This window comes from Echiichthys vipera (genome assembly GCF_963691815.1).
Source record: "Echiichthys vipera genome assembly, chromosome: 9".
NCBI lineage: Eukaryota > Metazoa > Chordata > Actinopteri > Perciformes > Trachinidae > Echiichthys > Echiichthys vipera.
In genome coordinates, this window is record NC_139834.1 from 15,796,190 (window position 1) to 15,933,874 (window position 137,685).

At 41.1% G+C, this 137,685-nt stretch overlaps 9 protein-coding genes and 1 pseudogene across 12 annotated transcripts; 1 reads left to right on the top strand and 9 right to left on the bottom strand.

Annotated features, from left to right (window-relative positions):
* Positions 1-1,342: 1,342 nt before the first annotated feature.
* LOC310952032 (extracellular matrix protein 2) lies at positions 1,343-12,331 on the bottom strand (the record flags this gene model as incomplete). The annotated part of the gene is made up of 9 exons (XM_083920519.1): positions 1,343-1,520; positions 1,953-2,279; positions 8,214-8,353; positions 8,531-8,688; positions 8,765-8,897; positions 10,755-10,870; positions 11,405-11,738; positions 11,844-12,056; positions 12,245-12,331. The coding sequence occupies 9 exons, from the start codon at positions 12,329-12,331 to the stop codon at positions 1,343-1,345; spliced, it is 1,686 nt and encodes a 561-aa protein (XP_083776645.1).
* Positions 12,332-15,293: 2,962 nt separating this feature from the next.
* Positions 15,294-26,089, bottom strand: tktb (transketolase b). The gene is made up of 14 exons (XM_083919559.1): positions 25,862-26,089; positions 23,760-23,877; positions 23,545-23,658; positions 21,952-22,049; positions 18,909-19,100; positions 18,463-18,590; positions 18,168-18,364; positions 17,899-18,063; positions 17,434-17,590; positions 17,223-17,353; positions 17,028-17,111; positions 16,759-16,855; positions 16,458-16,577; positions 15,294-16,222 (listed from the first exon to the last, which is right to left on the bottom strand). The coding sequence occupies exons 1-14, from the start codon at positions 25,966-25,968 to the stop codon at positions 16,050-16,052; spliced, it is 1,881 nt and encodes a 626-aa protein (XP_083775685.1). The 5' UTR covers positions 25,969-26,089; the 3' UTR covers positions 15,294-16,049.
* A 772-nt stretch (positions 26,090-26,861) lies between these two features.
* lrrc23 (leucine rich repeat containing 23) lies at positions 26,862-30,550 on the bottom strand (the record flags this gene model as incomplete). Its single annotated transcript, XM_083920520.1, has 8 exons — positions 26,862-27,023; positions 27,377-27,581; positions 27,697-27,833; positions 27,995-28,125; positions 28,391-28,532; positions 28,639-28,759; positions 28,838-28,947; positions 30,470-30,550. 8 exons carry the CDS (start codon positions 30,548-30,550, stop codon positions 26,862-26,864), a joined length of 1,089 nt encoding a protein of 362 aa, XP_083776646.1.
* Positions 30,551-31,585: 1,035 nt separating this feature from the next.
* rbm10 (RNA binding motif protein 10) lies at positions 31,586-43,199 on the bottom strand. Of its 2 annotated transcripts, none has more exons than XM_083919438.1 (23): positions 43,086-43,199; positions 42,519-42,570; positions 41,893-42,430; positions 41,632-41,802; positions 41,464-41,533; positions 39,211-39,284; positions 38,189-38,275; positions 37,995-38,055; positions 37,725-37,883; positions 37,228-37,388; positions 36,902-36,999; positions 36,550-36,637; positions 36,224-36,428; positions 36,034-36,128; positions 35,873-35,954; positions 35,384-35,475; positions 35,071-35,265; positions 33,692-33,886; positions 33,410-33,466; positions 33,067-33,261; positions 32,754-32,801; positions 32,566-32,621; positions 31,586-32,290 (listed from the first exon to the last, which is right to left on the bottom strand). In XM_083919438.1, the coding sequence occupies exons 2-23, from the start codon at positions 42,533-42,535 to the stop codon at positions 32,200-32,202; spliced, it is 2,835 nt and encodes a 944-aa protein (XP_083775564.1). In that variant the 5' UTR covers positions 42,536-42,570; positions 43,086-43,199; the 3' UTR covers positions 31,586-32,199. The 2 variants fall into 2 exon arrangements, with proteins under 2 accessions (XP_083775564.1, XP_083775563.1); XM_083919437.1 differs by having other exon boundaries at positions 42,519-42,595.
* A 222-nt stretch (positions 43,200-43,421) lies between these two features.
* On the bottom strand, positions 43,422-46,969 carry LOC310952117 (rho-related GTP-binding protein RhoA-C-like; annotated as a pseudogene). The gene is made up of 5 exons (XR_014593871.1): positions 46,896-46,969; positions 45,823-45,978; positions 45,576-45,696; positions 45,339-45,469; positions 43,422-45,248 (listed from the first exon to the last, which is right to left on the bottom strand). The product of XR_014593871.1 is annotated as a rho-related GTP-binding protein RhoA-C-like (transcript).
* A 1,783-nt stretch (positions 46,970-48,752) lies between these two features.
* Positions 48,753-52,573, bottom strand: usp21 (ubiquitin specific peptidase 21; the record flags this gene model as incomplete). Its single annotated transcript, XM_083920522.1, has 11 exons — positions 48,753-48,846; positions 49,002-49,116; positions 49,396-49,503; positions 49,597-49,675; positions 50,295-50,482; positions 50,577-50,641; positions 50,738-50,857; positions 51,460-51,574; positions 51,667-51,784; positions 51,890-51,946; positions 52,418-52,573. 11 exons carry the CDS (start codon positions 52,571-52,573, stop codon positions 48,753-48,755), a joined length of 1,215 nt encoding a protein of 404 aa, XP_083776648.1.
* A 1,005-nt stretch (positions 52,574-53,578) lies between these two features.
* arhgef3l (Rho guanine nucleotide exchange factor (GEF) 3, like) lies at positions 53,579-59,627 on the bottom strand. Its single transcript, XM_083920606.1, has 13 exons — positions 59,450-59,627; positions 59,054-59,102; positions 58,891-58,941; positions 58,198-58,254; positions 57,966-58,073; positions 57,665-57,823; positions 57,254-57,316; positions 57,004-57,100; positions 56,300-56,376; positions 55,848-56,105; positions 54,951-55,121; positions 54,533-54,725; positions 53,579-53,988 (listed from the first exon to the last, which is right to left on the bottom strand). The coding sequence occupies exons 1-13, from the start codon at positions 59,485-59,487 to the stop codon at positions 53,741-53,743; spliced, it is 1,569 nt and encodes a 522-aa protein (XP_083776732.1). The 5' UTR covers positions 59,488-59,627; the 3' UTR covers positions 53,579-53,740.
* Positions 59,628-61,173: 1,546 nt separating this feature from the next.
* On the bottom strand, positions 61,174-77,043 carry uba1 (ubiquitin-like modifier activating enzyme 1). Of its 2 annotated transcripts, none has more exons than XM_083919252.1 (26): positions 76,863-77,043; positions 73,560-73,676; positions 73,419-73,477; positions 73,124-73,292; positions 72,006-72,140; positions 71,809-71,915; positions 71,625-71,715; positions 70,385-70,517; positions 70,205-70,302; positions 69,933-70,079; positions 69,200-69,376; positions 68,829-68,936; positions 68,653-68,733; positions 66,332-66,484; positions 65,526-65,691; positions 65,208-65,404; positions 65,002-65,066; positions 64,385-64,580; positions 63,845-63,919; positions 63,558-63,747; positions 63,260-63,345; positions 62,481-62,573; positions 62,145-62,336; positions 61,629-61,730; positions 61,433-61,533; positions 61,174-61,337 (listed from the first exon to the last, which is right to left on the bottom strand). In XM_083919252.1, exons 2-26 carry the CDS (start codon positions 73,674-73,676, stop codon positions 61,202-61,204), a joined length of 3,174 nt encoding a protein of 1,057 aa, XP_083775378.1. In that variant the 5' UTR covers positions 76,863-77,043; the 3' UTR covers positions 61,174-61,201. The 2 variants fall into 2 exon arrangements, with proteins under 2 accessions (XP_083775378.1, XP_083775379.1); XM_083919253.1 differs by lacking the exon at positions 76,863-77,043 and adding an exon at positions 75,148-75,337.
* Positions 77,044-78,553: 1,510 nt separating this feature from the next.
* camkvl (CaM kinase-like vesicle-associated, like) lies at positions 78,554-88,449 on the bottom strand (the record flags this gene model as incomplete). Its single annotated transcript, XM_083920904.1, has 10 exons — positions 88,347-88,449; positions 85,938-86,069; positions 85,557-85,631; positions 84,631-84,769; positions 83,105-83,225; positions 82,366-82,441; positions 82,080-82,216; positions 81,781-81,859; positions 81,596-81,683; positions 78,554-80,038 (listed from the first exon to the last, which is right to left on the bottom strand). The coding sequence occupies exons 1-10, from the start codon at positions 88,439-88,441 to the stop codon at positions 78,554-78,556; spliced, it is 2,427 nt and encodes an 808-aa protein (XP_083777030.1). The 5' UTR covers positions 88,442-88,449.
* A 42,153-nt stretch (positions 88,450-130,602) lies between these two features.
* LOC310951675 (mitochondrial glutamate carrier 1-like) lies at positions 130,603-135,911 on the top strand. Its single transcript, XM_083920013.1, has 10 exons — positions 130,603-130,650; positions 131,674-131,784; positions 132,320-132,445; positions 132,671-132,726; positions 133,256-133,346; positions 133,435-133,553; positions 133,653-133,848; positions 133,948-134,105; positions 134,186-134,261; positions 134,372-135,911. Exons 2-10 carry the CDS (start codon positions 131,762-131,764, stop codon positions 134,529-134,531), a joined length of 1,005 nt encoding a protein of 334 aa, XP_083776139.1. The 5' UTR covers positions 130,603-130,650; positions 131,674-131,761; the 3' UTR covers positions 134,532-135,911.
* The last annotated feature ends 1,774 nt before the right edge of the window (positions 135,912-137,685 follow it).

Genomic DNA, 137,685 nt, shown 5'->3' on the forward strand with positions numbered 1-137,685 from the left:
ATTAGCTCCCTAACTGTAAAAAAAAAAAAAAAAAGGGCTCTGAAAATGCCCCAGCTCTCTGTCTCCTTTCATTTGGTCTTCTAGCCACGTCTTATTGGATTCAACTACACATGAACTGCTGCTCTTCTCATCTTTCACTGATCAGCTCGGAGACTTTCTAAGAACAAAAGCTGTATTGTGTCTTAAAGGTCAGCTTGTTGTTTGTCTGTGCGAACACGTTCCTCACCTTTCTTCCCTGCTGCTAACTCAAATAATGGGCAGCCGCGCTCCTCTCACGCACACATACTTGCACTCCAATCTTTGTATACAATCCTATAGTGACTTACGTCATCTTTACATGTTTGGAAGCCCCGACTGAGGCCCCCCTCACAGTCAGAGTGACTCTGTATTTTTGCTGAGCGGCTGGTGGTGGATGTTTATGTTGGAAGTCATCTGGTGATAGGGAACCTGCATGATGTTTATATTTTCCTTCCTAATGGGGCCCTTAAGTTCACACTGTGTCACCAGACATGTTGCTTTCACTTAGGGACCCTTATGCGATATCCCTGTCACATCCAAACACCCCTACTACCACTTACCCCGACTAAAGGCTCCTCCTGCAAGCCCAGACTTAAACTAGAGACATAGAGACTAGAGACTAGAGACACATATAATAGGTTAATCCATTTTCTCAAAAGTATCACTTAAATACTTTATACTTGAATGAAACGTGTTTTGAGCAGAGACTTTCAGTATTTATTTAGCTAAGAGTTTATTGGTTATCCTTTACTATATTTTTTTTATACCTCCCTTGGGTTTTTGTAAGCTGCTGGAATCTCAATTTCCTTGCAGGAGTCATCCCAAAGGATCAGTAAAGAGAAGTCTAAGTCTAAGTCTCTATAGGTTAATCCATTTTCTCAAAAGTATCACTTAAATACTTTATACTTGAATGAAATGAGTTTTGAGCAGGTCTTGATACCGTCGCCATGTATTATCCTTTAACAACCCAAATAGCATTTTACATAATGATTATTTCCATTACTGGTTAAATTACACATTTACTTTAATACATTAAAAAAAACATTACATTCATTTTCCTAATCAAAGGTGAGATGTGAAAGAAAAATATACGTTTGGGGATGATAAAATGATAGCATTGCCTGACTAAGTAAACTACATGATACAGCTATTTCTTGTGAACCATCCCTGATGGGTTTGATGCCCGAATGAGACAAGTAATGAGGCAAATGAAGGATACAGAAAACAGCAAGACAGTATTGAGTAGCTGTATGTCACAACAATGCTCATGCGTATACTATGGGTATGTAGCTGTCTATGTTTGTCCATTACACTGTTGTGCAATCTATTCGTTTAATGAGTGCCCCTTTTGCGGATAGAGGACAAGTCCCTGAGCATCCGTGAGACAGGAAAAGGCATTTGGGGGAATCCTCTCCACTTCCAGCAGATTATTTTCCAAGTGGATTGAAGCCAAGGTGGAGCCAGAATTACGAGGGTGGCACACTCCCCACTGCCTCACCAGCCTGAAACCACAACATACGTTGACTTAATTTTAGATTCTGCACTTTCTTTCCACAAGTGATGATTTGTTAGTTTCCCCACATGCTCAAATAAGTGCACTGAGCTGTACAAGTGCTTTGGCCACCAGTGTTACTGTGTTAGATCAAGGGGGACACAAAGTCTTGTTTAGCTCACAGACGGTAATAAGACAACATATGACAATGATCTTCATGCTGATGAGGACTGTTGTTCAAATGTTGGTTTGAATAATGTATTTGTACCGAATGTGCAGCAATATCCTTCTTTGCTTCTTTGCCAAGCTCCTTATAGTCATCTCCAAAGGGAGGTGCCCCAATAGAGCTAATGGTTTTAGGACAGGATTAGGCAACAAGTTTATCCCTGAATTATGAAAATCCATTCTGACTTTTAAAAATTAATGGATAGTGTAATTCTACCTGATCTTGTTGTTGTCCAGTCTCAGCAACTGCAGGTTCTTAAACTGTCGAACACAGCGAGGGATCTCCCTCAGATGATTGTTGTCCAACAGGAGCTCAGCCAGTGAGCGGTACGTTCCAACAAAAGAGACTCGTTCTATACCTTCATTGATCAAGGCATTGTGGGATAGGCGGAGGGACTCTAGGCTGGACCGCATGTGACGGAACGTGAAGGCGGCAATGTGACTGATGTTGTTGTGTTGGAGGGTCAGTCTATGGAGACGGCTGGGCAAATTCATTGGTACAGAGGTGAATCGGTTGTAGGACAGGTCCAAGGCCTCCAGGGACCTGAAAAGAAACACACACAGATGAATCATGAATCTTGGTGAGATATCTACGAAAAGACATTCAAATGAGAATTTCACTTTTTGGATATTTCTAGCCATGGTAGCTGCACGGCTGTATGGATGGTGTTGTTGGTCTGTTGGACTGTCGTTCTACCATTTTGGTCCACACTGAAATATCTCAACTATGAGATGGGTGACCATGAAATCTTATACAGACATTTGTGGTCCCCACAGGATCTATCTTACTGACTTTCACTGAGTCAGTAAGATCATCCTGACTTCTGGATAGATAGAGACATTCATGGTTCCCAGATGATGTATCCTGAAGATTTTGGAGATCCCCCAACTTTAATTCTAGCACCACCATGAGCTTGATATTTGTGGTTTTGAGTGAAATGTTTCAACAACTATTGAATGGATTGCAATAACATTTGGTACTCACATTCACGTGTCAAAATTCCAGTTAACAATAACACCAGGATCCCAGGGAGGTAAGAAAAACCCACTGGAATTCACTATATTTAAACTACACACACACACACACACACACACACACACACACACACACACACACACACACACACACACACATACAGTAACAATAATAATAAATAATAATAATAACAATAATGGATGCCCTCTTCCACTCTTATTCCAAGGCTTTTAACTGCAGACGTTATGTTTTATAGTTACTGGACTCTCCTACGAACGCTTTTGGGGAATCAGAAAGGCAGAGTGGGAGCCTAGGCGGCGGGGGAATCATGGGGAGCAGAAGGGGGGGAATAATGGATCCCGGCTGAGTGGTGGATAGGGGGTATGAAAATGTTTGGTTTGCGGGAAAGAGAATGAACGATTATATGGAGAGGACCAGGACTCATGGGTCTGAGGTGAAGATGCAATACAGGGGTTCAGTGTCTTTTGTTGGAAGATCCAACACAGCTGTTGTGAGTTTATAGCACAGCTCACCACAGGAGAGGAACCTCATTTCCTGTTCTTCCGCCATTCATGGACCAAACTAAGCAGCCTCAGAACACTCTAAGGTGGTAGCCAATGACCACACAGTGAAGTGAAATGGGGACCAATGAGGAGTAAGTGAGTGAAGGGTTATGGATGTAGGAGACGCTTGGACTGACGTCTTTCTGAAATTTGGTGCCTCAGCATTTCTGCTCCTCGTAAAGGTGACTTAAGAGTAAGACCTCTGCATTAGCTCGCCTCCCTTAAACTTTACTACTCCCAGGTTATGTTAATCACTAGTGATTTTGTGGGTTTATATTTCCATGAGATGTGTGTCAAGGAGACACAAAAAATCCCTAAATCAATCAAAACGTTGGTACATTAAGCAACTTCCGATCATTTATCAGTATTGAAAAGGTCATGGTTTGCACGAGGCCTTCCTCCCCCCATTTGGTCAAACAAGGTCCACTAAGGACTTTAGGGAACCTGAGGTTGGTTATGTGCCTCTCTGCTTAACAGAGGTGTAATGAAACATCACATAAATACAACCATAAATGTTTCACTGAAAACAAATTTAAGATAGGGGAGTGAGCACAATGACAGAACTAAGAAACACAGAAACGCAAAAGCCAATGCTATTTGTTTAACCAATACGAATTGTGGCAGTTGTTACAGATTGCTGTGAAAATGTAGCTTCTGCTTTAAATTAAAACCCTGAAACATATTGCTCTATCAGCTTCTCAGCACCAGTTCAGACCAGTGTACTGCCTATTGGTATTCTAAATCTTTGCCAGGAAGCTCAGCAGCAGTCCACCATTGCTTGGAGCTCCACATGGTATTAATGAGCAGAGGGACACACAGTCCACTCTTCTCAAAGTCCTCCACCCTCAACACTCCCACTCACTGGCACTTACACACACACCAACACACATACACACCCGCCTGTGTGCAACATGTTGCAAAGAAGAAAATAAAGCATATAAACATTCTCACAAACACATATGCACCAAGTGCATAAAAACACAAATAAATGGATTTGAAAATGATAATTCCCAAAAAGTGTCCACATATTTAAAGGAGCACACATGCACTCTCCTTCCAAGATTAATTAATAACTTAATTTCTAAAACATATATAGAGGCACACATTTACAATTACACAAAACCCAATGTTTTTTTTTGTGCACAAATGTGTGTGTATGTCCATATTTCTGTGCAAAGCAATAGCCAGGAGTAATCAAGCTGATGGGGTTCTCATCCTCAGGCTGTTGGGTTGTTATGGTAACCAGCAAACATAGGGGTTTGGCTGTATATACAAAAACACTACTGCGTTACTTATATATAAACACAGATCAATATGTGCCAGCACTACACAAGCTGTTGTACTTCGGCAACCTAACCAGGATAGGTAATGTATCCAGGTAGGGTGGCTGGTTAGATAGAAGTAGATTCAAATGATGGATGGATGATAGTGGACCATCTTCAGCTACATCAAATCATTATGGTACGGGCTTCTGTGAGCACTGAATTTATAGATGTACAGGTAAGCTGATATCCGGCAGTATCTGGGGCCATTTGACACATCTGTTCAAAACTGACTAAAGCACAGTTGGATTTGATTAAACGCAGAATATGACTTTATATAATTTACTGCAGTGGTATTTATACCGTCCATCCATTGTGAGTATTTGTATGTAGCATACATACTTTTTCTGATTGAAGGTGTTCAACCTCTAAATGTAAATCAGGGATCATTTAATTAAACTCAGATGTTTTCATTTGACATCGGTGTTTGGTTTGGTTTGGTTGGTGTTTGCATGTGTGCTGCTTGTTTTCCCATTTATGTTTAGCTCATTACGAAAGCGATTTGTGATGGTCCAAAGATAAAAGAGCTTTTGTTAGAGTCCTATCAGGCTCATAACATAACTTAACACATATCTAGTGTGCCTGTGAATGTTCTCATTTGTCCAGGCCATCGTTATCCTCAAAGCAATTTCAGTCAATAGCAACTGGACTTGGTTATTTGTCTAGGAACACGTTTCACCTCTCATCCAAGAGGCTTCATCAGTTCATGTACGCAACTGACCAGGCTGGGACTGGTCCAACTAACTGGTGTGGATATCCAGGTATTTAACCTCTCACAAGGCTGATGATGTGGAACCCTTTGTGCGCCATATATCTGGTGTGATGATTGCTGATCCTATGCCTGCATTTGATATGAGCCTGCAGCAATGAATAATCTATACAGAGGTCCTCAAAAACTAATCAAAACCAAATGGAAAAAAAATATAATTCGGTTTCAACACAACATAAGGTTGAATAACAAATAAGACAACACTTCTCTGTCACTTATTTATACTGCCAGTGAAGTTTTACTGGATCATTATTAAGCTGATGACACATTTACAAGGCTGCTATGTAAAGCTGCAGAAAACCATGTATTATTGGGTAACTTAAGCAGAATGCTCACAATACAGCATTCAACAACAACAGTTTTCCCAATAAATATATTTGAAGGCAGAAATTAAAAACTGCAACTGAAAACATATTACTCATGGATAATAATTTTTGGAACGAGTGATATTCACATAGCTTTAATCAGTAATATATATATGTGTGTGTGTGTGTGTGTGTGTGTGTGTGTGTGTGTGTGTGTGTGTGTGTGTGTGTGTGTGTGTGTGTGTGTGTGTGTGTGTTGAATGTAAACTCTTAGTAACTAGTCTAAGCGTAATAAAAGTACAAAGTATAAAGTACCATATATTAACTCAAGGAATCTAAATACTGTACTGAACGTGAGTATAAATAATTCCACCACTGGTTGTTAAGCGTGTGCATATGCTTACACAACGGTCACACACTGGAAATTGTAAACACACCCAGAGGAACAGAAACTTAAGACAGATCTGGGATAAGTTTCCTGAGTACAGAAAAAGGGATCTGGTAAACTAAACACCTGTATAATATTAGGTTATAATACATGCATCTAACACAGTACTGACCATAGATGACATATATTATCAAGTAGAAAATGAGGTGAGAGGCTGGCAGTCGGCCCAGTCTCCTTAAAACATATTCCAGGTACAAAATGCACTCCCCAGCTCCCTGTAACCTCCTGTTTTACCTCCAATCCCTGAACCACAGCAGGAGGTAGCAATAACACTGACTCCATGATATGGAACAGAGGTGCTCCACTAACCAGAACCAGCACACTGCAGTTTATTTTTTATCATTAAGCGATTTACTTTTCAGTCTTTCCCAGTGTATTTCTCCACACACCTCTGCAGAACTACATGATGAATAGATTCTCTACAGGTAGTTAAATGTAGATTTAATTATAACAGGTTGGCAGAATAGCATACGTATAATCCAACCAAAGGGAGGAGTCTTGTTTCACGGCCACTCGGGTCACAAATGACCTCTGGCCTTTAAGGTTTCAACTTCTACTGTGTTGGCAGAGTTCGGGTCCACTTGAATTTGTCACCACTCTGGTCTATGCAGTGCTGAAGGAAGCTTTTGAAATGAAGGACCAGCTAATAATCCTTCAGTGCCAATGGGAAGATCGCTGCTCTCACCACTAATGCGGTCAAGTGTCAAATGTCAAACACATCCAAGTCAGAAGTCAAGGGAAGAGTACTGCCTCCTTGAATTTTCTCTATTTCACTTTATCTCCCTCTTTGGACAAGTCTTGTGTTTAACTGTTTCATTTCTTCAGTCAAAAATGTATCCAGGGGAAAAGCCTGTATATATTTTCTCAATTTCATATTTCTATTTTTTCTTTCACATAATCATTTAGTCTAACCATTTTCTCCAATTGCACTGTCTTTATAATTTTTTTCTCCCTCACTTTTCCCTGAAGCTCCCACTGTGGTTCACCAGGATCCCAGGGAGCTGAGAAAAACCCACTGGAATTTACTAAATTTAAAGTACACACACACACACACACACACACACACACACACACACACCGTCATAGACACATTGAGACATAAGAACAAACACAAGCAGACACATACAGGCACACAGTTGCCCTCAAGCTCTCCCTCACACGCCTGCTGATCTAAGTACACAAGGTCAGCTGTCATAACTTGTGTGTGTGTGTGTGTGTGTGTGTAGGTGTGTGTGTGTGTGTGTGTGTGTGTGTGTGTGTGTGTGTGTGTGTGTGTGTGTGTGTGTGTGTGTGTGTGTGTGTGTGTGTGTGTGTGTGTGGGTGCGGGTGCGGGTGTGAGAGAGAAAGAATGGCACAGAGAAGAAGAGAATATACCGTATATATATATTTAAAAGTGTCTGTCTTTGTGTCAACCGGTCAGATCGTCAACCAAAGACAGTGGTATCAAAAGTACTGATCTGGATTGTTTCTGAGTGTGTTAATATTATTTTTCATTCTTGTGTGTGAAAAAGAGCGTCAGCCTCGTCTGCTGATATTGATGATTGGAATAGTAAACTGATCTGTCAGAGGATCTATCATCATTTGATGAAGATGTGTTATTTCAAATCTTTTCAAAGCCACAATTATCAACTGATAACTTTTTAAAGATTAAAAAATGGTAACATTGTCCAGAATACCAAACAACATCACTCTACCCTCTTGTGGCTGATAGAAGAACTCAATATTATTATTTTATGGGCAGACACTAAAGGTGAATGGGGTATAAAAAAAAAACACAACTCATAGATATCACCATGAAGCTTCCCCAGTTGATTACTTACATTAAGACAGTTGTTCTTTTGGATTAAAAGTTTTTTGTTTAAATATGCAAATGAGGCATTATCTAATGATAACTTTTGGTAAATTTAGGAGAAATCTGCAGACACAAGTTGATAAAGTGTAGTAAAATAGACATCAAGTGTATTTTGAATGTTTTATTTCCACTAGTATAAAAGAATATGTGTTATGGAAGCAAAATTGCTCAAAATCCCCCCAAAATAGATTTTTGCCTGTAGTGTCTCGCCTTTAAATCATTAATTCTGGATGGATGGCATACCTGACATGGGTCCAGGCTTGGGTAGCAATGCCTTGCTCATGCAGCAGGTTGTGACTCAAGTCCAGCACTCGCAAATGGACGCAGCTCCTCAGTGACTCCACTGTCACCTCCTCAAGCAGATTTTCATTTACCTCCAGCTCCTATATGAAAAAAAAAAAGACATAGACAGACAGGGATGTCTCATTTTGGACATCTCAGTTCTTGTCCCTGTTCAGTGTTTGGCTCTCTGAGACCCTGAGTACAATTCTGAATCCCAGTTGCCTCCTTTAGCGGCTTCTAACATTTTAAGGAGATTCAGTAAACTGATACCAGTGCACCTGAAGAGAGGGAGGAAGTCCCAGAGGGAGGGAACGGAAGCGGTTGTTGTCCAGCTGGAGTTCCAGAAGTCTCTCTAGCGGTTTGAAGGCTAGCGGTGACACAGTGCCCTCATTGAGAGTATTCTCCTCCAACTCCAGATTCAACAGGTTCATCAAACCTAAAGGGGAATACTTCATTATATTCTTTTCACACCAGACATTTCTCTTCTCCATGTATCTAGAAACAAATCCTACCTTTGAAACAGTGAGGGGTGACTGTGCTGAGCTTGTTGCTATTAATCTTGAGCTCCTCCAGAGATGGTGGCAGCGCTGGGATCATGGTAAGCTGGTTTCCATCTAGGTTCAGCTTCTTCAGAAAGGTCAAGTTCTTCATGACATGCAGCCAAAAAAAAGGGTGAAAGGACCAGAGAGATAAAACAGACAAAATGGATACTTGACTCGAGATCCATAATTTTCCATCCCGACTTGCAGGGAAGGTCACAATCACAGAGTTTACAGAAATACACCAAATCTGTGCATCTCTTCCATGTCATCTATCATGTTGTATTTTTAGTAAAAGCCACTTTGTGTGGCTCTTCACTGAAAGCCGCTGTGGTTTATGTGTGTCAACTAAAACCAGTGGACTGAATCTTTTGCAGGATCCCCTGAGCCAGTCCATCAGCCCTCTGTCATTACGGGATGTGAGCAGAAAATGAAGAAAGAAAATAAAAATAATTTTCTTTTATTCTTCCCATCATTGGCTGCAGCTGTTTTCCAACAGGTCTGTCCAGCCAATACTGTGAGAGTATGCTGAGGTGTGGTGGGCTGCCTCAGCGTGGTCAGGATCTGTGTTCACCCTGTGGTCATTTAGAGGTTAGACCAGAGGTTATTCTTAGAAAGGATTAGTTAATGCAATTTTCCGTGCTCTTTTATTACTGTAATGATACAGGATATAGCCTACATTTTATTTTAATTAGATGCAAAGTGACTTATAAAACTGGCTTGTAACTCACTACTTTACTCATTCACATTTAACAGGCTTCAGATTCTCCACAAGAGGGAGCTTTTAAGTGTTGATATCGGACCAATTTTACACCTGCTTACTTACTCCACCTATAACAATAGTAGCCGCAGCTTGAAGGTGTCGACAGGTCAGTGTTGCTTCCTGTTGTCGGAGGTAGTAAATTTGCACCACCTGCAGGCAGTAAGCTTTATAGCAGCGGCTGTTTTTTAAAGGTCCCATTACTTCTCATATACAGTATACTCCCTGTATTCACCCTCTGTCTTAAATGCTTTGTTTTAGCGCCTGTCTCTGTAAGCCCCCCTCCTGAAAAAGTCCAAGTGGCTCGTTTTAAGCCACAGTTTCTGAATAGGGGCTGCATACAATTTTCTGTTGATTGAGCATTTTGATACTTTCCCTGTAGTTATAGCACCTCGATCTGCTTCATAATGAAAGACTCATTTTTTTATAATATGGGACCTTCCCGGGAACTCTGTGTTTTGCTTTATATCAGCGTTGAGCTAAAATAATTGAACATATATTCTAACCTTCAGTGAATATTTGACGCTAAATTGAGCACTCAAAATAGAGACACAGTTCCTCTTATAGCTCCCAAACATCAATGAATTTATTTTTTTTTATATCCCTTATCTTGGCATAACAGTCTTTTTCTGGTACTTGACAATCAGACAAGTACATGTTAATGGGTATTTGATTGTTCACAAGTTAAAATATGTAGCACCAACACACAGAACTTAGTAAACTACATTTGCAGACTGTTAGTTGTTCAAACAGGAAGCCAATCCAGGCACTGCAAAATATCGATTGTTGGTTTTCCTTTGGGCTCTATTTGTTTTTCCTCTTTGGACAAATAAAGATACATGATGAAACTAGGTATTGATTTTAAAAAAAACTACAGTTGTAACACTCCCTCGCCTGCAGGTAGAGCAGGACTGGTACTTCAGGTCTGGATTAACTGCAGGTTAGAGACTGGTAGCACTGCAGAATGTTTTGGTTTTGGATGCATCACATCACTATGACATTATGTGCGTTTTTGCATTTATATCACGCAGAACATACACTATGTAACATTGTTGTAAAGCAAGAACAGGTAGCCCTATAGTGAACTGTCCATTCAAGTACGATTAAACATACAGAATACCACTTAATGAGTGTGATATACTTGCAGATAAGTATTAGAGTGAACTGTTGAGACTCAGACTGAAAAAGAGAGGTGTTACTCACAGACAGAGGGTTTTGGCTGAATGACTCATCATCAAGTTTGTTTTTGCTCAGGTCCAGCGTGTCCAGGTTTGGCACACCAGAGAAAACATGTGGAGCGATGATTCTGATGTTGTTCTCTTTAAAAATAAAACACATGGTAAGGTATATGATGTAGTGGTCGGGTCGAGATGTTCGCCCAAGATTTGCGAAAGTCTTGGGAGATGGTTAAGGTTAGGCATTGAATTTGAATGGTTAAGTTTGGGTTAGGGATAGGTTAGGGGTTAGGGTGCACAAGGTGGTACAGGTGTACAGGTGGTCAGGAAGCAAGTCTTGTGAGAGTTTTTGCAAAAATCTAGGGTTACCATCTGTAGATGGCTGTAGCAAACATGTAGTGAACGCATATGATAAAGCTTGTGAAGCTATTTGACATGAGTATGATAAGCGACTTTACTTGACTCATAGGTCCTGATGATGTCATGATGACATAGCTGTGCTGAAACTTTTGTTTTGATGTAAATAATATGATCTGTCGCCAAAACCTAACCCTAATTCAGACCTGAACCTTAGAACCAAGTTTTAAACCCCAAACAGGCCTTTGAAAAATGTCCTCACTGGGAAATTTCCAAACACTGGTCTTCAAGATAACTATATAAGCACTCACACACACACACCTGCCATGTCCAGATTTGTAGCCAGCAGGTTGTGAATGATTGGCAGGTTAGTCATGCCAATGCCCCTGCAGCTGATTTCTCTGTCTGCAGTTTGACACTCGCTGAGAGAAGACTCTGTAGAGCTGGATTGTGTTTCTGTCTGATTGTTGGGAGCCTCAGTTGTTTCTTCTTCTTCTTCTTCTTCTTCTTCTTCTTCTTCTTCTTCTTCTTCTTCTTCTTCTTCTTCTTCTTCTTCTTCTTCTTCTTCTTCTTCTTCTTCTTCTTCTTCTTCTTCTTCTTCTTCTTCTTCTTCTTCTTCTTCTTCTTCTTCTTCTTCTTCTTCTTCTTCTTCTTCCTGACAGAGAAATTTTTAAAAAGTTACATGAGAGAAAATTGCTTCACGAATGATTCAGTAAACTATAGCAAAACATCGTCCTCATTTGTAAAAGAAATATCAAACCTCTTCCTCCTCCTCTTCTTCATCATCATCATCATCATCATCATCATCATCATCATCATCATCATCATCATCTTCTTCCTCCTCTTGTGCTTTCCCTTGATCCATCAACCGCCGCTTTTCAGCATGAAGGTCCTTAAGTGCAGCCACCAGAGCGCTGCTCTCCTCTCCTTTTCCACGCTTCCTCCAGCCTATCAAGGGTCGCCCCAACCCTGCCTGCAATAAGCCACAGGAAGTCAATGACATGATTCAGTGCTCACATTGAAGCTAAAATGTGCAACCTTGCTTGTCTTTTTTAGAAAAAAATGCATTTCTGTGTTCACATGGTAGAACAAGTGCCATACATACTATTCTATATGCAGTGGACATCACTGAAGCTGCGTGTATCCTCTTCCCCCAGGCACCTCTCCTTCTTCTACCAGCCTCCATCTTCCGGAAATCAACTCCTTGATGCTCTCTCTCCTTCTCTGCTTCCAATTGGAGATGCTCATCCTCACTTACTTCTTCACATATCAGATAGCATAACAGAAAGAAAACAAAATATAAATGTTCATTTTTCACTCTGCTCTGTATGCTAAATAATGTACAACTATTCTAGTTATCAAAGCATGTATTAGCCAAGTTCATTCAGACAGAAACAGGCAGCATTTGAAAGACAAAAAGATAATCTTACCAGAAGGGAAGGTTACACTTGAAGCATGTGTATCGAACAAGCTCACTCCTATATCAACTCCTGGTGGATGAAAGGCTGCTGCTTCTGATTCAGTTGACTCAGAGGTTTCCAAGTATGCGTCCATATCATGCAAATAGTTTAGGCTTTGTCCACGTAAAACTGCGCCACACAGACAAATGAGTGTGATCCATGTCCATGGCATCTGCATTGTTAAATGTTTACTCAGTTTAACAGTTTTCAGTTGAAGAGAGAAGTCAAAAACTTTTAGAACTTCAGGGCTAAAGTGAGGAAGATGCAAATCCACAGGAAGTGCAGATGGTAATGCCAAAGGGAAGTAACTCTGTGAGCAGCAGTCAACTTGTAGTAAAAGCTATGGTGCTTTCGCTGTTGTGAGTCTGCCAGAAGCAGTACTAAACCATATTGCACATCCCCCCTACTCTGAGTAAATGCTGAAATGAAGCAAGAGCAGGAGGATGGAAAGGAATATCTAGGAGGCGGAGAGATAAAAAAAAAAAGCAGTCACATTGTTAATAAAAACCTTCGTTCATCGGCCCATGAAATAGACAGACCCGCCCTGCTCCTCCTCGTCTCTCCTCACCCTTCAGTAACTGTCTGCTAACATGGAGGAGTTGAGACACAGACGGAGGGTAAAGTATAGAAACTTGAACACAATAAGTTTCATGCAACTGTGATATATTCGAGTGGGACATTATCATGTGAATAATAAATTTGTGATCCACTGTCAGTTTTGTGTTTTTCTCCTGACTGAAACAGACTGACATTGGGGCCTTTTCCAAACAAGAGACAGACTTGGTAGACAGTTCAGGTCAGAGCCAACCTTGGCCAAGCTCCACTAGCATGTATGTATGAAAACAAACACGACCTCTGAGAAATCAACAATGAGCCTGTCTCTACGTTCTGTACGCACAATACTGTCTGTACGCACACACACACACACACACACACACACACACACACAGTGATGGTACTACACATGTTGTCTGGGGTGTGCACATATTCACACTCACCACTAAGCCATGCAGGTGCCACTGGCTGACTGTTGAGCCAAACTGGGATTTTCACTGTGGGGTGAAACCTGCGGACAGCCCCTCTTTATTTGCTCGATAACCACACATACTCGCACTAAATCTGTCAAAATGTCTGTGTGTGTGTTGGCATGTTCCAGACGACAGCTTCTGTGATTAACGGGATCTGAAATACGATCATTTCGGATCATATTAGGTTATTTTTATGTTTTAATCTGTGGCCATTTTTGTTTTTCTGGAGCCGAAGCTCAGTTCATGGGACAGATATAACAGAAGAATCCAGACTCATTCCAAATGGCACATTGGACAACTTGACAGTAAACAGTAAAACACATAAGTTGAGCTCTTCCAAGGTAAATGGTGATGCGTCCTAAAGCTATTCATTTAAATCTTGACAGGAACGTGCAGCAATCCACTGACCACATTCAACCCCTTCCTTAACCTCAGTATGACAACACCCTGGGTTAACAGTTTCCACTGCAGAGGCCTACGACTCATCCGACTTCATGACTTTAACATTGTCCAGTGACTTGGTTAAGAGACAAAATAACTTTTGCCATCTCTGATGTGACCTACTGTATTATCCTTGTCATCGCAGCCAAACTTTACTACCTTGTTTTCTCGCTTTTTTTCTTCACTAAAAAGGTGCCAGCTCTAGAACATGTACAAGCATCTGTAAAAACCACATGTAGCAAACATTTTGCAGTTATGTTCACCATCTTAGTTTGGTGTTAATACGCAAACACTTGATAGTTAGCAGTAAAACATTAAGTGATCTCATGATGCGAACATTTCTCTTAAAAACACAAATGTGGGGGGCCCTTGGCTCAGCGAGACAGGGTGCCCAATTTCCAGAGGCTTAAAGTCCTCCCCTCAGCAACTCTGACTTGGCGAGGCTGAATAAAAAAAAAAAATCAAATGTGAGCCTCACGGTGGCACCAAAGTTTGATAAACACAGCACCAAAATCCACTGACAATGAATATCTGAAAATGTCAAATCCATCTAGAAATAGATATCACTAAAATCTAAATCACTAAACTAAATCTTCCTGTAATGCATTTGAATTCATGACATGTTGTGCTGTGAAGCACTATGAGTCTGCCTTGTGTATGAAAAGTGCTATACAAATAAAGCTGCCTTGCCTTGCCTAAAATGTCAATAGAATACATTGTCAGTCAACCATGAACTGCCAAATTTGGTGGCAATCGTTCTAGTAGATCTTGACCGTCCACTGGAGAAACTTAAAGATACAACCTTCTGGGAGTGCTGGATCAAAAGTCAGGGAATCACCAAAATAATTAGGCTTCATCCTTTGGGAACAATATCTGTGCAAAATTAGACCCACTGACAGAGCCACCCATCGATCTTCAACTGCTTGTCCCCATCGGGGTCGCGGGGGTGCTGGAGCCGAGCCCAGCTGACATCAGGCATGAGGCAGTTACACCCTGGACAGGACGCCAGTCTATCACAGGGCACATAGAGACAACCACTCACATTCACACCTACGGACAATGTTAGAGTCATCAATTAACCTAACATGTGCATGTCTTTGGACAGTGGGAGGAGGCCGGAGAAAACCCATTCAGATACTGAGAACACTTAAACTCCACACAGAAGGGCCCCAGCTGGGATTCGAACCACAAACCCTGAGGCGACAGTGCTAGCCACCACACCACAGTGCTGCGCCACCCAAAGAAAGATGGTGAAAAACAAAAAAACTCAAGACAATGGCACAGGGTTTAATCTTTTTAATTCAGCACAACACAGGTATAACAGGATGACACCAGTGACCTTGAACGTCAGTAACATTGTGTGATGCCCATGTGGCCAGGAATCTTTAGAGGAATGCTCAAACAGTTTAAAACTAAACTTGGTTAACCTTTCATACAGTGTCTGAAGAAACAGTTCACCACAGCTAAGCGTCAAAAGTTGTGACTGAACACAATTACAGAACTGATCTTGGACATTACATTTATGACAAACAGTAACAGTGCTTCTTGGACAAAGAGGCATGTGCCAAGTGAGAAGACATGAGGCATGGTTGTAAGGAATGTGAAAAAAAATGATGGTTGGAATGTAGAGCAGAAGTTGTGGTCTGACTGTCCACAATGGACCAGACCCAGGACAGCTGATGGAATGACAATTTGTCCACAGTATTCAGTGATGCTTGTGTCTGAGCTACTTACTTGACTTTATTGAAAACAAGGATACAAGAAAGGAATGTTGCTGCAGAAACCCATCGGGAGAAGAGGGTAGTATACGGTGCATACGGGGGAGTAATATTAACACTACAGGCTTTGACAACACTCCTATTCCCATCCTTCTCTGTGGTAGTAATAACAATAAAGGGTTAGCACTCTGCACGTGAGTCAAATCCACAAGGTGGCACTTGAGCACAGAAGTTGACAGGTCTTCATGTGATCATGCCTGGTAGCTGCAAGTTGGCTGTGATGAAATAGAGCGGCAAGCAGAGCATAAGGTGCAATTTCTTAGTTTGCAAAGGTCTGGCGCACAGCGTTGGCAATGTGCTTGGCACTGATGCCAAAGATGTCGAGCAACTCTTGGGGCTTTCCACTGCGGGGAACGCCGGTCACTGCCAGCCGGGTCACAATGATGCCGGGCTCCTTGCCCACTGCTGACAGCACTGCTTCACCAAGACCACCTAGACAGAGGAGAAAGACCATCAGCTCAAATCACCAAGGGATGACATGATGCCTTGTAAACAGACCCTGGTAGAGCAAGAAACTTCTCCGCACAAAACAGCACCACTAAGAATCACTTCCTTAATTCTCACTACTTATGGTGCATTCTTTGACAAAAATCGACATCTGAAATCATCTTTTGAACATCACTGGGGAACCCTGCAATAGGACACCTGAGCACAAAACAGAACCCACCCTCCTTGTAGTGGTCCTCCACAGTGATGATCTGTCCCCCTGTGGCTCTGGCATTGGACAGAATGGTAGAGGCATCCAGGGGCTTGATGGTGAATGGGTCAATCACACGGATGTTCTTTCCTATAGGAATTCATTAGGATATCATCACCTTGAAAATGTTTAGCCTGTAATAGCTAACTGAGGAGATCATGACGACCATCCCATGATTTACACAAGAGTTTTGGATGTTGGTAATCTGTAGGCAGCAGCAATGTAGGCAGCAGTACCTACATATATCCACTAGAGGGCAATGTGCGCTTACCTTCACTGGCCAGCATATCAGCAGCAGCAAGGGCCTCATGCAGAGTAACACCGGCTCCAACCACAGTGACACAATCGGTGTCAGACTGGCGCACCACCTGGTTTTGTAGGCATTTATTCACATACATTAATTTTTCTGTCTATAACATCAATTTTTTTGTTGCTATTAGCTACTTGGTGCACTTTATTCAATTTCCTTACAGGAGTCATCCCAAAGGGATCAATAAAGAGAAGTCTAAGTGTGTGTAAAATCAGTGTATTGATCATTACCTTGGCTATGCCCACTTCAAACTTCTCCTCTGGAGAGTAGAGGACTGCAGTGTCTGGTCTACTGGTACGGATGAAACAGATACCCTGAGAATGTAGAGTGATTGGTTACAAAACAAGAATGTTACTCCCTTATCATTGTGAAGACCACTTCATAGACAAACCACAAGGCAATCTACCACAAGGCAATCTACCAACCTTTGTGTTGGCTGACAGCTCAACAGCTCTCTCTGTGGACACTGCATCACTGGGGTAAAAAACAGTGCATGTTGGGATAGCACGGAACATGGCCAAGTCCTCTAGGGCCATCTGGGAAGGACCATCCTCACCTGAAGGCAGAAGAAGGTCAGTCAAGGGACACTCACTCTGCCCTATATGAAAACTAGTGTGGCTTCAGCAGAAAGCTTACCGATGGAGACACCGCAGTGGGACCCTACCAGGTTGACATTTGACTGGGAGATGGCTCCCATACGGATTTGGTCATAGGCTCTAGAGAAGAAGGCGGCGAACGTGCTGGCAAATGCAACTGTGCGGTCACGGGTGGCACAGCCAATGGCGACTCCTACCTGCAGTCGCAATTAAAGACATCAGTAATAAGGGTTAGTCTTAATGACAGCAGATGCGATTAGGCATTGAGGCACAAAGGTCACAAGTGACAAGCAGTAGTAAGAGGCTGGGATTATCACACTAGAGAATGAATAGTAACAGATTAAACCAAAGCAGAGAAGATTATGGTAGTGAACAGTAAAATGTGAGCCAAGTTTATCTCCCTTTCATAAGTTGGACTTAGTCATGTCTGACTTGTGTAATTTGGCACCTGCAAATGAGGCAATGGCATTTAAAAATCACCAGTGAAGACTAAAATATTGTGTACCATGTTCTGTTCAGCGATGAAGCACTCAATGTAGCGGTCAGGGAAGGCTTTCCTGAAGGTATCTGAGAAGGTGGAGTTTTTGGTGTCTCCATCGAGCGCCACCACTCTCTGGCTTGCCTTGCCCAGTTTGGCCAGTGCCAGGCCGTACGCACGCCTTGTCGCCATCTGAGAGGGCAGTAAGAAAATTGGTGTTAGCAAGGAGATTAACAATACAATACAACAAAACAATATTCTTCATGAAGGTTTAAAAAAAAAAAAGAAAGAAGTACCTTGTCTCCCTTTTTGTATTCTGGGGGGGAAGGCATGGAGATTTGGCTCAGGTCTGCAGGTGCTGTATCCTCTTTGGGCAGCTCAGGGCACAAGGTCTTGTTGGGGACCTGGATCTGAGCCTGCAGGTCTTTCAGGAGGCCATCCACCTTGTCCTTAGGGATGGGCTTTCCGTGCCAGTTATCAAGATCCTCAATATCTATAGCCAAGGGAGGACCGAGTCTCAAATCAAATTCAGAGAATAGAATAAAATGGTTTCATTAGTAAAATATTCAACATACGAAAAGGCACTCTTACCTTTGAGTCCTTTGCCCTTCAATGTCTTGGCTACAATGCAAGTGGGTTTGCCCTTGACCTGCTGAGCCTGCCAGAAAGCTTTGCACAGCTCTTCCACATCATGTCCATCCACAACGTACGTGTTCCACCTACACAAACATGGCTCGGCATTAACAGCATGCCACATTACAATAAATATTAACTTATTAACTGGAAAAAGTGGATTAGAGATAGAAAAGAAAGGTTAAAGGAGAGCAGAGAACATCCAGCAAGCAGGTAAAAACCTAATGGGTGAGAGGTGAAAGTTGCAGTGATATAAAGACATTAAGACCCATAGTGTATGCTTTTGAACTGACGAAAAAGACCTTACTATATTTAGACCATCCATATAGGACAATAGAGGCCAATGTCAAAGGTTCTCCCAGGAAACTAGAAGCAGAGGAATGGAAAGTCAGTTTGGTACTGACCCAAAGGCTTCACAGCGCTTGCGGTAGGTCTCCATGTCGTGCTTCAGGGGTGCAGCCTCACTCTGACCGAGCCGATTGACATCCATGATGGCCACCAAGTTGTCCAGCTGGTAGTATGAGGCAAAGGCCATGGCCTCCCACACTGAGCCCTCTGAGCACTCTCCATCACCCATCATGCAGTACACACGGTAACTACAACACAATGTAGCAATAGGAGAAAAAAAAAAAAAAAAAAGAATATTAGTGTTCTCTAAACAATGAACCACACAAGGGTTACCAGGGCTTCAAATTGACAACTGTCAAATGCATGATCATTTTAACCTGTTCTTCCCTGAGTCCCTTTTGAGGTTCCTGCTCGAAAATGACATGCTCAGAATAAATAGGGTATATCTCTGTAATTACAAGCTTAATGTGCATTATCTTGGTATTAAAATAAAGGTTACACTTGTGAGATTCATCAGAAGTGTAAGCAGCACTATTAATGCAGCTGTGTCAGAGTAAATGCAGATGGAACACAGCATAAATGGAAGAATTTCTTCCCTCGCCTAAAAAGAAACGTCATTTTATATAAATATCCCTTTGAAAATAATGCCACAGTAGCGAAAAAAACTCAATAAAGCCATGGAGCAACATCTGGACATCGCCTGTGAGAAGTTTGATGCTGCTAATATATCGCAGAGAAAAAATTAAAGAGGTTTTAGTTAAGAAAGTGTTACTGTGCGTCATAATCTTTTAGCGCGACAGAGCCCCTTTGTCCTTACGCGCGACAATATCTTCCGTCCCATTGGTCAATCTTGAAGCATGACACCTCGTTGGAATTGTAAGACAGCATTTCTGGTGTGGTTTTTCAAATGTGTTTGTTTGTTTTCTGTCATATTTGGCTGCTGGATCAGTGAAACTTGGTCGTAGAGGGATAAAAAATAGTATTTTTGGAACGTGTGGAGACTCTGCTATCGAGTAGATGCAGTGAAATCTTGCTGACATCAGAGCAGTCACTGCGCCAGCTTTATTTGTCTGTGTTGCTCGTATTTCTGTGTTTTCGCCTTGCATTGTTTGATTTCTTGCTTGCTTGCTTGCTTGCTTGCTCGGTGTTGTAACTGTGTTTGTTGGTCATACGAATGGTTTATATGAGCGTGTAGAAGAGATTCTTAGCTTTCTGTAGTTATGCAGCATGTGTGTCTGTATGCAAGCTACATGTTGCTGCAGAGGGGGATGTTGTTATACTGCCTGATAGCCCCCGCCGGCAGGGGCTTCAGGGAAGAACAGGTTAATGTACCTGCCATCAACGCAAAAAAGATAAAAAATAAAAGAAACATGGATACTTGAACGTGTTCAGCGACCTTCAAGTTGGTTTATTTTCCCAGGAAAAAAATTGGCTAGTGGATAATCTGATAGCCTGGTAACTTTAAAAAGCTAGTAGCCATGTTGGCTGATGATCAAAAGAGTCCATTTAAAGCCCTGATGGTTACTACATGATTTATAAAAGTCAGTCAAGAGGTGGACTATTCGGGGGAAAGTGAAAAGGTCAGCCCACACCGCTGCATAAGTTCTGCCCAATAAGTTTATCTGAGAAAAATAAATAAATTAGATTTTAAGTGAAGAACATTAGATTGGATACCAATCATGAGACACAAGTCCCATCACTGGTTCTTGCACTGAACTGGCTCTTAGGGCGCACTCGCACTGTCCATCCGTACTGTGCCTAAGCATGCTTCACGGCTAAAGTCTAGGCACGGCACGCTTGCCGGCCGCGACCAGGTTGAGAGAGGTATGCTTTTGTAAAGCACAGGAGCATCTTGGCCAAGTGTGACTTTGCTCTTATAACCAACAGAAACTCTTTAGGAAGCACCAATTCACAATATCTTTCCAATTATATTGCAGTTCAAAATTAACAATTGCACCCTGTTGCCCAGACATTATATTGTTTGCACCCATGAAATAATCAGGACTCATTAAGTGAACTTAACCCCTTATATTGTTGAGAAATCTGATAATCACTCATTCATCTTCAACTGCTTATCCGGGGTTGGGTCACAGGGGCAGCAGCTCTAGCAGGGGACCCCAAACTTCCCTTTCCCGGGCCACATTAACCAGCTCTCAGTGGGGGATCCCGAGGCGTTCCCAGGCCAGTGTGGAGATATAATCTCTCCACCTGGACCTGGGTCTTCCCTGAGGCCTCCTTCCAGCTGGACGTGCCTGGAACACCTCCCTAGGGAGGCGCCCAGGGGGCATCCTTACTAGATGCCCGAACCACCTCAACTGGCTCCTTTCAACGCTAAGGAGCAGCGGCTCTACTCCGAGTTCCTCACGGATGGCGAAACTTCTCACCCCATCTCTAAGGGAGACTCCAGCCACCCTCCTGAGAAAACCCATTACGGCCGCTGGTACCGGCGACCTTGTTCTTTCGGTCTGAAATCTGATAATCTTTTAAATAAATTGTGAAAAAAAGAAAGAAAGGCTTGACAGGTAAAAACTACCTTAGAACTGTGCAATCATTGTCTTTAAAATCACAAATGGTATAATTGTCTATGAATATTGTTGCTGATATTGTTGATGTCATTTTGCATCCTGTTCTGGGTGAAGCACGCCTGATGACAAGTTTAGGGATACTGTATGAAGATGTTGCTAGCCTCAAAAAGTGACAAAATCCTTGAGTATTATTTTTGATACTTTAAGTAATACTCAGTTGTAGCAGAGCAAACACCTTTATGCCTTAGGGACTGATTTAACACAATTGCACTACTACAGGTTTAGCCATTAAACAGATGACGGTGAGTCATTCACCACTTTAAAGGATAGCAGTTACCTGTCCGTTAAGCAAGGCTCTTTGTCAAACAACTCTTGTTGACTCAACATTGTTTAAACAATTGGGTTGGTTTTTTTTTTAAAACAAGAGCATTGTTTGACATTTCACCTCTACAGAACAGTCTAGCGGAAGATGATCCTCAGACTAATGCTGTAGTCTGTGCAAAGATATTTCAGATCAACAAGATTAATTCAAGTCTTTCACACGCTTAATGAACCCATATTTTTGTATACATACTCGGATTTGTCAAAGTGTTTGCCAGTGTAGGCCATCCCACAGGCAGCCCCGAGACCTTGTCCGAGAGAGCCTGTAGCCACATCAACAAAAGCCAGTTTCTGGTGAAAGAGAGGAAAAAGAGAAGTTGGACTAGATGTAGAAAGTGACTTGTGTTATATTCTGTTTTCTGAGGAAACATGACCAGAAAATAACTCCAGATTCTCAACTTCAGGGCTGTACGTTGACTTTTTCAGCACATAGCACTGGTGCTACAGAGGCTGACAGTTTTTTAGCAGAGGACCAGAGAGTTGTATGCACACTCTAAAAATGCCTGTCACTTCTACAGAGGACAATTAATGCAGCTTATCACTTAAAACAGTAACATCAGCAATATATTACTTGTATATTAATACTATATTTTTTTATAATTAAAATATAGAATAATAATTTGAAATGTTTTCAGATATAGAAAAAACTGCTGCTCCCTTTACCTGGAACTAATTACAGACAGACCTGAAACTTCAGGTCCTGCTCTCAGTGGACTCTTAAAATACATGTGAAATGTATGCGTGTATGTATTTGATATACATTTGCCGTTTTCCTTATTGGATATATTTCTATTGTATTATAGTCATGTATTTTGTATTGGCTGCTCATTATGTTTGTCAGAAACGTTAGTCGTGCCTGTCTGTGCCATTGTACTATGAAAAAAAAAGGAGAATTTTTTAACGTCAACAAGCTCTTCCTGTTAAATAAAAAATCATCTAGCCTCTCAAACTCAGTGTAATTGGTAAAGCAAATAACGCAGTTACATTAATGTTACTTGGTCAACAATAAACCTATAATGTAAACGTGCCTTTAGCTGACATCAATTAACGTGCATTTCTCCTGGTTTAACAGCATTAGCCAGCAGATGGAGGCAGCACCGGCAAGAAAAAATACCAAAAATATGTAATTTAACAGAGAGTATAGCTGCTTATAATATGTTTAAATTACTTCTTCAAGGGCCGCTTTGTCTGCCCGGGCGACACTGGTGGCGATGGATTGGCCAATGGTACCAGGCCCCTCAGGGTTTTGCTGAGCGAGATAGGCATCTTGAGCCAGGATGTGACAGTGAGATATGTTGTGTTTTTGCACGTTGTCTCTTTAATGTGTGGTTGCCAGACCATAGGGATTAACCTTTCTTATTTTAAGCGGTGCTGTCTGACAATAGGAGCAATACATTACTTGATTTGTGGTATCGACCGTGAGCCAAGCGAACTCCTGCTGCTCCCTCTCGGTCTTGTAGCTGTACGTTTTTGCTTTCACTTGTATTGTTGGCGCGTTTTTGGTCGGTCCTTATTACGGTCAGGTTGGAAAAATGTATTCATGTTGACTCGTGGGAGTAACGTTAGCCACTGTGTGCCAACCGGTGCTAACCCAGCCGCATGGGACCGAGTGCAAGTTAAAAACTGCGACTGAGAAATTGTGGGAAATTGCGTTCAATATACAAGACATATTGTAACATTAATCAATGACTACAACTACCAGGAAGGCTAGTCCTATTCCTAACAAGAATTCTTTGTGGCTAAATATGCCCATATATGTCGCACTGTACAGTCCTGCTCAACTTACTGGAGTGGGATGCCCCTCTAGCTCACAGTCAATCTTGCGCAGGTTGAGCAGATCAGATTCCTTCACATAACCCGCCTCTGCCCAGGCAGCATACAGGACAGGTGCAGCATGACCCTAGAGATGGGGTGGGGGGTGCACAATGGTGATACCAAATCTCAAGAGCACCAATCTACTAACAACATCAAGCTCTCATATACAAAGAAATGTATGCCAACCTTAGAGAGCACAAAGCGGTCGTTACACTGGTTACGGGGGTCATCTGCTTTATAGCGCATGGTGTTGAAGAAGAGCACAGACATGAGCTCTGCTGCACTACAGCATGATGTGGGGTGCCTGGGGAAAGAAAAAATGGCAAGTCTTAACAGTTTACAGGAAAAACACCATTATTCAAACAAGACAGAGTCCACACACCATGCACATGCATGCATGTGCTACATTCAGGAATCCTCACAAGCACTAATGTCAGAGAGAGTCTCCTATTTTGGGGATTAGGAATATCACTGTAAATAGATTGTTAATCTGTAACATGATCACATCAGTTATGTTTCCACATTCCACAGCACAAAAAACAAAAAAAAAAAAAGAAGATACGTCGACTTGTGAAACTGTTAGTTGCGGTGGTCCAAGTATTGTAATATACATGTTTAGAAATCCCATGTTACTCAACAGCAACTCTGCTTCCCTATGTGGGTTAAATCACAAATGGCATCATTTCAACCATGCTGAAACAGACTTATCTTAAGCATACATCATGGTCACTTAATGAAAAACGCAGTGCTCTGTTTACCCCATGTCCTTTTGTTGAACGATAATCTGCTGAGAAAAACTAAAGTAAATTCATAAAAGCCATAACAAGCAATAGGATACTCAAAGGTAATGTTCCGTATCAGTAAGATAATGAGGAACAACAGATGCCGAGTGTTGGGTGCCAAAACACAAAAGCATCCTTTGTTAAGGGAGACAACAGTTATCAGAGCATCAGATGCCTCACAGTAAAGACATTCAGGATATAATTCATCCATCTCCTTGCCCGTTGACACAAGGAAGTGACAAAAACAGGTTAACCAACAAACACTTTCTTTTCGAAGGCTGCAGTTGCGCAAGTACACATATATATGTATGTATGTATGTAGGTGTGCGTGTGTGCGTGTGTGCATGTGTGCGCGTGTGAGTGTGTGTGTGTGACACAATGTTGCATTTCTTAGGGGATGCAATGCAAATAAAATTAAACAGTGTACTGGAATCTGAGGACAAAAATGTTAGCAAATATGAACCATCTTTATTTTCTGTGACGAGTCAAATGACTGGAAACAATAATTCCAAACTCAACCAAATATTTTTAAACTGTACTTTAAAATATCTCACAGTATCTTACATATCTTACAAAATACAGTCTATCATACATTCCTATCAAATATATTATAATTATTGCATATGTATTTAATTTAAAAAATTAAACTTGATAGATATTTTAGTATCCAAAACATGCCTTCTGAAGTTGACTGTAGTTTTAAATTGTGGGTGTATAGAGAGAACACTAGGAGGACAAAGGGCAGGTAGAATAATAATCTACATGACAGAAGCTATAAAGTTACACCCATGGCAACAGGGAAACTATTGCTGCTTGGAAGTGACAGTGTGTGTAGAAGAGGAAGACTTCGGGTTAACAAAAGGCTTCCAGGAATTCCGGCGTTTAGTATGAAGCAATACTACAGGTGTCCTTTTGACAAGTCACCTCTGTGGTTACCGTATTTGGCCCACATTTCATGAAAGCAGTTGTTGCTGGTATGGATTTGTATTTTATCTGACACTTTAGCACGCAGCTGCAACTTTAAATTACAGCTGACCACGAGATTCACCCTTTCACATGGTCATGTGGTTTCTTGTTAGCAAGTAGAAGCATGTCGGCGCTAATGGCAAAGTTTAACGGGGTTATCATAGAGCATGCTTTCTCTGCTAACGTTAGAGTTCTACGTTAACTGTCTGTACAAAATGTGCCAACCTAGCTAACGACACCGACTGTGCCATTTTCATTCATTGCACTAGTTATCTTATGCTAATCTCAGCGTAGCTGGACTTAACTCATTTAGCTCACAAAGTAGCTTAAAACGTTTCTGAAACACTCTGCATAATTACTTGCTAGCTGTCTGTGGTTATTCCTTCCACCGCGTGAAGATAATCTGCAGCACGTGCAACCAGGCCCCGCAGGTAAAATGTGCGCCAGTTAACAGTAACAGTAATATTGCAACATATTGCGTAATATTTATTCATTGTGAGTTTTTATCAATTGAAGCCAACATAACTTTGAGTGACTTACCCAGAGTTAGAGGCGCATGTCGCCTTGATGGAGTTGATCCTGAGCTTGTTAGCGACGTCTTTCAGCCCCTGCAGAGTCTTTTCATCGGGTTTGTGGTAGCTAGTCATGATTTCTGGATTATGTCTTGTGTCTGCTTGAAAAGTAATGGGTTATTTCTGTCACAGCTGCTTCCCTAGGGTCGTAGGTTCAAAGCTGCGCCACGCCGCTGCTAGCTGTCCTGATGCAAAGTACAACCGAGGAGGAGGAAGACGGGAGGAGGGCGCTTATGTCTCCTCCAACAGCCACGCCCACCTCATCCAATCATTGGAGGAACAGTTGTGGCGCTATAGCTGCTGCTGGACATGCTGCTTTCATACATGGAACGAATTCTTTATACAGTCTCTGCTTTCACACAAAAAAGTTTAGCTCTTTAAAAGCCCCGACACACTTTCATTTTCTTCTTTATTTCGAACAAACTTTTATCAAATATTTACATTGCCAATGGAAATCCCTCATATACAGTATCTCTTGCTTATACACTACCCATCTCCCTATAATCATCTATCTCAATACAATTAGTATAACATATCTCACTCAAAATCACCTACCCTTATCACAATATCCTTTTAAAAAAGTGTTTTTGTACCTCTTCTTAAACTGGATTATGTTTGTGCTAAGCTTTACTTCCTGTTCCAAACCATCAACAATGTGGGGAACGGTAACGTTAGGCAGTTAACATGATATGGCTTTGTTATGAAATTATCAGGGAATAACGAACGACAGAAATTGCACCAACCACTCTGAAAACTTGGAATAAAAAAGTGCATTCTTTCCATTGAGGTGACTTCCTGGTTGTGACAACAGAATGATAATGAGGTTCGGAAATATTATTGATAACTTAAGAGTACTACTATTAATCAGAAACAACTGTATTGTCTGATAGACTGTACAAACAGTATGTACAGGGGGAGGTGCACATTTGGTGATTTTCCATGCATATCCATTGCAAGGCACTGTCCCTTTAAAACTGCAGCTGGATGGCTGCCAACAGGGGAGTGGTGGCGGATTTTGCCCTCTCATCCTTACTCAGGGGAACACAGGATAGTTTGGCCAGCACCACAAAGTTCAAATACTCCCTCATTTCTTGTTTATAGGTCATTGAGACTTTGCTATGTGGCTCCAGCTAATTATAAGCAATTGTACATATAAATGGATGCATTAGAAATAGACATCAACATTTTATTGTTTAAAAACTAGATTGTAATACTGTAAGAACATGACACAAGCAATCGTAATGTACAAATGTATAGATAAAACATGCATCAAGACACCCAAGATAGAACATACACACCATATCTGTGTTTTCAAGGAAGTAAAACACGTCCTCATTTAGGCCATTATTACAAATCTTATGGCTGAGATATTTCCTCTTCTTTAAGTTCCTGAAATGACATTAATGTCATTAGAACAACCAGTGAAGAAGCAGAAAATGTCTGACCATGCCACAAAGAGGAATGTGATGTTCCTTAGCTTTACCTTGATCCTCTCCAAGACCTCTGTCCTCTCCTCGGGGGAGACAGGATCTTTGTCAAGTCGCTCCAGCTGTGGCAGAATAATCAGTACACTCAGCCGGTAGTCCACCGTTTCCACCAGAGGATTCTCAGAAAGAACCAAAGCTCGCAGAGTTTTTGACACCAGCCCAAGGCATTGCAGGCCGTTCTCATCTAATATTGCATTGCCTCTAAGGGGGAGAGACAGGTATATGAGGAAAACAATGTGGGACATATAATTTTATTTGGTGTTTTACTGAATCGGTGACAGGCTCTGATCTGTCCTGTTGTGATACAACTGTGTACCTGACATTGAGGTACTGGAGACACTTCATGTTGGGGCTGAGGCCATCTAGTGTTTCTAGAAGGTTTTCCCGAAGGTGAAGGGTGGTGAGGCGCTCTAACCTCTCTAAACCCTCCAGATGCTTGATAACATTTTGGGCCTGAACAGAGGGCAAGAATAGTTATAGTTATAGTCTGTTGTCTGGCTCATTACATGGGTATTAAAGGCCCTACATTATGCTCATTTTCTCAATTCATACTTGTATTCTGGGTTTCTACTAGAAAATGTTTAGATGCTTTTGTGTGTTTAATGTTGTATTACCAGATATAACTGTCGCAGGCTGGGAAGGTTGATGCCACCAGTTGTCTCCAAGTTGTTTCCCCTCAGCTCTAGAGTTACCAAGTTGGCAAAACAGCCACTCTGAAGACCATTCACTCTCTGAATACCATTACCTGCCAGAGAGGTTAAAAAATGTCATGTCAAGGAGTTTCCAAACATATATATTAAGCACCAGATGCGTGATGGATAAGAGTTTTTTTTTATTTTATCTAGACTGAATGAGATCAAATAAATTATTCCTGTCTTGTCATCACTTCCGTTAACCATTCCTCATTTGACTAACCTCACTAGGAAACTATTGCTTAGCTAAATACATCATCAGTTATTCACGTTATGACAGAAACACCACTTATCCTGAAATAAAACCAACAGATCAACCTGTAAGATTGAGGCTCTCCAAGGCGGGCCCGACCAGGCCGTCCAGGTCTGTCAGCCGGTTCACTGCCATACTCAGCCACTGCAAGTAGGTCAACTGAGCGAAAGGTTGCCCTTTGAAGCATGCCACAGCATTATTGTCAACCTACAGAAGAAGAGTTGTATTCAAGATTCACCATCAGTTAGAGTGAATGATACTGACAGCACCAGAGGTGTCCTTTCCTAAATGAATGAATTAGAGAGGTCCATGCCTTCAGCCAGAGCAGCTGGGTCAGAGATGCCAGAGGAGAAAGATCAACAAGGTGGTTGTTGGATACATCCACGAAACGGAGGTGAGTATAACTGCTGATTGCAGCAATGTCATTCAGTCCTCTGAGGAATATGGTGATAGCAAAGGGAAAGTTAGTATAAAATCAAAGAGATGGTAACAGTTAAAGGATTTTTGCTTACTTGTCCTTTAGATCCACTTTTACAAACGCATGTCCAAGTCCATTTCCTGTTCGGCATAGCAATGAGAGCCCCTCACTTATGGTTTCTTGGGTCAATTGGCAAACTTGTACCTATGAGAGGGAACACATCACAGGATTATGCTAGTCCAAATTATTGGTGCTGCTTACTCAGAGAATTAAATACTTCAGGACCAGGCAAAAGCCCTCCACGATAGACCTTCAAAACCATTGGTGGAACTTTTTAGCCATAAATTGGGCCTCCCATGTAGAAATTCCTATGAATTACCTACAAATAATACAGCAACGCTTGATAATACCGGTATAAATAATATACTTGATTAATTCTTAACTAATACATCATTCATCATTCATCTTCAACCCCTTGTCTCTGTCGGGGTCGCGGGGGGCTGGAGCCAATCCCAGCTGACATCGGGCGTGAGGCGGGGTACACCCTGGACAGGACGCCAGTCCATCGCAGGGCACATAGAAACAAACAGAGAAAGACCACCATTCACACCTACGGTCAATTTAGAGTCATCAATTAACCTAACACATGCATGTCTTTGGACTGTGGGAGGAAACCGGAGAACCCGGAGAAAACCCACGCAGACACGGGGAGAACATGCAAACTCCACACAGAAGGGCCCCAGCTGGGATTCAAACCAGGAACCCTCTTGTTGTGTGCTGACCACCACATACCATGTCGCCCTAACTAATACATACAATTACAATACAATACTAATACATGCCTAATGATAATTGAATGCAATGTAGGCTGAATCCTTTTTTTGTCAAACTGGATGTCAGATGCCACGTTTACATTCTAGGGGTTGGATCATGAGGTCTCAGGTGCAGGAACTAATTGCCAATTTAAGAGGAGGACGGACTGGAATAGAATTGAGGAAAAAAAGGCTCCATATTTTTAAGAGAATGGGTGGTTTTATGCTTTCAGAGAGGCTGAGCAAATGCATGGGACTGAAATGAACTTTTATGTAACTGGAATGCAGCTAATGGGTCACATATCAATTAATATATGAAGTAACTGTGAATTAGTTGAGGGGAATTTATGTTACATCATGTATGAATATATGCATGCAATCATGAGGCATGCATTAGTTAAGTATTACTTAGCCTACATGATATGTACCCTTATAATAAAGCGTTACCAATAACGCTAACGGTAAACTTAAACATCCATAACCTTAAGTTTATTAGTTGATTTGGTGTTTTGGGAGCAATGGTTAGAGAGTCATCATCATATCATTTGATGTTGTGGGTTAAAAGGTCCCTTTCATGACATCTGACACGTGGGGCCTTCTGGTTGCCAGGTAATAGGAGTGTATTATAGTTCTTACACATCCATGGATGATACCTGATGTTTTTAAGGGAGTATTGAGGGACGTTGTTTACCCTTCCTGTTTAAACCAACAACGCTTAAAACTACAGTTACTGTGAAAATAAATGTGCACGAAAATACAACTTGCAAGAACAACTGTCTGTACAAATGAGACAATTAATGGCGTGGGTCACCCTCAGAAGTTACTGCCGGTATCTCTATGGTAACACTAGCCTCGAATGGACAAGATACTCAAGCAGCGACTCTCAGCTAAGTTAAGTAGCAGGCTAACGTTACCTTTTCGTCCTCCCCGGCTCCTTCTAGTTCTTCCTCTCCATCTACATCCGACAAGACTGCATCTTCATCTATCTCAGACATCCCGGTCAATGTGTGTAGGTTAATCTCGTTGGTGTTTACTCTATGTCTGAGCGAGCAGACCAAGAACCGCGTTTGTTGTTGCCATGGAAACTCAACAGCCACAATATGAGCACAGGTATGGCAACATTTAATAGCTAGACCGGATATATATTAGACATCTGTAATTCAGTTAGACTAATTAAAAATAACATTTCAGATGTACACAAGGGCATTCTTACTACTACTAATGACGTCACCTTGGCCATTCATGTGTATTGGGCCTTCAATTCTAGATATCCACAAATACATGTTAGATATCTAGCATGACCATTCTGGATATCTGTAATGTAATTCTTACTAGTAAAAAACGATTACAGATAGCTACAATCCAATTGTTAATTATGATTTTAGCTTCAGATATCCCAAATGAAAAACCATTCCATATATCCATAATGTAATTTTGACAAAAGACATTGACTAGTAAAATGTCATGATTTATGTACAACTTCAGTTTTCTTAGTAAGAATTACATTACAAATATCCAAAATTCTAGATATCTAAAATGTAATAGTGGATATCTAGAATTAAAAGCCCAATACACATGGACAGCAAAAGTGACATCCTTTGTACTAGTAATAATGATGTTGTGGATATGACAATTTTAGATAGGGAGAATGTCATGTGGATATCTTGAATTATCATTCTGACTAGTAAGAAATACATTTTGACTAGTAGAAATGCTATTATGGATATAAAAAATGTAATTACAGATAGAAGTGTGATTCGATTTGATTCGAAATGTTAAAACGGCTTGCCATAGCACAGGCGTGTTGAAGTCATTTGAGGGAGAAGGCACATTTAAGGGACCAACAAATGTGCTGTGCAACAATTATACAATTGCTGCAGGTTAAGAGGTTGCATTATATTCCTCTTTTCTAACCACAACTTCGCAAAAACACAGTTTTGGAAATTTCAAGTTAAAATGTTGAAATATAAGCCTTTACTGGCTTGAGCATACAAGACATCAATCGTCGATAATGATGCAAATGTGTTATTCTGAATCAATTTACATGAGCTTGATGAAACACTTACATTATTGAACAATACAGAAATAAAAAAACAACTTTCTCCAGAGATGATGTATTACATTGTGAATTAATATCTGCATCAGGACAAAGCCAGACACATTTCACCTACACACTAGTTTTAGTGTAACCCTGTACAGTTCATGAGGCCTGTTCATGCTCAGAAAAGTCATTCACTGAATGACAATGGCATTAAATTAAAACAAAATCTATGGTGCATAGACAGTAATATTAGAAAAAATAATTTGCTGCCATTAAGATTTTTACTGATCTTTCATTTTCAAACAGCAAATGTTTCCCAACTAAATAAAGCTTGTTTATCACACGCAAGCTTTGAAGCAAGTGAGAACTCAAAACTGCATCATTCAGGAAAAAAGCAAAAAAGTGCATTCTGTGCAATATCCTGACATCCACTGCTACAGGATCAGTTCATGAGTGTATTACCACTGTTGAGGTAATTGTAATGTCGAACCAAAATTAAGAGGCGTATCTTTATATATATATATATATACACGATGTTAATGGTGAAGTGTTGCAAGCTAGGCTTTGTCATTGTCCAGTCTGTTGAGATTTCAGGGGAAAGGCTCACTCCACTTGCATATTGCGCAATAGAAACCCCTTTTTCACTCCTCCCTGCAGCATCCTGGCGCCAAGACTAGTGCCTGTGATCCCGTCACTAAAGAGAGAACAATAATAAAATAACATTTAGCACACAAAAACCTGTAATGAGTAAGTACACACTGCATGGAGTAAGCAACAGGCCTTACAATAATAGTCAATACAGACAATAACAAACAATTATATCTTAATTCAGAGAAATGCCTGTCTTAAATTGTTGTCTTAAAAGTGGAACAATGCATTGGTATTTTGTAAACGACCACTTTTACACAACTAATACCAACTATAACCATAAACAAGGAGAGTCTGATGTGTTAGTTTACTGTTGCTTACATTGGGCTAAACTTCCTCCTCTTAGGATCAGGAGGTTCAGGTCCATCCACAAGTCTCTGCAAGAAAAAAAAAGACGAAGAGGACAATGAAGTCAATGCTTATTGCACTCAATCAGTAACATAAATACACACAATGACTGAATGCAATGCTGTCCAACTCCTACAGTCAGACCCTGAGGCTTGACCAACCTCTTTGCCTGCAGATTCCTGCTGGACTCTTCTTTGCTCCAAGTTTTGCTGAGGGCAGACAGATGGACAGGTAAGCATGTTAGAGCACTTACAAGAGCAATGTCTTAAGGCTGCAGATTTGTAATTTTTGGACATCGTTAAATAACAAATAGTAATGCCATGTAAATAAATAATAAAAGTATGAAACAAAAATTTAACAAAATAAACAAAAAGCAGGTTGGCTTTCCAGCCAGGAGTGACCAGATAATCCAAATTCATCATTTATGCAATGTTCGCAATGGTGTGGAATTAGATTCAAACTTTGTGTAACTACCTTATGTAGCTCCGAGAGCTGCTGGTGCCTGATGAGGGCCTCCTTGCTGGGGAACTGTCTCCTACACAGCAGACAGGCCAGTTTGACCCAATCTGTCATTCTCCCTTCCTTCTCATCTTTGTCCCCTCCTTCTTCTTCGCTGTCAGTTTCACCACTGTAGGCTGGGACCAGACCCTGCGGTGGAGGAGGGGAACGCTACAGAAATAGGACACAAGATCAAAGAAGACTGAGGACCAGATAGACATACGATAATGAAAGTATGCTTGAAATGTTTTATAGCACCTCAAAAGACAAAAGACAGAGCAACACAGATACATAACAAATACAATCACTGTGTCCTTACTTCTGTACTTTGTCGGATCTGGTCCAGAAACACCTGAGGCCGTTCAGACAGTGCACCCTGCAGGACAGAAAAGCAAAATCCGAGGTATTACCGGGTCAGTTCCTTACAGCAAATTTTATGCAGGCATTGTCTTCTTTCTTGCACTGGGACAGGAGTGGTTGAACAGTAGAAGCCTAAGCCAGAGTCCTCTGGTTGATGGACATTCTCCCCAGTCACTATGATACCCTGCTGTCCCAAAGATACACAGGTGTTTACCCTTAAGCATGTGTAAGTGTCATGTACCTTTTTCTCCAGAACAGCATAGCCTGCGTCAGCACTAGCAGATTCTCTGCGGTCATCTAGGCGACTGTGGCCAGTTGCCCGAGTGTAACCAGGTGGTAGCACAGTGGAGCCTACGGCAGGAGAGGACGCGACAGAACGCATGTTCTCTTTGTGTCTGTTTAGACTTTTAGCCCAGCGCTCCATATCTTTGGCAATCTGTTAATATAAAGACCAAGAGAAACAAGTTAGCCAGTTAAACGGACTGAACAGAGCAAGATTTACAATTTGTAAATCATCCTCATCCTAGGAATGGCCAGTCATAACATTACAACATAATAAAATCCAACTTCAGTGGACGGCTGGCTAGTTAGCTAGTTTGTTAACTCTGCCGTTCCCCCAAACCACACCAGACACAGAAATCGAGCCATACAAAGCTGTCACTTATCTGGTGATAGCAATGTGTATTCCTACGCAGTGACAGAGTGTATGGTTGAAGCATAAGTTGTTAAATGTGACTCATTTAGCAGCTGACTCTCCCTATGTCACAACTCAACAGCTCGTTTGTCCGTTACGACAAAACCTCCCCTCCACGACTTGCCACAAGATGGTTTGACTGGAAATGTCCTTTCTAGGGGTGTCCCGAAATTTCATAGTTGAATCTGATTCAACATCTTGCCTATAGTCGACTAATCATCGAATCAGTTTTTTTTTTTGCTCATGAAAAACCCTCTGATCCAAGGTGGCGAGTCATAGACAAGAAGCAGACAGCAGCGGGTGCATGCGAGTCCAGCACTGCGCGGTCACGCGTGTCAGGCAGAGGGTTACTGAGAGATGAGATTTCTGATTTCTGATAGGAGCATCTTATTAAAAATATTTGTTATAACATAAATGTATATTGTTCGTATCTTTCTTTGACAGTATATTTAGAACTGTAGTTTCCCTTTCACAGCGCTGTGTCAGACTGTGTTGGATTGAGCGTCTATAAGCGTCAACGCAACAACGGGCAAATATTCAAATGAATTGATGCTGATGATTAAACAGTTGCAGACTGTTGTATTTCTGACGCCCAGATAGATTTAAATCCCAACCAAGATGCGCTCTGATGGTGCCGGATCCTGGATAGTACAACTTAGTTGCATTAGTCGCATTTTGCGATGATTCGACTACGAGGCTGGCAGTCGAATCAGGCTCCTCGGAGCAAATCACCGAATAGTTGACTATTCGGGGTCACCCCTAGTCCTTTCTATCCAATTTAAGTTCTATGGTCCACCTTTTTACCACGTTGTACAAATATCAAATCAAAACACAAAGAGCAAAGCAAAAAACAAAATAATATGGAAGTTCACTTTGAAATCCAAAGGTAAATTTGATAATAACTTGAACTTGTATCCAGTATGTACCTGTTGAGCAGTTTTACTCTTGGGTTTGTCTTTCTTCTCCTTGCTGCCAGGGCTAGAAAATGGTGAGTCTAAAGGGACAGCGCCAATGCTTGTGGGAGCACCCTCAGAGTTTGACTGGCCAGCAGCAGCAGGAATGTAGGTGTGCTTCTCTCCATCCCAGTACATGTACTGCTGAGTGTGAGGGTTGTAGTAGTACTGCAAAGAGGAGGGGAACACAAAACCAGAAAGAAATGCAGAGGAAGAAGATACATTCAGAAAGGTCTTTCACAAGAGTGCTGGTTTGACTTGCTGCAGTTTATTCACCACTCTTTACCTGGGAGTTAGGGTCATAGTAGAGGCCTGTGAGTGGGTCATAATAGTAGCCAGAGCTTTCGTCATACTGGTATGTGGACACATCTGGCACAGCTACATTCAAAGACACAGGAAATTCATTTCAGGGTCAGATATCAAATTTAAAAACATTAAATTGATCATAAAAGGTCAGCTTGACTGTTAATCATCAGCATCAACATGATTCAAATACATTTAGATAAACACCACATTAACACCTAGCAGTTACCCACCAAAGAACAATTTAGTACACATTATTTCTTCATTTTAAAAAAGTTTGTGCAAAATAGTTTGAAAGAGTAGCTCGAGTGAAATGTTTGACACAAAGGTATATGTATTGGAAGGTGTTTGTGGCATGTTAATTGTGTGCTTTTTTAAGCTAAACCTAAAGCTGTTTGCATATCCCCTTTGGGTTTGAACACCACAAATACATTCTCAACCTGTACGCAACACTAGACACACAAAGCCTTACGGTATTGCTGAAGCTCGTGTTCAGTGCCTGGGGTAGCAGGCTGGCTGGGAGCAGCTGGTTGTGGTTTTCCCACTATCTCAACCTGTGGAGAAATAGAGCTCTTAAAAACAAGAATGTTGTAGCATGCAAGAGGCAAGAAGAAATACAAACTAATATTTTACCTGTGTAACTGATGTGGTGGTAGCTGTGCTGATGAGAGCAGTCTGTGTATGAATAAGAGGCTGTACAACTGCTGATCCAGATGTCACTGCGTCAGCTGCACATGGGCAAGCACACACAAACAGGTCTCTTAAAGTAACTCGAGTTCAATTAAAGTGCATGCTCTATATATATTTACCATATGATACCAACCTAGGGCTGGTCCTCCTGTGTATGCCCCCATCAGGGCTGTTCCTGCACTGGGTAAAGCAGCAACCCTGGCATCTGCCTGGGCCTTGAAAGTTGTGCCATCTAGTCCAGAGTATTCATTTCCGTCCTGACTGTAGGTCACTGCTGCCCCCTGTTGATACACTGCTGTATCTATACTCTGGCCTCCACTTGATCCATTCTGAGCAGTCTGAGAATGAAAAAGATAAAAAAACAAACATAAGCGTACAATCATACATTTACCATTTGAAACTTAGGATGTGTAACACCCTCATGTTTCCTTTGCTGAAATTATAAGTCATTGAGTTTACCTGCGTGACAGCCCACTGTGCAGCAGCTATAGCTGTGCTGGCCACTGTAGCAGCACTCACTCTGCTGCCATCCGTCAGAAACACATCACTGGCATAGAAGAATAGGCACAGAGATGGTTTCTGGTGACCAACATTTAAAAGCTTTTCTTTGTGAAGACAGTCACATTTTAGGCAACCAATTGGTTTTAGGTAATCTACAAAGCTATTTAATCCACTATATACACATGAGGAATTTGAGTTTTAAGGTAACGTGGTAATCACTAATTTGAACACATAATAGTCTTTGTGCAAAAGCAATTATAAAGGCTCTTGTGGTTTCTTTTCAGCAAAGTCTGGGGGTGTGCGTGCTTACCGTTTGGAGCCTTTGGCAAACTCCACTACAATTGCTTTCCCGTCAATAGAGAGAGCTGGCTGGAGAGCCTGCAAGATCTGGAGTAGCTGAGATGCCTCCTGTTGGTAAAACATACAGAGACCTGTGAGTTAGTGTGGGTGCATTTGTGTGTAACTACCTATGTATGTTTAGGATGATGCACATTTCAAAATCACCAGTACACTAAATGTCTAAATGTTTTGTTTCTGGATTAATCTCACCTGAACACAATTTAAGTTAAATATGATTGAACGACAAAACTCAGATTCACTTGTGCATGTGTGTGTCTGCCCCATCATGTTTCTCACCACTATGGTAGAAAGCTGTAGAAAGGCAAAGCCCCTGTTGAGATGAGTGTGCTTGTCCTTGATTAGGCGAACGTTGGAAGGGGAGAGAGTGGCAAACGGAGCCAAAGAAGATAAGATGGTTTCCACTGAAGTATGTGGGCCAAGGTTCCTTAGTATCAGAGCTGGTGTAAGGAGAGGATGAGAGATTATATTCTCTAACAAGATTTAACAATTCAGGTACCAGATGTAAGCAGTCTTGTAAAAGCAAGTATCCCATGTTGGCCCTTCTGGTTTGCAAGCTATTGCTTTGTAGATTTCAATTCAATTCAAAAAACCTTATTTAACCCCGGGGGGCAATTCAGGGAGATTTGCACAGGAGATTTGTATCCATAATCCATAATATCCATTAATAAAATAAGCAACGTTTAAAAAATAGGGAGGTTACAAACAAGGTAGATCTTTCTGAATAGACGAAGACATTGTAATAGTGGCGAATAAAAATCAAGAGATGGGCTTACTGTCATTGGCAACATCTGCCTGCGGAGTTGCCTGTCCTGGGTTGACAGTAGGACCAGATGAGTGGTAGGGTGCTGGCAAGGGCAATAAGCCTTGGTTTCCCTCCTTTTGAAGACCAATGGGCAAATCCCTCTGCAACTGGGGCAACTTCAGCTCAGCCTCTGGGGAAGGACAACATGCCATTTATGCATTATTATATGGCATGAGAGAGCTTGTGTTATTGTAAAAGGGAGATTAGTTGAGATATTCACAGTAGCTCAGTTAAACTTTACCTGATTTCGGCACACTGCATTTGAAGCATTTCTCTCTCCTTTTGAAGTTTTGCACACCACACTGTTGAAATTATAAATTATTAATTATATTAAACGTTGTTAAAATACTATAGCAACTGCAGGGATTGATATAAATGCATAGATTTGATAAATTTTCATTTCCAGATATACGTGCCACACAACTCAAACACAACCTTGTTGCAGAGCCAGTCCTCATTGGCACGCGGTTTTGGGTCACTGAAGTGCATCGACACTCTTTGTCCCAGAATCATAAGCACTCCCTGAAAGAAAAAGAAAGAGAGGGAGGGGGAACAAAGAATGATTATCAGCGATAATTAGGCCACACATGCCAGAGAAAGGCCTCATCTCACAAGAGATGAGAGAGAATGAAAGGGGCGAGAGGGAGAGGGGGACAGAGAGAGAAAGAAAGTAGAACTGAGGCCGAAGGAAAGAGGACACCAGAGAATTGCAACCTTCAGCTTTAGGAAATTGGGACGGACTGTGATGGTGTATGTGTAGTGTGCAAGTGTCCATTTTTAAAGGACACGATGCATTTTGTTCCATTGTGTCATCCCTCCCCCCTTAAGGGGAAACCTTTTCACAGTTTTCCAAACATCCCATCCCACTGTCACCACCTTCATCCCCCAAATAGACCATAGCTCCATCCGAAAGATGTAATAATGGTAAGGACCCAGATATGAAAAGTTCAATAACAAGAAATGAAGTGCTATATTGGATCTGACTTAACATACAATAGACCATGTGAGAAATTATACTCATACTGTCACACTATCCCAGAGGTTGTACTGCAGACTTAGGAGAGAGAGTGAGAACATGTCACTGAAGAAAAAGGAAACCTCTATAATAGAGGAGCTTGTAGTTGTATGATGAGCAAATGTAATTGGGAGGGTCGAGTTATGAAGACTATGTAGTTAGGCCCCAGACAGACAGACGTCAGTATGATGCAACATGAATTTGCCTGTTTGTGGAATTCTACATAAGTAGAAAGAAACTGAATTTTCCCTCAAAGTAAAAAGACCTACCTACCTCAGGGACAAAAAATTAGTTCTCCACTCTGTGTGTCAATACCATTCTGGAATGCATCATGTGTCATGACAGGGTAGGATGTGACTGTACATTGGTCTTGATATTAACCCATATGTCCCATTGTATGAATGTATATATGTGTATGTGTGTCTGTGTAAGGGAGAGTGACCTGGTTGGTCTCCATCCAGCGGGTGGCCTCCTGTATGACATTAAACTCGACGAAGGCGAATCCTCGGCTCTGACCTGGACACCGCCCAGCGCCATGGTAACCGAACAACAACAACAACAACATAACAACAACGCAGTGAGGGGTTAGTGCTTCATGTCCAGAGGAGAGAGAGACCCTGTATCAGCACTAATACAATCATTGCTTCCTCTCTCCCTTGGAAATAACGCACCTGACAGCCAGTTGGAGAGGTGCTGTCAAATTATCTGCAAGGGTGGGAGGACGCAATGTCAAGTATCTCAACAGGGTCAAGGAAAGAGGGAGAGAGAAGGCGAATCCTACCCACTCATCAGTTGAGTCTGAGCTCTTTGGCCTTGAATGATGAAGCCCCCAGGCACCAGCAACACACACACAGACACACACACACGCACGCTCCATGTTTTGTCCATGCACACACTGATTGAGAAAACATTATATAGCATATTAAGATTTATATAATTTTAAAACAACACTGTATATGGCACATAATGGAGTGCAATCACAAAATATCATCATCTAAACATTTAAAACTGAGATTGGCTTGTCCTAAAAACAGAGAAACAGTGATGTGGGGGTGAGAAAGACAGAGCAGTGCGGGAGGACTGTAAGTGTGCCTGAGCCAGATAGGCACATCTTACAGACAACCAGTGCATTAGCAAAGGGGGAGGCCAGTGAGACAATGACCGTAATGGAAAAACTTTAGAAAAAGACAAGCTTTTCTGAGTGGTATGGATGACGCTCACATAGCTGAGAGGTAGCTGCAACACTTATATCCCCACACTCACACACTCAAAAATAGCTACAATGACACACACCATCAATCTGCTTCCACTGCTAATTTCTCAGTTGGCACTGTTAGTTTGTGAGCATTGTTCATCTACTCAGAAACCTCTCGCTTCAAGACAGATGAGGTGGAAAGGGTAAAGACGTTAAGAGAGCCAAGGCACGAAGGAAAATTAATGCCATGGAGTAAAGATCTATAACCTAGGGCTGTATACATGCATTCTTGTCTTATTGGCAACAATGGAGCTCTCATTTGATTGAAGCGTGCATGGAGGTTTTTTTGCCCTGTCAGCACTAGCCAGAATTCAGACACCAGCAGATTAGGGGTGGGCGGTATACCGGTTCCATGAGTATCACCGGTGTCATGTTCTGCCACAGCGTGGATTTTGCATTACTGTCTATATGACACACACACACACACACACACACACACACACACACACACACACACACACACACACACACACACACACACACACACACACACACACACACACACACACACACACACACACACACACACACACACACACACACACACACACACACACACACACACACACACACACACACACACACACACACACACACACACACACACACACACACACACACACACACACACACACACACACACACCTTAAGTGATTTTCACAGTGACTTGCCCAGATAAAAAGAAAATAAGACTTCTCCATCACGTTTTGCTGTCATTTATGGCTGCAATGCTAGCTTCTCTGCCCTCTCTTCAGTTTGTTTGACAGAGGACAGGGCTTAGCTCCTACATATACAGTAGTAACGTTTTAACCAAATGCGTTAGGACTTTTGCTGCTTCTTTTCATGGTCCATGTGTGTTTTGTACAGTACTGGTTGAACAGCGTCTACACTGCGTAAAGTGTTATTTTCCTTCTTTATGTGGGATAAGATGGAAAATGTTTTGTCAGCTTTAGATTTCTTCAAAGTAAATTCTTTGAAGTATAATATAATTCACTGCTAGTTTGGCCTATTTGTGGTATGTTCGTTTGCAAATGATGCAGTACCTTAATTTCAGAGGTAAGATCCCTTTTAATCTTGTAATGCCGTGACATAATACCATCGCCACAAATAAATAAATGACATGATTTTAGGTCATATCGCCCACCCCTACAGCAGACCAAAAAAAAATCCAGGCAGGAATAGCAGCAAAAGACTGTATTTAAATATATAAATATGCATTCTTTGCATCAGCTATCTGTCAAGTATGAAGAAAGACAGAGATGGTAAAAGATTAGGAAAAGGAGTATGCTTATTAATAAGAGAGAGAAGACTGAGCAGATAAGGGAAAGTCACCTTAGAGCGCAATGAAGTGATAGAGTTGGTAATGGATGAGTGTGTCACAAAGGCAGAATTTTAAAAAAAAGAAAGAAAGAAGATTCAAGGCAATGGACAAGCTCTCACCTGAGGATTTGTTCCTCATTAGGCGAACCTCTCTTGGCTGGATCCCCTGCTCCTGAAGTTGAGTCCGGATCTATGAACACAGAGGCATTAATTCATATTACGCCAACTGACCCATGCATCATCAGACCACTGTTTAGAAAAACTCATGCCCAGGTGACATACACTTACCTCATTGGCGGTGGCATTGGGTGGCAGCATGCGAAGCATTATGATGTTGCTTGGCCTCTGGTTGTGGTCTAGATCTGCACGGTAGTCCTGGTCCCTCTGATCCAACTCTTCAAGGGACAGGTCTGGACCAGCACTCCCACAACTTTGCTCCTCTGCCCTCACTGGAAAAGCCTGCATAGAAAAGTCCTAAATTAGCAACAGATGTCAACAAAATAAAACTATAACAGCTCTATAAAAGATGATGGACTTGTTATGGCTTACCCTCCTCTTCACTGCTGCACGAGAGAACCTGTCCTCCTCTCTCTGTCTTGCTGTACTGTATTCCATCTCTTCTGAATGCACACCACCCCGAATCCAGTTGCCATCCCTACCCCCTGAATGAGGGGCACTGTTGTCAGGAAAGCCTCTTCCCCCTTTCCCCCGAGCTCTTTCCTGTGGGCCAGTCAATAACTGCTCAAACTCCCGCCTGGATCCCTCCTCCTCTCTCTGGAGCAGGGGAAGGGCTAGATCAGGCTGCAACTGAGAACATGGGGGCCACAGGAGCCCTTTCCCCTCACATCCAATGCCCCCTCGCCCATCTCCTCTCTGGTGAAACCCCGGGCGTCCTGGTGAGAAGTCACGGACACCCAATAATGATTGCTCTTCATGGCTGTATGGTCTGTCCCCATCTGCTATAACATTATATCCTGTTCCTGCATCCTCATCCTCTTGGCCATAGCCTCTGTAGTCCATGTCACGAAAGTTGTGATCGTTGTGGGTGTTACCATAGCGACCCGTTCGGTCACCTCGCCCACCCATGCTGACAATAAAAGACAATAAGAGGGACTTGTCACACGTGTACTCCTTAGGGTAGAAAGGTAGAAATAGATTTTAAAAAATAAACTCACCTCCGCTCATAGTCCATGCTGATCCACTGACTCTGCTCCTGGTCTCCCTTTTCTGTTTGGTTACAGCATTGGATACCCTGTTAGCATGAGCAATTTACTCTTATGAATGACAAGGAATGATTTGGGGAATCCCAGTAAACGTTTAAAACGTCAAAACTGAGAAGCAACTACTTGCCAGGAAATATCTCCTAGAAGCATCCTAGGGTGCACAGGAGGCAAGTAACATTATTTTCAGTTGGTTTCAAGTTAGCTGCATTTTTTAACAATGCAGACTTCTCCAACTTTGACTGATATCTCTGCTTTACGAACTACTCACCAAACCCAATAAATAAAGAAAGCAGAGGCATATCTCTGCAATAATGTGCGTGCGCAATGCACATCCCCAACCGTACAACCTAAAAAGGAGTTTTCAACAATGACGTGTGGCGGTCATCTCGGTTAGCAAGCTAACTATTTTAGCCTGAGGTTGGGTTAGCTTGTCCACGCAGAGACGCAGCCTCCAAACACGGTGTCAGCCGGTGTAAACACAACAACAGCAGTTGTATTTAAAATAGGGCAAACACTTACCAGTGCCTCATGTAACCAACAATAGTTCTTTAAATATCACGTCGAAGGCCAGTTGAGAAGGGTTTTTTATTTTTGCACAGAAGCAAGTGTAAAATGGCCACAGCAAGACATTTCAGAGGGGGAGGATACCGATACCTGACTCTGATGTGTGATTGGTGCTTGGAGAGCGAACATCAATGACGACGTTGATTGGACAAGACAGCCAGGCCAACTGTGAACCAGTAACACACTGGACTTGCTATAGGCATGCATGGCATTATTTATTCATTTGTGTAGATTCGTATCAGATATGAAATCATAGAATCAGATATTTTGAAGGGTTATGAGGTTTTTTTTATTGGGGAAAAAGGTCAATTAATGCCAGAAATATAGGGAATATTGTTGTAAATATTAATTAATGAAAGGAAAAAAAAACACAAATACCTTACAAGAGAAAACCCTAATATCAGCTTTATTTGAGGAAAAAAACACCCCGGAAACAAAAACCTTAATATGTTACAGTACAAAAAAACAAAATCAAAAGGAAAAAAAAAGCCCACCCCCAAAACCATTTCAGCCTTATACCCCAAGCTTTACCTTCAATTAACTAAATGAAACAATACTATGGTTAAAATGTATCATTTAACTGACATTAGCTGATCATAATAGCAGAATTAAGTAGAGTGATTAAAATATACTAAGGAAATTGGAGACATCAACAATAAAAAGTTATAGTACAATAATGACAATATCATTTTTAAGGAGGGATAGGGAGAGTTGAGTAAAAGGCAAACTTGAAATACACATCATAAACATGTCCTTACAAAGCCTTGTAAGACATACCGCACATAAAGGACATAATAGTAATAAGATAAGTCTATCATCTATCTGAAAGAATATTCAACTTAACTACGCCACTCATGATTTGACCCACTGATTAACACAATCAAATGAATCTCTGGAATACACAGAAAAGGTCCTAAAAACTTGGAATATGTTTAACCTGATTATGCCTCTAGGTATAGTACAATGTCTTCCAGTAAAGTGAAAGTTTCTATGTCACTCTGAGTAGCTGTTAATTCCATTACCCAACTGAGCCATAAAATGTGGCCATCAGGGGTAACTTTGGCATGGAAACAAGGGGTTAGGTCAGTGACGCAGAAGGCCTTTCCATGCATACAGTACATAGACACATATGTTAATACACACCCACACAAATATACACACATTCACTGCATGCAGACCTGCACTGGAGAAAAGAAACCACCATACAGTTGCGCACACACATACCCACACGCATACACACACGCACACACTCTAAAGTACAGGTAAGTAATTCAGTATGGGAAAATATCTCATACAATCTAGTTTAGGCATACCCCTGCATAGCGCCTGAGTCAGAATATGGGCCTGAAGGAGCAAAGCCAATGACAGGGAGAAAGCATTCACAAATGTGATGTGTGGTCACTATTAATGACAAAATAATACCCCATCTAAGTTATGAATCCCTACCCCACAACTTACTCTTCTTGACCATTGCTCTCAAGGCACTACATGTAGGCGATACTGTGTAAAATCCACTTAGACATGGTCTTAAATTCAAACCTATTTTATATTTTTGTATATATGTTTTTATGTCTTGTCCCAATTATCTTTGGCCTGGTAAGGACCTTTTCTCTCTTCACTCCCATCATGGCACATTTCAAACCTGTTCACATCTACTCAACTTCAAATCACCCCCCACCACCTAACCCTAACCCTACAGACTTCCAGATCTGAAAGTTTTTGATAGGCGAGAGCAAAATGGCACTTTAACGAAAATATAGACCAAGGGCCAAGGTGTAGGAGCCTATCAAATCATTTAAGACCTGCTTTAATTTGCCAAGGTGATAAGAAATTGAGCATCCGCAAAACTTTTGCGCCCACCCCAATTTTCTCCCCCATGTCTAATCTCATTGGAAGCTGCCCTTTCCATCTGTGCTTGACGGCAGTTCCCTCTTCTCCCAGAGCCTATAACAGAAGGCAGGTGGACTTCTTGCCACGTTTCTTGGCCTGCAGTGCTGCCCTAGTTGCCATCTCAAAGACCTCCCTCACACCATCTTTGGTTTTGGCAGAACACTCTTGGTAGCCGTAGGCACTGATGCGATTTGCCATCTCTTTGCCGTCTTCGTATTTAACTGGCTCCTGGAGACACATCAGAGAAAAGGTTTTAAAAGTTTACATTTATACAAAGATATATGCACATACCAGCATATTTTGAACAAAACAACTGACCTGTTTCATTTTGGCAAGCTCTCGTCTGGTGTGGTCATCATTGCGCAGATCTTTTTTATTGCCAACTAGGATGATGGGAACATTTGGACAGAAGTGTTTCACTTCAGGTGTCCACTTCTCTGGAATATTCTCTATGGTGAGTAGAAGGGAGGGAAATACATTAATTATCAACATATATCAACTTTACAATCACAAGGTGTTTAATACACAGTGACTTGACTGTTGAAAAGACCATACCTAAACTGTCAGGACTGTCTACAGAGAAGCACATGAGAATAACATCAGTGTCGGGGTAGGAGAGAGGTCTCAGTCTGTCATAGTCTTCCTGACCTGCTGTATCCCAAAGTGCTAGCTCTACCTGAGAAAAGAGAGAGAGAGATACATATAAGGACAGATGCATGGGCAATGAATATGTAAAGTGGGCCATTTTAACATTTAAGATACAGTACAGTACAGTTTCTTTAAGTTTACAACCATGTCTTACCTGTTTGCCATCCACTTCAATGTCTGCCACATAGTTCTCAAACACAGTGGGGACGTAGACCTCTGGGAACTGGTCCTTACTGAAGACGATGAGCAGACAGGTCTTCCCACATGCACCATCCCCGACTATCACCAACTTCTTCCTGATAGCAGCCATCTATGAAAAAGAGTCCAAAACAAGGTTATGCTTTTATAAAGAGATTATCACAAGTTACTACCCTCCACTTATAAAATACCCAAACACGAGTTTTCCAAAAGTGTACAGATTCTCACACAGGATGACTTTTAAATGTTAGAAGTGATTGACTGATTGATTGATTGAAATGTTTATTTCGAATATGTAAATAAAATTAAAACAAAAAGCAAAATTATTCTACCATTGCAGGCCGACCAAAAATTAAAACACATAGGAAAATAATTTAGAATAAAATAAAATAATAAAATAAATTCAATTCACATGATCTAAAAAGAGTGGGAAGAACTATAATGTATTTAATCCCACTCCTTTTCCATAATTAGTAGTATTTTAATTATGTATAGTATATATAATAATCACCACTTAGCTTGACTTTGTTAAATATATCAATTCATTTCAGCATATTTATTTATAATTCATAATATAAAACAATGCAATTACAAAGCTTTCTAGGCTTCATCAGCAGTTCCTCCCGGTTGGCACATAACGTTAAAAGTAACAGCTCTGACAACGCTAGTAACGCTTAAACACCGGTCTCCTTCTATCTTAAGTGTTTCATTAAAACTCTCTTGATATAAAGCTAAGCCAAAAACGAGCAAACAGGGAGGCTGCCTCGGAGATAGAGGGTGTAAACATAACATTTCCGTGCTATGTTCCCATTCCTGCTGAAAGGCTGTGCAGTGTTAGTCCGGGCCTGTCAAACCAGCTAACATTAGCTAGCAACAAAGCTAACGGTGTTTCCCGTGCTTTGGATTACTGTCATTCACGGTATTCTCTCTGAAATTACAAGTACAGTATTCATCGCACTATTGTGATAAGCATGTGATTGAAACAAGAATCGGCGTAAAGTTTAAAAGCCACCGCTTAAGTAAGATTACCGCTTGATGTTTCTGTGTCCGCCTTTCTCCTCTTCCTGACCGATTGGAAAACTCCGCCCACCGCTATTGCGCATGTGCACAAGTAGTTACGTAATTCGTCAGAATGCTGCGGCACCTTTTTCCATGTCCTACATGCATCTAAAATATGATACATTGATTTATTTGTATAAATTAAATTATTCCAGAGAGATGTCACCAGCATCCTCAATGTTGTTCCCTATTGGTCTAATTTTATTGATAACCTGAACTGGGGAAATATCTGGAACCTTCCTTACAAATACCTCTCTAAGTCTCTTTCAAAATCATACATAGGTATTATCCTGCTAAGCAATATCTCCTGAGGTTTAAGCTTGACATATGTGTGAACTGTTCAGTCTGTGGAATATTTCCAGGGACAATGGTGCATCTGTTCTGGCAAATTCTCTATACCACCACTTTTTGGAAAGATCTGTCCCGATACATTGCTGATAAACTTGTTTTTTCTTTGTTTTTTTTAAAGATGTACTGTTTGGTTTCCATGACAACAAAAGTTAAAAAAAAAACAGTTGATCATTTTAGGAAAATATCATATTCACAAAGCCAAGTTTAGCAACTCTAAACCCTCTTTTATTGCTTTTGGCAATGAAACTGAAGAGTACACCAAAACCATCTTTGACTCAAAAAACAAGAAATCTGCCCAAACCATTCAGATATGCTCTATGTTTAATGCATTTGTATGTATGTATGTATTTGAAACTCTCCCTGGCTCTGCTCTTGAATAGTATATGTAAATGTATTAATGACTTAATGACTGTTTGTTTGTTATTGTTTTGTATGAAAAGAATTTGATTTGATCATTGACTGTAATATTGACTGATAGAATACTTTATCATGTATGTGCTATGTACTTTACTTTATATTTATTATTTTATGTATATAACTCAATGTATTGTCAGAAGAGTCTTGCCACTTTGTTTAATTTTCCTACGAGAAGTTGTACTGATTGTTCTAATTTTGGAGAAAAAAAAATAATAATAAAAAAATAAAAAGTATCTTAAATATGTTCACACTTTCATTATTTCATTCATAATAAAAAATAACAAATATATTAACACAATAAAAAAAATGAAAATAATAAGTCTCTTCATCAGACTTTTTCAGTCAGTCTTTTATTCACAGTTTCAATAATTCAGCACATCCAACTGTGTAATTTGTAGACATAAATGTAAAAAAACAACATACATATAATAATATTGTATAGGTAGAAATTATAATTCAGTTAGAGGGAAAATATAGCATATGTTAATGTATTCAAGTTTCAGGCTTAACTGTCCATGTGGAGGGTGATTAAGAGAAAACGACAGCATAGATATAGCTACATATATTTACATATTTAATTAAAGTAGCAGTTTCACAAAAGATTTAAATTAAAGTCCTGTTGCAATTGAGTCAGCAACTCTTACCTAATTTATATTCCACCCGAGATGTATCTTTGTTAATTTGGGTTTTTGTTGTCCAATAAGCATGAATCCTAATGATCTTACATTAAGAGCTCACGGCTCATTCTCAGGGCTGAGAAGAAGTGCGCAGAGAAAGCTGCAGTTTGTCTGAGCTAGCTCAGCTTTCTCACTGAGACTCCTCAAAACTCTTCCATGATTCAGGAGGGGCAAACGCCCTCCTTAAAGTGAGCATGGCTTCTCTCTCTCTCTCTCTCTCTCTCTCTCTCCTACTCCTCCTCTGAGTTTATTTGAGGGCATGCTCATTGAGATTGAGCTGTTCATAGATGCCAGAGTTACAGCACTGCTGCTTCTATTTGTTTCTATGGACACTGGAGGTAAAGTTGCTCCTATTGGCTGCTTGGCTCAGCCAGTCTGCGGTCTATTTCCTGGCGGTGGCGGTGCTGTTGCTGCGCTGGTAGAACAGCACATAGGCTTGATTGGTCTGAAGCTGGTTCTCTGAGACTGGAGTCACACTGTAGGTGGGCAGATGGAGAGTAATCATGAGAAACAGCTCCAGGTTTTTGTGTCTCAATACAGACGACCCACAGACACAGTGGGCTTTTGTAAATAGACAATGCCGTTTGCAGAGCATCGGAATAAATCGATTTGGCTGCAGGGCGAGTCTCACCTGGAGTCATTGTAGAAGCACCAACCATTTTTATCTGAACAGCAGGCTGTGTAGTGGCCCATGTTCACTGTCCCAGCATGGTTACATATTGCATATAAATCATACAGAACTGGGCCTGTGGGGACATATGTAGATATTATGACTTACTAATTCCATTCAACACGTATCAGCCAGTTTTATCTGTACAATATAGAATATTACACTTATTGTAAGGAACCGTCTTCATCTATCACATTCAAAAAATGATTAAAAATTTCAAATTTTAAAAAAGAGCTGTAGATGAGCTGTTGATTATATGCCATTATGTTGTCATTACATTGTATTTAAATTGATTGATTGATGGATTGATTGATTGATTGATTGATGAGCAGAAAAAGGTGTTTGGTTTTGTTACCACAGTCGACAGGCCCGTAGCGTCCAAGGTCCAGGTTAGTGAGTGGGAAGGACACGTACACTGTGCTTTTACTGATAGACCACCGTGAAGTCGTAAAGCGGTTCAGATCTGATCGAGACTGTTAAGCATCATCATAACTTCCTGCCCAAAAACATCACTTGCCAATGAGGTTAATGAACTAAGAGTTGTTGCCAAGGATACGGATTACAATAACCTGGGGAAACCTCTGGATGGAAAGTCGCTTGGTGCACTCTGTATGTCTGTTACACCTCTCACACATCTGAAACACAGAAACAAACACACACCTCAAGAGTTTTTCAAACATTAGCAAACGTAAGATCCGTTTAAGGTAACTAATACAAAAGAGTTAATGGAAACGGCTGGGATTCTGAGGAAAATGTCATCCACCGCTCATATTTGACTTTGTATTACATATATTGTATAGTGTTTGGGGTGCTTACTCATCCTGCTCGCATCTATTCCAATTATACTTTAAATTCAGAGGAAGTGCTTAAGAACGGCAGTCAGTTTGCTTAGGAAATCTTTCTCGCACATATCTTTTCAAACCTTTATTATATAGGACAGACAGGAAATGGGGTGAGAGAGAGAGGTCAGAGTCAAACCCACGGCCGCTGCCTCGAGGACCTTCAGAGTCTTTTCATGGGGCGAATGCTCTAACCACTCAGCCACCACCCGCCCCATACCATAATGTTTAAGTTATGCGAGGAAATAAAAAATAATGAGTCAAATAAATAAAATTAGATTACAGATGGATAAAAAAAGAAAATCGGTTTTGGACCAATCCTTTTCGAGGTCACAGTGTCCGTGTCATTGACCCCAAAGTTAGAGACACATTGATATATTTTAATCCATTGGTTTTGCACTCTGTGTTAACTTACTGGTGAATTCTCTTTGTCCAGTTTCTCCTCCTGTGAGAAGAGCTCCAGGCATTCCCTCAGCGTGACCTCCCCAGCGGAGCTCCTCTTGGGGATGGGCAGTGACAGATCGCAGAACACATCGAATGTGTTGGAGTAGTGGGAGCACACTGAGCAGTGCAGCGAGCTCCTCAGCTGGCCCGAGAACAGGTCTGCGAGAAGGGTGAAAGGAATAATCAGTGGGTGGCCTTCATCTAAGTTATCACGCAGACGAGTCTGATGGATCACCATGACCGCTCTCCTCACCTACTATTCTGCTGTCATCTCTCTCCAAATGCTTCTTCCACATGGCAGCTGCCTCTTCTGAAATCCTACGCCAGGCCATGAGATGAGGGACAGAGAGAGATGTGGTCACATGAAGGCCATCAAAGTGTGAAGGAGAATCCTTTCCACTTAGACATACACACCTAAATCTGGCAATTTTTTGTTCAGGTTCCTTCCCTGTTCGGCGAACGTAGGGTCTGCGGTTGATTTCTGTGTGCAGCTTGTCTAATAGGAACCTGAGGAACTCCTGTGCATCCTGTTGACTAGGTTAAACACAGAGACAAAGACTTTTTCATGTCATGATTATTCTCTGTTAGATTGATGCATTATACAACATATGTTATATCTTACACTAAGTTATACTATGTTATATTGCTGCACTTTACTATACTTCTACTTATACTGTTAGATTGATGCATTATACTATATATTATGTTATCTGGTCTATATTACTACACTACTGTACCATCGTATGTTAGTCTGGTGCACATAATTTATATAGACCTGACCTGCCACTCACTTTACCATGTCGTTTGTCTCAAAATACTGTGTATAGTTTATATGTTTTTCTATTCTTAGTTTAGTTTATATACCTCTTATTATTCTTCCTATACTAATTTTCTGTTTTTATTCCAGTTGTACAGAATTTCCCCTCTGATGATCAATGAAGGTCCTTATTATATTGTCTCACTGTTACAGGCTGCTACTTCAAAACCAATCTATACCCGTGGGCAAAGTAGAAAATCAATTGAAAAAGTTTACTATTTCTCTCTTGTCCTTGTAACAGTTGTGCAGGTACAATGTGGATAGTGTATTGCATTGCAGTTCACCTTGAGGAAAAGAGAAACACAATCTATATCCTCACCTGTAACCACTGAAGTAAGGCACAGCGCCTTTAAAAATATTGTAAAACTGTCGTGGGTTTACAGCCTTGTCCCCTTCATTTACATCCCAAAGGCCTGACAGCACCTGAGAGAATGCTGGGACAGGAAGGCATGGAGCAGGGATGAGAAAAGACGAAAACATAATAGGAAGGAGGAGGGAACAGCAGGAGAGAGGTACACATACACACCTTCCATGAGCTTAGCCTCCTCTTTGGAGAACTTCTCATCTCTGTAGGACATGAGGAGGCTGTAGTCCCGTAGGCCACGTGTGTGAGACAAACACTGGACTACTGCGTTCAGGAAACACTAAGTCGGAGACAAAGTAATGGGGAAAAGTAAGCATGTTTATTGAAAAAATTTTGAAGCGTTTCATAAAAGCACTTTGCTTAAAGCACATCATTAAACACTTACTGTGTTTCCTATGTTTCTAAGGCCAACCCTTCCACTTCCTATAGTGAGCTGCTCCTTCTGGAAATTAAAGACAACACATAAAGCTGTTGATCCAAACTACATCTGCAAGAATACAGCATATTTGAATTTTTCTACACGTGGTTCGTTGCATGCATGCCCTACTATTTGACCCCTGGCTATGTCTGTACGGCATGTTACTTTCTCTCTGCCTAAACCCGCCATGTCAGTGTGTGTACAGTAGGACAGATTTAGCCTTCTTATCCCATTAGCATGGGATAGCAAGAAAGGCTAAAAGGGGGCCAGCCTGAAGCATTCATCCTATTAGAGAACAAGGAGTGCTGACAGGTGCTTAAACACATGTGTTGGTGTGTACTCTCCATTAATGCCTTTACATAATCTCTCTGTGTGAGTTTATGTTTGTCTCATGAGAGTCCCTTAACTTCATGTTTAAGAACAATCTTTCAAGACCACCAGACTTGAAGGTTTGACCATAAATTAAAGGTTTATACAATGTCATGTTTTGCACACCTCATTGTCGGCGACCAGAAGCAGGCCCATCAGTGAGGTGTAGAGAACAGACTGGGAGATGTCGGCCGTCTCTCTCTGGAGGCCGTTCTGGGAGACAAGGGTTCGACACAGGGCCTCACAAGAGCCCTCAACGTTGACGCTACTTGCTCCAGGCATCCTATTTTAGAAGTGTCTTCCACTTCTCCTGAGACAGACAGAAGGGCTTACCAAAAATGAAGCCAGACAGTTTGCGCCTCAAACTGGTCTCAGTTTTTTCACATGCAGCGTCAAAGCTGAGCAGAACGTGATGATCATAAGAGAGAGAGAGTCCTTCTTTTCCCCAGGCAAATGTCGAGGGGATGCCATTCACAGCTGAGGGAAAAGAACAGGACTGACTTGTGAATGAGCATCCGTTAATAAATAAATCCTTATCTTAAATAGATACACCTCTGCATGTTTTTATAGCATGAAGGACAGCTCGGAAAGTCAAGGTCTGTCAGAGACTTCGATGAAACCAGATATTAACATATCGGGTTTACAAAAAGAGAGATTTCCGGAGACCTCACCTCAAGAACTATTTGACTAAAGAATCAAGTATATAGCATTTTAAACAGAATCTCACAACCACGGTTTGCTCTGAGACGTTATGCCTAATCTACACTCTCTATTGCTTTTCTGTGCAGGTGAAGGGTAAAATCTCAGAAATAAAGTTAGTTTGCAAATAATTCCTCACAAATATTGTAGCATTAGCAAATAAACAGAGCAGTTTGGACTCACCTGATCAATTGGTCGCTCTATCTGTGGACAAACTGTCCCAACCAAACTGTTCCCATCACCTGCTGAGCTGTTAAAAATGCATAAGGGGACGTCTACTGTTTCACTGTGTGGCTGTTGGCTACAACTGATAGTCTACCTCTCTCCCCTGCCCTGTCACTGGTGTCAGAAGGGGGGGGGGGGGGGGGGGGGGCAGAGAGAGAGAAAGGGTGAGAGAGGGAGGGAGGATAATCATCACTAATCTTTTCTTTTTAGATCTTGCTATACTTAAGACTTTTCTTTGTTTACTTTACCACGAGTACCTTCAACAAACTTTTAAGTGTCAGTTTATTTAAAAAAAAACAAAAAACATTTTACACATTCACATTCAGTAATACTGTCCTCAAGCTCAACAGTAAACTTCACCACAGTCACAGAATCCATCAGCAAATGCAGGAAAAAACAAAAGTTCATGTTGGGAGATTCTAAATGTGTGTAACCACTATCATCTTTCACAAACAGTTCATATTTTATTGCCTCCAATGTCAATGTACAGATCTATGGACACACATCGGGCCTCCTGATCATCAGTCAGCGACTGGTATGGTCTGCCACTTCTGTGTCCGAGCTGAGGCTGAGCTCGGCTATGTGACAGAGGGCGGGATCAGTGAGAGGAGAGAGCTTCGACTGGCTTGTATGAGCCGTCCGATCTCGAGATTGGACAATCGCTTGGCGCAGACAGGTGATCCACTGTTGCTTGCTGAAGGAGTCGTTGGCTTGCAGGATGTAAGGGTGAAATTTGGAGCGTCCTCTGCTGCTCACTCGGAAACAGTTCTTCACTGGGAGAAGGAGAGACACATGCCTGAATTTAAAGTACACTTTAATAAAGTATACTAATTGTGTTTTATAACCACTGTAGGTATTTAGGTATTTTACCAACAAATTATAGTATATATACAAATACAATAAAGTACATTTTCAGTACAATGAAATACCACTTTGCAAATATTTATATGAGTATATCTATTTTCAGTACAATTGGAGTTGAACTTAATTATAAGTACACTTTTTAGGAGTATATGTTAAATATACTTTAAGTTAAAGCCAAAAAGTATACTTGTAGTAGCTTTTGAATACTTAAATTGTATTTTGAACACAATTAAGTATACTACTTTTTGACCTGGGAAGATCTAAAAAAATCATATCATACATATACTGTAGTGCTTAAACACATTTTCTTTTCTCAACAGCACATTAATCAAACAATTTTGATATTACTTTATTCATCAAGGATACCAACTATTTGCTGAAAATGTTGCCGCTTTTAATAGATTGATCTAAATGAAAATAGATATTAAAAATTGTTGTATGTATATATGTTACCTTTATCATTTCCTCCAGTGAAGGCTCCCCTGAACGTGCCCCCTCCAGCTGCCTCCCCGTCTGGGATCTCCTCCAGATTTATCAAGGCGTTGGGCAGCGGCTGTCTGTACACATGGAACATCTGACCTCCATCTCTGTCCTCCCCTGGCCTGGTCAGCACCAAAGCCAGCTCAAACAGGAATACATGCAGGCGCTGACAGAGGAGATATTACGGTAACATATTTGGTAGTGTTAAATACAAGAATATGAGCAAAGATCTGTAAGCACTGGTGGAACAAGTGCATGTTACTTTATGGATCCACTGTGTCTTGGAGGATCTTTTCAGCTAAGATACAAACAGATCAACAACCTTCAGGAGAACCAAAGGTCGATGGAAGGAACCTCAGAGTAGTTGTACATAACCACAGAGTGCCGCTACCTGGCCCTTGTTGTTCTTGAGCTCTCCGTGGCAGTAGAGGAAGCGGGACAGTGGGATATCTGGTAGTCTCTGACTGTCTTCGAGGTATATGAGGCCCCGTCTGTAGAACTGACACTGCGCCTCTCCCGTCTTCTTGTTCACCTCCGCCACGATGCTCTGGATCAGGTCCAACTGAGCAGAACAATATTAATGTATTTTATGTATCATTTTGGTGATGAAGAACGTGTGCCATCCCCTCCAACATCTTTGTTGGGTCCTGAATAAGATACAACTCACAATGTAGAATTAAGCAAAGGGTAAATGTACGTTTCCTGTTTCATATGCAAGCATTTAATGTCGACAGTTAAAGACGACAGGCGTCTCAAATGCAAAACTGCCTCTTGAACATATTTTCATATTTCTCATTCCTCGATTCGTCTTTGATATAAAGTCATTACAGACCAGCAAAAGTGGCGAACATGACCGTGTTATTTTCAGGTTACTGATGTCACATCACAGGCTACTGAAGTTCATGTTTCATAAAACAGTTATCTCTTGTTGCCATTTGGAGGCGCCTATGAGCAGAGTATTTCAGATTTGAAAAGGAAATATTAGCTAGAGCCAAATGTCTGGACTTCCCACTCATGAATTCTGATGGATTTCATAAGATAAAAACGCCTAAATATATAATCGACAGAGCCCGCCAGATAAACGTTGATTTAAAAGCCTCCCCACCTAAAAAAATAGGAAATAATTAAATGATGTTTTACTGAGTAATACATAAACATTATATTAGCAAATTTAAAGGAGACTCGGGTCTATCTAAGGCTGCACACTTCTAACATAAACAACCTATGTGGAGATCATTCAGAACCTTTTAGAAACACATAAACGTGAATGTATAGGTCCCCAACTCACCGCATCTGACAACGTGTCCTCATCTGGGTGCTCTGGAGGCGTGCACTTCTGTATCTCTTTCAACAGCAGCGGGTATTTGACCAAGCGGCTTCGAGGGAGATCCAGAAAGTTCCACAAATCCAGTTTCCTGCTGAACGAGGACTCCTGACAGAGGCGCAGGAAGTGTTCAACTCTTTTCTCTTGCTTTTTCTGGTCCAGCAAGGCTTTAGCCCCCACCTGGTTACAGCAGTACGTAACATAGGCCTCCAGGCAAGGGAACTGTAGAGAGGCAGGAGGAGCAAAGGAGACATTTGTAGTCAGTTAAAAGCAGAGACACATACTGACTGAACTCTATGACTCTAGTTTAGAGAGGAACAAAACAGAGAAAATACAGGAACTGGAGAAAGTGAAGGTGGTGTTGTGCCCGTTTCCCTTCTTCTCTCGTAGTTCTTGGTTTCAATGGTAGTACTCACCCAGTTCAACAGAGTAGGGCCCACCTGTCCAACAGTCTTCCCTAAACCTCTCAGCTTCTCAAGACGATTCAGAAGATCTTTTATGAAATAAAGACAGACCACAAACTGTTGAATTCTTTATGATGTTTGACCAACTGGATGCCAGTGTTACTTTAACTCAGAGACATATAAACATGACAAAAAAAACATCATCAGCAAACTTTATAAGTTATAACATAAAACCAGAAGGGAATGAATGAGCACTCTCCTTTAGTGACTTTAAACACTTGCTTTTAAGGCTAGACAACACAGTTAAAATCAATATTACCATATGCCAAGTGTAGTATAATAATTGATGTTCAAAGCAGTGGTGGTCCACTGTGATGCATTTAAAAAAAAAATCAAAGATAAAATATTGTATATGTATTGAAAATCTTATATATGACAGTGAAAGGTCCCATATTGCACAAAGTGAGATTTCTATGTCTTTGTTTTTAATTATAAAGCAGGTTGAAGTGTGATTTAAATATTGTGAAGGTATCAAAACACTCAATTCATAGAGAAATGCACAAGGCCCATATTCAGATATTGTGTCTTTAAACGAGCCATCAGGAATTCTGTATGGTTGTGATGTCACAACTATACCATACAGTATATAGGTAGAAAGTGCAGAACAGTGTTCAACGGTAGAGGTAGATAATGGGATAAGCAGAGAGAGGGTTTACCTTGATGGATAGGAATGAGTGAGTCCAGTGTACCAAAGATCTGTCCCAGCTCACTCTCTGTCATGATGTCCAACTTGAGCATGGGTTCATAGTACACCTGGCAGCAAACAAGAGACCAGGAGGCACAGGCAAAGAAAGAATAAGTGCAGTATCGAAAGAAGTGTATCAAAGTTTGAGGAACTTCAATATGCAAAATGTGTTCTGATATAAAGTAACAGAGGTCAAATGCTATTGTGTAGAAGTCAAGTACCTTCTTGACCAGACTGAGGTCCTCAATGAGTTGTCTCTCTCCCTGAGTCAGCTCGTAGATCACCTGCAGAAGACACATGAACGCCCGACATGTGGATGCAAGAAGAGGCGAGTCTCACATGCAAACACACAGACACTGTGCGCTCTCACAGCTGATTGTTCAATAAAGGAAGTTTAGCCTAGAGTGCCAGCTCACACCCTCTTTCATAATCCCTGTGTAGTGTAGAGCTGCTTCACAGACATAAAGAGTTAGCACTAGTCACCCCCGCCCCCACACTGCAAACCACAGCCCCACAGCTTGACCCAAATACCCTAAAAAAAACCTAAAAAAACATTGCACTATATTTAATACACCTGCAGAAAGTTTAGTTTCTGCAGCTTAACTAAACTTAGACAGGCTGCCCCCTCGCACCTCTTGTCGTTTGATCTCCTTCGCAGTGAGGTCATGACTCTCCACGGTGTCACTCCAGCACTGGCTGTTGCGCCGGCGTGGATACGATGAGGGCTTTGTACGAGAGCGCAGGGGACAAGGGGGCAAAGGTCGAGCCTCTGTGCGAAAACTAATAGATCGCTGTGAAAAGGGCAGAGTAGTTGAACCTCATTAGGTATTATATACTGTAACAACTGCTGTGTGTGTGTGTGTGTGTGTGTGTGTGTGTGTGTGTGTGTGTGTGTGTGTGTGTGTGTGTGTGTGTGTGTGTTTGAATTATTACCGAAATGGACTGTCCAATGCGTTTCAGAGCAGGGGTCTTCATCGGGGTTATGACACCAGTTAGGCTATTGGACTTAACCACAGGTTTGACCCTTTTATTGCTTGGCTCCTAAAATTAAATCATCATGATCATCATGGGTGGGTCATTCATCAGACTATCACTGGCTGAACATTAGGAGACTTTAAAAACAACTGAATGCACGTCTGGCCCCTGCAAAACAGGAACACCTCACCTCTGAATCCCTCATGTGGCCAGACATCATCTCACCCTCATCATCTTCCTCTTCATCCTGATAAATCATAACAAGTCACACGACAGAATTAAGTTGGAAGTGAAGTTGAGAAAGCGTAAGAGTTCAGGAAAGAGAGATGTGTCGAGAGGGGTGAGATGTTGCAGGGTGCAGATCTCTCATTTCCTGTGTGACTCTTTCAAAGAGGAAGAAGGTTGAAACTGTGCCTCTGTAGTAAAACACAAGATGTTGGTCTGTTTTTGCCACACTTACCACATCAGCTGTATATTCAGTGAAGTATTAGAGGGAGACTTTACTGAGTGAGATGTATTCAAATACATGCAGTAAGTATATATCTGTTTGTGCGTTTATGATACATGTGGTAAAGATGACAGACAAACAGGTAAACTGAAAAAGTGGCTGAAACGTGACAAGATGTCACATAAGCAATGTTGAGAAGTTTGTGTATTCATGGAGCCTCTGTAGCCGCACAGCTAAACATAATGTTCCCCATCTTTGCTCTCAGCTTTGTGGCCGCAAAGGTAAGGTTGACTAACTTCCGTTAACCTAGTTACAGAGAAACAGAGAGAGAGAGAGAGAGAGAGAGAGAGAGAAAGAGAGAGAGAGAGATAGAGAGATAGAGAGAGAGATGAACAAGAGGCCGAGAGTTTAAATGGTGCGTCAGATATCACTCACTTCTATGATTCTTATCACAGATTCAGGTGTCGAGTCTTGTTTTCTCTTCTTCTGAAAAAAAAAAGAAAAGTAGAATTTTATGTTAAAGTGAGTTTCTTGGTTTCAAGAAGTCCCAAGATGAGACAAAGGACGTGAAAGAAACAAGGTAGATGGGGTGACTTACCCCAGCATGGTCACAGGGGATGGAGTGTGTCTCTCCTAGTGCTGCAGACCTAAAAAGGGCAAAACCCAAACAGCCGTACACACAGTAATGTTATTTTACTGGAGATAAGTTTTTTTTTTTTTAAAAACATCCTGAATGGAACCTAGTAGCATGTGCATAGATGACCAAATTGGGAGATCAGTCCCTCAAATTATTAAAAGTACATTCTTAATAGAAAGGTAAAGATTATGAGTACTTAACAGTAATATTAAAGAGTTTTGTTACCATGACACCTTTCATGCCCACAACATAAGTATACTGCTGTTAGATGCTGATATCTGGATCTGATCTCAGCATTTATATACAGTTTGTGGCACCCAAAGACTGAAACATGATTTAAGTAATATAGTTTCATACCAGGAAGTCCTTGTTTCCCCAGACTCCTCCACTTCCATCTTCTTTGTCTTCAACGCATCTTCACAGAAACATTACACTCTCAAAATGAGACAGGTTGATATATAATCCAAGTTTTTCTTACACCGGTCCTTCCTCTGATTCTGTAACGTACAGCCAGTTGTGTGCAGAGAGCTAGTCAGTTCAGTGCACTCCTTCCTCATCACTTTCTTCCTCATCTCACACCAGACCACATCCTTTAGAGTTGCACATTTTCATGTATCCGCTCTTCTCACAGGGGAGGGTTTTAAACCTCCAGCTCCTTCAAACCCATCAACTAACAGATGGGACTTTAACACTTCTTTCTTTAAAGGACCTGACTGAATTAATGAAAAAATGCAGTGACACAAGGGAGTGACAGCAAAATATTCAGGAAGCGCTCTTTTAAATAAATGTATCAACTTTAGATACATTTGAAAACTCATCTGCTACAGGTCATTTCTTGCATACTCAAAAAAAAAAAAAAAAAAAAAAAAAATCTAACTAGGGTTTTTCTTTGTAAGTTCACAGGTAGGCGTTTAGCTGATTCAGACTTCCTGGATATGTTCTACACTGGAACAGAAGCAGGTCAGACAGGAAAAACACACGTATGACACTTCCAAATACTTATTTAAGTCTTGCACAAGTTACATTTCTACATCGGATACATCACATTTTTTTTACCAAAACTAACTCACAAAGTCAAATAACCACAGAAATGCAGGTGTGTTTTTACATGTTTATTCACTATCACACTAAGTGCTCACATTTCAAGATCCATCTCATTGCCTTGCTCTTATACTGTAATGTCATTTGGAGTTAAAGTAGAAAGAAGACAGTTTATGATCTACAAGGTGTGTTCCAGCTTCCCTCCTCAAAAAAACAAAAGGAAAGAAAAAAAGATCACATGAAATATAAAGAGTAAAGAGAAAACTGATGTCATGTGCAAGAGCCCCTCCAGAGCCACAGAGTGCTGGATGAAGTGGTTGTAGAGGCGCTTTGGACCGGCAAGGGTTCGTATTCTGCCGATGTGAGATACTCAGATTATTTTCCGGTCAGGAGAGGCTGATGACTCAGGGTTTAGCTGTGTCTTTGGGTGCTTCTACAGTTTCAAATTTGGGGTAGTTGTATGGCCACGGGGCAAAATGGATTCTCAATACATGTGTTGTTTGGGATTCTCTGCTTATTGTTTTTAATGAGGTGCATCTTAAAGAAAAAAAAAGAAAAGAAAAAACAGTAATGTGGGACTGGGTCTACAAGACAGGGGTTGGAGGAGGGAAGAGAGCAAGTAGAGTGGAGGGGAGAAACAGTTGACTGGATTAAAAGATCCCTCCTTTAGTGCTGAAGGCTAGTTAAGACTGAGGACATTTCAGGAGGGACAGTAGCTGGGCTATGGAGTACCAAGAGAACACTACTGTGAGGTTCTGCTACTGAAACATCAAGAAGGTCCAGTATACATGCTCCCTTCCTCCAGTGACACCCCTGTTCCCACAGCCGAGCCACAACTGGATCCCTAACACACACATACAAGTATCCTTAAATCAGCTTACTGGGGCTATGTACACTCAGGCACAGGTTTACACAAACCACAGGCCTAAAAAACAAAACTGACTGATCCAATACAGCTGACCTGGATCAACCCACCCACCCCCAAACCCCACCCCAACTCCTAACTTAGAACACCCCCCCCACCCCCTTGCAATCCCCGCCCTCCTGTAGGTGGGTTCAGTGTAGAGCTCAGCGGATGGTGTATCTGACATAGGGCACTTCCACGTCTTCGTCTGACAGGTCGTTACAGCACAGCTCAAACACCAGGGCTTTCACATGCTTGCCCAGCTTCTTTTTGGACACCTTGGTGACAATCTCAGTCATCCTACAGGGCAGAAGAAAATAATTATGACAATGTATAAAGCACTCAAATGTTGTGTCTCGTGCTAAAAAGAAAGTGCATCTAATTAATATACTCACGGCAGGTCCAGCCTCTCTTTGAGTTTGGCAGCAGGCATGAAGAAGGAATAGAGCATGGACACTCCCTGAGAAAGCATGGTGATCTCCAACTTATGCTCATTCTGACAAAGAAGAGGAAAAACAAAAATAGTGTTTCACAATTGTTTTGCCAGAAACCATGTGGTAGCAACATGAATAGGAGTTGATGAGAACGTACTTTAAAGTAGTCCAGGAACTGTCGGAGCGTCATCTCCTCCCCGTTGGGCTGCAACCCTGTGACCTCGAAGCGATCCCACAACGTCCAATCAATTTCATAGTACTGAAAAAAACCACAATCAAGAGTGAGGACTGATGCCAATGACGTCAGTCACAGAGATACATCACAAACACACCCAGTTATTGCTGCTCTTCGCTAAAATGCGGTAAGAGCAGGGTAGAGGTCACATTAAAATTTCTCCTCAGCACACACCGATACTCTCAGTGTGAGAAGGTGAGTTACACTCACTTACACCCAGGCAGACACACTGCATCTGCCTGGTGTATCAGTATTAGCATGGCTGGATCATCATCGGAGCTCAAAATATCTAATGACTACATTTGGGTAGGATTTCAGAGATGACACTTAATATATTGTGTATTAATGGAAGCATTGTATCCTACAGTGGCGACACGGACATCACCATATAGACATCTAAGAAACCTGCATCAAGCAGTGATATACACAGCTGCATACCTTGTGTGAGGGAGCAGCGATGGGCTCAGAGAAGGCAAAGAACGGCAGAGCCAAATTCATGAAGCCATTCTTGAAAGTTTCCAGCTTCTTGTGTCCTTGGACAATCTTGATGAGCTCCAAGCACACCAGGCCCACCACTGCGGCCGTGGTCGTGGCAATGGCAGGAATGATCTTGCCAGCTATCAGTTTGCTCTGTATTGGTTGGTGATGAGTACCAGTAATGAAGAAAGAGAATCATGTTTATTTTTGACTCAAGGTGTTGCAACTTGCATCAAAACATCAAAAATACAAGTTATTTCACCCAAAGCCGATGCTATAAAAATTGTGTGCCCCCACCTTGTGTCTATCTGTGGGGGGAATGTCATAGTTCTCTGCTCTCAGGTTGGATGATGCTACAATGAAGTCCATGTGGAAGTTGGTGTCATCATCCTGTTAACACAAGGTGCACAATAGTCACAAAACAGGAATAACGGTTAGTGCAGACAGAGGTTACATTAAAGACAGTCCTAACAGCATGCAACGTGAGTGTCAGCAATAAAATTAGTTTAATTACAATGTTTTCTATTGGAATGTCCTAACCTGCAACGAGCAACGCAACAAGCCAATATGAGCTGAACTTTTGACGGATAGCCCATTTCTACTCATTACCGTGACGCTTTAAAAGTGCTGCAATACGCAAAGAACAGCTGATTAATGAAGTTGAAATCAGGTAACCTCTATTTCACTACAAAAACCTAAACGTTTTATTGGAGCCAAGAGGGCCAGATAAGGTAAAACCAGAGGAGTCTTGGAGGTAATGATTGTCACTAATGTGTTTGTGAGAGAGATGGTGTGTTTGCGTGTGTGGCAGAACAGTGCTTTGGGGAGACAGAAGCCTCTGAATCGATGACGCTGGCTCCTTGTTAAACAAATTGGGTCCACTAGTGCACAGGAAATGTACTTGTTTTCCAGGGGCATATTTTACAGCTTGTTCCACAAATTCTGTGAATAAGTGAGGACAGACTGTGTCAACGCGCCGCGATAGTGAGACGCTTGCATGCTATTAGGACATGGTGTAACAGCTTAGTTGAGGCGATTCCTCCAGTGTCTGTATTCCTCTGTAAAATGTTGTGTACCTTCTCAAAGTCAATGGCGCACAGTTTGAATTGGGAAGTCTCAGGGGAAGGCAACTGGACCTTCAGCTCCTCCAGTCTGGAGTCATCTATAAAGAAAAGATTAGTTGTACTTGCGTCTTAGCATCCATAAAGACCCAACTTTAATGTGATGCCATTTACAACAATAAATCATTCATCTTAAGAATTCTTTGGCTGAAGAGCTCCAAAAACTGATTCATGACTTTAAATCAACCAAGCAAGAACACACCCGACACCTGCTTTAAATGATTTGTTGTACATGCAGATTTGCGCATCTTACCAACAGAGGAATTGCTATTCTGCAGCTCCTGATCAGAGACGTGGATTTTAACCCCTGAACGAGGGGTGAAAGTTGGCACCTTGACCTCCTGCAAGATCTTGACGACACCTGCGCGATCAGTGCTGCCTTGCACGCCGTATGTCTGGGCAAACAGGTTGGCTGCTGCCACTATATAGTCCATGTGCAGTTCCTACAAAAGAGCACTTCCGTCATTATCTTGAGACAGGATAGACGAGTTCAGATAATTGTCTAATTGATGAGAAGAAACATTATAAACCCACACTTACATTGCTAGTGCTGAAATCTAGGGGGTGGGGACACCTCTTTGGACCGGACCAGAAGGGGGCACCAGAGCTAGTGAGCTGAAAGCCACAAATAAATTAATACTTCAGGATCACTAAAAGCAAAAATAGAAGCTGGGGCTGGGAATGCACTTAACAATTCTAATTTTAAAATTGCCAATATGATGTGTTGAAAGCAGGAGGAGTTGGTTGTAGTTTGACTTAAGTTATTTGAGGAATAGGATCTTTTCCCATGCAGCCGAATCAAACAGCAGCGCTGAGTCATGCAGTCAGTCCCCTCTCTAACACACCCACTTATTCCATTGTATACTAGAACTTAACACACCATAACCACCATGTGATTATACGTAGCTCAGTCACTCAATAAAAGCTGAGTTGACTAGTTCGCCAGCTTTTTTTATGTGCAAATAAAATATAAAATAAATGAAAATGTACTCATAACAAAAATTATAATAATAGTAATAATAATAAACAACAACGCAATGTTTTGAGTAATAGTCCTCATGAAGTGAGCTCAATATTTACCTGATCTGGGGGGAAGTTGTGCAGTAGCTGGCGGATGTTGTTGCTGTATTGACACTGCCAGTGGTTGCGTGCCCAGGCTACACAGTCAGTCCAGCTGTGGGGGCAGTCTGTGACCAGACTCTTGTAAACAGCCTCAAGCACCTCCACAGGCTGAGCTCCAGGGAGTTTCAGAGTACGCTCCATGAATTTAGGATCTCTGCAAGGACAATGAACATAAACCTGATAAAGTGGATACAAACGTGACGAGCTGGCACACATCTGTTTTTCACTGAGCAGGGAAGGTTTAAGAATCATTAGATTATTATCATATAGTTAATTGAGAATTGTCTGAAGTACCACAAAAGCAACAGCTTCTTAATATTAAACCCTGGAGTTAGAGGGACCCTGCTTTCACAGACAGCCATGAGGCAAGCTTTTACAAGTAAGGAAGAGCTCACCAAGAAATTCCACAAACACTTGACAGTATCACCAGCCCCAACTACTAATGCAAATAAGTAATTCTTTAAATCTGAACAACTTTCATGATGAAGATAAAGAGAATGTCACATGTATAGACAACTACAGTGGTGTCACAGTGGTATCATAGTCACTTTGGTAGGACAGGGAAGGCAACTCACGAGAGGTACTGAATGGCATTCTCTGGTGGCTGTTTGAATAGTCCCTCAAACTCATCACGAGCCCACTGAACAGAAGACAATGAGAATAGGTCGATCATACACAATTCATTAAATCATAAGTAAATTAATTTTTCCATTTAACATATTGTGACAATTCTCATGTTTGGATAATTGATTAAATGCACATTTTGTGTACACCTACTGACCTGCAGTGTGTGTTCAATGGCATTTGGGAAGTTCTTGAGGGTACAGATTGGAATGGACTTCTCAGGTGGGTCTTGACTGGAGCTGTAGGATTCTGTGAGGAAGGGGATCACAACCTGGACATTGCCTTTGGTACCCAGTGTACCAGACTCCAGTAAGGGTTTACGGTAGTACACACACCGCCGATCCATGTACATACCTGCACAATGGGCACAAAGACAGATCTTAAATAAAGCAGGTGGTTTCAAGTGTCAAATTAGATTTCTAGAAATAACCACTTGTTAAGAAGATTTGAAATGATTAAAAATCCTGTCTCTTACGTGCGTCAACATTGTCCAGTGCATTTGCCACGCCATCAAGGCTTTCAAAGAAGTCGTCGTCGTAGACCCTCTCTGTGTCTGGGCCCACTCTGTTCTGGTGACCTGTGATCCTGATGGAGGGGTTCATCTGCTTCACTGCGGCAGCAGCTGTGTCACTTTTCATTTTCTGTTACCACATATATACAGATGATATTAATAGTGACCTTTTTCACTTTCTGATGAAATACAAACATCAGGATCACAAGTGGCCAGCAGAAAAGCAGTCCAGTGGTCATACTTGATTGATTGAGTGAGTAGTAGTCAAGACAAAAATGTGTTTTACTCTAATTTCAGTGCAAAATGTGTAGTCATGTACATGGTTAACAATAAGGACATTCCAACAAAAATTAAGGGCTACGGTACTATCTGGCAGTAATGGGCTCCCTTAAACAACAAATTTATTTTGCAACAATGTCACCCTTGAATAAACTGAGCCAAGCAATATCATGTGTCAATAATAGTGCTTCAGTAACAATCTGTACCTTGATATGGTCACTATGTTTAATTTAGCAGCACATGAAATACACTAATAATCGACAATGAGCCATTATGACCCCAGGCATTCTATTTCCTCTATTTAATGTTGTATCATAACATCATACATCAGCAACGTTTAAAGTAAGAGCACTCAGGAGCAGCTACAACGAACAGCAAATCCATAAGCAGCAATGCGCAGAAATTTCAAAATCAATCAATGAATAACCAACTTGTGTGCCATCTACTTCACAATCTACCAATACACTGGGCTGAGCAAATAAGATACTTACCGTAACGTCTGAGGGTCTGAAGAGGAACTGTCTGTTGAGGTTGGACTTCTCTATGGTGTCCATGTCTGTCACAATGACCTCTCCATCTCCACTTGCCAGTCCAATCATGGCAAAGTTTTTTAACAGCTCACAGCCAATGGCACCGGCTCCGACCTGGAATGATAAAACACCCCTCAGTGAGCTATCCAAATTGTACTTAATGTTCCATTGTGAGACACAATTTAACAAATACCATCCATTTAAAGAGCTCAGTAGAGAAATAAAAGTACTGTATATACTTTCATTTGTGACTAAAAATAGATGTGTGCCAACTGTAAAATGTATTCAGGAGCATGTGTGCAAATAACCTGCAGGTGTGGAGGACCTTTGCACTCTACCAGATGACTGGTGTGAAATTCAGGGAGTGCACGGACAGGCACATTGCAGCAGTGTCTTCATAGCAGTCACAGACAGTTCATTTAAACTCAGCAGACACAATCAACCCCTTTTAACTTCTCCCTTGCGATTTGTTTGCGTGTGAATAACATGCGAATCTGTTAATGCTTCTTCAACTGTTCTGCAAGTTTATTTCCTGTTAACATACGTACCTTTGTATATTTTCCAATTTCCTAAATAATTGCACACCATAGGTTGTGCCATCTTAAGTGGCGAGTGGATGTCAGTTTAGGTAACGTTAACTGTGGTTGTCTGAATGAATACATGTATAAGTGTATTGTTTCTTTTAAATAAAGAGCTGTTTCACTAGATTTGTTTGTAAGATTTAAAATTAATTTGAAGCATAAGTTAACATTGAACCTTATGCAGTTTGAGATTGTTTGGCTTTTTATGCCTTTTAAGAGTAGAGCTAAAGGTTGATAGGAAATGGGGAAGAGACGGGGCGACATGCAGCCTTAGGGCGCACTCACAATGTCCTTCTGGCCAGGGCCAAAACCGTTTTTTCAGCTAAAGCCTAGAACCTTTAAGCAGTGTGAGTGCACCCATTCCGCGCATAACTGCGGCCAGCGGGCCGTCCACAGCCCGCTTGAAAGAGGTGGGCTTTAGCGGAGCCGTTTGCACACGTGTACGAGCACGAGCCCTACGGCAGTAGTGTTATGTCCGCCTGTTCGGACATGTAAATAGAAGGACGGACCATGCGCGGACATTTAACAACAACAACGGCGGTGAAAGGTTCACGTTGATGTGATGCGGAGGTGGAGTGTTTACTGCAGATTTGGTCGGATGAAAATATTCAAAAACAGTCGACAAGACGCACAAAAACTCTGAGGTCTGCGGAAAGATTTGTAAACAAAGCCACACACGCGATCAATGCGTGTGACGTGTTACGGCGTGATGGACAGCAAGAAGCATTGGCCAGCCCTGGCAGTGTGAGTACAAACGGGGCTGGGGCGCGGGGGGAGAGGGAGAGGGGGACAAGTACCCTAAAGCCCGGGTCGCGGTGCGGAAGGACAGTGTGAGTACCCCCTTAGCCTCTGTATATAGGGCACTCGCTTGACCAGGTGAGCTACTGGGCACCCCGACCGTATACAGTATGAATAACTAGATAATTATTAAATAAATACAATTTGCTTTATAGTTTCTTAAACTCCACTATAGCTTTTGTCTACAAGACAATAATTGTCAGAAGGATCAATTCATTGCTGAATTTGGATTTTTCATAGGATTTATAGACAACTCTGAATTTCGCATCTGCAGAATCAGATGCGGACATTGTTCTGCATTCCCTTTCAAACATTAACCCACAACAGGAGATTGCCCGTGTCAGATTAATTCACACTTCCTGGTGTAGTCAGTTTGGTCCAGGCGAGGGGTGGCGTCTGGGCAGAACATGCAGGAGGCAGGAAATTACACTGCAGTCACGTAGCCATTTCATAATTTGGCCATACACAACCAAGTCTCATGCTCTTCCTTGAATTTGTCTGACGATTTGGTGTCAGCCCCTATCGACAGAAATTCCCAAATCCATTCATCTCTCCGGTTATACATTTTCAAGTTTGTTAAAATCCCCTTAAATCCGCTTATAGGTTTGTTTGTTTTTCCGGTTTTGCGTTAGCTGCATGATAGAATCATCATCAACATGCTCACTTGCTTTCTGAATTCTCACACTTTGGGCTCATTGGAGAATACAGAGTTTGAACTAAGGAGCTGGTTGGATACGGTCTGTTTAGTGTCCAATTAGAATGATTTGGACACATGCGTTTTGACATACCGCTCGTCCGCTAAATGTCTAGATAATTTCAGGGTTGCTGTGCACGTGTGAAATTGGACTCTCCCTTGTCAACTGCATGAGGTGGAGTTGGATAGTTTTCCAGTGGCTGACTCACCAGGAAGTAGCGCTGTTTGGCAAGCAGATCCTGCAGCTTGGTGCCAAACACAGCAATCTGCCCATCATATCGACAGTTCCTCTGGGAGAAAAAGATAAGAGACGGAAAAACAGGTCACAATCATGTGTATCCATCCTCAGTACAGGTATGTGGTGTGATGTGCTCTGGGCACCTACAGGGGCGCACTCTTCCTCTGTAAGTTCGACTCCTTCCTCTTCAGCCAGGCACTCCAGGGCATCAAAGTACAGCCACTGCATTATGGGCATAAATTTTCCAGTGCATGCCTAAAAGAGCAACAAACACATAAAAAAAGTAAGGAAGCCTTTATGACAGTGAAAGAAGGGTGATTAGGTTTGAACAGGTTAGTGCAGTACATGTCTGAACATGTCTAAATCAAAGATAACAGTAATACTACTCCACAATAACCTTTCCTTAACTTACACAGCAATATACCAAAAGAGATTTTAAGACAGTTAAAAAACAAAACAACCACTAATAACTACAGCGGATACTGTAGGGCTAAATTTATACACAGTGCGCCACTGACCTTCATCACTTCCTGTGCAGCCAGACCTCCAATGAAGGCATTGACAGGGGCCAGGTCACCAGCAGCAACAAATGACAGCTTTTTGATAAGAGCCTCATCCAACTGCTCCACTTTAGCAGAACCCGTCTGGGCAGAGTTCACCTCTTTGGTTAATGACAATAGCTCGTCACCATCAGCCTGGAAAACATACAGCACAGTTACCAAATACTGAAGATACTCACTGGCCAACACTAATTGAGTGTACATTTTGTTTTAGCTAGGGATGAACCAATACTGATATCAGGCAAATACTGACTTAAGAGATGGATAGGGTGACAAATCTTTATTGTTTATCTTTAAATAAGGTATCATTCAGGATATCCACATGTATAAATTTCTTACATTTTATTTGAAAGCAGCTTCTAAGTCAAGCCTTATGTTTTCAGGCTTTAGATAATCTAGCTTGTGACAGGGATTTTTGCCAATCACAGGTCATATGAGTGACTAGAGAGGAAGAGCTGCAAGATGAGGTCTCACTGCTTGTGTCGTTTTTGTTGCTTTTTACCTACTGCATCTTTTAGTTATTTCATTATTGCCGACAATAATGCTCCTAAAATTACTAGCCTAGAACAGTTGCATTTGACTGCTGTTACACTTTATCAAAACCTGGCACACATAGTTGGGTTTTATCCATAATCACTAAATCAAATCACAGAAACAAAGCCACTGTGGTATTTATAATAATATGATTTACCCGGTTCCAAGGTGCAGGAAGGTGGTTGTGTTTCTTCTGGAAGGCGTGGATAGCCTGGAAGCCCACATGCAGCTGTCCTGGACGATCAAACTTGGCAAAGTCTGTCATAATGAACTCTGGGTCAGCCGTGGATGAAGAGATGGATTTCTGCATGGGAAAGACAAACATACATCAATCATACACTAAAAATGGTTCATTATGAAAAAACTGCTTTTATAAATGAACAGCTATGTCACCATGACATAACAGTATGGAAAATGGCAGCCACTTACAAAGGCGATCTTCTTGGGCATCTTGACCTGGGAAACAATTCCTCCTCTTACATAATCTGTAAATCCAGTGGTCTCACAGATGCTGAAGGTGTAGGGACCTGGACAGAGAAGAAGCTGTGTCAATTTGTAACAGTTATAACTAGACTAACAATTTCTTTTATAAATTGAACCAGGTCTTACCCAGAACTTTTATTTCCACTGGCTGGCAGCCATTGAGCTCTGTCATACCCTGAACCTCTGTGAAGGTGACATAGTCTCCGCTCTCAAAGCCATGACGAGCCTCATCCAGACATGTCACAACCCCTTGATTGTCCTGGAGAAAACGAGGGAAAATGTTTTATGCCGTCTTGAAGCTTTTCCTTATTTCTAACAGTACCGCTGGGACGATATGCCTTTATTTTGGAAAATCTCTACATCAATAGAGTAAACATTTTATTTTCAGCATGTATGTAGTTAGAAATGTCCTGAAGTTGGCACCTATACAAGTATTCAGCTATTTCATGGGACAAATATGGGACATTTACTTGGGAATCTATTTTAATTGATAGGGTAAATACTGAACGCTTGAATTGTGTGTGTAAGATGTACTCAGCTCAAATGTATTGTCAGGAATCCTGTTTTTTTCCAGCAACCAACAATAAATTATTTTTTAATTAATTGTATTTACTTTATAAAGAGACACAGGGAGATATAATCTATTAATCTCATTTCTATATATTTTGTATAAAAGCGCTACAACACTTATTATGAAAACCAGATTTAGTCATATGTGTATCCTTCTGCAAAGTCACTGTTCTCCCTGCACCTCAATCAGGGCTGCTGAATGTATTTAATATAAGTATAGATTTGGACACACAGTGACAGTTGTAGCATTGGCTGATTTGACCATGGAGATTCGAGTGACAGCTGGCTTGACCACAGTTGAGAAATACAGGCACTCATCTCGGCCGTATTACCATTAGCCCCGCATTGCCCCATCTCCAAAGCGCTGTGTCAGTATGCTGTGTCCATGACAGAGTTTACAGCTTTAGTGTCTAGCTCTGCTTTTCATGGCAATGTGTGAAACCCAAAGTGTTTCCATACTATACTGTATGTTTAGTGTTTATCATACGTTAGATTTTAAATGTGATGGGGCAGATTACATCCCCGTGGACTGCCCGCTATTTCCTGCTTTCTCGCTTAGGCTTATTTTGGTAGCAACGGATGAGATGTTACTCAGACTAGAACAATAAAAGCGGTAACATCCTCCCATCTCCACATTGACTTAAATTAAGCAATTCAATCAATTCATCCATTAAATAATCAGTTTTAAAGACCTTTCATGAAGAATCAGCAAACTTAAGAGAAGGGATTTTTTCCCACCCCTACCTAACAGCAGGATAGTATTTAAAACCTTTCTTGGCCATATGTATGGACTAACCTTGGTGATCATGGAAATCATAGCACTCAGCGGCTGCTCTCCATTGGTGTCATACACGATCATCTCCTCACCAAAGTCACAGAAAAGCTGGCTACAAAACACATGTGAACATAAACATTAGACATTGACCGTCAGGTATACAATCCACATTAAAGGTAAGAGAACAAGAAGATCAGAGTCTTACCCAAAGAGACCACGCGTGTCAGCAACAATCAGCTTGACTCCTTTGCTGTGGCACAGCTCTCCCAGTTGCTGCTGCTCTTCCAGACTGGAATTAGTCAGCACTACCACCTAGGTCAAAAAAGAGACAAATTAAAAGACCAACGTCTTTCCTTTCTGACTGCTGAAATTGGTGGGCACTAGCTCCTAACCGAGTTATACCTGGAACTTGGCCATGTAGTCTTCTGTGAGTGCTTCAGTGTAGGCAGTCACAGGAACGTAGTTGTTGAGTTCAGCCAGGCGATGCTGACTCACTTCGGCTCTGTTCTTCCCCAGGTCCTCCTCCCGCAGGTAAAACTGACCACACAATAATATTTAAAGTGTTATGATGCAGAACTATACTATCTCAAAACAAGCTACTTCAATCAATCAAGTTCCGAACATGGCAAAAAGGAGAATAAAGACCAGGTCCATATTCAGACATATACATTGTGAAAACTACTTATGTTCATACTAAGGTTTTCAGGTTATTTTGGAAGGGTCCTCCATCCACATAGAAATACCAAAACACAAAAAAACAGCTAAGTTTTTTCTATCTACTCTCTATGTCAGTTTGCTGACAAATTGGAGTAACTATCACTTAATGAAAGGGGCAGAAAAATTGTAATCAATTTAGCCATTACACTTTGTCTTAGCAGTTTAAACCTCTGTTCAGTTGCAACATAATCTACACAATGATTTATTACGGTTTTAATTTAGCCGAATACACAGTAATTTGTTGTTCCGACATTCAAATTAAGAAATCATAGAGTTGAAGGTGACAATGAAGTTGCTTCCTCACAATTCCGTTTTCAACTCATCTGTGATCACAGATACAGCTAACATATGCAATCATTTACTTATGCAAGGACAAAAAAGAGGTCTCTGATTGAACACCCGAGCAGTCATACATACAGCCTTAAAAAAACCCATCATAATGCAGGGTCTTAGGCCGATAGACCTAAAGAATCTCTCCACTGTAATGATGTCCTAAAACAGACTTTAACTCTACTGTGATTATGACCCAGGGAGAGGCCACCCACTGCTAAATCTGGGTCAGCCCATGGTTGGCAAGGGTGGGGGTGGCGGCAGTACTCTTTTTGGATGGCAACAATACTACACAAGTGAGTCATAACAGAGCCACACTGCACTTTGGAAGCAGCATCATAGATTAAGGCACACCAGATTAATGTCCAATTAAGTACAATTTAACCACAAGTAAACCAATGTATGCCTGACTAAAGAAAAGAAAAATGCTGTACTGTTAGAAAATGAGAATATCCATGCATGCTTCCACACACCTGAGAGGAGAGGTCTCTCCATTCTGCAACTCCTTGATCGTGCACAGTGACACTTCTGACTCCTGCCAGGATGACGTTCTTGGCAATCTCCACTCCAAGACCTCTCATACCAGAGATTAGGACATTGGAGTTCTGCATGCGCTTCATAGCATCATGGCCCAACACGTAACTACATGAGGATTAAAGTAACATTAGTAAAACCATTCATCGTTTAACAACCACACCAAAAGTAAATACTCAAAGTGAGTCAGTTTTCCTTTTTTAGGACAAAAAAAAATCCACAGATAAGACTTACAGTTGTCTGGAGTACAGGCCTTCGTCGATCTCAGCATCATTGCCATTCTTAGCCATGCCCTGTAGATAAAAAAAAGGGGGTTGCAATCAGCTTATGTAACGGGTTTTTACCAAAGGTTATGGTATATGTGCAAGTGCTTACGTTGGCAGGTGTGTGGGACAGATCAGTTCTGACAGAGTTAGAGGAGGAGCAGTGGGATCCCGTCTTCGTCTCTGTTCCTGACAAGCGACGCTTCTTGGACAGCGGCGAGCTGGACATCTGTGAATCAACTCACACTGTTAAAGACTGTCATGAGACAACAAGCAGTCCTATGTCTTGAATTAACTTTCCCCCTTTACAGGTTTTTATTAATTAATTTATAATTGTTAATATATCTGCAATTTAAGTTTGACAGCTTCAATGATTAAATAAATCTAGTAGACAGGGGGAACCCGGTGTCCAAATGTTTGTATTTCATGAAGGTTTTCAGAAAGCACACGCTCCAAATTAATCTTCTAATAAGTGAAAAATATATAACTCAATGCTAAAGTTCCATTATTATGACTGTCCATGCTACCCAATCCCCATCACGCTGAAGAGAGGATTTCTAGTCTAGGGAGCAGCTGGGCTGGCTGTAGGCCAAACACAAATCTGCTAGAAAACGCACTGAGCCTGGGAAGAGACATGAATAGCAGCATTATAAGTCCTTTTCATGCTCAGAGACAGGGATGGCTTGTTTATGTACTTCTATTGTTCATTATACCGGCATTTAAGGACGCCATCGCCGTTTCAACAAAAAGAGCTGAATCATTAAAACTTCACTGCGGTAAACCTAACGGTGGCCTGCAGGTGTGGACACAAGGACCATTAGAGTACCGTTGGAACTATCCTCGGCATATGAATATACCATTTTTTAAAAGGGCGTTAGAAAAAAAATTCGCTTAATAATGAACATCCAAGCAAATTGTGATTAAGTGAATAATCCGGACAAACACAATGAAACAGGCCGCAGTCTTGTCGAACATAATTCCCACTGCACTCCTGACCAGACAATTTCCGCATCCATTGCAGCTCAACTTACCTGCGTCCAAAAAGTCAAACTGAAACGTTTACAAACCTTCCTACAACTTTAAACCGACGAATGGGATTGAGGCTTCGTCTTGAACAATTAAGGTTATAACCAGCCAAAATAAAACGTTACATTTTGCCTGTAACCAGAACGGTCGCTGTTCGTTAATAATGAAAATGAAGGCATCCGGCATGATACAGCAAAGCACTGAGGTCGGTACTGTTACCGTAGTGCTGTGAACCACCGAATACATGGCTGTTAAAAACATTTTCATCTTATAACGTTTAAAAAAAGGGGGGCGATTAAATACATGTTAACAACAAGAGTCAAACGATTAAGTAGGGTGGGTGCCACTAATCAGTTAAGTGATTTGGCAAAGTGGACAACATTAATAACTTAGAGGCAAGAAAACACCAGCCTCTCCGTTAGCAGCTCGGACTAGGCCTAACATTTCCCTCAGTGCGGAGCACAACTTTACAAGCTAGCAGCTGCAGCTATATGCAACCTGCTCGCAAAAGACAGCAATTGGTCGAATTTGACAGCTAGCTACCGCAGCTCATCTACTGATATGGATTAATGTTTCGATACACAACAAAACACACCATCCAGATTCATCCCAAAATGTAAGAAATGAAAAACTAGGCTTTTACACTCGTGCTCCATTGATTTCGCTTTTCTTACCAATAATCCTTCTCGGTCCCTTCCCAATGCGAACCCGCTCCTCTCCTGTAGTATTTAGATGTCAGTAATAACGATGGTTGTAAATTGGACGATAAGTTACAAAGAGAAGAAAACGCGATGCGGGATTAGGATGGTCTGCGCTATATTGTCGAGTCACTATGTCGTTGTGCTGGTGAGTCTCTTCTATGTAATTGCGTTACTGGCTTTGCGACTGCAGACGGGAACAAAACCAAAATGGCAGATAGAGAGAAAGGGGCGGAGGAGCTGTGACGCATGGGCTCAAATATTCAACAGGAAAAGGGTGGCTGTGAGCACGCTGCTCAGTCAGGAGCTCAGTTCATTGGCTGCTCAGCCAGGCGCTCGGCTCATTGGCTGCTAAACATGAGCCAACGCGCATTCATCCCGCCCCCTGCATCCCAGAAGATGCATGCCATGTATATTACTGTACAATGAACTGCAGAAACCACCAGCAATCTATGTCAAGAAACATATTGCATATTTTCTAAAAAGAAAAAGAAAAACACGCGCAGATCATATCTGACAAGGGCAAGAAAGCCACGATCCACGTACACACCATTTATGATAGTTTTCAAAATAAATAGCAGTCTCTGTGCTGAATGAAATCCAACAATAACAGCATCTTTGTTTCAGTGACAGGTTAGCGAGCAATCATCTTAATGCCTAGCTAGAATACACACACACAATGTGACACAACGGAAATAGCATTGTGGTGTTTTAACCAAATTGGACATGCTCTCGCTGAAGCGCCAATTGCATTGAGGTTTTTAAGATACGTCCTTTTTTAAGAGGTCAGCAAAGAACATCACTTAGTCAAGTCTGATGGTTGTTCCGATGAGGTACAGATAAGTACAACAACAGCAGGCTATGGTTAATTGCTAAGATATCGTGATGCTGAGCGTCTGGGCCCTCAGTCACATTGAGGTTAGGGGTGAGCATTCCTTGCAGAGGAGGAGTATTGGGGGAGGGGGTGCCTGGCAAATGACAAAGGCCCAGGAAAAAAAAGAGTGGGCCGCATATTCTCGGGTACACATGTCGAGGGGGATCCCCATTCTTATCGCCTTGCTGCTAAAATGATAAAAGACCCATTTCCCCACCATTCTACTGGAGCTATGATTATTTATGTCACGTTAAGACTTCCCAACTTGCCAAGCTAAGAGGAGACACTTAGCCAGCCAATACGTTACTGTGGCAACATCGACTGTCGTCCCATCGTAACGTTAACGATAGATATATGTATTGAGTGATATAAGTGAAATCTCGTCAGTGGGTTCTAGTCATGTAAGTTAGCCTAGTGTATGTCTCTAAACATTGCGTCCATCTAATGTTTGTAGCCAAAATAGCTTCCCCCAGCTGCCGTTAACGTTATTCATCACATAACATTAATTAACACAGCGTTCTCGTGCACATAAAACGTGCAAATTCCAAATTAGGAGTTAACGGTTACTTAGCTAAGGTTAGCCGAGGCGTACAGCTGAAATGGTTCAGATAGTCGACAGCAAGTAACGTTAACGACTACCAATAAGGCAAATCAAACGACTGCGTAGTTGTTAGCTTGTGTCGCTAGCATTCAAAGCTATCTAGCCACCCCAACGACTTTTTCCCTACTTGAGCTAACGAGCTAACGTTAGCCTAACTAGCTGGGCTAACACTTAACGTACCGATACGAGAGCTTTACACAAGTGTGCAGAACTTACCACATCCGATATTACTCGGCCTGATCTGTAGTATTAAAATCGTCTTGTATTTAAGCAAGAAACCTAATGTGACAATACAACAATGCCGCTGACTGCAAACTGAAAAGTGTGTCAGGGTGGCGGGCTCTGTGTGTGAGTTTTTCCGCTGGACGGCTGCCTGACCGGCTGTTCCAGAACCGTTTCCCCCTCACTCTATTTCAGTTGAAAGCAAAGCAAAGCAGCAACATGTGCACGTTACAGGCACATCCATTAATTCCGTACAGAGGGGATGACTTGAAAAGTCAATATAATTGATTTAACCACAAGTACATTTTATTTTTTGTCTTTAATGTTCAACTATATCACGAAGAAGCTAAAGTGGATCGAATTATACATTACAACACAGTTCAATCGTACACTAACTGTTAAGGAATATTTTCTTCACCCCCGTGCCTTCAAGAGCATAGACTAATCCGAAACCCACGCAAGGCTAGATGGGACTTGAAGGCATGGCGTGATATTACCTCTGTGAGAAATCATTGGACAACGGTTCTCTCAGCACATAAACATAGTTGTAATTCCATTAATATAATACATTATATGTATTTATTAAAGAAAATAGTTTTGAAATGTTAGAAGTTCAGGTTTAACCAATGAAACAACTCCAGATATAGATTTTTTTCTTTTACTTTTATTGAAAGACTTGCAAACAGAGCACAGTTTACATAGGGACAGAATAGTGAATTTTTAGACTTGTTCAGGAGAAAAGCACAGAACCTGGTATAACATAGATCCAAAAAGCAGAGTGAACTTCAGAAAGACTCTTTTACATGATAAAAAGGAGCAAATATAGACAGTACTGTCCACAGTACAGTAGCCTATCATATGAATGTATTGACAAAATGAAAACAAACTTTCTGGGTAAAAACTTTTTTGAGAACTTTGGAGAACAGAAAAAGAAGTGTGTGTGTGTGTTATTGTGGTTAGTGCAAAATCTTATCACAAACTTTCCCCAGCTCTCAACACAAGACTTTAAGTGACAGTTCAGGTTTAAATACACTATATAATAACACACATCTTGATCTCCAGCAGCCAGTGGAAAAGGCTTGATCTATTCAGTTTCATAAATGTGTACAACTCTGTGACTGCAAGCTCATATTTTCGCAGAATCGCTCTAGAATTAAAAGCTACATAAATAAAAAGGAATGAAAAATAATGAAATGGAACAAGCTCATTTGAAAAAAGTAAATGTCAGTTTGGATATGAGGAAGTATACAACATTAGAGTAGAGCAAGAATTAGGAACCCAGTTCTTTGCATGTATTTACAGTTTGTAGGGAATATTGCAAATCATAACACTTTCTTGCTGTTAACTCTCACTTTAGCGGACAATTTTACCAAACTTTTCTTACTTTTGTTGATTCATAATCTGCGCAGGGTCCTTGGATTCCAGTATGAGGAGGTTGTGTGGTAAGCAGTCAGCCGCACAATATTGAGTCGAGATGCAAACAAGCTTTTGGGATATTTCTCTTTTTGGAGCTGTCATACATACATTCTGAACATGAACACACAGCCAAACCCAAAAACATTGCATGGTTACTTTTCTTCCGGGGAGTAGGTGGATGATACTTCTGGGGACAAAGGCTTTAAACCTTCAAATTTAAACTAAATCCAATGTTCCAGGTGTTGTGTATTGCATCACGGACACCTGTTTCATAGCCCCCTACCCATCCCAGCTCTGGGGGACTGGTCGGTAAGAGCAGCATCCCTCTGTCCATCCGTGTCTTCCTGCTCTCCTGCAGCCTGGGGTGGGGATTGTGTGGGTGGGGACGGTGGGGGATAGGATGGTGGAGGGATAGTAAGGCGAGGGAGAGATGGCAGCACAGGCCTGGGAGAAGTCGGAAGAGGCGGAGGGGTGGCCGAGGTTGCAGTGGTGGAGTGTTGTGAGGGGCGTGCGCGAGAGGAGGCGGGCGAGGCGTGTGTGCTCCTGGCGCGTGGTGGTTCAGTGGGACAGTCACTGATTTGCTCTAGCAGAGAGGGCATGTCTCCCTCAATCTTCTCCAGCACGGCAGCCATTTGCTTTTCTATCTGCTCGATCACACTGTCCATTTGCCAGTCGCTTGTAGTGCTGCTCCCACCACCTCCACGTGGTAGCCCAGTCCCGTACATCCCTATCCCTCCACTCGTATAAAGGGAACTGTATGGGCTCCCATAGCCCCCTGCCATCCCCATCCCTACAGTTCCAACTTCTGGGCTGTATGGCGTGGCGTGACGACCCAAACTAGCAGAGCTGCCTATAGCATAACTGCCCTGTCCTGTTCCAGGACCTGGCCTCGCTATGCTAAACTCAGCACTGTATCTGTCTGTTGTCCTGGCATCCCTATCCCTTCTAACCATGGGGCTAGCATCACCCCTTAACCTAACTCCTAGTCCTACATCCATCCCAGCTCCAGGCCCTATTGCTGGAGTGACTGCCACTGACCTTTCTGCCACCGCCTCAGGTAACTGTGTCTGACACCAACTTCCGTCAGTCTCTTCCTTTTGCGTGGCTGGCCTCTTGTCTGGTGAGGCTGTTCCAGCAGCGGGAACTGTTGGTGGAGGGCTATGAAATGTTGCCGCCATCTTGCGTTTGCTGCTTGGATCAGGGAGGGCAGATGTGTGTTTTTTGTCAAGGTTGGTGCTTAAAGAACCGCCCAACGTCTTGGAGGGGTCAGGCGTCATCACAGGGCTCGGTTTGGACTCTGGAAGAACCTTATTTTGACCCAAGTTTGCAGCTATTTTCCTGGTTCCATCACCTGCAGCTTTCTTTGCACCAGCCTCATGAGGCTCCTCCAGTGTGGGTTTGGGGGCTGCATTTAATTGGCTTTGCTGACAAAGAGGCTCCTGAATATCTGATGGAGAAGTTCCTACTGACGGGCCTACACTCGCCTTTACCTCATCCTGTTTTTCTCCGACCTTACTCCTCCCCCCATCTTGGTCCATACCCATCTGTGTATTTTCAACAGTAACTTCTAAAGACACACTACTTGACGTCACCCCTCCATCACTCGTCACTTTGTCTCCCTCATCACTTGTTCCCTGGGACACACCCCCTTCACCGTCTCCTGTCTCCTCACTGCCCTGAGCCTCAGTTGAACTTTCAATTAGTGCCTCTGAATTCTTCAGTCGTTGCATGAAGGTGGTAACACGAATCGCTTTCTGCAAAATAAACAAAGGCAAAGAAAAAAGGAGAGAAGGATAGCCGTGTAAAGAGAATTAGATTTACAGTATGTTGATTTTTTTTCTTTTACACTCATATTTACTTTTTTCCCTACATATTTTTTAAATTAAAACGTTGATATTATAGTTGGTTATGGTAAAGCATAAATACATATATATATAAATAAGCTTTGAAGACAAGCATTTGACAAAAAGCCTGTCACGGCACCATGATTCAGCATCATCATACTAAGCGCTGAGATGTGATTAGTGGGAAGTGACAGTGCAGTAAGACCGGTGGCAGTTATATACTTCCAGGAGGCTAAGACACATTATACCCTGGTTTAAATCAATGTCAAGACTCAAATCTCCAAGCCACTCATTGACTGCTTGTTGTCCGGAAAAGGTATAAGCAAACAGATGAGTGTAAATCTCCTTCCCTCTTACACTCATCTGACGACTTTAAATCTACAAACACTCAAGGGGGGATTGAAAATAGGTGAGCTTAGAAGTTGTTTCTAAACCAGGGCATTGATTGTCTGGAAGTGAAAAGCCATTTGGACACACACATGTCACTGAATACAATATGGCTTAACTGAAAAGCTTCTGTATAGCTTCAAGTATGACTTGAATGTAACACTGAGGTACAGTATGGGTCAATGAGCCAGGATACACGTAAAAGGAATGGCTTTATAATTCAAATCGCTGCAGTTCAACAGTCCACAGTGGCCTGTATCCCTTATATCCTTTCCATTTCTTCCTCTCCGTATCTACACAGAACTACACAAGCAATGAGTAAACTATCTTCCCTGTCACTGATCATTATTTTGTTTTACCAATATGGTTTCACAGACTAGTGCAGATGAGGAGTAAGAAAGGAGCGGAGTGGGCCACTTTGAACATCTTGGTCTTAATTCAATGACAAAAGTGGGGCAGAGTGGATGGGTCTCTTCTGGGACAGGACAGGAGTGACAGTGGGTAGGAACAGAGCTTATGAGGAGATTTTCACCAGCCCAAGCATGGTCAATACATCTCAAAGCTGACTGAGGTTTAGTGTTTGCTGAATGGTCGATTGTTATAGACATTTTCACCAATAAAAACCTCTTTTTAATCCAAGAGGGTGTCCAGCCATTAGAAAGATGTTTTCTTGGTTATTGAATCATGCCAGACTGAAGGTGAGTTTCAGCACATGCTCTGTCCTTCCACTCTCCCTCATAATGAACTACAATACCTTCAACTCCTGGGAACCACATGGGGAAAGAAAGAAGAGGGTTATAACTGTTACTTATACCGTCAGGTCAGCACTGCCATCTCGAATTCCTCCTTCTTGGTCTTCAGTATTCACACCCCAGGAAATCCTTATCCATTTGCAAATTTAAAACATAACTCTGTGTGCTAAGCTAAAAACACCTTATGTGCAATCATCATTATAAATTGGCCAACTCTCAAAATGATCACCTGTGTTATTTTCACTATATTTCCCTATGCTGCTTACTTGGCTATCTTATCACCAACTTCATTTACTGCTGCAGAAAGAAAGCAAGAGTGCATTCATACCCGCCATTTGGCCTTTGCAAAGTTCTTCTCAAACTGGGCACACACACCATCCTTTAGGTTCTTCTCTGATGCACCGTTCCCAGCAATCCTGACACAGATGACAGACAGCATACAGCAAGTGAGTACAAATCCTGTGGACATGTGCCAAAATGTATGCGCTCTTGTAGTTATGTGCACACAATTACCATTCATGCCAAAGTGCATCCTGCGCAGTGATTCTCAGCATCTGGTCCACTTCCATGAGTCGACAGACAAGCTCCTTAGCTGGGAGAGAAAAAATAAAGACAAAAGGTCAATTTTTTTTTTCTTGGAGAATGATTAAACATCTGGTTGATTGAGACATTAAATATCTTACTGCTTTTTTAAATTGAGGCTATTGGTTCACAAGCAGACTTTTTTTTGACTACCAACTGGTCTAGTCTTCATGCCATTGAAAATTGAACTGTGTATTTATTGCCATCATGTGGTGGAGTTATGTACCTACCTGCAGGTGAAATGTCATCCCAGTACGGAGAATCAAACTCAAAGTCACCAGCAACAATGCGGCAGAAGATGATACGATTATGTAGATCTGTGTTCTCCTCTTCTGTCTCATCATAAAAAGGAGGGTTACCTGATAGGCTGCAAAAACGGGAACATTAAATAAGGGGGAGAGAGGAAGGGGAGTTATTTTGAACCGTGCAAATAACTCATTGAAGTTTAAATGCAGCTCAGTTTGTATTTGCCTGCTTGTTGAAATATAGCTTTGGTTAAAACTGATGGAGACTCACAGTATGAACATAATGACACCCACAGCCCAGCAGTCCACAGGGCGACCATACCGGTGGCGAGCCACCACTTCGGGAGCTGAGAGACAGCAAGGAGAAAAGCAGACATAGAGACAGTGAAGTAAAATTTTGAATGTCTAACAAGAGACAGACAAGAGCTCACTTTTTTTTACATTACCTTTCCCCTCATGGCCTCCATTCTCTTTCCTAATTGATTTGTATGATTACTTAGCATTAGCATTATGAATAACTATCCTGACCTTGCACTGGAGAGAACCAAGCCAAAGCACAGTTCTGTACTCTGTACTTAGGGCGCACTCACACTGTTTATGTGAGCTCACTAAGTTGACCTCACATAAACCTCAGAAAGAGAGTGGGGGGGAGTGAGATAGAGATGAGAGGATATGAAAAGAGAGGGAGTGGGAAGACGGTGTGAGTTAGGTGCTTTGAACTCTGTTCATGTATTTCACTGGGTTCAATGACTGTTTATCACTATAACTGTTTATCTCTGACATATTTTGATCTTCAAAAGCACAAGGAAGAAAAAACGTGTGAATACAAAACAAAGTATTTACACAGGCCTTTTTTCACAAACAGAAGATTAAGCTAATGGAAGGACATCTGAGTGGATGAGACTGAGAGACGGACAAACATAGAAGTAAAGTTACATTATATATAAATTATTATATCATTATATATATATATAAAAAAACAAAAGCACAAATAGTGGAGAGTATCCTACCTAGGTATTCTGGTGTTCCACAAGGCTCTGTTATGGGTCCGTTCTCAAACTTGGACAGGTAGAAATCTCGCAGAACCACTTTGTTGTGGTTGTTTTCTGTGTAGTACATCAGGTTTTCCAGCTAAACAAAATGAGGTACAGAATTAAGTATTTTCATAAAAATACACACAGACTGAAGCCCTACACACTATTTAACTGGTCAAGAGCTACAAATGTATGGGGAGTGATAATCACCAGACAGTAAATTATACTTCCACTGCAACCTGTAAAAAATCTCAGCAACAATGGCCCATGCTTCAAAAGCTCAACTGGTTTGGGGTGCTGACTCAACAATTACCCTTTCTGTTATTACTTGGCAATCTCTTTATAGAGGATGTACTTCCTGTGGCAGCTGAAGAAGTTCCACCTGCCAAAGACTATGATAGTGCACTTCTACACTCCAATCGTCGAGTCCATCCTCACCTCCTCCATCACCATCTGGTACACTGTACGCTGCCACAGGGCAGACCGCAACGTTATCATTGGCTCTGTGGAGAAGGTGACTGGCTGCAATCTGTCATCACTCCAGGACCTGTACGCCTCCTCCAAGACCCTGAGGTGGGCAGGAAAGGTTGCGGCCAACCCTCCCATCCTGGACACAGACTCTTTGAAACACTGAAAGCGGCCTTAACAACAAGGCCTACTTGGTAATAAACTCCATTCTGATTTTGATTCTGATTGGGGACCATAAAGCTAATGTTAAAGTTGATTTATAAGTTGTGTTTTTGTGAGGAGTGTGGTCAAACTGGTCCACAATCTTGTTTTAATCTAAATGATAACAAGCACAAACTGCCAGCAGGAAGTAATGGCTCATCATTAAATCATTATAGCTGTTATACTGTAATATGACTTAAAATACTCATATGCCATTTCTTGACAAGACAGATATAGCAGAAGACTGACCAGATACACACCTACTTAAATAAAAGGAAGCATCTTGGCTTACCTTTATAATTTAATTTTTTATCTGCGCTGAGCTGAAAATGTCATTTTCATTTAACTTAATGTAATGTATGAGTATAAACTAATGTAGTCTATTTACAATATAGTCTGAAAGGAAATACTGACTTCTACCAGGAGGGGGAGTATGAAGCCCAAGACATGCTGTAATTCCATACAAATGGGTTGATAATGTGGGCTAAAGATATGAATCTGTCTGTGCCTGCATGTATCACAAGAGATAACATTAAGCCATAAAGACCGTGTTCACTCTCTTGCTAATAAGGTTATCAAATGTTGAGTCATTAACTGAGATGGAAGTGCAAGGCTTTTATGTGTCCTCAAAGAGATTATGCTGACTATACACTGAAAATTGCTATCTAGGGTGCGATGGAAGGGGGCCACTCACTCAAACACATGTTTTTTGTTGCCTTCCTGTATTCTTAGAGGCAAGTCAACAGTATTTGTTTATATCTTTTTATTGTAATGACACTCAACGACCCTCATGCCAAAATGTAGAGAGAGGTAGTAAAAGAGTGAGTGTGTACCTTCAGGTTCCTGTGAACTATGTTGAGGGAATGTAAGTACGCCACAGCCTCGAGGACCTGTCTGATGACATTGGATGCATCTCTCTCTGTGTAATTCCCTTGGTCCAGAATCCAGTCAAATACATCTCCGCCTGTAGCTCTGCATGCAGTCAAACACACACGAAAACACCGGTACACACACATCGCCAAATATATGGTGCGACTCTTAACCACATGTTGCAACAAAATAATTCACTTTAAGTTTTCAGTAACATAGTTATCAAAAGCCCTGTGCTCTTGTTTGTTTTGTGCATTTTGTGTGTACGGCAATCTGTTTCTGGCCTAAAGGTACTGCTGAGCAATTAAAAATTAGAGTATCGGTCATTACTCTTAAAGACTTGGTTAACTTCGGAGAGTGTATAAATGATGGGTGTGATCATCACGTATCGCCCTCAGCAGGAGGACTATGGCTGGGCAAACATGTGAGAACTGACACACCAACTCATAAACAGAGTCATGAATACACAGATTATCTCAGTAACAGAAGGGAGATAATGTGTCCACTCAGCCCCAATAAGTGTACTTGCTTTCAAATAAAGTTACAAGTGTTAAAAAATGCGCTTGTCACAAGGGATTGGACCTGCTTTGACGTATCGATCTAGAGCTCTCTGTAGAAACCCTATTATGCCAAAGCAGTGCTTCAGGACCACTGAGTAATGCTGCGTGTTACTAAGAGCAAATATCTCATAAAAACTAACACCTTCCTCTGTTGCTGAGAGGAGCAACAGAGCACACAGTAATAAGAGGGTAGACTCAACCCTTACCCTCTAGCTGATGGATTTGTGTGTAAAGGTACATGAGGGCACATACACAATTAAGACACACACACTTAAGTCCACATGCTAACACAAGAAGGATAAATCATGGAACGTTAAAGTAACACTCACAGTTCCTGGATGATGAAATATTCTTTCCGGGTCTCGAATGTGTCAATCAGCTGAAGAATGTTTGGATGGCTGACCCTGGAACAACATAAGTGAGTCACAGACTGTATCCTTACAATGGTGAAAGGTCACACATGCAGTTTAAGAGGGGTTTTAATAGCCTTATATTGTGTGGGTATAAATCTCTTTAGCTGGGTAGATACTTCAAAGCAGAAGTCACAAATACCTGAGTGTAAATTATCACCCATGGTTATTGCATAGATTGTGTGGCTGGAAATACAGTATGAACAGACATTTCAAATAACTCTTTATAACTCTCCCTCTATCTCTCCTTCTCTCATTCCCCCCATCATACATCCATCTGTCCACAGACCGATTGCGTACAATTTCAGGATCATGATTTCGTTCTTGGCAGCCTTGCGGACTTTCCTGCCGTCTTTCTTGAGGAATTTCTTGCAGACAAACACCTTGTCTGTCTGTCTGTCCTTAGCCAGGCACAGCTCGCAGAACTCCTTCCTACGCAAGAAGAAAAAAAATAGAAAGGAAGACAGACAGACAGACGGAGAAAGGCAGAGAAGGTAAATATAACGTTAGAGCACCAAATAAGATGCTCTTGAAAATGAATATATATATATATATATATATATATATATATATATATATATAAGGATGTTGTTGAGCACATTTGAGAATATTGCTCAAGAGAGACACAGCTTTATAGGGAGACAAAGCACACTGGGTATTTTGGTGAAAAACAGTGAAAGAATTTAATTAGGTGGAGACTCATCGAGTAGAATAAAAGGGTCATAAATAACAAATCCGAAATGGATCTATCCCTGCCATGAGCTGGGCATCGTCTGGCTTTGAGCCTTTGGGGCATGCAGTATTTCAGCCAAATGGATTTTGAAGCTGTGTGATGCAAAATTAAATTACACATTTCACATTAAATCTTTCATGCTCAATAAATACTTCCAGAGAAAATGAAATAGTTCTTTCTTTCTTTCTTTATGTAGACTATTTATGAATTAAAAATTGCACACCATTTTTTTACCCAAAAACTATTTATTACATTCCCACATTAAAATGTATGAAAAATACTAGATCTATGTAATATGTTTTATACACTACCCCAAATGTTGCCAACAATGTTCTAACCCAGAGAAATCTTTAATTTCATTCAAGGCAATGGCCCATAACATTTGGTCCCCTCTCAATGGTGTCATACAACTTTAATCCCTTCTAGTTGCTCTAACTTCTGGGAAACATGGGAAACAGTATGATACATCAGAGAGTAATTGTTAATTTATCATACAGTGTCCCTGAATTATAGTTACACTGGCTTTTCCCTCTGCCACACAGGATAATTGTTTTCTATAATTGCATGCCGTTTTGCAACACGGTAACCAGAGACCTTACTTATTGATATGATATTTCTGCAGTTACAGCGACAGAACTTTAGTTAGTGGCTATAGCAACTCAAATTTAGCCAGAAATCTGTTGATTTGGCGGAGAGTCAGGGCAGTCTGGGAGACCCAGAGCACTGGAGTTTACATTGGCAGAATTTGAGTTGCAACAGATGCTAACTGAAGGTCCGCATCCCCTCCCTATAGAATGTAATTCAATGGGAAGCAGTTCCTACGGCAACAGTACAACAACATTCAACATGTTCAGAAAGTTGAATTTGCTAAATAGTGTTAGCTCCATTAGCTGTATGGGTAGTCAGTTAGCAAGTTAACGTTACATTAGCTGATATTACTTGCAGATATTTCATAAGAAAGAAATGAATAACGTGAGTAAAACTTCAACACATTAACTCATCTGTAAACATTATTTTTGTCTGTGTCACGTCTGATAGACTTTCATCTGCAATGGCGGTTGAAGACAACAATTGCCATGATACAACCCTACTTTACGGCATCCTCACAAGTCCCTCTTTTGTTATTGTTTTGATTGAGAGAGAAAAGAGCTTTGATCAAGAGACCCCTAGTAGCAAAAATTGCATGCAGTGCGTTTAAGTCATTCTAATTACAAATTAATAGCAACAGAGCACACATTTTATCTTTGCCATAGGCTTACCCTATCTTTCTGGTTTTCATCAATTTATGAGCACATGTACAGCAAATGTGTGCACTTAATTCTGAGTGAATGTCAGTGTGCATGTCTGTCTCTGTGTGTGTCTCTGTGTGTTATATAAAAGATGAGCAGAAATCTCTGAGGCCAGATGCTGATGTTGCCATATGGCCTCTTACACTGATTGGTATGTGTGTGTGTGTGTGTGTGTGTGTGTGTGTGTGTGTGTGTTTGCGCGCGCGCATGCACGCCATCAATGTGTCGAGAGTAGGTGTTCATAAGGAGAAAACTTTCAAATTTTTCGTCTAGTCAAGCAGAAGTGATTTTCACATCTCTATGAAAATATGTCCAAAAGATTTTTTTTAAAAACATTTTTTAGGCATGACATAGAATATTTAAAAAGAATAAATGATAAACTTCAGTGTGTTTCATGAACTGTCATGATTAGCAAAATAAAGACATTTGGTTGGTGAAAATTTAAGAAAATGTGTCTGGTAAGTCTGTTACACACTAGCCTCATGCTATTACCTTCTGTCATTTCTTCAGTGAAACCGTTTGATATGCCAAACCAAATCTGCAGGGAAAATGATCTAATTTGAATTAATTCATCAACAGAGTCAAGATCCTTGTGGGATAGCCTACTGGAGTGTGTCCATTAATTCTACATGGAAGAGGAAGGGGAAAGGCAACAGAGATTCATGCATAAAGCTTTATGGGACTTACGCTCGGAGGACCTGTCCAATCTCATATTTGTCTGTGACATCAGACATGCTATCGTAACTCCGCCCATCTCGCAGGGCAAGGCACCCAAATGGCATGCCGGCATTCACCTATGAAAAAAAAGACATCAATCAATTGCACTACAAAAGGAATTATATTGATGAAACTTTTAGGTAACAGACAGATAAAGGGAGTGAAGAGCAGCATGGACAAGCATGCTAAAGAGGAAAAGAAGCACTGATGAAACATCATGAAAGTCTCCAGTGGTTGAAGTAGGAGACACCAAGGGACTGCCATTACTATTAGCCTTGGAAATATACAGTATATTGGAGATCCACAGATACAGCCAAGTCCATTTCTGAACAAATCTGGATACTAACGCTTCTGGCGGCCTGGTTGCGTGCCAGCCTTGTCAACAGATACTAAGCTACCCACTAAGCTTCTCTCTACTCTGCTAAAGTCTGCAGATTCTGTGCAACGTCTGTCAAGTTCAAGTTAAACTTTATTTATAAAGGGCAGTGTCCCTGTGTCCCTAAAGCAACTGGCTTCCTTGGCAATCACTGATTTCCCAAACAGGAAAATTATTATTTTTTGTTTGTAGTCTCAATGTGTGTGTGTGTATGTATTTGTGTGTGTGTGTGTGTGTAAAACGTTGGATTTGTCTTATAAACTAGATCAGGAGTTCATGACCTTTTAAAATGACTGTGTATGACTTAATTCCTCCTTTCATCTCTCATTGTAACTCACACTGAAAAATGCACCCAACAAGGGAAAAACCAACATCCACGTACATTATGTACAGTGTATATATACAGTTTATATATATATCTATATATATAGATATATATATATACATCAAATTCTTCTTCCTCTGTCCACCCTAAAATAGCTTTTGACCCCACAGGAGGTCCCTAACGCCCAGGTAGAAAATCAAGGATCTAGAAAGTGAATCAGCAATCGATATACCATCTCACCACAGTCCTCAGGCAATCCTCACCCACATCCTTTAACACTCCATCTGCTGTAGGAGACCGAGTCCCTGGAAGTTTCAGCCATCTATCCTCAAGGTCCTTCTCCTCCCAAATACCTGACAGAACCCACTCCTGTTGGATAACTCATTTCTATCGTTTCTCTTAACTTTCCCTCAGTGGAGATTTCTACCTCTAGTTTATCTCCTGTCTCTGTGGGGGCTTGTGACCACATCAAGACAAATCCATGAAATTGACCAAGTGAGAAAATATGTGATGGGAGAGAAAGGGAGCATTAGTTAATGTGAGTGATGCTAGAGGCAGCAAGAGGAATTCTGGATTGTGTCGTGTCTGTGTGTGAGAGAGGGAGAGAGACAGAGAAAGAAAGGAACTGAGAAAAATAGTGAATATGATGTGAGGATTAAGAACAGAGAGACAATAGAAATCCTCAGAGGTAATGACATTTTGCGGGTGCTAATTTAGGATTAAGGAATGAATATCGGTAATGTAAAATCCACTCTCTCTCTCTCTCTTTCTATCTGTGTGTGTGTGTTTGGGTAGCATCATCCTTGTAGATGCAGAGGTGCTTCTGATCTATGGTGGAGGCGGGGCTGGAGAGTACTGTGTAATCCCAGTGCTGGCCCTAATCTCTAATCTGTACCCCTAATCCAGAGCGCTGGGATACACTGTTTCTGTGTATGTGTATGCATGCGTGAGTGCGTGTGTCTGAGCAAAGTGCAAAGGTTGATGCGGATATGTCACATGTGCAGATATGAGTTTGAGCAGCAGGGTGTGTATTTGTGTGTGTGTACATGTGTGTGTCCATATGTGTGTCCTTGTGTGAGTGTAATGCCCCACTGAGACCGAAGGGAATTTAGCGGTGGATTGAAAAGGCATCGTTTTGCCAGAAGATTATGTAAGCACAACAACATTCCCATGGCAAGGTCCAGGGCGGTGAAGGTGATGCTGGCTTGATGTGAATGGAGCGCCTCCATCCCTGTGGAAACAGAGCGTCCCCACTGAAATATGGAAACAACTGCCAAACAATAAATGTCAGCAGATGAACTTGCCAATAGCTGTTTGAGCTAACTTTTGGACACTATGGTTCGACACAGTTTTTAGTCTTTTGCCTGTTCTAAAATCCCTGCTGGTTGCCACACTTAGAGACATTACAACATTAGAGATACTTAATTTGATTTTGTAAGAGCACCCCCAAATTCCAAAATCTAAGTGTTCATGTTTCAAAGCTCAACACCAGCAGTGACCTGGGAACAATGTTGGGGATTTGCTGGAGCTACTTGGCACTGTTGCAAAATCTGTCAGTCTATCTTCGAGTCTTAACACTGGCATGAATTTTTTTTGCTAACTGTTCCTCCTAGACATTATTGATTCCTGATCAATTTTTTGTGCGGAAAAAAAAGGTGACCTACATGGGCTTTCAGCGTCAGTTCAACTGTTTTATTATCTCTGTGTCTGAGTCTGAACACAGAACGCCACACTTTGGACAGTTTCTTCCTCCCTGCCATGACTCCTGCTTGTTGCAAGTTTCCAGCAGTGTGGATGCATGAGTATGACGTCATTGTTTTTGCAATGTGCAACTGTCAGAATAAACAGTAGAAGTGGAAGTGGAAGTGATAAGCTTGGAGGCATACGATTACGGTTTCAACCCAAAATTGTTACCAGCTCTCAACTGGAGCCGGTTCTTGAGTTCCATCCCTTTTTTCTCCTGTTACTCCACAACCAGATGATAACTTTAGTCAAAATTATGCTTTTCCCTAGCAATGCTGTGCTGCCTCATTTGCTGACAGCTAGCTATTTGGGACTAGGCTATTTCGAAAAGCGTTGAGTACAAGTACAATGCAACATCTCCTGTCTCTCTTCATCTGTTTTTGAATGTACTGTAGCGAGCTGTATCCATCATGCTATTCTGTGGTGTACCGGATAATAAAGGTCACCTCTCAATACATTACACTGTGTGAACGTAATACACAGTGTATACATACTAATAAATATGTTCCGTAAATCTGAGTCTGGTTAGATTTTTGTCCTTCTTCTCGTTTCACTGGTGAACTGTGAAAACACCATACCTGCAGAATACTGAGTCAGTACAAACCTTAAGTTAACACAGAGTAGGAGGCAATATGGGACGATATGAGAAGAAAGAAGATGAGAAGGGAAGAGAGGAAAAGATGGGTGCAAAGAGGTGAGAAGTGCAGAGGCAGATTGAAAGTACCTCTCAACCTCACAGCTTCTGCGTGTGAATGTTTGCACAGGTGAATGTGTCTGTATGTGGGTGCACGTACTGTAGGTATGTGCCAACAGAACAAGCTATGTGTTATTATGTGTCGTGTGACTCAGTTTTATGAGAGTATGAAGGGCTGTCCCCAAAGTCAGTAAGCCTTTGAAGGCATGCTGACAGGGCTGCCTCTCTGTAAAACAAATGCATAGCATGCGTTCAGAACATTTGGTGAGGATAGCACAATATAGGAGATAACATAAAAGTACTGAAGCACAATGCAACTCAGTGTCACCACCACTGATCTCTCAGTAGCAGGTTCTTTGAATCACTGAAACTGGGCCCTGTGTTCTCTGTGGCAGTTATTATTAATGTTTTCAAATGCTATTCAACAATTTCTGTAGTGATACATTTTATCCCTCCCTATTATTCATATATTCTATGTTGTATGTACTTTTTAAAGCTACAATCCATAACTATCCAAACGTTCATGTCATGCAAAGATGATGAAACATCCAATGTCGTGTCCATTACCAGCTGCTGGTATTGTTTAAAATGTGGTCCTGGAGACGCCTACTGTAGCGTGAACTACCACAGAGGTGGCATTGAGTAACCTGACTTCGCCAGATGGATTGATTCACATGATTCTCATTGGCTCAGCATATCCATCTGGGAAATCTTGTTTGGAGAAGGGATGAAAATACTGGTTGCTGATTGGATAACCATCTGTCTATCACCAACACACGGGCCAAATCAACCAATCAGATCAACAGAGCATCGGGACAAAGCTCAGAAAGTAAACCACATGTCGGAAAAGGATATTTGCCGTTTGTGTAACGCAAATTCACGGATAAAAGGTACAATTTCAGGTGTTCATATTCCAACAGAAGGATCCAAGAGAAAAACACGTTAGTAAGCAGCTAACAGAATTAGAGCTACAGCCTTGTGTCTAGATCAGATTGGATTTGCATGCCTTGCATCACACTTAAACCCGCCTCAAAACCAATGCTGATTGGATGTTTGCTTAGCGAACGGCTCCAAATTTTCTGCATCGCACGTTACCAGACTGATGTGCGTGTAAAATCCAATGGAGCTCGCAAGACCAGGATTGTCTCACAAGGCTAGGTATTGAGTGGTTTGTCAGGTGTTCGTACAAGATACAGTCTTGATTTACAGGTGTGTAGCTTAGATCAAGATGAAGGCTGAGTTAGAAGATGGGTATGGTCCAATCAAGGGCGCTGGAAGTAGTTTGTAGGAGGTAGGAAAGGGCCGATGGACCCCTACTTTAAACCCCTGGCCCGATTTAGTGTTGCAGCTGATGTGCTCACATCAAAAGATAGTCAATAGTTAAGGTGTTTCAATCATCTTTATTTTGACTTTGATATATTATTTTCTGAAAATATGATGTATCTCCAACCAGTAAATATGCTTATAGTTCTCTGTCAAATTAGTCAAATGTATTGTTTAAGAATAAACCCACTGAGATGTATCATCTCATTTTCAAGGTAGCCCATTGGGGTTTTCATAATTCATTACACATATATAGAGATTAATGACACATTTGAACAAGTTAACATCATGGAATTCACAGGCATTAAATACACTCTTTCTTTACGCATTAAGTAACGTAAAGTATGGTCTCTGGATGTTCAAAAATCAAATCCTGCTCATATTGCTATTAAGTGTCAATAGTGGTCACACATAATGAAACAAAACTTTGGATTAAAAGTCTTCACACTTTTTTATGTCATAAAATTTTAATACAAATCTGTGTACATTCTTTGGAATAAGGGTGTAGGATTATGCAACATAAAATTTAAGAATTATTGACAATTGCATGGTTTGCTGTAGGCTCCATTTTGCTTAAATGCACACCCGTCAACACACAGAGATGCACAGACTCAGGTTTGAAGGCACACCGAGACATCACACTTTATCCTTATCAAATTGCTTGTGCAAAACCTGTGTGTGTGTGTGTGTGTGTGGGTGTGTTTGTGTGTGTGTATGTGTGCGCGCGCTCGTTCACAAGTGTTGTGTTTAGGCTGCAGCAAGAATAAAAAATGAATCACATGGAATAGAATCTTTTTTATCAGCTCAGAGCGGAAGTGTTTCAGAGGTTCTCAGCGTCAAGGTTATTCTAAGATTATCTGCTATTTACTGGCACTCGTCTCTTAAGCCATCCTATCCCATTAAATCAATGCTTGGTCCAACTACAAGAAAAAAAGTGAAAAGAAAAGCAGTCTGTTACAGCAAGTCGTGTGACAAGCTGCCGTGACAAGTTTGGCTTTTGATGCGAACCAATTACAGAAAGATGAGAATAATTTGAAATACATGTCATGTAAACATTTCACTGACTGCTGGGGCTGCTTTTGCAGTCTTTCTGAGTTGTCAGTCAAGCGGTTAAATGTGTCAGTGTGTCCTTGCGACTGTCACACAGATGCAGCACAGAGATACTCGTAAATCAAAAACACGGTCATTATCAGCATCACCTACACCAACCAACACAAATCCTGATATCTGCACAATGAGATTAAGGGATGCCGCATCGGCTTTGTCGAGAGGTGACACTAGATCATAAGATATGATAAGATGAACAGCCAGATGTGTGTGTGAGGGTGTGCTTATAAAATATATATAACAAGTATGTCAATGTTTGCCTCTGGAGATGAGTCAGAGCGGCAAAGGGACTTTGGCTGACCTCAGGTTACTTCTGCCTCTGTGAACAAGAGATGGCAGGCTTCGCATGTCAGAGCACCTGAGTTCCACACATGTACATGCATACACACTTACACACAACCGGGCACGCGCATTATACAACTCGTGCATGTCACTATATGCCTGTCCTTACGTGACAAAGAAGCATACTGAATATATCTGTCGCTCATTAGTGTTGGACATGTCACTCCTATATCACGCAGAAAGGACACAGGTGTGGGATTTTACAAGAATAACGTGTTCATCCCTTCAACCAAACAGCAGAATCATTTCACTTAAAAGATTCTTTGTTTTTCCCTGCCTCTCTTGCTTTCTCTCTGTGTTTTTTCCCCCCCGCTCCTGCACCTTTCACTGCCTCTGCATGGCTTTTATCTCGTCGTATTGGCTTTGCCCATCCCTGTGTTAGTAGAGCTCTAGTCCGAAAGACTTAATCATGGCAATTCCTCACCGAGGTGGAGAAGAACATCAGGGGTTATGACTGATGTGGCAACCCCTGATGTTCTTACTGTTACACTAATGGGAATAACAGAGAGGAAGATTGCGGCCATGTTTGCCATTCCTGCACTTTACAATCACTAATCCTGCCGCACTAGTGCCTTAGCCTGTGTGTGTATCTGTAAGCAAGTAAATTAAATAAATACATTTAAGAGACACTCACACATCCACAAACACTTACAGTAAAACAGAAGGACATTTTCTCTGCCCAAAAGCCCTCATAGAGGTTATTAAACCAACCATTACATGGGGTTTAAATACGATTTGCAATAATGGTTGCCTCCTATTTGCTTTGCAGGTTTTTAATCATTTATGTTTTTCTTGTGTGTGTCTTCATCTGTGTTCAACAAGACATGACAGTAGCAGCCAGTTCCATATTGATCAATCAGGAATGCGCATGATTTTCTTGACTTAACACAGAAAAAATGGCCACATATTCCTCAGAGAAAATGTAATTATATTCACAACCTTATGTAAGAATTGCACCGGGTGTAATTAGGAAACAATAACATATTCTAGACACAGCTGAAAGCGCTTTTATATTGTCATTAATATAACTTTGGCCTTTAAAATGTGTTACCGGTGAAAATATAATGACATTAAACAGACATCAGTCCTCTTTTACCCACTGAGCTCATTGCCTGAAATGACAAGTGTGTGTTTCGATACTAAGCGGAGCCTGCAGCAGCCCGAGGTTGGTCCCAGGATCCTGTGACGTGAAAAGTGGGACAAATAAAAGGACACGAGTACACAGAAGAGAAGAACTGAGAGAGACCGAGAGGAAACGCAGATGAAGGGCCAATTATCAGAATTACTGTGCTTGTTGAAATCAAGTGTACTACAAGATGCAAGAGTGAGATAAATAGACACACTCTTACACAAGACTTAGTGTATTAAGAGTTACAAATGTGCATACCACATAATGGCCTGTACATGTGTGACTGTGGTTGTTGCATCGATTATGCTTCTTCCACTGAATTCCCAGTATGGGGTTTTCTCCAAGCTTGCTATAAACACTAACTTCCTTATTGCTCGCAGAGTGGCTCTCATCTAGATCCTGTGTGTGTTTGGGGGTCACATTTGAGATAAAGACAGAGAAACCCATTTCCAACTGCAGACACACATACAGTATAACTTATCAAATTCATGTAGCGCCAGACTCACACATACACACACACACACACACACACACACACACACACACACACACACACAAACAGTATTCCCTTGTTATTCTGAATTATAGGATTCATGTGTTTCTAAACCTTACACCAGTCTGTCAGAAATACTTCCTTTGTCACTGCTCTCTTCCCCCCTGTTTCCTGTCCCCTCATTATAAGAGTGGATTTGTGCAGGTCTAGCACAGTAAGTGCGTCCTCAGGGGCCACAGAGTACCTTTTTTTTTTTTTTGACAAAAGTGTGTGTATGTGTCCATGTGTGACTGTAGCTTACATAGAATGATGCAATATCTGGCTGACAGGTTTGCTCCTTCTGACACCAGAATAGCCTGAGGCAAGACCCGTAGGCACACACAGCATGTATACAACACACAGAGCAAACGATGGATAGTGTTGTGAGTGTGTGTTAGAGCAACTTTTTGTGGGGATAATTTTAATATTCACTTATACACACAAAATATCCCATAAAGAGGCAGCAGCAAGTGCTAGTTGGATGTAAAATCAAATCAGAAAACCAGAGCTCCACATGATAACGAGCTAGAGAGCAAGTGAGTGATGGGGAGGTGAGTCTGTGACCATGAGTGAGGAGAAAACGAAGACAAGCTTAACTAGAATGACACTCGGAGAGCACAGACCTCCCCCAAGGCCAATGGTGTATTCATATGCTCCTCCGTTTGTCCCATATCCTGAGTTAAAATGACCTTATGTCCTGTATGAAACCAAAAGTCAACTGTGACATTTTTTAAGTTAACCAACTTCCATTTATGTTGTAGTTCCACCAGTGACATACTACGTCCGAGCTGGTCCATGTTCTTTTTCTAACCCTAACCAAGTAAGTAGTTCCTGTTCACAACATTAGATAGAATGGTCACGTGTTGTTGTTGTTTTAATCTGCCATCGTGGGCTGTTTCTCACAGTTATATATTGCATTTAGAATCATTGGCCATAATTGCCCTATTCCGTCGCCTATGAGGATGTGTTGTGTGGCAACAACATGGACGCTACAAAGAGGGTGTGTTGTATTTTATTAAGAGCAAAGGAAACGGATCAGGTGAGCCATGAAATATGATTGGGAACACATTTTTCTGATTATTCCGATTCCACATGAATGCGGCATAAATGCTCTATCTCACTAGCCTCATGAGACCATCCTTATCTAGCAAGCTCCATTGTATTTTACTCGCAGATCAGTCTGGTTAAGTGCGACAGAGAAAATTTGGAGCCGTTTGCCAGGCGAACGTCCAATCAGCATTGGTTTTAAGTCGGGTTAAGTGTGACGCAACACATGCATATCTGACCTGATCTAGACACATTTCTTAGACAGCGGTAGCCCTAATTCTGTAAGCCGCTCACTAACGCTTTTTTCTCTTGGATCCTTCTGTTGGAATATGGACCAGGCACCTGAAATTGTGCCTTTTATCCGTAAATTTGCATTACACAAACGGCAAATATCCTTTATCGACATGTCTACTTTCTGAGCTTTGCCTCGACACTGTTAGTACGTCATATGCTTCATTGATCTGATTGGTTGATTTGGCCTGTATGTTGGTGATAGACAGATGGTTTATCCAATCAGCAAACAGTATTTTCACCCCTTTACCAAAAGATCTCCCAGCAAGAGTTCCCAGAGGGATATGCTGAGCAAATAAGAATCATGTGAATCAATGCATTTAGCGGAGTCAGGCTACTATCTCACATGAAAATCATTCAGTACTGTAGTTTTTCCATTATCCTGCTGACAAACAAACCAACAAAAAACACACAAACCAAGCCTAAAACATGCCATCCTTGGCACAGGTAATAAATCAACAACTGTAAAAATATTTATGACCAAAAGCATGAGCCTGCTCGCACTTTTTCACCTGACAATCACTCTATCGCTAAGTGGTTTTGTGCTGTCTCCATGTTGTGCAGTAAAAGCAATCTGTGTTCATAGACCTCATAACTGTAATATAGAGTGGTTGTTCCTCAACATAGAGAATAGAGTTCAAATGGGAGAATTGGGGGCTGGAAAAAGCCCAAACTGAGAACATATCAGATTTAGTTGTTGTCTGGGGTCTACAGTCATATTAGCTCTGTGAGGCACAGTGCTCACAATAACAATGTTTACATGCTGATATTTTAAAGTAATGTTTACCCTGTTCACATTTTAGTTTAGAATAATAGCTAACATTTTCTAATTAGAAGGAAACAAAAGGTACAGCTGTGGGTGATGGGATATTTAGTTATAGACCAAATTATTAAAATAATAAAAAATAACTAATGATGGTGCTCGAGGAAAAGTAAAGGGATCCCAAGTGATGGCAACTATTTCTGTGCAACCCATCCACATCCATGTACTGGATTACATGATACTCACCCATCTGGGTACAGATATAACTATAGTGTGTTAAGTCATGTTTTTTTTATTTTTTTTTATCTCAAATTAAAAGTTACAGTAAGGGAGTGGGAGTATCATATAAAATAGTAGGGCTATTGTATTGTATAACATTGTACAGGTGTTACACTTATTGCGTCCACATCCAATATGAACCATACTAATTATTGCTGAGCTGTGAGTAGTGTTGCAAAATTCCAGTAATTTTCAAAGTTAGAAACTTTCCATTGGAATAAATTGGGATAAACCTGGAATTTATAAAATTGAACATTGGCCCTTAACATGGATTTTAAATATAGGTGGAGAAAATATATTTTAGCATAATCTTGACTAAAAAGTAGAAAGAGTACACTTGAGAATAGCTATGCTATCCCTCAATCACATGCACATAGCATACTGCTTACATGCACTGTGCATTCTTTTATCACATACACAGGTGATTTCTAGAACCCCGGACTATTGAAACCACATTTTTGAGCCCAGAGTACAAGACTCAACACATTGAAGCAACACATTTGAGCCTGTGGAATACAATACAATTTTCCAAAAATCTTCCGCCCCTTAGCTGTCAGCAAACTGGCCTTCAGAGAACTGTGTGTGTCTGCATGGAGCAAGACCATACACTAGAAAGTGCCAGTGAACAAAAGTGATTTTAATGAAATTAAAAATCAATACGCTCTGTTCTTTGTAAGCATGTGTCACCCCAAGTAATAGCAGGACTTTCTGTGTATTGGTGGATGCTTAACTGATCTCACCCCAGGTGTACACCATTGACTGAAGTGGTGTCAAACCAGTGCTGTCTTTTTAGCTTTTGCTGTTTTCTTGGTAGTTTGTCTTTTAACTATGTTCACAATAATTTGATTAAATAAAAAAACACAAACATATATTTGTATTTTGGCCTTCTATCCCTGCTAAGCTGGTATTTTCTATCCCTGGAAATTATATTTGTGATAATACTCTCCCATGTGGGTTTTGTTGATTTGAAATAACTGGCCTTGCTGTATAATGAGGATGGGGGAGAGGCTTTTTGAAAATGCTGATGAGTACTTGTCAGCTTGTCAACCTTAACATTAACATAGCCACGGCATGTCTGCTGGAACTGTTAAGGAGCTTCCTGCTGTTGCCCTCTAGTAATCTCCCATTTAGTCTTATATCAGTTTCTGTTACTGCTGTAAGACAAATGTACAGATAAAAGAGTGATTGATCGAGACTCTCAGAGCAGCAACCCAGGAATTTCCAATATTCCTGGACAACAAGTAGTATTTCTGACCATCAATCACAAATCAATGTTTTCCACTTGTGCAGTCATTTAAAAACAGAAAGAAACAGAATGGAGCTTCACTCCGCAGGGACTAAGTGGAGCATTGGAATACAATAATTTTCACGGCAGACCACAACATATAGACCAATTGGCAAAATGGGTCTCTCAATTGGTCAGGTCTGCTTTCTGTCCCCACAGAGTCAGAACTAAACATTGAGAAGCATTCAGTATGTACCATATATCTGGAACAAACTGCAGATCTGCTGTATTTCTAAGTTATTTTAATTGGAGGCTGAAGACTGTTCTGTTTGATGCTGCCTTTTGTTAAATCAAATAATTAGAATTTTGTTACACTGCACTGTAACTTGCCTGTAAACTTGCCTTCCCTTGCCTTGCATTTGCCAACGCTGTGTCTGGGGTGTGGATAATAAAAAAAAGGATATGACATTTTAAATATTTGGTTAGGAGTTGTTGTTCCACTACTCAGTTTTTCAGTTAAACAGAAGACAATCCCCAACTCTGCATCTACAGATATTTTATAACTGTGATTTACTTATTCTCATCAATGCTTCTTCTTTATCCCGAAGTACCTGTAAAGCGCCTTTAAGTGGAGGAAAACAATGCAATATCTAAATAAATAAACTTTGTATTTATACAACGTTGACAAGTAAAAAACAAACACAAACCAAATAATATGTTGTGCTTCACTCATGCAAGTAGGTTGTGAGAAATAGACTTCATGCGAAAAAGTTTGTGGTGCAGAAAAAATCACCATGCCAGGCAGATAAGATTAAGTTGCACAAAGCTCCCGTGTTAAAGATAAAACCACTGAATTATGACTCCCGTCAGCTCTGACCGTCATGCACCTCACAGAATGCATCATTTACGCCTTTGACAGACACACGGATACAGAGAAGGAGGGAATGTCGCTAATGTATCAGAAGTTTGAAATCACTTTAAAACAATCAGAGGATGTGTAGTACTCGTGGAAGAAATATGTAAAGTTAATGGATGTGTCTACTTGTTAGCGTGTGTGTGTGTGTGTGTGTGTGTGTGTGTGTGTGTGTGTGTGTGTGTGTGTGTGTCTGTGTGAGTGAGTGTGCATTACATGTGTGTTTGTGACTAGGGTCAGGGGAGAGAAACAACATTTTCTGTCAAGAGGATTCCTCTCCCAGAACAGGGTTGAAGAGCTGAATGTGTGCCCAAACATTCAGAATCACAAAATGTATCAATGACTTTATATGCAACTCCCTTCAGTGCCAAGAGCTGAAGCTACTTTTATCAACCACTTAATTTGTGTGTGTGTGTGTGTGTGTGTGTGTATGTGTGTTCTTGCCTGTTTGGGGGGCACTTTTGGTTACACTTAATCCACTTTTGGATGCTTCAGACACACTTGTGTTGAAAAAGAACTCTCTCTCTCCCTCTTTCTCTCTCTCACACACACACACACAAACACACACACGCCTCTGTTCAGTCTCACACATACAGTACAGACACTAATACACCTACCCCCCCCCCCCCCCCACACACACACACACACACACACAAACAAACACACACACACACACATGCATGTGTTATCCACTGGTCTCATTGTTAGGTTTGCCCTCTCTGGGGAATAAATTAAACTGCAAAACCTTCTTCTCCAGCATTAATTTAAGTGAGTGTGTGTGTGTGTGAGTGTGTGTGTGTGTGTGTGTGTGTGTGTGTGTTTGTGTGCGTGTGTCTGTGTGCCCATGCACATGTGGATTTGTGCGTGTGTTCCTCCATTGATCAGGACTGCATTAATTAATTCCTTTTGTGGCCAAACATGGCCTTTAGAAACACCGTGCAGTGCCTCTCCAAAAAAAAACAGACTTCTATTGAGAGCCTCAATTCACACCTCATGCACACACACACACACACACACACACACACACACACACACACACACACACACACACACACACACACACACACACACACACACACACACACACACACACACACACACACACACAAAATAAGAGTGAAACAGGGTGAGACACAGATGCACAGATAATCTAACACACAGACACCAGCTATCACAGTTCTCTCATATAACCCTCAAGCTCTGTCTCACCCCAGTCGGCATGTTTAGCTAATCAGCAGCAAAGGAAACTCCACCATCTCCTCACGTTTCTTCACTTCCTCCTCACAATAAATCTCTCACTTCGTTTGTTTAATCTGTATGTTAGATATCAATTGACTGAGATGCCAGATGAGGGTCATAGCTAAATGTATCCCTACTTTATTTTTATGCTTATGTTTTATTCTTCAGCAGTTAATGTGGAAGACAACGACACAAGCAGAGCTGCAACCTGGTGAAGTTGAAGAAATCTGCAATGACAAGCTCAGCGCAGCGAGGTTGGGAAGGTCGTGGAAGCAGTGTGGCCTACTGTAGGACCTGCCCAGAGAGGACGTCTGACTAGCTCGACTCATTCATATGGATCCCAGATACATACACACTATTAGCTCCACCTGGGTAGCAATAGTTGTAGTAGTGTTTACCAAATACACACAAAGGACATGAAGCTGAACACTTTAGATCTCAGCCTCCTTATTTAAAAGGAGCATTTCTTTAAAGTTTCACTCAAAGTGCACTTTCACTTTAATTTATATTTTTTATTTTAAAGAGAACTCTATTTTTTGTATTTGTATTTGAGGACACCGTTTGTTGCTGTACATGTGTTGCAGTAACGCAATAAAAATGTCTGCTGTTCAACCTAACACCAATTCCCCTTGTGAATTATCAAAGGCAACCCACTCACCAAACCTAGATGGATTTTAGTGTCTCAGGTATTATCCATTTTTCAGTATTATGTACAATGTTAATGCAGATCATCCTGTCAAAATGTGGAGGAATTGGACTATTACACTATGATTTCACTTAAGAGAAATACAGGGGTATTGGTGCTGTGTGGCCGGTATACGCCAAATGTAGTCTGCATCTCTGATTACACTCAAATAAACTAACACATTGTGAGTGACATTAGAATTTCACAGCCCTCTTTCAGTTTTAAATGTTCAAGAGGTGCATAGTGAGTGTAGACTCCGGTGTTATTAGCCTGAGGCTACTGCAGGCATCTGTACATTCTGGGCTGTGTTAACAGTATGCTGTGTAGAATTTAGCTACATTATATCTGAAATACAAACCAGGTCTAACAGGACTTCTTATCAAATGTCTCCAACTGCATTGTTTACCATATATCAAACGCCTGACTAGAATGACACCTCAATTACAATACAATACAATCTGAAACTCAGCTGCCCACCTGCGTACACCAGAGATCTCATCACTCGAGTCCTTTAAAACCTCCACTTGCTGCCGATTCAACAAAGATTTCTCTTCTCATCACCTACAATGCCCTCCACAACCTCGCCCCCTCCTAGCTCACTAACCTTCTTGACTGACATACTCCAACACCGCAATCTCTGACCGCTGACGCCAACCTCCTCGCCCCTCTCATCCTGTTCATGCACCATACCTGGGGGAAAGGGCCATCTCTTTTGCTACCCCCTCCCTCTTTCAAAACTGTAGGCAAAACCCTAAATCTACTTCTAATCTGTGATCCATCCCTCAGCCACCCGCCAACACCCCTTCCATTTCTTATTGTTAGTTGTTTTGTTGTAAATAGTTTAGAATATATTATTGCTTTTACTGTTACTGTAAACAGTTTCTCTCTTGTTTTTATGTGCCTTTGAGCACTGCACCTTTTACAGCACTGTACAAATAAAATGTATTATAGTAATATCCTGTTTTCTGTATGAGAAACCCCAAAATGCTTTGGGATAATTTTAGGAGGTGGTTGTTGTTCTGTGGCTGGATTTGAGCCTCAGAGGCATTGCAAAGCACATATAGGCAGACTAACAATGGTGATGAAATAAAGAATCTAATAACAGCACATTATTAAAACTGAATGCTGAATGAACATACAGACATGATGCACACACACAAACGCCAAGGCTATGAAGTAGACTTGTCCTGCACACAGCATAAATGATTTATAGAGGAGTATATTTCCAACACAATTTTAATGTTTTGTTTTAACATCATAATGTACCTATGGAAAATTGGCTAATAAAATTGCTTCAGAGAACTCGTCTCATTATATATGCTTTAGCAGGCTGCAGTTTCCTACAGTAAAGTACAATCGCTGCCATTCCTGTATAAAAGCTACTTCAATCATGTACAATTATAGCCATGAGACATTTAGGTCAACCTTAAATGTTTCATGTTGTAAAAATGTTAAAGAGAGGAGCTAAAACAGATCGTTTTGGATGGATGATCATTACAGGTATATTCAGACAAAGTTAAATAATGTTTTTTAACACAACAGCATATAAACATGTTCTAGTAGAGCTGCGAGGGCAGCCAGCTGTGGCTCTGTGATGGCCAAGCACGCCCAGAAGGCATGCACGGCTCGGGGAATTAGGGACAGAAGCAAGTCTCACAGCCAGTGTGGACGAGGACCACTCCAGTGAGATGAAGACATCTTATTTTCTTCACTTACCTACTGTAACAGGCGCCTGCATCAAACGTTGAATGAAAAATTGGAGATCTCTGGTCTTGCAGGTATTACTGTATAAACTATAGATGAGACTGAGCTGGGCACAGTCACAAAAGCACCTGCCTGCGGGTATAAACCCAAAAGCGAAAGCTACTTATAGTGGAAAGCCTATATGAAATGGAACAAGTAATGTGTGCAGCAATTAAGCTAAACTGACCTAAGAACTAATTAATCATCAGCTGAAACTGGTTCTGTCAGTAAAGACTGCCTTATAGATCAACAAAGCAGGAAGATAACATAAAAGCAAAGCAGAGACTGTATTGATTACAAGGGGAGCAATGCTTTTAAGACCTATACATTTCAAATGCATTCCTGGAAAAGTCATGGAGTGCAGCCATCAGAAAGCAACTTGTGTTAAACATGAGACAGGAAGGCGCAAAGAGGCTTGGTTGAGGGTGATAGCAAGTGAGAAGGAGAGAGCAAAGAATAGAGAAAAGTAGAATGAGCACTGGAGCCAGACAAAGAGGAGCATTTGGAGCATAAAATAAGATTGAGATAAAGATGGCAAGAAAAAGGGTAGAATGAAAGACAAAGCATAGAAGATGACAGATGTGAAGAGCGTGAGGGAATGAAAGTGAGAAAGCTAACGTGAGAAAATCAGCTGTGTGTGTGTGTGTATGTGTGTGTTCGTGTGTGTGTGTGTGTGTGTGTGTGTGTGTGTGTGTGTGTGTGTGTGTGTGTGTGTGCATGTGCGTTCGTGTATGGGGAAAAAAGTGTTTTTGTGAAATATTCAGTGTGACGGAAGACTTATAGAAGCAGAATCTCCTCCCTAGAGAGAGGGAAGAGAGGAGGAGGAGATGCAGCAGCGAAGAGGAGGAGAAAGGAGCACTGATTGAAGTTTTGGATAAGAGTCATAAGGCTGGAGACCATTTTAAAAAGAGAGGTCTCTTCTGTGAAGCTTTGTGTAGGACTGTCAGGGCCCTCTCTATTTTTAAACAGTGTGTGGGTATACTTCTCACACCTTATAGCATCCAGTATACCTGTGGAGCTTGCTAGAGGTGAGCTTCTGTAGAATGTTCTTCTGGGTTACCATTTTTGGAGAAGAGCAGCAGTATCTGGTTATCAAATAGTGAGAAAATGAATTTTCCTTCTTGTGAGATTTCTCTCTTTTCACTGGCCCTATTCCTCTGGGAGTCAAGGGTGCATGTGCAACTACAGTTCAGTATCTATGGAGCTGGTGTCTTCAATGCCTCAAAGTTTACTTTTCAGTTTGAAGGGGCGTCCACACAAACACGGGTATTTTTGAAACCATGTGTTTTTCTGCACGGTTTGGCCTTTCATCCACACGTAACTGCAGTTGTGGGCTCCTGAGTTTTTTGTAACTGGAGTCCAGGTTGAACTTTTTTGAAAAGTCCGGTTTCAGCAGCGTGTGGACAGGAAAAACGGAGGAAAAACGCAATTTCTCGTCGACATTGTTTGACGGCACACTGTGCAACGGTAAACAGTTGTATCCATTGAAACGCGTGGAGTGCTCGAGACGTGATCAGCTGATGGAGTTGCTGTTATGGAAGACCAGGCAGATATTGCCATACTTGGACTGACACGACTCCCAATCCACATTTTCCTAAATTTTGCTGATTTTAAATGTGACAGTGAGAAGTAACTCAACTTCACTGTTAGTCCACACGAAGGAATCTGCCCGCCTCGGTTTGCCTTTGTTGTTTTTCCGTTTTGAATTTTTCCAGCCTTGTGATTGACAGGAAAATGGCCTTCCTGTTAGGAGCGCTATCGCTACCTACTGCTTTGGAATGTGCATGACACTGTTTGCGGCGGATTTTGCAGTTTCGTGTGGACGGAGATATTTTTTCACACCGTAGGTGTGGACAGGAATTTTCTTTTTAACCGGGGGCAATAAAAGATTGGTTTCAAAAATACCTGTGAACATGTGGACTAGGCCTAAAGCAGAGGTGTCCAACCCTGCTCCTGGAGAGCTACAGCCCAGCATGTTTTAGGTTTCTCCCTGCTCCAACACACCTGATTCTAATGACGTGCTCGTTATCAAGCTTGTCAAGGGTTTGATAATCGAGTCAGGTGTGTTAGAGTAGGCAGAAACTTAAAATACTGTATGCAGGGCAGCAGCTCTCATAGAGCAGGGTTTGACACCGCTGGTTTAAAGCAACCCGTCCTCAACCCGATTTGTCACATACCAACATTTTGTCAGAACCCTTATGTGTCATGCAGTCTCTGTGTTTGTTTGACCCAACCAACAACCCAACCTGCCTCCTTATGCAGAGTTATGTTGGCAGTGTACAGGTTTACAATTGAAACCATAGCAACCTTAACCTAAGTTACAAATGTGATTTTGGAAATATACTGGGAAAAAAAGTCAACATGCCTTGTCTTGTGATTCAAGCTCTTGGGATGGCAAATCAGGTCAGTCAGTCAGCCACTGTGTTTCAGAATGAAATCAGCTCAGCAACTGTTAGGATGGATTGGCACAACATTTTGTACATGCATTCTTGGTTCTGCTACTATTGTACTGATTTTGGTGAATTAATTTCTAATTCTAAATTCTCGTCAGCCTCAGCTGTAAATTATGTGTTGGTGCAAATCATCAGATGTTAGTATTTGGCTCAAGCACCACTGTGCCTATGTGCAGCCTTATAGAGCTGCTAACATGGCTAGTGTTGTTCAAAATTGAATACAGACAACAATATTTCCCTAACTAGGCACTTTGAGATGCCAAAACTGAACCTTGAAGACATAATCAGAGAGCCAAGAAAACAAATTTATATATTTTACAATATACCTTTAGCATATTTATTAATATAAATGTTTCCTTATCTTAATAAAAGATGTGATCCATGCCACAGTGCGCTTCCTTCCTCCATACTGTATTGCAATTTTTTTGTATGTAAACAACATTTTTGAAAGAAAGGGTTGAACCGGATGGAGAGAGCGGGCATTCAGACCAAAAACAGCTCTGTGGTAAACAACAACTGCACTGACAAGTGGCTTCAGATACCGGCGAGACAAGGAAATCTGATCCAGGAAGTCCCATTTGAGTTACAGATAAATGCGTTTAAAGGCTTCTCAGATGCCAAAAATGGTTTATAATACTCAAAGACGGACAAGTCTGGAAAAATATCATGGAGGCAAATAGTAGAGCCAGTAGTAAAACTTTTTGCTGGACAACCCTTTTCTTGCCACAGCGCTCTGCATCGTCATTCCTGTACTGGCCTCGTTCAAATGATCTACAATCATGACCACACATAAAAAATGTCACATTTATATACACATTGGTTTACACACAAAAACACACAGCAAAAGGCTCTATAAATACAGTGTGGAGGTAATGTTCATCGTGTACAGTAGGCGGATTAACTGGAACCAGGTCAGAGCATGGGCAGAGCATGCTCTAGCTTTTCTCCTTTTTAGCTGTTTTTATTTTCTAGCTCTTTTTTTTGATGATGTAGTCTGGAATGGTTATCTACTCCAACCCCACACAATCCTGCTCCCTCGTCGACACTTGTTTCCCAAATCCTCAGTACTATTTCTCTTCAAAGACGAGCACAAAGACCACCTGTCACTATTTGTGAGGGTTTTGAATATTATGAGCGCATCCATTAAGCATGCTGATATATTCAATTTCTCAACTACTGGTGCATACTAGTGTGGGGTCACTTTTGTTACAAATGGTCATTTCACTTTAAAACAAATGGAAATTGGATGTTGCCAATTTGTCATCCTTGAAACTGTAAACATTGTGCTTCATGAATGAGTGAAAGCAACAATACTATCCAGTCCTGCACCAGATAGTAGTTCTATTTTAGGCTTTTCTTAAAAGACGGGCTTTTTTAGATCCTGCCTGCGGTGCCTAATCTGGGCATGTACTGTCTGTAAAATAATCTGGCATAAAGTGAGACAATGAGTGAAGAAATTAGTCAAAGACATTGATATCAAGCATATATATTACCGTCGGTGCCTTTTAAAAAGTATCTCTTAGAAGGCTAAATGCATTTAAGCAATCAATGAGATGCCTTCGTAATGGTACCAGAGTGAGAAAGCGGCAGCAGAAGAGAGCAGGGGGAGGAATACGAAGAAGATGGAAAGAAAAGGAGATGTGGCAGGGTCATAGGAGAGGCTTGATTTTAATTCCACGAGTCAGAGTAAAGAATGCACTTCAGTGAGGAAATCTGCCTTTGTTCCTAACCACCTCAGTATTAAACACATCCATCCTGAGAGAGAGAGAGAGAAATATACAGAGAGGAGGGAGGGAGGACTAAGATGAGAGAGAGACAGAAAGACTGTAAGAATCTGATTGCAGAGCAGTCATCCTTCACCTGTAGCTAGCAGAGATCTTGACTTGCATAATGCAATGTGAGGATAAAGCCTCCTTTATGACCAGCTGAGCCAATAAATCCGGATCAGTTCTGACCTCTTTTTTCTCTCCTACCCCCCAACTCCTCCTCTCTTTGGTTGTCTATAGAGCAGACAGAGAATTTCAGCTGCTGAATCTCTTTCCAAGAAAATCTTCCTGATTTCTACTGTAGAAGAAATTCTTGAATCCATCCTTGCATTCAACCAAGGTGATGAAAGTGGAGACACTTAGCACTTCCCCGCTGGTCCAATGGAAACAGGATTTCAAATGTACCTTATTTTCCCAGTGAGTTTAATAGCCTGTATCTGTCTATCTACAAAGTCCCTTCCATAATTGTTTTCAATTAGAAAGTGCTGTGTCTCAGCTGTCCTTAGCTCGCTTTAGTTTGCCTTAGCTACATAATTATATCACTGTTCAGGGGAATCGCTACCAGAAGATGAGGGGTAGTAGTTCTGGCAGTCAACGTTATGATCCAATGGGGAGCCACAGCCACAGTTGAAGGCCTGATAAAGCAGCGGCCATTTGGATCTATCTTTACAACAGCTTGGGGTGTTATGTAAGGGGTGATAGCCGGGGTTGGTGGAGGAAGAAGACATGATGAATCCCAATGATGAATAAAACGAGCAAGCAATAAGTGACTGCTACTCATAATGATAGCATAGTTATATTTAGACTACTTCTGTCCTTTTTAAAAATTTCTTCATCATTAGAAAAGTAAGCAGGATTACACTATTTTTTGCATTTCATTTGTACCTTTTATGTCATTTTGTCTGATCTGTGTCCTAGCTATAGTTGCTGGCCCAGTTTCTAGCCCAGTTTTAGCCCCACTTTTTTTGCTGAACTCAAAGAAACAGTAGGCCAGGACAGCCAAGAGCTCCCAATTTAGCTCTGTTCAGTCTGGAGCAGCATGAGGAAAAACCCCAATTAACAGGTGAGTGGACTCAACGTAATGCGAATTTGGGCCAGGTGGAATACGTTAAGAGTATACTACATGAGGATGGTTTCACTGTCACTGTCTCTGTTCCTAATTCCTCACAAAAGGCCGCTGCAGTCATTCACACAACAGTCTAATGACAGATATAAATAGGGAGAAGTGGAGAAAAGATGACAAGACAGAAGCACAGTAAAGTAAGAGATGGCCTGAGAGGAAGGCTAAGAATTGAAGCCTTAAGAAAGTGGCAAGGGACAAAAAGAAGAGGAAGACGAGATGGAGAAATGACAGATGAGGACATGGAGACGGATGAGGACAGCATATACAGGCTCAAGTAATGAATGCCACTTTAATGAAGTACTCTTTCGGTTTCTCAATCTCCATTGCTCTTTTTCCCTCTCATATATGTCTTCTCTCTATTTCCACCCTGTTTCTCTGTCGCTTCCAGTATCTTTCTCCCTCTTTCCTCTAACACATAGAGAGCCATGGGGATAGGATAACTCATTACTAATTTATTGTTTCTTCCCACATATGTATTTACAAGGCCTTGAATACTAGCTAATTCAGCATCCAACAACAAAGCACAGACAGAAAAAACACGTCTTTTATCTGTATGATTAAGCTTCCTCCAAACTCTTGGCTATGGTAGAATCTCTCACCTGTCTTTTTCTTCTCTGTGGGTTTTAGAGCAGAAGTAAGACACCAATGAGTGAAGGTCAGCAATCAATAGATTCCATGACTATAAAATATGAATGAGGATACGTCTGAACACAAAACCCCAAGAAAAATGATAGTCTTTACGCTGTGTTGTTATTTCATGTGCTACAAAAGTTCAAGTGAAAAGAAAGCAATAATGTGGGGATTTCATTAACATTTGCTCTCTCCGTTCACCCTCTCTAAAATAAAACTTTTTGCATGAAAATGATTGGAAACATACAGAGATGTGAGTCTCTAATACACAACGCAACACAGCTCACTTTAAATTACAGTAAATTGCAGTTGCATTCATGCGAGTGCATACCCATGTGTATGCAATGCTTTGTAAAAAAAACGCCTGAGCTGTGATAATGAAGATTTCATGAGATTAATTCTTTCCTGGCTGTGTTGTGTTGGTACATGTTGCTTGCAGGTACAAGACTCATTTGAATTTGATTAATTGCTTTAATCATAGTTTGTAGTTTTGCAGCTTCTCTACAGTTTGGCTCTGGTGTTTATTGTCTCATTGCAACAGTACAAGTTCAAAAAACAAATTTACGGCATGTGTAAGCGCGCGTGTGTTTGTGTGAACGACAGTCACTGATGTCTCTGTTAGTGTAGTAACACATGCGTTCTTTCATTATCTCTGCCAGTGAAGTTGGTCGGTGCATGTGTTTCCCATCTTTCTCTCTCTGTTTACAAAATGTATTTTTTTAAAGTTACAAATTAATTTGAATCATTTGGCCCAAGGATCAGTTGATAGAATTGGCAGTGACCTCAAACTGGGATTCCTGCCATTGTAAGTGTTTTGTAGCTTTCACTGTATTATGTATTACTAGAAAAGAGCAACAACCACAAAGAGTTTGGCTTACAAATGTACAACAAAATATCGCTCAGTTATACAATGGCTGCTCTGTTGTGCAGTGGCGAAGTAAGTTAAACATACTGTATAAGCTACTGTGTTTGCCACTTAGTCCTACAATTGATAATTAGATTTAATTCAATTTTTTTTTTTTTAAGAAAATATACTTGCTTACTAGCAAAACAGTAGTCAGTAGTCAACTTCCTAATTGGTTGATTGACTGTTTCTTTCCGTTAACATTCCATGAAACTCACATAGCATAGCACAGAGCTTGGGCATGCTTTGAACTTCAAACCGATGTGAGTGGTATCAGAGTGATATTGGATTTTAGACGATGATCCAGCTTTTCTAAAATCTGCTCCGCACTCGATCTTCCTGCTCGCTAATGCTCCCATGCTCTTGTCAGCTACAACTGCTAGCTTCCACTAACTAAATTGTTGTCACCTTGATAGCCCTAACATCTCAGATAGATAGATAGATAGATAGATAGATAGATAGATAGATAGACATATAGATAGATAGATAGATAGATAGATAGATAGATAGATAGATAGATAGATAGATAGACATATAGATGGATAGATAGATAGATAGATAGATAGATAGATAGATAGATAGATAGATAGATAGATAGATAGATAGATAGATAGACATATATATAGATAGATAGATAGATAGATAGATAGATAGATAGATAGATAGATAGATAGATAGATAGACATATAGATAGATAGATAGATAGATAGATAGATAGATAGATAGATAGATAGATAGATAGATAGATAGATAGATAGATAGATAGATAGATAGATAGATAGATAGATAGATAGATAGATAGATAGATAGATGGATGGATGTATGGATGTATGGATGTTGGGAGTTCACTAGGGGACAGAGGGCTCAGCTGGAGCAGATGGAGCAGATGAGATGAGATGGGGGTGTGTGAGAGCAGGAAGGCAGAAGATGAGCAAGGAGGGCAGGACATGAGAAACCTCTGGCACCAAACTCAGTTAAGGGAAAAATAAACAAACATATGCTGTGTGTGCAGTTTATCTTGCAGCTCATGTTTATGTAACAAAGGTGGTGATGTGTGTGAAAATAAGCAAGGAGTGGTTTTTTTTCTGTTCATCCTTTCCACCTTGATTATGTCAAAGTGGTCAATTTTCGTCAAGACCTAGTCAAAAACAGTGTGATGTCCGAACCCCTGGGGTACATACGGATCATTACTTGCCAACGAATAGGGCAGCAGGGAGCTAACACTGTGCCACATTGCACAGAGGGTTCGAAAAGTCATGTTGATGGATCGATGCACGGCTTAATCTCCTACAACCACCATCTGCAACTTATCCTGGCTGCTGTGATGGGCACTCTCTAGACGTGGACATGGTTGCATACTGCAGCAAAGCCTCCCTGTGCCTGAGCAGCAGAATTTCAGTGGGAAACATTCACGTTCAACCATACAAGAATCAGAGGGCTCTCATCTGTACATGCGCTATAGCTGTTATCAGCTATTATGGCATGTACATTATAATGGAATATTGATGCCTGCATTGCACTAGCACCTACCTAGTATTAGGTTTCCTATTGATGAAATCGTAAATCTGTAAAAATGGCATTCATTCACTGGGTCTGAGGGCAGATATATTGTCCTCTTTCACGCTGACATTGACCAATCTCATCAATAAGCAATTTTCTATAAATATCAGGTTATTCTGTTTTCAATAGTACTTTTCCCTCAACTTCTCTGTTCAGACTGCATGACTCCACTCCAGAGAAATATGTGGGCTGGTCGATACCACCAATGTTACTGTAAACATGAACGTACCTTCCATCATCCTTTCTTCTGCTTTTCCATCATAAAGGCATTACTTGTAATGGATAAGGGGTGTAATAACTACATCCTTCACCCTCAGTGAACTGTATGACAATCAATGAGAGTGATGTCAAGATTCTGGTGCAAATAGTTAAAACTCACTCTTCCATTTAATTGAATTCAAACTGTGAAAATGTGAACATTTACAGATTCCAGGCCCTTATAGATATTTGATTATATGACCATGTCAGCGTTTTCCTATTTACTGAATAAATCCACCATGCTGGTAAATTAAAGCTATGTAAAACTGTGCTAGTCAGCGGAATGACCTACTATTGATATTCAACTTGTTCAACAGCATATCCCATCAGAATACATTCAACAAGGCTTCATCTCCTTGCAATGTGTTATTCTTAGAGCAGAAAATGTTGAAAAAAGCCATTTATCTGCCTTTTGATCTGCTGGAAATTCACATAGTTGTAACCACCATATTCTCATCTCGTCACAGACACTAGGTCAGGACCCCTTTGGTCTCATTTTTCAACATCCAGGCAAGGATAGGTATATGTCTAGGCAATACAACTCTTTGGTTAGGTTTAGAAAAAGATTGTGGTTTGGGTTCAAATAAGTATGCTTGTTATGGACTTTAGTTGAGTTACGTAGGTAAGTTACGTTAAATTAAGTCAATGTTGACTTTTGGTTTCACACAGGACACGAACAACGGTCTCCTGGGTAAAAGTTCTGTGTTTATTTGACCCATCCATCCACCCTACTTGGCTGTTTATCCTCATAGACTTTGTTGCTCTTTACACTATGTCATCTCAAAGCACCGCAATCTAAAGGTAGATTCATACCTCCTGATCTGGATGAAATGTATGGTTCAGTTCGGTTTCAACGTCGTTATGGATGTTACGCAATACATCCTCTAGAGGGCAGTGCCATGTCGCACATTACCGGCATAGACAATCGCAAACATGGCATCTGTAGAGGAGATGATTTTGCTTTGTGTCATCCGAAATCTGCAATAAAGGTGCAAAAGTGTACACGCGATGGCATGTGAGACCACTCAATGAGAACTGACTCCTTAATGGTGATTTTTCTTTCTTTGGTTTTGCCAATGAGAGAGCTGGATAATGAAAGGCACTTCTAGTACTTTAGGATGTCCGCTACTCACTTCTTCGTCAATTTCGCGAATGGTTGGACTTCTGATTCTATACTGCTGCCTCGATTTCTGATGGTATTGCTCCATTTCGCCCGAAGCACTCTCGATTCGTGAGCTCTCTGGCGACGGACCCACTGACGGACAAAACGACTTCCAGGACCGGACGAAAGGGTCCGTATCCGTACTTACCGTAGTGTGGTAATGGGCCTTAAGCCTGGTGCGTCTCATACACAGATACTAAAGGGTGTTTTGTGCATCTATATTCAGAGGCTGAGGGCCACAGACCAAGCCACCATTTGACAAGTTGGGAGTGAGAACGGATTTTTGTAACCAATCATGTTCGAGATTTTCTCTTTCAAGAAAGTTCAAAATATCATGTATGTTCAAATGCTTGCCTACAATCAAAACATTGTGTTGTTCCAAACCTGGATCACAACAAAAAATAGGCCTTATCCTTGGCCGACGGCTTACAGTGACTTTCCACCATTTGAAACCAGTTTTTTGTTTTTTTTTCCCTGCAAAAAATCCAAGATAGCACACAACCAAATAAACATGACCAAATCATTAAAGCAGGTCAAAAAAGTAAGCAGATTTCAACTGACTGAAATATTTTTCTATTTTAATGCTATTACTTTTACTGTAAGATGATTTACAAATTCATCCCTTGCTGATATACTTCATCTTCCAAATCTTTCTGACTGAGTGCAGCTCATGGGTCAGTCAGCTGAAAACCTCCAAAAAATGAATCCTAAGACTTTTACGGTAAAAGGCAGCAACTGTGTGGATGAAGGTTAAATCCTGAGCTGCATCTTTCAATCTCACAAAAAAGCAAGTTGGGGACTAGTAAACATACATGCACACACACACCTGAACACACACATACAGCATATCACTGAAAGCACCTTTGTTTGATAATGTGTGTGGTGTGTTGGCTTGCCGTTTATCTGGCTTGTCCAGTGAAATCTGCGACTCAGTTGCCAGAATGAAATGTTGACATTGTACATTTCTGTTGAATCTCAATGCTTCTGAACCTGCTGCAACCCATTGCAACACTAAAAACATGGTTAATGTTGTGAATTCAAACAAAAACTATTACTTAGGCTGAAGTAAGAAAATTAGGTTTAGGTAATTATCTTGGTTTGGGTTAAAGTAAGTACGTTATGTAATTAAGTTGCAGTTTCACATGGGACAGGACACACACCTCAGTCTCCTGGGTGAAAGTCGAGTGTGTGTATGACCCAACCATCCACCCCGACATCCTACTTAAGCAGAGTTTGGGGCTTTTTATACTAAATCGCCTGACTTTCAGAGTCAGTTTTAAGCCCAGTGCATCTCAAACAGACTCTAAAAGATGCCAAATACATTTAATATCAACATTTCTGTGGTTTGCAGAAATGTACAATGCCAACATTTTCTTCTGGCCACTGGGCTAGAAATCCAAGGACAGCTGTTTTTTTCTCTCTCTCTTTTTTTGCCATGAACAGTATAGTACACAATGGAGAACAAAACACAAATGATTTGAGAGCCTTTTGTCCTTTAGGCTGCAGCCTTTCCAACAAAATTCTAAATGAGGTCTCGAGAGACAAGTTCAAACATAAAATATTGAAGCGTACAGGTTGGCTTACAAAGGGCAGTGGCTACGAAGGGAGGAAGGATAGAGATTTGTAAATAGATAGATAGATAGATAGATAGATAGATAGATAGATAGATAGATAGATAGATAGATAGATAGATAGATAGATAGATAAATAGTGGGCAGGTTAATGCAGAATTGGAAACTGTACAGGTAACACACAGACGGACTGATCCGGGTGAAATCATCATGAGACAGTGCATATTGCGAGGTTGACAGCTCAGCAAACAGGTGTGAACTGTGAGAGAAATTTTATCTGATAGGTTCTTCGCACCCTGTTGTTGCATAAAATCAGAGTGAGCTTTCCTTCTATATCTAGAGCGACTGTGCTGGGAAAACAGAGTACACACCACTCCCAAGTCAAATGAGACGAATATGTGAGCAACCACATTTTTTTCTCTCGCCTGCCCCCCTTTTGTCATCCCCAGTCTCTTTTCCCTCAACCACTTTGTCCATTTTCTCAGCAACCTCCTTTAGTCTCTCTCTGGGGTGCAGGATAGCGTAGAAGCTTATACACTAGATTTTGTGTGATGTTTTCTTTTTTCCCTGCTGCTCTCCTCGTTTATCAAATTGCACAAGCTCATATAAAGCAAGTTAATGAGGCCAGTAGGGGGTGGACTCTGCTTTCATAGCAAAAAATGAAATATGATATACTCTCTGCTGTGGCTTTGATAACCACTTAATCACTTTTGATGTTTTTATATAATACAAACTGTAAATTTGCTCTCACTTTCACTCTTGCTTTTCTATACTCTACCACCAAAGCAATGAACACTGTAAGGTGTGTTAAGAGTTAATCTATTTTAAATGTTTATTATAAAGCAGGTCAGGTGCTATAGTAAATGTATCAAAACACTCAATCCACAGAGAAATTGCACAAATTCAGAAATGTGCCTTTTAACGAGCCAGGGACTTCTGTTTGTGATGTTACGAGTATAAGTGCCACTACTGTGCCCTTGCAGTTACACATTACATTACATTACATTACATTACAGAAAAGACTGGGGGGCTTAAAGAGACAGGCAGTACAATGGAGAGTTTCAGACAGAGGGTGATCACAGATATATTCAGACAGACAGTATGTGAAAAATAATATGTTTTTTGAATGTTAAAGCATGTAAGCACGTTCTAGTAAAAAAACTAAACTACAAGAACGTACATGGAAATGAGCATGGTCTGTTCCCTTCAACAGCAGCGTCTCTTTCAACATTTGAGATCACTGTGCTATCAGTTATTTCCAATGGTTATTTCAAATGCCCACTTAAAAGCGAACAGCATCAGCCTTGATTCATCTTGAGCCTGCAGTCAATAGGCTGACCTAGAATGGAGAAAGTAAAGTGGCTGCTTCTGGACTATTTAATACATTATTAACAAGTGGATAATTGGAAATGTTATGTAGCTTTATGGAATCAGTCAGTGAAGGGAGAAAGTGCGAAGAGGAACATGTGAATGCTTTTACTTCAGAGAGGACTCATTACAGGCAGTCGATAACCCTGTTGGGAGAACTTCTTAATGGGACAAAGTGACGACACTATCTGGACCAGCTGAATGATGGAGCTGTAAAGCCTGGACATTGTAGAAAAATGTAAAAATTACCGTTTCTGGTGCTATAAAAAGTGTTTTTCGTTACAATGGCTCCACTGATGATAAGGATACCGATTTTATCAGGTAGCCTACAGACACAGGTTAACCATCGATAAATTTCAAATAGTCCGTTTTATAGATATTACAGACTGTATCTTGTTTAACTTTATCTTGGCCCGATGAGTAGACAGAGACTTTTCAGCTTTCTCTGTGCCAGTTGGGAGATTTTCACCGCAGCTGCTTTACGCGCGTTGTCCGCACAGCGCGCATCATCATCAGTAGGAGCAGCACGCCACAAAACATCTCTCTTTGTTTTGTTTTATCTGTTTATCGACTGCTTTCCACCGCCAGCGGGGATTAAATCGAGTTGTTAAAGCGAATTAATTCACCACGCTTTGAGTTCACACAGCGTGCCTTACCTTGAGTTGTCGCGGCTTGGAGAAGTGTGGGTGCGTGTGTGTGCAGCCCCTTATCCAAAATGGAAACTCGGGTCCTACTTGGGCTCGAGGTGGAAGAAGAAAAAAACACTAATAACGTGTCTTTGGTGATGTGTAAAGGGCGTCAGAGAGTTGAACTGACCACAGCTCCTGCTCTGGCACGACTGTCTGTTCTTCGACGAGAATTAGTTTGCTTTCTGACTGCCGCCCTCCCTCCCACTCACTCACTCTCACTCACTCACCGTCTCCCACCCATGAGAAATAAATAATCTCTCTCTCTCTTTCTCTCTCTCTCTCTCTCTCTCTCTCTCTCTCTCTCTCTCTCTCTCTCTCTCTCTCTCTCTCTCTCTCTCTCTCTCTCTCTCTTACGTGCATATTTGACTAATGTGAGATCATTATTAAAGGCTGCTGGAGGCCCAAATGTGTCCTCAACCCCCCTTTCAAACCATACATGTGTTCGATGGTCTGTCTTTGTGTCTGTCAGCAGACTTTCTCCGGCTGTCCGGTGTGCAGGCAGGCAGTGGATTGGGAGTGGTCGGGATTAAACCGTGGGATTATACCTCAACATTCATCATTTCATCCACTGGAAGCACAGTGGTGGACACTGACATCAGCCTTTGGCAGATGCAGACAAACACACAGATTCATGTGGGTAGGTGAGAGAAATGGGAGAGAAAGAGAAGATGAAATGAGAGAACTAGAGGAGGAAACTTTCACCCCTCTAGACTGATCCAGGTGGATATAATGCTTCATGTAAAATCGTTCAGACTATTAGCAGAGTGTGCAGGGCAGAAAGGGTCATGAGGGCAAGATATTTCCTGGGTGAACGTGTGTGCTTATACAGATATGCAATGTATCTATGTGTGTGTGTGTATGGTGTGTGTGTGTGTGTGTGTTTTGTGGCTGTTTTGTGCATTAGATGCAAACACACAGCCAAGTCGGTATATGTGTGCCTGCTGACAGATGGCTACTGTAATGACGCAGGAACTAACTACTGGGTTTCTATGTGTCTGTGAGGTTGCTTGTGCACACATGCTTGTTAGTGGATTGTGTGCGCGTGCGTGTGTGTGTGTGTGTGTGTGTGTGTGTGTGTGTGTGTGTGTGTGTATGAGACAGCAAGTTGAGTTTGATGCAGAGGCAACAGATATCTCATTCCTGTTAACGCAGCCTTACACACACAAACACACACACTCACACACACACACACGCGCACCCACACACACACACACACACACACACACACACACACACACACACACACACACACACACACACACGCAACCGCACACACACACACACACACACACACACACACATGGTTATGCCTTTTTGTCAGGTGCTTACAGTTTTTCCCATAGACATTCACAAGAGACCTTGAGTCTGCTGTAGCTTCCATTTGCTGAAAATACATTTGTACAAAGGATTGTGTGTGTGTGTGTGGGTGTGTGTGTGTGTGTGTGTGAGAGAGAGAGAGAGAGAGAGGGAGAGAGAGAGAGAGAGAGAAAAATCTGCATAAAGTCTCATCAGTGAAGATTTCTGTACTGTAATCATAATATTTTGACTAATAAACTCAAATGTATCATGCATATCATGTGTGCTTTACCATAAAGTTGGATATATATTTATATATATATTTAGATATATACAATATATATATTTCTTGAAACTGCTAACAACTCATGTGACAAGGGTGCCGCAACTAGACACTTTTGGCCATAAGTCAACGTTTTAAATTAAAAAAAAAAAATATCAATCTGAAAAATAACTTGTAACCATAGTTTTCAGATACAGTAAATGTAGTGGAGTTGAAATTACAATAATCTCCTCAAAATGTAATGGAGCAATGAACATGAAATGACCTGTGATTCACCACCAGTCACAGCTAAATTTTCTAAAGCCTGAAAACAGAGCCAAGATGAGTCTAGTTTTCTCTCACAACACTTGAATTGCAATATGACTGAAGATTATTATGTATAATTTGCACAGCAACACCAAAAACAAATTGCCTATCCCAGGTTTAAGAACAGTAAGAACTCGAGTAGTTTAAACCACCGTGCAAATAATGTGCATGGTCCTCAAGTCGTGGACATTTGTTGAGGACACTCAGGTTTTCTCAACAACCTGGTACAGTTGGATCAGATTTGACCAAGAGAGCATCAGTGCAAAATTCAGGTTTGAGATGACCGTTCAGTTTTATTATGAACCATCATCATGAGTCACTGTATTTGTAATGATAAGCTTTTAACTTCACCTCCATAAGTGCATCAAAACCAAGCTAGAAAGCACACTCTCTGTTAAAGACCCTCCACTGCTGGACAAAGCCTTTTCCTAGCGAGATAGAAAGAAGGGGTCAGCTCAATTGCGCCATTAAAGCAAAGTAGAAAGCACAGCTGTTGGGATAAAAGTAACATGCATTGTACCTTTATGAGAGCACACATCCCTGTGCCAAATGTGCCATTCGGAGCGGGCAGGCTTCAAGGTCAGCAGCCATCTAGAAGGAGGGCTCAGAGCTCTGGCTGTCCATACTCACTTTGTCACCTTCTTCTTCTCCTTTCTCTCTCTTGTCTCACACTGTTTTATCCACATTCATTTTCTTTCTCTGCTCTCCCTCTCTGTCACACTTGGCCTCAACTCAATGCGTGTGTATACCTATATTTGTGTGTGTGTGTGTGTGTGTGTGCACATTTCTGAGTTTAGAAACATATCGGCTTTTATAATCCTTACAGGCTTGAATGGAGGTTCAAAAACAATTGATGTATTTTAATAATTATTATCCTATACTAAGCACACTTATTTATGTGTGTGTGTGTGTGTGTGTGTGTGTGTGTGTGTGTGTGTGTATCTTTACAAGCTATCATGACACCCACTCAGTTGTCTGAACTCTCTGATATAAATGCTTTTATTTGTTGTACACACATAGAGTAATGGTTTGGTACATGGATTTACATGCACATTTTCTCCTTAGAGGCTTAATTTAGAATTAAATCCCTAACAGCCTACTATCTAGCTTTCTTGTGTATATTTCAAATTTGGCATCAATGAATATAATGCTATTAGGGCTGTGACCATCGACTGCTTGCACTACCACGATGCTGCTCTAACATATACAAGAATGCGTGCACACACACGCATGCACTCACGCACGCACGCACGCACTCACCATGTGTTTTATTGGATTGTCTCCCACTTCCTTTTGTCGGAAGCTTACCCTCCCTTTTTCCCTTTGCCATCCTGCTCGCCCCATATCCTTTCATCTCACCTGCCCTCTTCTACCTCCTTCTGTCACTCATCAGCATCCCTCACCTCTCTTTTCCCAACTCCTCTATCTCTTCTTTCTCTATTCTCCCATTTTATTATCAGTTTGTCTCATAATAGATCGTTTCTCTGCCTCTCCTTCTTCTCTTTTTGTGGGCCTTCGGGTCCTCCTTGTTGGGCTGCGGGCCAGTGTGGGTCAGAGGCAGGTTGTAATTACTTCACTCCTCCTTTGACAGCTAAAGCAAAGGAAGGAAGAAAGGAAGGAGGGAAGCGAAAAAGAAAGCAAGAGATAAAATGAGAATTAGAACAAAGAAAAATATAAACAGACAGATTATTTATTCTACACTTAACCCTATGCTCCACTTTCTTTACTGCTTAAGGACAAAAATGAATGTGAACCAGATGCACTTCTCTTATCTCTACAATTGTGTTCACATTCATGCAGTATCAAATTAAATTCAGCTGTGCTTCCAGTTGATTTCATCCACTGACAAGGTGCGTGTCTGCACATCCCAACATTGAGAGATAAATAATAAAGTAATATAGAACGATTTATCCCACATGCTTATTGTAGCATAGGAGAGTTGGCCTTAATTGGTACAGCTATATTTGAGTTGTGAAGTAGGGTGGGTAAGATCTCCTTGACTTCAGCAATGTGCTGGGAAACATTTACATACCTTTAAAAATCAATAGCAATCAGAAAAAAAACAACCTGAAAAGGAACGAAGAATACAGAGGGAAGAAGCATGACTTCGGAGGATTGTTTTTCATTAAATGTTTGGCTCAGACCTGGGTCACGCTACAGTTTTACGATTTTTCTCTCATAGTGGCAGCCTAACTGGCAGGAGGACTCATTAGCTAAAGGTTGTAACAGAGAGAGATAGGGATTGTTTGACGCTTCAGCTGAATGCATCACTCTGAACGTTGTCTTTAATTACCCAAATTAGGGAGACTACAATGTTTTCAGTGTTGGCCATAGGCCAGCCGCCAGATGCTATTCTTATCCTGGCTGATCAATGATATTTCTTCTGCTGCCTGGGGGTCACCTCTTACTGAGACAGGGGTCGCCAATTACGGTGCACCGATAACCTTTAATTCCTTCTCCTTTCAGTAAATAGGCCGTTTTTTCGCACATATGTAAGCAAGTCATCCTGTACTCTCATTTATGATATATGTGCCATAACACTTTAGAGCTTTACATCTTGCACATTACTGTGTAATTGTTTAGTGTACAATACAGTGTGTCAATCAAATACCTATTAAGTATCTATATGTAAATAGAAGGGACGGAGGTAAAAGGTTTGTGAATAAGGGGGTAATTTCTTTAAACAATATTTTTCCAAATAACCCAATTCATAATTACAGGTTATTATAGTACTGGGTAAAAGGGCACGGATGATGGAGTAAAAGTATTCACATCAAAATGATAGATTAGGCTTAGTCTGGAAAGAAGAGTGTGACTTTTTTGCTATAAAATAGATAACTGTATATGTTTTCAAAATGACGATTAAATACTGAGTTGTACAATGAAGTGTTCCATAATTTACCTCTTTCCACTATGACAATAATGTACAGGGTATATCAAAGTTCATCATTAAATATTTTGTTAGTTAGGTGCGATATGTACAGTAGTTTGACAGACAGGTCTGTTGATAACCTGTTTGTACCTTTAAATTATTCGGTATATACTGGGCAAAAAAACAAAAACAAATGTACCCCCTTGACAAAAAACATAAAAAAATAAAGGAATTCCTGTCAAAGGAAATGCTAAAATTAGAGAAGAGAAATAAAAAGAAAACACATGCCTTTCCATATCATGAAATAAATAAATAAGTTGCACAAAGGCTAATATTGAAATGAAAGGAAACCTGAGTCCTGAGATGGCAGGACTTCCTGGCACGGGAACATTGAAAAATAAGAGTGAGGAAGTCATGAGCTACTGTACATGTTACTGGTAAGCCCGCGTCTCACAACGAGGTTGATTATTTTAAGCTCTGTCAGATTGATTTTGAGGCCCTGTGGGAGCTTGCAGGTCTGTACGAGTGAATGTGAAGGTACACACTGTCAAAAAAAGGAGGTGGAATAAAAGTAAGGACAGCGGAGAGGGGGAGGAGAGGAGGTGGTCTCCAGATTCCTGAGGTTATTAATAAGAGTCTTCAAGGACACCAATGATGATATGGGTCAAACTATTTCCTACTCCTCCTGAGGTGTACCAAGGTCACTCAAAAAATAACAAAATGGCCCCAGGAAGCTCTCTCTCTCTCTCTCTCTCTCTCTCTCTCTCTCTCTCTCTCTCTCTCTCTCTCTCTCTCTCTCTCTCTCTCTCTCTCTCTCTCTCTCTCTCTCTCTCTCTCTCTTAAATTGAAATAGGCTGCCTTTGTTTTTTAGGGAACAATAAAAGTGTTTGATATCCTCTTAAAACACTGGCAAGTGTATAATCAATGTCAAGAGCTGTCTTTCTTTGCCACGGAATTTAATTGGCAGGGAAACCAAATGTGCTGGCAACTGGTGTGAGAAGAACAGAAAAGGGTCTACTGTCCTTGAACATGCTTCACTTTCTAATTCCATTCCTTTTCAAAACAATATTTCTTTCTTCTGTCAAACAACATGTACATCCACTCTTTATTTGCTGTTATCGCTCTATGTGAAGAGGACCTTGCCTTGGCCACTTATTGCAGGATGCTCACTGCCGCCCACGGAGCTGTTGGTGCACATGTGTTCACAAAGCTGTGTGGTTTAATGTTGAATTTAGCCTGAATTTCTTCATATGAAAGAACAATAAATGCTGTACCTGTGGGATGAGGACCAAATGCCTTTCTTCACCAGCTGTGACATCTGGCCATGTTCATTTTACATCTGTCCCACTGAGCTTTATTTTTACGTTTTATTTGGCGTTAATGACACCTCCTTGGGGCCGTTCAAAGTGTTATTAAAACATGTCTGCTCATGTGAGTTACACCGTTCAGTTTTCAATGGAAAACAGACTGAGGAAGGCAAAAGATTCATCCACACAGCATTCAACACTAAATGAGAGGTTTGTCTGCCATCTAGTGGTCACATCAGAGACACTTGTGGGATACATTTACTGCAAGTTTTATAATGAAAAACTGGAACATTCATCGTCCATGTCATAAATGTAGGCCCATTGATTTTTTCTCAATAAAGATCGGAGAAATCAAAACCACATGTCTTGTGGAAAGGAAGCGTTGAATTATTTTAATACTTCGTCCTTGTTTTCTGTATTAATGTTTTCATGATTATTAATATTATTATTACTTTTAGCTTCATCCTTCATCCTTTACTTATTATCCATATGGTGGTTTCATAGGAATTGAAATCTGGTGGAAATACCATGAGGAAACAAGATTTTCAAATAAAACAAATTGTATTTAATTGCATTCTTTTAAAAGAAAGATTTGTTGATGTGGCTATATCTTACACGAAACCTCTCCTGTAGTCCACATATGTGATTAATTGAATGATTTTGTAAGGATAATAAGTTAGAAATGTATCTTCGGTTTCTGTGAAAGAAAGAAAGTGACCAATGAAAACGGCTCTGTTTCCCAGCATGCCACGGGCGTCCTTATGAATATTTACCTAAAATATCTAAAATACAAAGAGCTGAAAACGAGATCTCACTACGTCGCCACTTTGCTATTTCGTTGTTGTGGGCGGTCTCGTCGTCAAAATACCAGACTCAGTATAATTTGCACCATGACAACGGTTAACTTCACATGTTCGTTGTATTAATACGTCGCGGCTGATCTGTTTGCTTCCGTGGGCGGAAGCTCATTGTAGAGGTCACATGCTGAGTGCTCGTCACTCCACCAATCACCTCGGGGAAGGTCTGAGACAAGAGCCAATGGTTACCCTCACAGGGTATCATCTGACACAGATGAGCGAATGCACAGAAAGCATTGGTCCATGTGAGACGTCGTCGCAGGAGAAACCGTGCGGTGCAACTAAGCGCCTCTCGGTGGATGTGACGCTCACTTGACTTGGAATGGCTTTCGCGGCTGGCAGCTGAGTGAGATGTATGAGGTGGGGCACAGCTCCAGAACCCAATTCAGACTACTCTCCACCCACAGCTTTTATGTGCTTTTTTCCATCCTGACAATGAAATACAGTCAGTTTTCACTTTTTGGATGGACTGTTCAAACCACAAAGCCTATTTGTTTTAGTTACTGCATTGCACAGTATAACTATCTTAACAGGTTTAAAGCACATTTACATTGTCAGTAGCCTAAATGTCTGGTGATGGTTATTAACTTTACTTTGTTGTTGTTGCTGTTTAAAATGTTATTTTAGAGCGTAGGCTACTTTATTAATCCCAGTGGGAAATTTTTCTATTAGACTACATCTTAGAGCATTTAAGACAAACGTAAAAAGCATAGGAAAGCAAACATAGGCTACAATATACCTACTAAAGAACCCTATGCAACATTAACTTAACTCTCTACCTTATCACCAAGTCACATTCCGCGTAGGTGCAAACATGCTTGGCAGTAAACTCTGATTCTGAACTAAAGAATGAGTGACTTTTTATACTGAAGTGTGTGCTGTAGAAATGGGGTGATTTATAATTACTTTAAATTTAGTTGTAATGGACCCAAGATGAATATATTTGTTTATTTAATTGAGCACTGTAAGGTGTTGTAATCAATGAACCCAAATCTATACAACTGTCAATGAAAGATTTCTTCAGCAAACAGTCTGAAAAATGTGACCCGTTGACCTGAAGCCATGACCAGGGCATGGCCCCTATAAAACAAAAGGGGTTTATGTTTCTGCCTGACCCAGTTCCAGGGCATTATCGAAGCGCGTAGAGTTACCCGTACAGTATTTGAAACAGAGAGATGCAGAATTATGATGATAAGGAAGACAAGAGGAGGGTTGAACAGAAGGGCAATCAAATGTTCTGTCCTTTTAGTTGGCCTATTTCTAAATTAATTCTCTACCTTTCTCTCTATGTGGTTGGAGATGTGAGTTGAATGCAGCCAACACAAACAACAAGAGTTTCAGACCCTTCTTAGAATCCCCTTATAAAAAGTATTCTGTAGCCCCTCTCTTGAGAAGGGAAGTGTTATACGAGTACCCATTCAAGATCTAAATGTTAAATATTTTATGTCTTATTGACATTTTAAAGTTTTACACATCGTTTATTTTGAACTTGTGCACATTATGTCTATGCATCTGTGTGCTTTGTGTTATATCCTGTGTCTATTTCACTGCTGCACAACCAATTGACTTTTGATGATAAATAAAATGGGTTGGTCATTGTGTCTGGACACAGGACACAGCTATAATCTTGTAATCTATATCAATACTTTAAAAATGAAATGTTCTTTAGATCCAGCTGAAGTATTGAAACATTATTTGTAACCTGCACACCTGCTCTGCACAATGCCCTTCAGCATGCTGCTGTAGAATATTGAACTGATTAATACTTTAAATTGCTGTCTTGCCTCACAAACATCAAACAAATAATAATCCACCAACCATCTGAAAAAAAGCTGTATCTGTATCAGGGCAGCTGTCCACAACCCACTTTGTTGTAATTGTCTGATGGATTTGTAAATAATTAAACGTCATATAACCTACCCATAATTGGCACTAAAGAAGCTCTTTAAAGAATTATGGATGCTCTATCTTTAATAGTGTCTAGTAAACATGTTTATTGACACTTTGCAAGGGATACATCTAAGGGCACATGGCCACTCACATTAAGAACAGATAGGAGAAAAGAGGAGCTTTAATGGCTTTAAAAAGGAGGGCATAACCTTATCACTCAGATAGAAACAGAAACATGTGAGTCCTGACCAGGCATTTCCGATCATAACCAGTAACATCGGCAAATATGGAGACTTTTCTTTGCAATGGTTGTCATGGGAACTGAGGAGTTGCTGCTCAGTAACTTTTTTCAAGAGTATGACACAATTTTTTACTACTCAAATACAATGTAATGTGTTTCACATAGTATAGGGCCCAACATTTGGTGCTACACCCTTGACTCAACCTGACAAAGCCGAGCCTCTGTATGGGACAAGTTGGGAGGATGGTTTGACCGGCTGACTGACAGCAGAAATGTACTAAACCAAAATAGTTTTTATGTCGGCTCCATGGGAATAAATCAGCAGTATTAAACTGATTTTATTTCCCCGCCCAGCGCAGTGGGTGAAGCCTGTAGTGACACAGACACAGACTGAGCTGATCAGGCAATGTAGATTCGGTACATATGTTCAAAGCAATAAACAGCTGGAGAAAACGGGGTTCGATATATATTTATAAAATGGAAATGTGTCTGTACTGTGAGATGAGTTGCAGTCGTTACAAAGCTTCAAAACACACTCCCTGTGTGGAGCATAGACTGTATGTTGACATACGGGTTTTTTTGGACCGGGGGTCCCCAACACCCCCTCCCACACCATTCAATTTTAATGGTGGGAGTAAGTCTTTGTTTGCATTGGGGATCATTTAGTGGGCCATTACATTTTAGACATGATGAAGTTATGACAGTAAAATTGTGCAAAGGTGATACTAATATAGTCGCGTGATGATGAGGATTCAACACAAGGCCACAGCTGCTACTAATAATATTAATAATATTGATATTGATATTATATGATATGATATTATATATATATAAATTCATTTCTGTCTCTAGTCACCAGAAGCTCTTCAAAGAATTATGGATCCTTTATCCTCAATAGTGTCTGGTAAACATGTGTATTGACCTGAGGGCACTCACATTAAGAACACGCAGGAGAAAAAGAGAGCATTAATGGCTTTAAAAAGGAGGGCATAACCTCATCACTCAGGTAGAGACAGAAACATGTGAGTGCTGACCCAGTATCAGCCAAATCAGATCACTATTAATCATCAAATTTAATTAAATCATATGTGTAATTTCTTAAATTGATGCTTTAATTTTTGGGGTCATAGCATCTAAAGGGAAAACAGAAAATGGAAATATTGTTTTCATTGATTATTTTCAGTTTTGTCTAAATTTGATTGCTCTTATTTATTTATTTTTATATTCCAAATTTGCCAACACTCATTTGACTTCAAGTTGCCACCTTTTAGGTGCACCTTGCAAAACAGAGGTATGATCTAAAATGTGCGTCTAAAACCCTTCTTCCACTACCAAATGGTTGAGCCCATATTCTTCAATATGACCTGTAAACATGGCACACACACACACACACACACACACACACACACACACACACACACACACACACACACACACACACACACACACACACACACACACACACACACACACACACACACACACACACACACACACACACACACACACACACACACACACACACACACACACACACACACACACACACACACACACACACACACACACACACTCACCTACTCCCTCTACCGCTGTGTTTTGAGATCACTCTTAACTCAAAACATTGCAGATAACGTGACTTCTGGAGTGATGTAGACCACTGGTGCAGTCGGGGTGGATTTGGTTTTCCATAAAAGAGGATGGACACCTGTTCTTTTCACAAAGAAGAGGACTAGGGCAGAGTTGGACAACTGAGTGGACAAGAAGAAGAATCTAGACACAGACAGATCATCTCATTTGAAAATAGAAAAGATATTTATTGGATAAAAGTAATTTTTTCTGCAACCAATTTTTCACATTTAAATGCATATTATCGGACAGCTCTGTAATTGAACCACATCGAAACCTCAAGAACCACATGGCGGTCACGTGTCATGGTGTATTTTTTTCTCTTCAATTTGGTTTTACACAAACCTTTTGAAAAATATATAGTTTTTGTAATGATATCCTCTTGAGCGAATCTATTATTTTTTAAATTATAATCTTCAGAGTGACTGTCTCACTTTCTGCGTTTTCAGGATGTCTTTGTTAGTGTTGAAGTGCATGCTGCTCTGTGCACTGATGCTTGGAGCAGTGTGTACCTGTATGCTCAAGAATCACACCTTATGGATTGAGAGGCACGACTGTGGCCTGTGTGTGGCCATCAACACGACCATCTGCAGCGGCTACTGTTACACGCAGGTGACTACACACTCACACTGTTCCTCTGAACATTTTCTATGACGTTCAAAAAGTAGGCATATTTAGAAAACCGTCGATGTTGGGATGCACAGGATAAGAATACTTAATGCCACAGCCTACAACAGTAGACACTTATTCAGCTTCCTAAATCTTCTAAACCACTGATTCTGCTCAGTTGTATAGTTCAATAGTGGTTGAAGAAGTAAAAGTATTAATACTGTGTCAAAATACTACTACTTAACTAAAAGTCCTGTATTCAAAATCTTACTCAAGTAAAAGCACAAAAATAAATTTGAAGTGCCCAAAAAGTCACAATTTATTAGATCATTGTTTGATATTTTCTATGATAATCTAAATCTGCAAAGTCTGTATGTAATGGAGTAGAAATTAAATACTCAAGTACCTCCTAATTCCAAGTACAGTACTTGAGCAAATATAGTTACATTCCTCCACCGAAGTTCAATATGTGGATTTCAATGAAAATCGTACCTTTTTTGGGACTAGAAGATACATTGTGAAAGTGGTATGGGTGTTATAATATTTTATATTAATTGTAACACACATTATATGTTATTAACAAACACCCCAAGTTAAATTCAATGTCATTTCTAAGTTTATAAGTCACAACAAAAGTTATTTCAGGACACTTTCCACATTCTATGATGTATTTATGATAAACAGAGAGCCCCCAAGAATTCCCCCATGAGCAACCACGATTAAAACCTTCCTTTGAAGGAAAGTTATGGCAGTGGATATACTAGAATAATACGAATAGGAGAAATAAAATCAGTAATATGAATCTGACTAATAAGAACTATGGCTGTTTGTATACAACTCACGTAAACAGCCCTGTTTCCCCTTTTTCAGGACACCAATTTTATGGGACGGTTTGGGAGGGGTTTCATGATCCAGCGCGCCTGTGTGCCTCGCTCCCTGGTGTACCGAATCGCTCATGTGTCAGGCTGCCCTCGGGATGTCAACTCACAGCTGTATTATCCTGCGGCCCACCGATGCAGCTGCAGGCGCTGCAACACGCGCACCAACCACTGTGTCCGCACCAGCCGGATCTCTAATAACCGATGTACCATGAAGAGCCAGACCCAGCCCGTTGTGGGAACCTAACCCATTGCACATGCATGGCAAATAATACAGAAGTGTTTGTTGTGGTTCTCGTTGTGCATCTCAGCTCCTCGGCCATTCATGTTGTTTTCTCTAGTTTGTTGTACAATAAAACATTGTGTTGAACTTGAATTTAACTTTATTGTGTCAATTAAGGAAATAGCAATGAATAAATGCACATTAATGTGTGCATACTATAACTGTATTAGTGGGTTGGTGTGGGGTTAAACCACTGGGCACACTTGTGTAGGCTAGGCTACTTGTTTGCACACGTTAGATTGGCCCTTTCTCATAAAAAGTCACAGGTGTAACTCCTAACACTAATGATTGCTGTGATGAGTGCCAGAGTCCCTACAGAAACACCCAAATTGAATACCTTCCTGAATTAATGTGACCTATAGTTAGACCTACACCTGTGTCTGACAACCCTATGAGAAAGATCCAGGAAAAGTTGCATCATGCTCACCTGCGTGAAAAAGAGTTGGCCCATCCCACTGAGTGCGCCCTTAGACTACAGCGTCTCAGGTCAAGCGCTTCTTTCATTCATTCAGTGCTGCAGAGGTGCGGAGGAAGAGACGGCAGTTAAAATTTCCTAAAGCAGCACCTAATCTTTCATTTTAAGGTAGGTCATGCATGCTTCTACCAAGATATAGCAGTACTGCATTGACATCTTTTAGCTTGTCAGTTGTCCTTGTCAGTGTAGCTCAGATGTAGCATTTCAAAGTAGCAGGGCAGGTGTTGCTCAGTTTTACCTCTTGTGTTCAGCTGTAATCAGGCTCAGCTGTGCATTGAGCTCACTGCTATCATATGTAATATATAATATTTAGGCATAGAAGGTCGATTTGGTCTGTTGCAGTTTATTTATTATTTACAAAACAATTTAGGTCCCAGGAGCCCATTTCCCCATTCATGATAAATGTATGGTTGGTAGGTTTTTACATTAGATCAGATGTGCAACTTTTGGTCTTACCTATAATAATGATGCTGTCATAGTAGCTACCTATTAGATGGGTCCTCCAATATTTCAATCGGAATTGGTCTGGTAGCACTCAATAGCCTATATGGTCAAATCATATGTTCAGAATCCCTTTGTTAAACAAAAGGACCACTTGGGGTGCTTTTGAGCTCATCCTGCAATCCATTTAGACACATTCTGCAAGCAAAGAGGCAAAGGTTTGATAGGAAAGTCAAGAGATTCTCATCATTCTTAAATAACTTCATTATTCCTGGTCTATATTTGTTTTTGAGTGTGAATATTAATGACAATGATTGCACCGTTTGCACAGCCATATTAGTGTCACCTGACTCTTAACCCAAACCATTTGACTGCTACAAATTTAATAAGATGCTAGATTGCTAATGAATGTGTTCTTTTTGTCAACTCCATGAGTGTATAGTGTTTGTGATTAGCTTTGGAAAGATGACCTGCTGGCAACTAGAAGTAATTCCCTCATGTGTGTTTCCTTGCAAGGTACTTGGCTGTGGTTTGATTTTGGTAGGGTGATGACTGACCCTGGCTCCATTTCTTGGCTGGGGGTACAGTGGGTGGAGAGTAATGTCGAATTTATCCTAGGGTCTGCAGGGCTGGACGGCCAACCTCCTATATATATAACCCTGAGCTTCTTTCTACTCCTGTCTTGCTCAGTGTCTCCCGGGGACTCTCAGCCTGCTCTCCCTCTGCGGCCTCCTCCTTTTATGCTGACCAACTCTGAACTCCAAGATAACTAAGAACCATGGCCCAGCAACAACAGATTAGGTATGAACCTGCTCTGTCCATCACAAAATACACCACACCCTCCAGCATGATACTGCATGTAGAGCAAAATAGTAGTAAAGCATGATTTCATTATTTGATTCTATTATTTCAGTATAGTGTTTGATGTTAGAGTGTGTTATAGAGTTTTCCCTAGAGCTAACCTGGCAAATCTTTGAAGCCTTAGGATGTCTGATACCTTCTGCACATATGTGTATGTTGCTTGATTTACTCTGTCGACAAGTTATTTTTGGATGAGCAGATTCCCAGAGGCAGTCACTCTATACCCATTTCTGTTGTAATGCTCATAAAATACAGTTAACACACACACAGACGCTTAGAAAGCCCAATAAAATACTTTCATACGGAGATAATGTCTTAACTTGTGCTTAAGCAGATCAATCCTTGTACTGCTTCAGTTTAGTTTGAGTAGATTATGTAACCTCAACTGAAATTACCACACCTTTTTACTGTAGAAATTTTGTGGGAAAAGAAATGATTGTTATGCACGTGTCTGTTTCAACTTGTCGTGTCACAGCCTCCCAGCCAAACTGATCAATGGAGGGATTGCAGGCATGGTAGGAGTCACCTGTGTGTTCCCAATCGACCTGGCCAAGACCCGCCTGCAGAACCAGCGCAGCGGACAGCAACTGTACAAGAACATGTAAGTCACTTGCAAAAAAACCCAAAACAACCTCTGTCCTTTCTCTTGGTTTAAAAATTGTCAAACATCGTCTCCATGAAACTGTTCAGATTCTCAGTATTTTGAAATTCCTTTTTGTGAATGCACTCAATCAACATCATACAACCAATCTCCTTGTATGAAGGATCTTCTGATGACTAGGTTTCATCTCCAAACCCCTGAATTTCTGTTTTTCTCCTCATTTAGGATGGATTGCCTAATTAAGACAATGAAATCTGAGGGCTACTTTGGCATGTACAGAGGTAAGATAGTCACATTGTCCATACCATACTGACCTTTCTTAAGATGTGCCTGAATTGTCTCAGTGATTAGAACATCAAGGATATTACATAGCCCCCCTTTCTCCTACAAAATTATGTCACCATACAGCTAGAATGCGGTTTCAGTTATGTTTCAAAGAAAAATGCTTTCCTCCTGGATTACAGTCACCAATTTATACGCCTTGTTATTGTAATGAATTGCTAAAAAACTACTTTGTTGGGTTTAGGAATGCTGTAGAATGCTTGTTAAATAGCAACACTAACTTTAGGTTTCACACGGGACATTAACCTCCTTGCTTTTGTGACCCATTCATCCATGTCAATAGTTTAATTGGTGGTTCATCTTGTTAGACAAGTGATCACATACCCATAACTCATTGTACAGAAGCGATTGACATTTTATGCTTTACACAAAACATTGCTGCTTTATCTGACTGACAACCTCTGTGATGTGGAATTCATTTTACAGACAACTTCCAGTGTTTCATTAGAATTATGTTTGTAATGGCAGGTGCTGCAGTAAATCTCACCCTTGTAACTCCAGAGAAGGCCATCAAACTAGCTGCTAATGACTTCTTCCGCCATCGGTTGAGCAAAGATGGGTGAGTAGTGGCACTGACTAAGAAGGCCTCCTATGTTGCAATGCTATTCCTGGTTTTTAACCCAAACCACATTTTATTGTGTATTCAGTGGTAGGTTGACAGTCTTAAAGGAGATGTTGGCAGGATGCTGTGCAGGAATGTGTCAGGTCATCATCACCACACCCATGGAGATGCTCAAGATCCAGTTGCAGGATGCTGGCAGGCTAGGTAAATATAAGGATTACCAGCATAAAATCATGCTTAAGAATGTTCTTTTTACACCTTGGTGAAAAATAGTTACAATATTATGTTTCTTGTATCTACCAGCGGCCCAGCAGAGGATGGTGCCCAGTGTCGTAACAACTCTGAAGATGGGGGGGACCAGTGCTGTTCTTAGCCGTGCCTACAATACAAGTCCTATGCCTCAAGTCATGCGAGTGTCCGCCACACAGATCACTAGAGAGCTGCTGCGGACCAAAGGTGTCACAGGACTGTACAGGGGACTGGGAGCCACATTGATGAGGTGAGATGGTATACTGGCTTGCTTTTGCTCAACTGGTTGTCAATCTTTGGTCAACGGATCTCTTAATATTGTGAACATGCTCGTTTTGTACCTTTTCAGGGACATCCCATTCTCCGTCGTGTACTTCCCTCTTTTTGCACATCTGCACCAGCTCGGCCAGCGCTCACCTGAAGACAAATCTGTGCCCTTTTATTGGTCCTTCATGTCTGGCTGCCTGGCTGGATCCATTGCTGCTGTGACCGTCAGCCCTTGTGACGGTGAGTCATCATTATAATTCTTAACTGAAATTTGAAGTTGTTTCACAGATTTTAAAATGAGCTTTGTGTGTCTTTTGCAGTGGTCAAGACAAGGCTACAGTCACTCAAAAAAGGTGCTAATGAGGAAACATACAATGGAGTGGTGGACTGTGTCAGGTAAGTTAGTTATACAGTCATCAAATGTTATACCTTTCCCTCACCAGGGTTTCCATGAATAAAACACAGTTTCCATACTAACCCTGCACCCTCTCTCTCTTCCATTGCAGAAATATCCTGAGAAAGGAGGGTCCTGGAGCGTTCCTCAAGGGGGCCAGTTGTCGGGCCCTCGTTATTGCCCCACTCTTTGGCATTGCGCAGGTTGTGTACTTTGTGGGAGTTGGAGAGTTCCTGCTGGGATACACACCCTACAACATTACCTCTGCCTAAACAAGCTGTTTCCTAGTCTTTCTGCTGCCTCATTAAATTACAGTCAGCTATGGCCTGGGTATAGCCATGGAAGCAGTTATTTATTACTGTGTACCTTCTTTATTGTTGGAGGCTTAAGATGCTAAAGGGACCACCAGAGAAATGGCATTTTATTTCAAAATGGTTTCAAAGTGTGCCCTTATCATGACTAACATTGAAACTTGCCTGTCTACGCGGTGGAGCTTATTGTGAGAACAGAATATCTTTTCTCAGTGAGGGACTTCAGGGTCCAACATTTCATTTAGATATGATTAACTCTAGTCCTGTTGCATCAAAACTTTCCCCCGTTTTTTTAGATTTAGCCCCTTTCCCTAAATTGGATATATATCAGTTCCCTACAGTGTAACCCTAACACTTTTGATTGCCCCATCTTGGAGACCGCTGTGTATGGTGGCTGTTACATGGTGTTGCAAAAGAGACCTTACAGTGCCAGGGAGCATCTACTAAGTAATAACAAAGTCAGCATATTGAAACATTACTTGAATAGTGTTGATCCTGTTTTAAAGGGTTTTATATGAATTGGGTTGTGGATGTTGATCCCTGTTTATGTATAAAGTGTGTTTTTAAAGCAGAAATAATTTGGTAAATAACCTCTCTGACAAAGTGATTGTCAGGTGTCCTCTGAACAACCTGGTTTGGAAAGGAGTAATAGATTGACTTCCTGTTCACCAGTATGCCATACAGGGATCCTGTGTGTCTTTTACTTTCTGTTACAAGAAGTGATTTCCTCTGCTATTAAATTATTTGGCCATTCTCTCAATCTACACTTTTTTTTATAGTTGGTCACAAAACGGTAGATGACCTAAGTGCTTTCTGCTCTATTAACGCTGCAGCAGTTAACTTGACCTGCGTATCTGTAGACGACATGTTTGATGGTGATGGACAAGACTTCATTTATGGGGTTCGATGTGCTTTTGGGACCAAGTCTTCTGGATGCAACATGACCTACACATAGCTACTTTCTCTTAGTCGACTGTAGTTGCCCGTGACTGGTCGGGTTTTCTTGTCCGTAAAGATACAGGAATCCACGCAAGTGTATAATGTTGGGCAATTAGAAGCAGAAGTACAATGTCAGACTGCACTTGCCCTCTCCTGGAAAATGTCATGGGTCAAAGTACTTTTTTTAAAAATGTAAATATGTATCCTGTTTTATTTTTTTTTCCATTTTCTCCAACTCTGCCAACTGAAACTAGAATTGAAAGCAGTTCCAACATTTCAACATGTCAGTGTTTTAACAAGTTGAGAAGATTATTTATTTTTTAAGAAGATAATTTCAGTTCATTTTAGAATGACACATGTAAATACAGATTTCTAAATGCTGAATAAATATTTATAAATGCAGTGTTTACTTGTGTTATTTCTGATGTGTATCCTGGAGAAGTTGGCAGCAGGTGGAACGAAGATAGTGTGATGCAGTTTTCTGATGCAATCTTGAAAGTTTTTACATGCTCCTGTCCGCATGCATCACTGGCAGTAAAAATGCTCATGCTGCAGCGTTGAGGTAACTCTACCCTGGGGAGTCCTGGAGCCTCTGCCTCATCGCATGCATGACTAAATATTCAGCTGTCCTTTGAGCTCAAGTGCAGTAAGGTGAAACTCTGACATGAAACTCATGCGACTAATCCTGGAAACATATTTTATCACAGCGGATATCAAATACAAAAGGCTGGGAAGGACTTTAAAACTTACCACGCCTTTACTATGTAATACATTCTTCATCATTTGAATGAATGGCTCATTTTGATTCTTCACAAACTGCATTAGAGCCATGCTTGAATACACTTCTAGCACACTATTCCTCATACTGTATATTTATGTGCTAGGATGAATTAGGACTGGCTTTCCTGAGGATCACGTGACTCTATTTATACACTGGATGACATTTGCAGATATACTATATTTAACTGTAATGTGTGCTTTGGGGATTCATTTGTTACAAATTATTGAAAAAGTATGGGGGGGTATTTAAAAAGGGGAACAATCTTTTTTTTCTAATGTCAATACTATACCATTTCCGCATATGATCTGATGAAAGTATCAGCTTGTATAAAGTACATTTGGCATGATGTGGAGGTGTAATTTCAGTACTGGAGAGGACTGGAAGTGTGTGGACTATAGAAAAAGAGAGTAGAACAGACATTGAATTGTTCGTGTGGTCATTTGACTAAGTTCAAGGTAAAATGGCAATTGTTGTCATGGTGACACATCAGTGGGGCCATAAAGTACATCACACTCACTACTTTGAGAACTGTGTTTTGGCCTAATTTGGTGAATTACTAATAGAAATATGAAGCAAATAAACCCAGCAATCAACTCCTCTCTAGCAGGAAGGCAACAGACATAGTGAACAAAAAAAAGACTCTACTTCGTACTACTGTCACAGACCCTGACCTCAGTGAGTCCGCAACCTGCCTAGAGTCAGTTTGTATATGTGACAGGAATTACAATTAACATGTTTTGGGTTTTAAAATACGGGACAAAGCACATTCTTTATCTTCTCATGATGCAGAAGGTTTTTTTTTTTTTTTTAACTTTGCATGCAATGTACAGCCCTATATGAACTGTGAAGATACTTCCATTTATCCTGTGATACAAGTGGGAATGAAATTATTAATTATGACTCAAAGCACAGGACAAATTGGTCTTGTGCTTTGTTTACATCATGCCAGCTGGGCTGTTTTATACTATCTGTATTTACAACTCTACAGAACCAGACCTTGGGGGCACTCACACTCAGACGGGAGCCGTTTGTGTAGGCGTTTTGAAGAGGGCTTCCTTGCAAAGAAATTATTTGGAAAGGAGAAAGCCAATCTTATTGTTTCTTCATCTTTTTTTTGTTTGACCCTTATTGAGTAATTTTCCCCACAACATATGGAAGTTAGCCCCCTGCAACTGTTACGGTTCTTTCAAATGGCCACCACTCTGACCATCCTGCTATGTTGATTTGGATGTGAATGTCCATTCTACGCTTATTCTATTTCTACGGTGTGTACTTGCAACCATGCAGCCAATGGAGTATGTGACTAAGGCTGTGTGTGTAATGGTGGGGTCTGATACCTATGTCATGAACTGATATCATGAATTCACATACAAAAAAAGTCAAAAGCTTTTCACG

Excerpts from the sequence above, each read along its gene's own strand:
- LOC310951675 (XM_083920013.1), top strand. The coding sequence starts at position 131,762 with ATGGCCCAGCAACAACAGATTAG. Across the intron at positions 132,446-132,670 it reads CAGCAACTGTACAAGAACAT|GATGGATTGCCTAATTAAGA; the intron begins GTAAGTCACTTG and ends CTCCTCATTTAG. Across the intron at positions 133,849-133,947 it reads CTGGGAGCCACATTGATGAG|GGACATCCCATTCTCCGTCG; the intron begins GTGAGATGGTAT and ends GTACCTTTTCAG.
- tktb (XM_083919559.1), bottom strand. The coding sequence starts at position 25,968 with ATGACTAGCTACCACAAACCCGATGAAAAGACTCTGCAGGGGCTGAAA. Across the intron at positions 18,365-18,462 it reads GAAGGGCAAAGGACTCAAAG|ATATTGAGGATCTTGATAAC; the intron begins GTAAGAGTGCCT and ends CCTTGGCTATAG. Across the intron at positions 16,223-16,457 it reads GGAGGACCACTACAAGGAGG|GTGGTCTTGGTGAAGCAGTG; the intron begins GTGGGTTCTGTT and ends TCCTCTGTCTAG.
- rbm10 (XM_083919438.1), bottom strand. Across the intron at positions 33,887-35,070 it reads AGAGTAAAACTGCTCAACAG|ATTGCCAAAGATATGGAGCG; the intron begins GTACATACTGGA and ends TTATATTAACAG. Across the intron at positions 32,622-32,753 it reads AGGAATCTGCAGGCAAAGAG|AGACTTGTGGATGGACCTGA; the intron begins GTTGGTCAAGCC and ends TTTTTCTTGCAG.
- arhgef3l (XM_083920606.1), bottom strand. The coding sequence starts at position 59,487 with ATGGAAGTGGAGGAGTCTGGGGAAACAAGGACTTCCTG. Across the intron at positions 58,074-58,197 it reads GCCACATGAGGGATTCAGAG|GAGCCAAGCAATAAAAGGGT; the intron begins GTGAGGTGTTCC and ends ATTTAATTTTAG. Across the intron at positions 57,317-57,664 it reads AGGAGATCAAACGACAAGAG|GTGATCTACGAGCTGACTCA; the intron begins GTGCGAGGGGGC and ends TGTCTTCTGCAG.
- uba1 (XM_083919252.1), bottom strand. The coding sequence starts at position 73,676 with ATGTCCAGCTCGCCGCTGTCCAAGAAGCGTCGCTTGTCAGGAACAGAG. Across the intron at positions 68,937-69,199 it reads CTGCACAGGAAGTGATGAAG|GCATGCACTGGAAAATTTAT; the intron begins GTCAGTGGCGCA and ends TTGCTCTTTTAG. Across the intron at positions 68,734-68,828 it reads CAGAGGAAGAGTGCGCCCCT|AGGAACTGTCGATATGATGG; the intron begins GTAGGTGCCCAG and ends TTTTTCTCCCAG.